General features: G+C 38.2%; 1 protein-coding gene, 1 long non-coding RNA gene and 1 pseudogene across 3 annotated transcripts; 2 read left to right on the top strand and 1 right to left on the bottom strand.

Annotated features, from left to right (window-relative positions):
- Positions 1 to 278: 278 nt before the first annotated feature.
- LOC132110918 (protein kinase C epsilon type) lies at positions 279 to 105901 on the bottom strand. Of its 2 annotated transcripts, none has more exons than XM_059518024.1 (15): positions 104881 to 105901; positions 77272 to 77335; positions 52771 to 52930; positions 50981 to 51015; positions 50434 to 50522; positions 48580 to 48709; positions 48030 to 48172; positions 47709 to 47802; positions 46181 to 46377; positions 45899 to 46072; positions 24422 to 24576; positions 13156 to 13294; positions 11632 to 11820; positions 10355 to 10501; positions 279 to 2240 (listed from the first exon to the last, which is right to left on the bottom strand). In XM_059518024.1, exons 1-15 carry the CDS (start codon positions 105226 to 105228, stop codon positions 2094 to 2096), a joined length of 2211 nt encoding a protein of 736 aa, XP_059374007.1. In that variant the 5' UTR covers positions 105229 to 105901; the 3' UTR covers positions 279 to 2093. The 2 variants fall into 2 exon arrangements, with proteins under 2 accessions (XP_059374007.1, XP_059374006.1); XM_059518023.1 differs by having other exon boundaries at positions 52771 to 52933.
- Positions 105902 to 111371: 5470 nt separating this feature from the next.
- Positions 111372 to 117682, top strand: LOC132110915 (suppressor of cytokine signaling 5-like; annotated as a pseudogene).
- Positions 117683 to 140956: 23274 nt separating this feature from the next.
- LOC132111190 (uncharacterized) lies at positions 140957 to 142070 on the top strand. Its single transcript, XR_009424751.1, has 2 exons — positions 140957 to 141599; positions 142001 to 142070. It is a non-coding gene; the product is annotated as an uncharacterized LOC132111190 (long non-coding RNA).
- The last annotated feature ends 2109 nt before the right edge of the window (positions 142071 to 144179 follow it).

Consider the following 144179-nt stretch of genomic DNA (forward strand, 5'->3'; position numbering starts at 1 on the left):
CTTACAGTGACATAAATCACGTATATAACTATTAATATGCACTGTACCTCTCTATGTACAAATATGTATTCCTTTGTGAGACACAGATTCACATTTAACCAAAGAGGTGCTTTCATCTTATGCTTGAGTCATTTCAAACACAACAACAACAACAATAATAATAATAATAATAATAAAAAGATTTACTCATTAAGTCCAAAATAGCTTTGCAAATTTGGCATCAGGGCACAGGTGACTGGCAGGTGTAGCTGTGAGAGTTTCCTGTTAGTGGACTCCATCCAAGCCAACATATGCCAGTTCAGAATGTCACAAATAAGGCCAGACAAGACAAGCTTTGAGAAAAATGACCAAACAAATGAAAGGTAAGCTATGCAAAAAAAAAAACATCGAACTCAAAATAAATCATGAAGCAACAGATCTGTAAAATGTGCATGAAATGAGTCATGGTCTCAATGTCAGCATGAGACGCTGTTCACAACTCACTTTTCACTTTGGGATCTGATATGTAGAGAAAACATGGGACGGAAAATCAATATTTTGCAACAGGAATTGATTGGACAGTGAAAAGTGAGTGTTCACAGCAAAATAAAGGTGTTTGGATGCAAAGGGGGATATAAGCAGAAAGATAAAGTTGTTTAAAATGTTTTTTTATTACAGATAAATCTGGCAACAATTTCATGTTGACGTTTAAACCCAGTGTTGGCAAGAGTCTAAAAAAAAAAAAAATGAATAAAAAAACTTGCAATGAAATGTTTAATGAATTTATTACAAATGTGTTTATTATTTCTTATGTTCATAATGAAATGAACTGTCAAATAAAATGTTTGACAAATAAAACTAGTCTTGCTTCCATCACTGTTACACTGTTTCATATTAGGAGAAATTCTAGGGTACTTGTGCTATATTTAGAATGGAAGATCATTTCTATGTATTTTACTTTTTTGCAACAGAAGCTTAATATTCTGTCTCTTGTCTAACTAAAGTATATGAAATACAGGGGCTGTAGCAGCTGAAATAAAGGACCTGTGCTGGATATCACATGACCTGACAACCTTACGATTACCAACCAAAATGGACAGTCTGCAAAAAACGATGGAAATCAGAGACATTAAAGGTGAGATGGAGAGGGAAAAAATTGCTAAACTAACACACACACACACACACACACACACACACTCCGAATATTGCACATAACAGTTTCTCATTGTCTAATAATACACAAGGATATCATAGGCATAACCATGCAGTAGATGATTAGTCTATTTTCAGAGTTCACAGGCTAATGATCAGGGTAATCAGGACTTGCACTTCCTGTAGAGACAGGATTGGCTACTGTCCTGAACCATTCATAATGAAAGGTCTTGTTGCATTCTAGAGAAACCAACAATTTCCACATCCTAGCAACAAAACAATCCAGTGATATAATGAGAAAAATGACACACACACACAATGTAACAATAAAAAGAGGGTACTTTTGTAACCTTAACCTCCAGCATATACATGCACACACACACACACACACACTTGTTTTGGTGACTTGCATATGTCACACTATTGTTTTTTTTGTTTTTTTTTTTATGGAAATGGCGCGATGTTCTCATGAAAGGCAGTTTTGAGTCCTCTGGCTATAGGACCATCATGTGATCAGATCCCAATGCTGAGTTCTTAAAACTCCCAATTCACACGTTCATAAGCATCACATCTGCAAAACTTGTTCTTTGCATTTGTTTTTTTTTAATTTCAAAAGGGTGTTAGTGTAAATGGATTGACTCCAGGTGTACCATTACCCTGATTCACTGCATGATGGGAGGAGACATTAAACATGAAATGGACTTCTAACGAACTCTATCTAGCTGCTAAAGTGATATCACATGAGGTCCCTTAAGAGTTTTATATACATTAAATAAAGATGACTCAGTTTCATTTGGTGAAATTGTGTGAGTATCTGTGCACACACGTATGGTTTTTGGGGTTCAGCAGGAAAGATTATAATGCCTAACTCTCTACTTTTAAATTAAAGCATCAAATTCTTGGTAAATGATGCTCGTGGGCATTCACAGCTGTGCACAGCGCAGGAAATGGAGGTTTTAGTATTAGGACAAGGTCTCTTCTCTGAAGTAAGAGAAGCCCTTGAACTCGTCCTGGTTGATCTGCTTGATAATGGCGTCTTCCACAGGGGTGAGCACCGGCTCCTCGCGGGTGAAGTCCTGGTCAAAATTGTTGACGTCCCTTTTGGTTTTCTGTGGATGGAGAAGAAAAAATTGTGATGAATGAGCAATTTCAGAACAAGAGCGCACAAAAACATTCTTGTATATATACACGTAGAAACGCTTTCTCTGCAAATATTTAAGCAGTTATTATGTGTGTCCCTTATTTCTGTTGACTGAAACAGCCATGCCAATCATTTGTGAATTAATCATTCTTTTGAGTCGGTTCTTTATTTTTCAGTAAATTGGCCAAATGGGCTTTAAAAATGGTAACACTCTCTCATTGCATTATCTAAAGCAGGCTGTCAGTTAGTAAAATATAATCAAGATTTTTTAAGGAAACAGAGAACAAACAGCGCTGGATGACGTTGATATTCACCTACTAACAATTGAAACAAAATACTTCTTTCTGAGATATAAATGAGAAAAATCAGTTACTGCTGTGTCATGTGAATATGTGGCCATTCCCACAGAGAGTATTTTGTGTCCTCCTAAGCATTTTTTTGTTTGTTTGTTTGTTCTTCTATGTAAACACTATGTGAAAGACATGCACTTGACGAATGTTTTTAACAATTTTGTTGCTATTTGCCATTTTTGTTTTAAAACACGTCTCAAGTATGGAGTGAAAACAGTATCAAATCCTCCCATAAATGCACACAAGAGATTCAGACTCGAACATACAAATCAACAAAAGCATAGCACGATTCACAAATGCACATTAGAGATCCACACTCACACACATAATCCAGAAATACACATTAGAGATCCTCACTCGCTCACACAATCCACAAATGCACATTAGAGATCCATACTCGCTCAAAAAATCCACAAATGCACATTAGAGATCCACACTCGCACACATAATCCAGAAATACTCATTAGAGATCCTCACTCGCTCACACAATCCACAAATGCACATTAGAGATCAACACATGCTCACAGACTCCACAAATGCACATTAGAGATTCACACTTGCTCAAAAAATCCACAAATGCACATTAGAGATCCACACTCACTCACAAAATCCACAAATGCACATTAGAGATCCACACTTACACACAAAATCCACAAATGCATGCAAGAGATCCACACGCATGCACAAAATCGACAAATACTATAGAGTGAGAATCATGCCAAAACCTCACACACACACAAAACGTGTTTTACTCACACCCAACGATTCACAAACAAACTCAGTGTGGTTTGCAAATACAAAACATCACTCACAAACTAATGCATTTTGTTCTGCAAATAAAAAACGTAGCTATCAAACAAATACAGTACAAACTAAAATCTTTCAAGTACAAAAAAAAAATCCTTCAATTAAAAAAAAAACCTTCAAGTACAAAACAAAATTCTACAAGTACGGAAAACTGTCACGTGACTTTTGGCACTAATTTTTTGCCTTGCTGATCCACACGCAATTGCCTTCAGATCCACACACATGCTAGTAAACTGGCATGTAGTTCGTACTCCACAACAGCAGGTGGCGCTGTTAGCGACTTGCTTGGCGCCGCCACCGACATGGAAACAGAAGAGAAGAAAAAACGCTAGCGTGAGGGACGTTTTGAACACGATGAGCGGCCAACAGGTGAGTTTGCAGTCATTGCTGGTGAAAAATCAGCCTGAAGGGGTTGTTATTCGCTATAACAACCGCCTCGCTATACATGATCCCGCTTATTACATTGCTACCTACAAAATAAATAAATAATTTGACACAAAATATTGATTTAAAAATGAGTTTATTGATTTAAAAAACGATTGTATTGCTTCCGCTAAAAAAAAATAGTCCGTTCCGCGTCCATAGCAACGGTCTGTTTTTCATGGCAAGGGTGTGTTTCATTCCATATCAAATCAGTCAGAATCCAGGAAAGTGGTTGCAGCAACATCTCAGATGAAGAGTTTTTCTATATTATGTTTGGGTCCCAAAACTAAGGCCTGTAATAATATTTATATTTTTGTGAGTCCTTGAGATTGTCATTTTTATAGCATCAAAAACACTATCAGAGAACCATGTTTGGGCATTAATATCTTAAAGTGTTATTCATAGCCTCACCAAACTTTCGAGGATGGAAGACAAACATGTTCTTAGTATAACTGAACCAAAGTTTGTACTGCATGCCTATTGAGATTCTACAAGGCCCTAGATTTGGGTAAATGGCTAAACCCCTGATACTGAGGGTATTATAAACTCATTTTCTGCATCCATATGATATCAATCATTACATTTTCTTTAAGCGCAATCTTGTATTAATCGTGTGTCAATATTTGAGGTCTCTATCACTAATGGTCAAGAAGATATTAAGAATAAAGCAAAGTGTAGTTTTCGGTCATTTTACTGGTCCTGTTCAGTTACACCAGTATTTTTGACCTCATAGATTTTTCCTCTTTTCCCCTCTCTCTAGGAACTGCTTACACAAACAATGTTAGAGAGAATCCACACACGGCTCCAGCATATTGTCAGTCAGCAACACTTGACCTGGATTACCTTGAATTTGTGTGTTTTCAGGAGGCTGTTCTTTTTAGTGCTGCCTCTAACCAGGTTCTCATCCCAAAAGGCATTTTAGATGCACTCACAGAGCTGCACAAGCTGGTTAAGAAAGAGAAACCAGGTCCCCATAGTAAAAAAAAAAAAAAAAGAGAAAGATATTGTATTTTTTTTTGGTTGTTCCAACCCCCAGATGTTTTAAGATTGTATTCACACTAAAATAAAAAATAATACAATCTACATGTGTTTGGTTTGAACATTCATTACGACATTAAGAGAGCTGAAAGTCTTAAAGTCCGCTGCTAGCACTGCTTGAGGAAAGCTATGCTTCCTGCTGCCGCTGGCAGTCCTAACACGGGGCATGTCTGCTGGTCTGATTTTATTAAACAGAAAAATCAAACATGAGACCACCTCACTGATTCAGAAATATTTATTTGTGTAACTGTAACATCTTACAAAAATCTTATTTGTAAATAAGTGTTCTTTTTGTATTTTTGCTACAATTGCATTGAATCAGGTCCTTTGCTGAGTACGTTTTACTGTAAGCCTAGTAAGTGATGGACATACTGCACAGTAAGTAGGTAGATGTCTGAGCCATGTGATTGGGAGTGTCCCAGGGGATTTATGGCTGCCCTTAGTGCTGCCATTTGTTCATCACTCAGTACATCGCCCATCTCAGGAACAGTGACACCATGGTGTGGCTCATCAGGCAGGCCACTGTCGTCCCAGTCCAAATGTGGTAGGTACAATTCCTGAAAAGACATGTAAAGTGTTTATGTAGGGCAGTGGTTCTCAAACATTTTTACATCAAGGACCCAGACCACATTTGGTAACATTTTGTAACAGACTCCAGAAATACACAATATTAATTCTGAGACTGAATAACATTACTTTCTTTGTCAATGTATGTTCAAATTAATGTCAATGGGATGCATTTTTGGTGAAATTTATAAAGAAATTTGTGGAAAAATAGTCTATTTCTAGAAAAAGTCAGAATTAAAAAGTTGTGTGTGTGTGTGTGTATTTATATATACCCCCCCCCCCCCCTTGAACCTCCCTCAAGGACCACTGCCAAACCCATTGCCAAGTTTATTCTTAAAACTGATTGAATATACTTTAATTCAAATAAAATCTTTGCACATACTTCATGCATATAGTTCTTTTTAGCAAGGGTTAAGCAAGCAGGTTATGTCCTAATCTTCAGTTTTAAAAAAATGCAGCACCCATACGCTGACAGCCTGCTGGTGTGATTTGGATGCAGAAAATGAGTTTATAATACCCTCAGGATCAAGGGTTTAGCCATTCACCCAAATCTAGGGCCTTGTAGAATCTCAATAGGCATGCAGTACAAACTTTGGTTCAGTTATACTAAGAACATGTTTGTCTTCCATCCTGCAAAGTTTGGTGAGGCTATGAATAACACTTTAAGATATTAATGCCCAAACATGGTTCTCTGATAGTGTTTTTGATGCTATAAAAATGACAATCTCAAGGACTGACAAAAATATGAATATTTTTACAGGCCTTGGTTTTGGGACCCAAATATAATATAGAAAAACTCTTCATCTGAGATGTTGCTGCAACCACTTTCCTGGATTCTGTCTGATTTGACATGGAATGAAGCCTCTATATTCTATGAGACACTGGCAGGAGAAGACCAAGGTTGATTTGGAGGTCCAAACACACCCTTGCCATGAAAAACAGACCGTTGCTATGGACGCGGAACAGATTATTTTTTTTAGCGGAAGCAATAGAATCGTTTTTTAAATCAATAAACTTATTTTTAAATCAATATTTTGTGCTATGTAATAAGCGGGATCATGTATAGCGAGGTGGTTGTTATAGCGAATAAAAACCCCTTCAGGCTGATTTTTCACCAGCAATGACTGCAAACTCACCTGTTGGCCGCTCATCGTGTTCAAAACGTCCCTCACGCTAGCGATTTTTCTTCTCTTCTGTTTCCTTCTCTGTTTCCTTTTCTTCTCTTCAGTTTTTTGTACTTGTAGAATTTTGTTTTCTACTTGAAAGATTTTAGTTTGTACTTGGAGGATATTTTTGTCATTGAAGAAATACGTTTCTTTGTATATGTAAAACGTACTGTATTTGTTTGATAGCTAGGTTTTTTATTTGCAGAACAAAATGCATTAGTTTGTGAGTGATGTTTTGTATTTGCAAACCACACTGAGTTTGTTTGTGAATCATTGGGTGTGAGTAAAACACGTTGTGTGTGTGTGTGAGGTTTTGGCATGATTCTCACTCCATAAAATGCATGCGAGAGATACTCAGGCGCGCACACAATCCACAAATGCAAAGGCAAATTAATTAATTGTTTCTTTGCTCACAGAATGAACCTTAAATATTGTATCTGTACCCATTATTTGCACAACAAATTGCGAGTCCTTTGCATTAGATGCTCGAATGTGGATCTCTAATGTGCATTTGTGAATTGTGTGCAAGAGTGTGGATTTCTCGCATGCATTTGTGGATTGCCCTGTGGATCTCTCCAGTGCTTTTGTGGATTGTGAATCAGAATGAATCAGAATCAGAATGAGCTTTATTGCCAGGTATGTTTACACATACAAGGAATTTGTTTTCGTGAGAGAAGCTCTGGAATGCAACAGAATGACAGCAACAGAACAAAAAACACATAATAAAAGACTAAAAAATACAAATAAGTAAGTAAGGAATGACAATATACAAATTGACAATTGTATTTGCATGTATATTGCAATAGGCAGTTTTGTATGTACATGTATATTATGTGCATTAAGTGTACACTTAGTATGTGTGTTTGATAAATAAATGTATGTGTATATAAATATAAAAAGTGTTGTGTGTTCCACAGCTATTATCAAGTGTTCATTAGATGGATTGCCTGAGGGTAGAAACTGTTCCTGTGTCTGGTCGTTCTGGTGCTCAGTGCTCTGTAGCGTCGACCACACAGCAACAGTTCAAAGAGGGAGTGTGCTGGATGTGAGGGGTCCAGAGTGATTTTGCCAGCCCTTTTGCTCAGTCTGGATAAGAACAGTTCTTGAATAGAAAGGAGGGTTGTACCGATGATTCGCTCCGCAGTCCGGACTACCCTCTGAAGTCTTCTGAGGTCTGATTTAAAAACTGAGCTGAACCAGACGGTTACTGAAGTGCAGAGGATGGATTCAATGATGGTGGAGTAGAACCATTTCAGCAGCTCCTGTGGCAGGTTAAACGTCCTCAGCTGGCAAAAGAAATACAACTTCTGCTGGACCTTTTTCACAATGGAGTCAATGTGAATGTCCCACTTCAGGTCCTGAGAGATTGTGGTGCCCAGGAACCTGAATGACTCCACTGCAGTCACAGTGCTTTTCAGGATGGTGAGTGGGGGGAGTGCAGGGGAGTTTCTCCTGAAGTCCACAATCATCTCCACTGTTTAGAGCGTGTTAAGCTCCAGGTTGTTGAGAGTGCACCAGACAGCCAGGTCTTTAACCTCCTGTCTGTAAGCAGACTCGTCACCGTCCTGAATGAGGCCGATGAGTGTGGTGTCATCTGCAAACTTCAGGAGCTTGACAGAGGGGTCCTTAGACATGCAATCACTGGTGTACAGGGAGAAGAGCAGTGGGGAGAGAACACAGCCCTGGAAAGCTCCGGTGCTGATTGTACGGGTGCTGGATGTGTATTTTCCCAGCCTCACTAGCTGCTGCCTGTCTGTCAGGAAGCTGTTGATCCACTGACAGATGGAGGTGGGCACGGAGAGCTGAGTTAGTTTGGGCAGGAGAAGGTTTGGAATGATAGTGTTAAAGGCCGAGCTGAAGTACATAACCAGGATCCTCACGAGTACGCAAGTGTGAATCTCTTGCGTGTATTTGTGGGAGGATTTGATACTGTTTTCACTTCATACTTAATTACCATTGATCATCTGATTTGAAGAGTCTCAAATCTTAGAATTTTTTAATAGTTAATAGTTAATTAAAACTTCTAAATTAAATCATATTAAGTCTTTTTTTTTTACATAAATAAATAATTAAAAATGACCCTGTGTGCATAACCTTAGAATAAATCAGGCGCCTCTATCCAAACATGCTTTCACATACTTCCATCTTTTTACATCATGGATTGGTAATCTTTTTAACATAATTTAATGGGGTTTATTTTACATAATATTGGTGACTGTTGTTCTAGTGATTTCAAAACAACACGCACACACACACACACACACACACAAACACACACACACACACACACACAAAAAAACATTTACAAATTGCAAAACCAATACAAACAAACAACAACAAAATACAATGAAAGCAAAAATACATAAAAAAAAATTGTCTGTTTTGTTTGCCTCATATTGGTGCATTTTTTAATTTTCTTCTTTCCCTCTCACCCTCTAAGGGTCTCATCAGTTTGTGAGCAGGCGTGAGATTGGGGTGGACAGGCGGGTCCCTTCTCACACTCTGAGAGACATTCCACACACACTTGCAGCAGCAAGCATGCCTCTCTGTATCAAAGTACAGCGTCTGATGTGTGCTAAGAGTCCAAGAGCATCTCAGATATCCCTCTGTTCACACTACCAGAAACAGAACTGTGACAGGAACACTTCAAAGAACCATGAGGGCTGAAGTACTTTAATGTTCTAGATAATTGCATTTGGAGAGGCCAGTGATTATGTGTTTGCAGAGACAGCCAATATACAGAGCTGAACTATGTTCTAACCAGACGCGACTTAATAAAGTGTCAAACAGTATATCCTATTTCTTCTTCTTCAAAAAAAAAAAAAAATTCCCAAACTAGTTAGCCAGTGCAACAAAAGATGGGAAACAAGACATTTGATTGGTTTGTACAAATGAATGAAAGCAACTGGGGTTGATGGTCAAATATAAAAATGAATATAAAACTATTGATTTAAAGATGTTGATTATATATAGATTATTTTAAGCTTATCACATAATATGCATATTATGCATACAAATATTTTAGTAGTCCAATATGTTCTTGTGGCACGATTCTGCAGAATTATGGGTAATGTAGTTTTTCACCAGGAATTCCACTGTTGAACATGGTCGTTAAAAAAAGTTAAAGAAAGAAAGACAAAGGTTGAAATAATGCACACTGGTGGCTTTAACACAAGCGTCTACCATCAATTAACAACCTCACAGCTCAAAGTAGGTCTGTCTTTAAAGATTTATAGATTATCATTTAAAATCAATTTCCCATGGAGAAAATGAATCTGATTTTAACTTTGGGAATCTGACTGCTGAACTCTGTTAAACTTCAAATACATTGAAACTGTGTGTTATTATTTTGTGTTGCAGAATTTTGAGAAATGTATTATGTCATGCTTGGTTAGTGTTATTCATAAACACACAATGGCTTTATTGCCTTTAGCTGCCTTTCTTCTCGCAGTAATTTCAATATGAATCCAAGCAGTTGTGAATTTCACAAGAAGTTGGTCTTTCACCGCAATGACCAACAAAACGCCACTTGAATTTAAAAGTGAACTTTTAAAAAAAACACTATTTTTAGTGACATTCATTGATAGTGAATCACTCAACATATATCTTGCAATGCATTATGGGATTGACTTCTGTAGAAATTATAAATGCACATAATGCTGCCTTAGAAGGCAGCACTAGATTTGTAACAGAGTGACTATCCATAGTATCTCACACATTATGATACTCACAATACGTGGTTTGAAAGGCGGCTTGATCTTCCTCTGTTCCAGAAGTACCCAATCAATATCTTTGAAGAACGGATGCACTTTAATAGCTTCTTCTTCTCTTTGGGACACTACACAACCCAACCGCTTACTGGGGGTCTTTGTCATGAACTAAAAATGGAGTGAAGAAAACATTAGAGAAGCATAATGTTGACAGCGTGTTAACCAGAGGATGTCTATATGTGTATTGTTGAGTTGGGATGATCAGTGAAGATGTACATTATGCATGATATAAGACCGCATCCTGTGGAAGAATGACCTGAGGTCATGTGACCACAGTGCCAGTGAGTCAGATCGCAGAGTGACACGACGCCGTCCAAGACAAACAGACTGCTTTTCCCACAAAGCTTCGCAAACGGGCAAAGGACAGCCAAGTAAATCTTGTACACGTGAAAGGAACAACGCAACACACAAAACAAACTTAAAGCCTTAGTGCTCAATTCTGATTTTCTGGTCAGATCCACCTATTTTTTACATAGCTATTATCAGATTTGAATGTGAACTGGTCACGTTCCTGAACTGACCCGCATACTCAAATAAATAATAACAAAAACGGCACGCATCACCGTGTCATACGGAAGGCCACTGAAGTCAGCATTTATGTGTAGATTTATAAAAGGGGTGTCAAGTCCAGCTCCTGCAGGGCCAACGTCCTACAGAGTTTAGCTCCAACACACTTTATCTGGAAGTTTCTAGTGAGTCTGAAGACCTTGATTCGCTGGTTTCATAATGTTTAATTAACTACTGGACACATTTCAGAGCTCTATACTTTTATATCAACAATTTGTGTCCACTTTAGATATTTCAAAAGTATTATAGGAGAAGCTCTGGAGACAAAGCAGATCTATAAATGAAGCATGACCTAAAACATCTGCTTCCAAAAAATAATAGTTCCTTAGCTATTTGTCATATGCACTTAACCAATTTGAACAGTTAAAAGAGGAGGAACCCTGTATATCCTGAAATGAGACCTCTGAGATTACGCAACCCAAAACTCCAGCAGGGAACACAAACAATCTGTTCTTTTCCCACAAGGAGTGTCGCTTTTCCGAGCTGTCGCCTTCTTTTGCTGTTACTGTTATTTAACTGTTCTTTCACGGACAAACAGACAGTGGTAAAAGGAAAGGTTAAGAAGTGGCAAGAGGTATCATTCGCAGACCTATGTCTTTAATAATAATCAGCTGGCAAAATGTACTCTTAGGAATTCCCAGAGTGATCCCAGAGTAAATCCAGACACGTACCGCTTTAAGAATGCTGACGGCCTCTTTGCTGAGCCACACAGGATAAAGGACGTCATCATGGAGAATAGACTCAAAAAGGTCATCCTCATTATCAGCTTCAAAAGGAGGCTGGCCAGCCATCATCTCATACATCAGCACACCTAGAGCCCACCAGTCCACTGACGGGCCGTACTCCAGCTCCTGCAGGATCTGCAAAAGATAAATCCCAACTGAAGCTGAATATATACTGAAGATACATGATCAGGTCCAGCTCAGACCCAGAACAAATATGTTGAGCTGGTTTTGGGAGTAAATTCATATAGAAATAATGAACACATGGTGTAAAGTGATAAATGGAGATGGAGGGTACTACACTCTTATTAGCAGTTGAAAGAATGTGTATAGATTGTATCATTCTACAAATGTCCACCTTCAGGTTATGGTTCATGTGTCTGTTTTTTTTTTTTTTTTTTTTTTTTAAAGGTAAGAATAACTTTATCTTGTTAGTAATATTTCCAGATGAGTACTTACTGGACTTATTATTGAGAGATATAAAAAAGAAGTCTGCAATGAATAAATTTTCCTTGAGCTTCATATTCTCTCTTATATCATGCTTTTATGATCCATAAAAGCCGCCTGATGTCAAAAAACATGTTTTTTATTTTTTTTACTATTATTTCATATGAAAGGCTTTATAATATGGTTGATTTAAAAAAAAATGCAGGTGACATCGGATATTAATTGAATTGGAATATGAATAAAAATTATGAATGAAGGGCATTCCCAATTCCAATTTGCAGAGTTGTTTTTCCCCATGTAGTTTTCTGTGAAGTTCTGCAGCCACCGATAGTTATCAATGTAAGAAAAACATGTAAACATACATCTGAATATCAGGGATTTCAAAAAAGACAAAAAGTGGAAAACACTTAAAACTAAAACTTAAATTGGGCCACATTCCAGAAACACACACAACGATAGTCTATGTTCATAACAAGTATTCATAAAACCATTCTTAAAGCATTTAAATGTGTCAATTACATAAAAATTATTTTCTTAACAATTTACTGAGTATCTTTGCTTTTGCTTTATGAATGAGGAACACAATATGTAAACTAGTGAAAAAATATATGGCCGTTTCAAAATTATATGGATCATAGCTTCACTAAGAACCAAGCATTAGAAAGGAGACTATCAGTGTCTGTGTGTGTGTGTGTGTGTGTGTGTGGGCGTGTTTTTGCGACATATCAGGAACTCTGTATAATGACATGGGTATGACACAGGTATTACAAGGAGAGGGTGACTTATGAGGACATAATCCATGTCCCCATTTTTCAAAACGCTTATAAATCATACAGAATGAGTTTTTTTGAGAAAGTAAAAATGCACAAAGTTTCCTGTGAGGGTTAGGTTTAGGTGTAGGGTGGGTGTAGGGCCATAAAATATACAGGTAGTACAGTATAAAAACCATTACGCCTACGGGATGTCCCCACTTTTCACAAAAACAAACATGTGTGAGTGTGTGTGAGTGTGTGAGAAATACTGTACCTCTGGGGCAATGTAATCTGGTGTGCCACAGAATGTTGTGGTTGTGATGCCATCCAGGATTCCCTCCTTACACATGCCAAAGTCTGCCAGCTTACAGTGACCCTCTGCGTCCAGCAGAATGTTGTCTAGCTTCAAATCCCTGTCAAGAAAATTCAATCAAATGTAATAAACAGCAATATTAACCTACATGTAGAATGTACTAAAGAGTTCTCATTAAAGTTGTTCTAATGTCACATACACATAAAGTATATAGTTCTTTTTTTTTTCATCTTCACTTTATATCATTTTGTTTAGATCCTCTAACATTAAAATGTAATTTAATTAGAGATAAATCATCTTGAGCATTCTAAAATGACTGACGCATGACCTAGATTCTGGAAGTCTCTATTTAAACATTAAGCAACACTCAACACTGCAACACAGCAGGTGAATCATTTACTGAGGCTCAAATATCTGTTATTTGTTTGATCAAGCAGACGCTAATATCCAGATGCCAGCCTTTGCAACAGAACAATCTATGACCAAGCAGACACACTAGAAAGACCAGTGACACCAAACATTCTAATAGAATATCCAATTCGTTTCAGAAGTTTTTTAGTCAGTTAAGTATCATGACATAAATTTTGTGAAAGTAAAAAAAAACACAAAAATACAAAAAATTCCATATTTATTTTCATTGAAAATAAGATCCTAAAATACAATTTTCTTAAATAGTGAAATAGTAAAAACACATTCTGTATCAACCTGACATATTCTTTCAATGTTCTGACAGGACTTATAACTTTCTTGCACCTGAAATCATTAAACCTTCATAGTTATGTGACATTTGAAAACAGTTGTTGATAGTTTGACTGTCAACCATTCATATTTCAGTCATGTTTGCCAAATCAAATTGATAAAATCAGTATAAAAGAAAAATTGTAGTGGAATTTGATAATTGACTGTTAGGTCAATAAAACAATATTAAATATTTAAATAATTCAAAATATGACAAATGTACTAACTGAAAAGAAAGTATTATTTTTTTTATAAGTTTTAAATATGGTTTGATTGTCATAATTGTATTTATTATGTATTTAATATTTGAACATATCCGTGCCATATCGTTTAATTATTTATAAATACTTTTTTTAACATTACTTTCTAACTTAAGTAAAATATCAATTGTCTACAGTATTACTTACATACATACAGTATTAAGTAAAAAGTTGCAGGTTTTTAGTAGTAAAAATGCAGAGAAAAAAAACAAAAACAAAAAAAAACCAATCCAGTGTAAAAAACACATATTTCAGGCCAGACTTGTCAATGCAGCGGTATTTGTTTATCCTTATGGGAAAACATAAGAAACATTTCTGTACAAGTTGCTCTGCATGTACCCCTGCAGTGAATTTAACCAGCACAAGAAGAAGGAGAAGAGAGAGAGAGTGAACGAAAAAAGAAAAGGAGAGCGCGAGATGATAAGGTGCAACTGATGAAAGACAACACAGAGTTGGATGAAACCCGTTGGATTGGGGTTTGATGGTTGATTGCTGCAAGAATGTCAACATCACTTCGCAGGATGTCATTCAGTCAATGGTGTTTTCAGAGAACCATCCTCACTGGAAAGGGAGGGGAGCATCGGATCACTTACGCAACTGTTCCTTTCAGAAAGGCACCCTGGTGCTCGGCACGTTCCCGTTGGGCTGAAAGTTGGCGCGAGGGGCTTCATTCCTCTCTGTCTTTCCCCACCAAGAGTCTTCAATCACTCTTTACATGCACAAGTGCGGAAAAGTGTTAGTAATGAATGTTGGAAAGATGAGAGACCCACTTCCCAAATGTATGATCGACTTCTTGATTGAGGAGTCAAAATGTTAAAAAATATATCAAATAAATTAGTTTTAAATTTCCACTTGAGTCATCAACTATTATCAAAATGGGAAAAAGTCAGTTGAAGAAAGAGTAGGTGTGTCTGACCTTTAGTGTAGGTTCAAAGAAAGACAGAGGTGAAAAATTCATGAGACGGGAACGGCTGCTCTGTATTGTCCTCTATACCCACATACGCTTCTACATCACAAGATGTATCCATCTCTCCATCTGTCTCTTATTTCTGTCTAAGGCCTAAGGTACTCCACACACCACCTTCCAACCTGTCCCGGTCACGTCGCCCTTCCTCTCTTTCCCAAGAAAGAGAGCTTAATTCATCCGGCAAGCTACATTTGTTGATTTAGATTATGTGACTTTGCTACATTGGCCACTCTTATCTTTACTCTTTGAAGTGCAGAAATGGTGACTGCTGCTCTTGCATTTGCTTTCATTTTCCGGGATCACTTATCTTTCATAAATTAATTAATAAAGATGAAATGCTAAATGTTAAAATGCCAAATGCTCAAATATGTAAACCTAAAAGCAATAAGACATTTGCAAAGGTGCTTTTAATAAGTAAATTAGTAAAAGAAAAAAAAATGAAATGAAAGGCAGTTTAAATAAAGATAAAAGAAAAAACATATAAACAACAGGAAACATTCCTTTCATTTGAAGGAAAGTATTGACATATTAAGAACACAAGGCAGAGACAGAGAAAGACAGAGAGAGAGAGAAATAGAGAGAGAGACAGAGAGAGAGAGAGAGAGAGAGAGAGAGAGAGAGAGAGAGAGAGAGAGAGATGGCAATAGACTCAATTTAAAATATTTCCTGTGTTTTTAAGTGAATCTGGAGGAGTGATTTTTCCATTATGTACACAGCAACCCCTTTGCTAAAAAAAATGCGCAAGAAAGCTGAAAAATATGCATTTTTTTCCTCCAAAGAACAAGAAACTATTCCATTACATCAAACCAAGGAAGGACATGACTTACACTTCATTATAATGTTAGAAAATTAGAATTAACAAATTATTGTTGCTAATAATAATTAATATTTATACACAATGTTATTGTCTATTAAATACCATATATTTTATATTACCATTGTGTGCAAATATTTAGAATGATAAATCACTGTGTGTGTGTGTGTGTGTGTGTGTGTGTGTGTGTGTGTGTGTGTGTATAGCAGCACAACTGTTTTTAACATTGGTAATAATAAGACATGTCTCTTGAGCAGTAAGTCAGCATATTAAAATGACTAGACTAGAGTATTGATGCTAAAAATTCAACTTTGACATCAAAAGTAATTTTAAACTGTTATAATTGTATTTATTTTAAAATGTTTTAAAATAAAGATAGATTAAAATCGAATAAATAAAATAAAAACAGTCTATAAATATGTCTAATATTTATATTGTCCTTTTAAAGTTTACATTTCATGGAACAATGAAAAATATATGCTTTTTAAAATACTTTAACATTGGCACATTTTACACAAGCATGCAGTGAGAAATCTCATTACTATGTGTATGTATTTTAACCAATGATCTATTATGCATTATGTAATAGAAGTTGATGGACTATTGCCGCATTTCCACCGAAATTACCTGGAATGTTTGTACCATCAACTTTTTTCCCCCCAGACCAAATTTTACCTGTTAGATTTACCCAAAACTAATTATATTTTATGTTTAACCACTAAAGAGACATCAGAGCCATCGGCACACATCAGAAGCTCAAGCGGAGTTGAGACTGCTCTCGGCGGATACATGATTACTGAGCTCACGCTGATCGCGTGGAGCTGACCGTCTCCGAAATCGATGAAACACATTTTTAAATAGGCATTGTCTTTACAAATAAACCACAGATTTGAGTTTTAAACAACTACATTCTCACCTGAAATACTTTTAAAATTACATTTCACGACATGATAACAGTAATATTTTGAAATTGATTCACAATGCTGCGTGAACTCAACCAATCAGGATGTTTAGCGACCAAGTCCCGCCCCCGAAAGTTCCGGATTTTTGAAAAAGTGCCACCTAGCCAGCAGGGACTTTCTGAGGGGCATTTTTTAACCCGGAACTTTATTTAGTTCCTGGTTCCTGCGGTGGAAACACACAGAGTACCGGCCCAAAGTCCCTAGTTCCTGGATAAATTTCCTGCAGTGGAAACGCAGCTTTTATAACTAAATTACACAGCAACTAGTTGCCTAGGTCACCTGCAGAGCAGCGCCCCAGAAACAAGACTGCTGTTTCTCTGTTGATATAAGTGAACGGATGGAACATGCTTTTTAAGTGAAAGGTTACAAAGAGCATATCCATCTGAAAAAAAGATCTTGCAAGAACGAGGTGTGGAATTACTACAACAATGAGCAGCACACACTGTTCCTTCACAAACCCTTTTTGAGTCCCAGTGCTTTTGTGTCCTCCATACCCCTAACACTCAAACTGCAGTGATATTTTGCGTCTCGCTAAAAGGTGCACCCAGTAACAAAATCTCTCAAGAGCCTCAGGTCAACAAAAGATGAGTTATCAAGCAGAGGAGCTCCATCTATGCTACCTGCTCTAACTATCTATTTTTAGAGCGCTGAATCTGAACAAACAACCAAAGCTGCAATCTACAGCAGGGAAGTCAAGCCCAAACATGTTCTCGTTAACCAGATCAAACTTCTGTGGTTTCAGTCAAAACTGCCACCATGCCCTTCCCTGATAGGGAGAAGAAAGCTGACCCTGCACATTTTGTTCTAGAATGTTCTGCATTTAGTTTTTTTTTTGGTAAGTGTGGAAGGTCACAGTGAGGTGAAATTGGTTCTCATGGGGAAAAAATGCTGTTCTGCCATGTGCTTGCATGCAGAAGCGTTAACACGCAGACTGCCTTCAGATATGCTGGTCTCCTGCAATGTAGGGCTTTCCCAAAATCCAAGGATGCCAATCAGAATGACACCAAAGGCAAAAGGGGGAACAATCTGGGATCTTTATTTAAAACAATTGGAAATTTCCACAAGTTTAACATGATGTTGTTAATGAGCTATGCTTAAACTTATTACTGAAGCAACCTCGTTAAATGCCAGGCTCAAAGCTATGATGACGATGCGACTTCAATTTTTTCTTTCTCTTTGGAGTGTTACAAGCTCTTGGTGCATGAAGAAGATCTGTAAAGTTGCAAAGACTTAAGTCTCAAATCCAAAGAAATATTCTTTATCAAAGTTAAGACATTGCCACGCCCCCCTAAAACACCTCGTTTAAACACGCCCCCACATGTCTACGTCACTATGTGGAAATATTTGCGTAATGCCGCCCTAATGTTCACGCAAAGAAAGAAGTTTCAGTAACCAGTTAGTGTTGAAGCAGTCATGTCAGGGAGATGCTGTTTGTATCTAGGAGAAAGCTAAAGCACTTTATTTGGCCTTTCAAAAGTAGATGTATTTAGGAATCTTAAAGATTACTTACAACAGAACAGAACACATTTTATGGATGACCGTTTCATTAACCTAGGAGAGGAGGTAATTCTGACTTTGTTACGACAATCTGCCGCTTCTGCATCAGCTACTGTAAGTACGTTTTGTTATTAGTTTAAGTATTTGCTATTGAATGTTCAAATGTAGAGTTTTGCACGTCGCGTGTGTGTGTGTGTGTGTGTGTTTGTGTGCACGCGTGTCTGTGTGAGAGAGAGAGAGAGGGCGGGGGGGGGTCAGGTGTGGAGTCCTTGTTAACCGTCCGTTACTTGTGTACTTCAGACACATACGAGCTTCATCAATGTGTCTGTCACACGACTCTGTTCCTCTTTAGGGCTTGAACTGATGGTAAAACTAAGGATGTTATTAACTCTCTTTACATTTATTTTAAAAGATGAAGCTTGCAATTATGGAAAGGGCATTATTTCCAACGAGTGCTTGCGGTGTTCGGCCAATCACAATTCACTGGCTCAGTTGGCCAATCAGAGCAGACTACGCTTGTCGGGAGGAGGGACTTTGTAGAAAACAACGCATTTGAGAGAGGCGGGGCAAAGAGGACCTACAATAATGTACAGGATTTGAAAAAATAATGTGTTTGAACACCAAATTCACAAAATAATGATCTTTAAAAAAGCATCATATGAACCCTTTAAGCAGGCTGATCAGATTTAGGTGTGACCAGTGTTAATGTCACACCCCTTTTTTTTTTACCACATTCATCTTGATAGGTTTAAAACAGAAAAAATTTAAATCTTTGAAAAAAAAAAAAATCAGTTTGCATGAAAATATTAAGCAACAAACCTGCTTTCAACTGATACAACCCGAATTCCGGAAAAGTTGGGATGTTTTTTAAATTTGAATAAAATGAAATCTAAAAGACTTTCAAATCACATGAGCCAATATTTTATTCACAATAGAACATAGATAACATAGCAAATGTTTAAACTGAGAAAGTTTACAATTTTATGCACAAAATGAGCTCATTTCAATTTTGATTTCTGCTACAGGTCTCAAAATAGTTGGGACGGGGCATGTTTACCATGGTGTAGCATCTCCTTTTCTTTTCAAAACAGTTTGAAGACGTCTGGGCATTGAGGCTATGAGTTGCTGGAGTTTTGCTGTTGGAATTTGGTCCCATTCTTGCCTTATATAGATTTCCAGCTGCTGAAGAGTTCGTGGTCGTCTTTGACGTATTTTTCGTTTAATGATGCGCCAAATGTTCTCTATAGGTGAAAGATCTGGACTGCAGGCAGGCCAGGTTAGCACCCGGACTCTTCTACGACGAAGCCATGCTGTTGTTATAGCTGCAGAATGTGGTTTTGCATTGTCCTGCTGAAATAAACAAGGCCTTCCCTGAAATAGACGTTGTTTGGAGGGAAGCATATGTTGCTCTAAAACCTTTATATACCTTTCAGCATTCACAGAGCCTTCCAAAACATGCAAGCTGCCCATACCGTATGCACTTATGCACCCCCATACCATCAGAGATGCTGGCTTTTGAACTGAATGCTGATAACATGCTGGAAGGTCTCCTTCCTCTTTAGCCCGGAGGACACGGCGTCCGTGATTTCCAACAAGAATGTCAAATTTGGACTCGTCTGACCATAAAACACTATTCCACTTTGAAATAGTCCATTTTAAATGAGCCTTGGCCCACAGGACACGACGGCGCTTCTGGACCATGTTCACATATGGCTTCCTTTTTGCATGATAGAGCTTTAGTTGGCATCTGCTGATGGCACAGCGGATTGTGTTTACCGACAGTGGTTTCTGAAAGTATTCCTGGGCCCATTTAGTAATGTCATTGACACAATCATGCCGATGAGTGATGCAGTGTCGTCTGAGAGCCCGAAGACCACGGGCATCCAATAAAGGTCTCCGGCCTTGTCCCTTACGCACAGAGATTTCTCCAGTTTCTCTGAATCTTTTGATGATGTCATGCACTGTAGATGATGAGATTTGCAAAGCCTTTGCAATTTGACGTTGAGGAACATTGTTTTTAAAGTTTTCCACAATTTTTTTACGCAGTCTTTCACAGATTGGAGAGCCTCTGCCCATCTTTACTTCTGAGAGACTCTGCTTCTCTAAGACAAAGCTTTTATAGCTAATCATGTTACAGACCTGATATCAATTAACTTAATTAATCACTAGATGTTCTCCCAGCTGAATCTTTTCAAAACTGCTTGCTTTATTAAATTTTAAATGAGCTAATTAAGTGGATAAATTGTAAAATTTCTCAGTTTAAACATTTGCTACGTTATCTATGTTCTATTGTGAATAAAATATTGGCTCATGTGATTTGAAATTCCTTTAGTTTTCATTTTATTAAAATTTAAAAAAGGTCCCAACTTTTCCGGAATTCGGGTTGTAAATTATAAGTATTTTTTTTGGAATAGCATGCAGTATATTAGAATGCATCTCAGAAGTAGAATGATTTCTGAAGGATCATGTGACACTGAAGACTTGAGTAATGAGAATTCATCACAGAAATAAACTGCATTTTAAAATATATTGAAATAGAATACAGTAATCTGAGAAGAAGAAACATTCAAAACATTTATAAAATAAAAAGCTTACCAACACCTACATTTTCAACAGTCCTGTATATAAATAAATTATGAGTAACATGGAAAATATCAAACCATTCCTTTGGCCAATTTAAATAAGAAATATACGTAAATCACTTTAATAATTGTCCAAAAAAAGTGACCACTTGCCCAAACCTGTGTCATAAGCAATTTAATTGTAATTTGAGTTAAAAAATGTAGATAAAATCTTGTCATTGTGCTTTTATTGAAAGTGAAAAAGTGAAAGTGACGTGACATTCAGCCAAGTATGGTGACCCATACTCAGAATTTGTGCTCTGCATTTAACCCATCCGAAGTGCACACACACAGAGCAGTGAACACACACACACACACACACTGTGAGCACACACCCGGAGCAGTGGGCAGCCATTTATGCTGTGGCGCCCAGGGAGCAGTTGGGGGTTCAATGCCTTGCTCAAGGGCACCTCAGTTGTGGTATTGAAGGTGGAGAGAGAACTGTACATGCACTCCCCCCACCCACAATTCCTGCCGGCCCGGGACTCGAACTCACAACCTTTCGATTGGGAGTCCGACTCTCTAACCATTAGGCCACAACTTCCCTTATCCAAATTTTAATAAAACAGCTACAGCAAAAACAAAAACACACACACACACACACACACACACACACACAAAGAAAGAAAGAAAAAACAACAAAAAATAACTGATAGTAAATATACACATCCATACACATTTCCAAAAGCGACAACTAACTCTAGTCTTCCCTATACACAATATTGAACAATTTCCCTTATAGCATATATTCATACAGACAGACAGATGAGTGAAATGTTTTTATGTCCCTAATGGGAAATTGGTCTCCAGGACACCATATTATTTTGTAAAACCCATCTCTTGTATAGAGTACCTGCACAATTTATGCTTCCTTTGTTTTTTCCTGTGCTGGGCCAGAGCAGAGCCAGATTAGTTGAGCCTTCTGATCAATCAATCTCCCAGCACGCTTTGCATGAAGTGACCTTCAGTGATGGCAGAGTACTAGTTCAGTGTGTCATAGTCGGGTCCTCACTATCATGTAATCGACAGAACTGGCGCCAGAGCTAAATTTGAGGTGTGTAACTGGAAGTCCATGTATGTGTGTGTGCTGTTATTCTTATAACACACAATAAGCCATTCATTTTGACCAAATCACATCCTGTCCACTTTCTTGCTAAAGAAACGTCATGTCAGCAGTCGCAAACCATAAACAAGGGGTCAGACGACTGTGAGGTGGGTAAGAGACATGAATGGATGTCATGGCAGTCGTCCAACACACTGTGTTCTTAAATAGATCCTGCACATGCAGTTTAAGGAGACACACCAAATGAGATAAGAAATTACCAAAAGAAATAAAAAAGCTTTAACAAGTTCTATGTTATAATACACATTTTGCTTTCTAGTGCCTTACAATTCAAATAAAGTTCTTGTAAAAAAAATGGTTTATTTTTGTTGAAAATATCATTAACTTGATGAAGGAGTCTCTAGAGTAGCTAACAGCAAAGATTATTGTAAATTTTCATGGGGAAAAATAATAATATACTGTAATAAGAACCAGTGTCTCTGCTTGATCAATTCGCCTTAAGTGTCCGACTTTCATAAGAACCCCTATTTCCCTTCAGTCTCTGAAAATCTGGGTTCAGGAAGGCCAGTTTGGGGAGGAAGTGGTTTTAATTCAATACAACATTAAACTTCACATGAGATTCTTCCTGTCCGAGACCAGAAAGAGCACAGGACCAGGCCGCGAATGGGTGGGTGAGGAAACTCACAGGTCGCTGGGTTCAATGAGGCCCAGAAGGACAACAGGAAGAAGAGGTCAAGATGACTTTGCGGCATTATTCTGTTGAACCAAATGAAAAGTGACAAGCTGAACTTGTCTAATGACAAATAAATCTGTATTTCATTTGTCATTTACATGACAGATTCATCTTGTTATATTGTGGTCATCATTCCATCCAAAAATATCATAGGTTAGTTTACAAGGAACTTTTATTTTGCAGTGCTGACATAAAGCATGTGATTTTACAGCAGAATGACAAATGAGTCTGTACTTCTGATTCATTTGTCATTTTACAGATTCAGCTTGTCATTTTCTTTTCACAATGTCCAAAAACATAGCGGGTTTGCATGTTGTTTATATGCAGATTAATATTGTAGTGCTGGAGTCATACATATGATTTTGCTGCGAAATGGCAAATGAATCTGTTTTTCAGAATCATTCGTCATTACAGTTTCAGCTTGCAATTATTTTTGTCATTCTATCCAAAAACATTATAGGTTTGCATATTGTTTACATGCAGATATATTTTGTAGTTCTAAAGTCATGTATGCAGATTTATCGCACAATGACAAATGAATCTGCATAACAGATTTATTTGTCATTTTACAGATTCAGCTTGTAATTTTCTTGTCGTACTGTCCAAAAACATAACAGGTTTGCATGTTGTTTACATGGAGACCTATTTTGAAGTTCTGGCATCATACTACATACTGGAATGACAAATTAATCTGTATTACTGTATTCCAAAAGCATCATAGGATTGCATGTTATTTCTGTGCAGGTTTATGTTGTAGTGTTGAGATGAAATCTGTATTACAGTATGTATGACAGATTCAGTTCTCATGTGCAAGTTATGTTTTGGTGTTGATGTCGTTCATGCAGTTTCCCTGTAAAATGTCATGTGTATGACGCCAGCACTACAGAATAATGCTGCATAAACAACATGCAAACTTGTGATATTTTTGGACAGTCAAGATGGATTCCACATTAAAAAAAAAAAAATACAGTGATAGATAAAAATGATCCCAAGGAAAGCCTGGCCGTCCAGCCCCAGAAGCACTGCCCGTTGTGTGTGGTTAATGACACACAATTGAGAAGGTAAACAAACCGTCTGGGAACGAATAAATCATTGCACATAGTTCATCAAAGTAAACAACCTGAGGTAAACAGGCAGACAAGGGTTTTCTGTCTCCAGGCAAAATAGCTCCTAAAGATTCAACGTACCATGCCAGAGCCAATTCATGTGATACAGACTCCATTTGATTCGCTCCAGACCTAATCTGTTCAGGATTGCGTGACAGTCCTCTGAGAAAATAAATGATCTGGATCCCGGATTAAACTTGAGCAAACACTTGGAACGGATGGCTAATTTTCCATCCAAAAATGATCAGGCTAAAACTTCACTAAATTTGGAATGTATCTTTTCTGTGTTACAATGGTATTTTGGCTTAGGTGTTTCAAGACATTGCATTCTTTTGGCTACTTAACAATGATTCTATGTCTATCAGAGAGACAAACAGAAGAAGTTTATGGTTTGGAACCAAACATTGCCTGAATGTTGTTTGACCTTTGTCCTTTTCACTGGTCAGTTGCCTAGCAATGAATTTACCTGTAAATGACCCCATGTTGGTGCAGGAACATGAGGGCTGAAGTCACCTCGGCAGCGTAAAACCGGGAACGAGCTTCATCGAATTTGCGTGAACGCTGGATCTGGAACATCAGGTCTCCGCCGTTCACGTAGTCCATGACGAAGAACAAACGGTCCTAAAAAGAAGAAACAGAGGAAACAGGTTCATTGCTTAACTCAATAACTTTGCTAGCAGTTTAATTCGAACAATGTCTTATTGTTCACAAGTAATCTTCTTTAAGCAAACATCACCACACGGACTCAAAGACTTAATTTTTTGTCTACATAGGAATTGGAATTGGAAGGAATTTAAGAGAGAGTAAATGTTTTGATGGACTATCCCTTTATAAGTCATTTGTTCCATTTACATATTAATACAACGACCCATTTGCAACTTTCAAGAACCTTTAACAGGACCATAAAAAGTAATAAAAATCATTAGTTTTTTCAGTTAAGTTCAACTTATCTAAAATCTGTTTCTTATTTTTCATCCCTAAAGGGTTCAGACATAGGGGAATGCACTTTAAAAAGAAAATAACTTTTGAGAAGATTATGAAATCCAACTATTCACTGCAACTGGGGTTAAAAGACAAGGCCGTAGAATAGAATATAAATGTTGGAAAGTTCAGAGTCGATGAGTGAAGACAGCCCGAGAAGCATCCAGCAGCCGTTTTCTGAAATCATGAACCCGTTGCCCTGTACGGCTGAATAGAATATATCTCATTATCTTCAGTGGGTCATGCACATCATTTCAAAGAATCAAGATGTTTATCAAACCCACACAAACTGCAAGTCCAGCTATGTGACTCATGTTCAGCAGACATAAATATCAGTTCAGTAAATATGCTGAATGTAAAAGCACATACACAAAGATATTCATTTGGCTGTAAGGAGAACTCGATTTGCAGCTTTCTGCAAAAACGCACTTAACAGTAGAAAAGGATACTTCAAAGAATTGCGATCTGAACAATTACAAACGAAGTCTCTGAGAAAACAAGAGAAACCCCCCGAATAAACAAAGGAGGATATTTCAGATGCAATGTGAGGGAGTTTGTTGAGTTCATAGTGCGTTTTTTATTTGCATGTTTTGCATGTTGCAGGTCAGAAAATTCTGGAAAATATTTCCTTTAATATTCAGTCAGTTCCATTCAATATTCATTGCCACCTGTTTCTTCCCTCAGAATTTAGACAAGAATGATCAGGAATGATGTGCAGGTGACATTTTCAGCCATTACAGGCCCCATACACCTCACTCACTTTAGTGATATGAATAATATCATATGATAAAAGTTGTTTCTGTGGTTCATTGGTAGAGTATTGTATTAGCAGCACAAAAGGTTGTCAATTCCCAGGGAACACACATACTGGTAAACAAATGTATAGACTGAATGCACTGTAAATCGCTTTGGATAAAAGTGTCTTGTAAATGTAATAATAGGCTGATGTTTTTTAATTGAAATCATGATTTCATTGTAATCTTATGTCTCATGTAATTGTTGGGCCTGTCTGCCCTGCTTGTCCTTTTGCTACGAAAGCGAGTTTAAACAGGATGCTGAAATAGTTTGTTTAAAATGTGCCCAGAGTCACAGCAAAGGCCCACCCAATCAAATGCCAATAAACATTTCCTGCCTCTAATTAGAAATGTACATATACTGGCGTCCCCGTGCCGTGCAAGAGAAAAGGCTCGATCGACAGATAACTACCAAGACCCAACAAGCAGGTCTAACTGAGTGTATCAGCTGGCCTTCATCTGCGCTACATATGAATGAGTGTTAAAGTACGACTTAAGGCTGGAATACACTGCACTTTACTCAGATTTTTGCCCTGATTTACAGTCTGGACAAGTTGACGCTAGTTGCCGAGTCAGTCTCAAGATTTGAGTTGACAGATTTTATAGAAAATCACGTAGTGTAAAATGGTCACAGACTTTAATTTTTAGCTTCAGATTTTGATTCCATCCAGTCTGAGGATATCAGAAAGGTGTAATATTTTGAAAAGATTTAAGAACACAGATTGTTTAATTTTTCACGCGTCTCATAGCAACAACGCACATGTTTCTGCTTGAAGTTCTTGTGCTTGGAACAACTTGAAAGTCAGACTTTAAAAGTAATGTTGTGTATTTCAGCCAGGGATAGTTCACCTAAAAATTGAAATTACCCCATGATTTATTCTCCCTCAAGCCATCCTTCAGAAAGCTTTCGCTACGCCTATGTCCTACATCATCTGCTGAAACGGCACTCTCTTGTGAACGCGCGTACGCCAGTTAGCTGAAGCTACGGATTATGGTTTATAAAGTTTTAAATATGGATATTTTTCTTAACCCTTAAAGACCTAGAACAATTTTGGGGCACCTGACACACCTGCACTGGTGAAGTTGTGGCCCAGTGCTTAGAGAGTTTGACTCCTAACTCTAAGGTTGTGGGTCTGAGTCTCAGGTCGGCAATACCACGACTGAGGTTCCCTTGTGCAAGTCAATGAATCCCCAGCGGCTCCCCGAGAGCTGCAGCATAAATGGCTGCCCACTGCTCTGGTTGTGTGTTCATGGTGTGTGTGTGTGTGTGTGTGTGTGTGTTCACTGCTGTGTGTGCACTTTGGATGGGTTAAATGTAGAGCATGAATTCGGAGTATGGGTCACCATACTTGGCTGTATATCATGTTACTTTTGATTTTCAGACCTATTCTAGCAGTCAGCATCAAGTGCCATATATCATTATAAATAGGAGAACTTGAAGTTTAAGTCTAGCTAATTGGTTGTGGGATTGGGGGGGGACTAAGCATCAACAATAGTGTCTGTTTGACTCAGAGGAAAGAAATGCATTAGTTTCTTCTGATGAATCAATGTTGTCAAAATGTGTTGTAATCACGTAAACTACGGAGCCTCTGAATATCTAAATGAGATATAAGTATCTCTGAAATGCAGAGAATCTCTGCTTTACGGCACTTTTTAAAGCATTCAGGTAGGATTAGCGGTTCCAAATTCATTAAACATTTAAGAAGTGGCTGTCTCAGTCTTTGAGAGTTAACTAAATACATCACTTCATTTTAGAAGGCCATTTTAGAAACCCCAGGAGAGTGTGGAGTACTTTTTATGGTGGATAGATGAGCTTTTCTGAGCATCAAAATCTCATTCACTGCCATTATAAAGTTCGGAAGAGCCAGGACATGTTTTAAATAGAATTCCGATTGTATTTGTCTGAAAGAAGAAAGTCATATACACCTAGCATGGCTTGAGGTTGAGTAAATCATGAGGTTATTCTCATTTTTGGGTGAATTATCCCTTTAACAAAACACACACACAAACACACACACACACACACACACACACACACACACACACACACACACACACACACACACACACACACACACACAAACACGCAAACAATGTTTAAGAAAAAAAAAAAAGCGAGATTTCTTCTGTTAACTGCTGTTGGCTGACGTTGTGCCCCACTTTTCTTTATGGTAATTGTTCCCCAATCCCCACATTGAAATTACCACACTACACACTAGGTTAACAAATGACCAGCTTTGTTAGGCTGATAGCAAGAGGAAATAATTATAATTTCAGTACAGAGTGTATTGTGTGTGTGGCCCTGGACATTAATCAAGAATGTTTATCCAAGTCCCAGCTCATAAGAACCATGCACAGTGGGTCCAGAAGTCTAAGACTACTAATGGAATGGTTTCTGTTTTGCTTGCTTTTCAAATTTGATAAAACATTTTTCAACATAAAACTCAACCTAAAATGTCAATTATTTCATTCTAATTATTGTTTTAAATGTATCGAAATCTTAAATCCAGAACATCCTCGCTTGATTCCAGTTTAATTAATTCACTACAGACAGAGATACAGTAGTATCATATACGCTACACTACCAAATAATTATTGTTTACAGTAAAAACAATTTTATTGTGAATATTAACACTATCTAAAACAATGGTGTACATTTGAAAAAATAATATATATATATATATATATATATATATATATATATATATATATATATATATAAAAACCTTACTTCAGTCTTCAGGGTCATTCTATTCTAATATGCTGATTTTCTCTCTATTTGATGCTTGAGGTTCAGGATCAGGTGAATGCTAGGCGCTGTGAGCTGTATCAGATACTCAAATGATAAGATGATTAATATTATTCAGTACTTAAATGTATAATTGCACTGTAACAAGGACACCTTAAAATAAAGTGTAACGTAATTTGAAAATGTAATTTATTCCTGTGATTCAAAGCTGTATTTTCAGCATCAATCCTCCAGTTTTCAGTGTCACATGAGCCTTCAGAAATCAGTCTAATATGCTGATTTGCTGCTCAAGACACATTTCTCTTTATGATCAATGTTAAATATATTTGTGCTGCTTAATATGTTTCTGGAAATGGTGATCGATTTTTCAGGATTCTTTTTATGAATTGAAAAATCAAAAGAACAGCATTTATTTGAAATTATTCTTTACAATTCCTTACAATTATTTGTAACATACTGAATAAAAGTTGTAATTTCCTAAAAAAAAAAAAACAAATAAAATAGAAAATCGATATGTCTGAATGTTGTTGAATGTGTCGCTAAAATAAAGATTTTCTTGAATAAAACTAAAACACGCCAAAATAACTCCGAAACCTAAAATAGTGATTGTATTCAAATCTGGGACAGTACGTGATCTAATGTAGAAGCTGATGATGATTTAAAATGCATTATTTACAATTACTTTAGCATTTGATCTTGATTTTAGTCAATTAGGCAATCATTTCACAACTATCTCCCAAAAATACACTAGTCTTCAGTCTATTGTAGACCATGCAGAATAGACTCCAGTGAACTGGTGTGAAGTAATAAATACACTGCTACCAGTGACTCTTAACACACACTCCTCTGGCCAAGAAGCTGTCGCTGTTCATTTCCTGATGCTTGTCAATGCAGCAGGAATGTCTCTCTCAGAACAACACACTCTTTACACAGCTTATTTGCAGAAGCCATGTTGCTCTCTCTCTGTGTCCATCATATTGTTTTTAATTGGCCCATTCTGATGCTTTTTCAGGTTTGAGCATATCACTACTGTATGTTTCACATAAAACAGCATGTTTGAGAACACTCAGTCCTGTGAGGAAAGTTTATACAGAGAAAAGCTTATTAAGCTCAGTGTAGCGGACGGGGCATGAAAAAACACCGCTGAGTTAACAGCATGAGGTATTCTGGTGCCTTTACATTCATGAAACCTGATGCTACACAAATATGATAACTACAGGATATTTATACACCTACTGTACTGTAAAATGCAGCTTAACATGTGCTGGGCATGTTTTATGATAAGAACTTATAAAATAAACACTAGAATTTATTGAAAGTTCAGCCATCCATCTGCCTTTGCTTTACACTGCAGAATGCAAATAAAGATGTAAACCGATGCACATAAACATTACAAACTTAAACCCAAAGAAGGAGGTAAAATTCAGCCTTTTCTTAACACACATGCTTGAGGAAATGTCTTTTTCCTGTTGTGGTGCCCGGCTTTGTGTCTGACAGGATTAAAGTGAGGCTCCTTCCTGTAATAGCCGATAAGAACAATTTACAATAATCCAAAGAGGGGAAAATGTCTATAGGTTTCTTTGAGGTATATATAAAAGCAGTATATTTTAAAACCTTTTTCATTTTCAATCCCAAGAGCGTTTAAAACATGCTTTTCTGGAAACATTTATGTTCTTATATTTGTGAAGTAAAAATATTAGCTATACTATTACTAGTGTAACTATTTTCAATGTATACATTTACATAGAATTTACATAGAATATACATTTAAATTTATTTGACTGGGATTCTGCTTTGTCTGTTATCAGTTATTCAACTACTCCGAACTAAACTAAACAGAATAGTTGAATCGATTGGTTGAATTATACAGGATTTCTAGGAGACGTGCGTGTTACATTCTTTAACTTTCTGCCTGGAAATAAATATGACGTGACACCAAACCCCTTCATGCTAGAAGAAAGCCTTCGTGTTTACAACTGTGATAATGAGCGCTAATCAGGATCAACTAAACGCTGGATTTTTATAAGTATGTTACATTTTTAAAGTTTGTGACAATCTTTAAAATACGTCCAAGAGTTTTACACACGGTCTGTAATTGTGGGGACATTTCCACTCCCCTAAACATGATGCGGCATAAACCGAAACATGATTGGTTGCTTTATCTGTCAGTCATATGGCCTCTTGGGCGGTCCTTGCCAGTCAAAGCTGCCAAGGTTCCCAGGCCTTCTGCAGTCAGTCTGAAGGTCTGGCTATGCGAGACTACATACTATGTACTCTTTATAGTAATTAAAATAACTGGGTTATAACTAGGTACTAACACTGAACCTACCTATAAACCTAACCTTAAAGGGATAGTTCACCCAAAAATTTGATGTTCATCTGCTTACCCCCATGACATCCAAGATGTACTGTAGGTGAAATTAAACCCTGCAGCTCGTGATGATACATTGATATGTAAAGACACAAAACAAACTGAACAGTATTTACGTCATCATCCTTCACATGATAAACTTATAATGTTACATGTTATATATATGCCATCATCTAGAAATTCAGTCCAGTTTGCGAAAAAAAAGAAAAAAAAGGTTATTATGTTGCTTGTGAGAACAAGCTGTAGTTGCACATTTAATTATACTCCTCAGGAATATATTCTTGCTTATTACTTTGACAAAGAAAAAGCAGATCAAACAAACAAATGTACAAATCCATTTATCGATCAAGAAAACTATTGCATTAAGGCACTGTAAAGCAAACATGCTGTATTTGATCCATTAACAGAGTCACTTTGCACTTATAAATGGAGATTTAAAGAGACAGTTAACCCACAAATGAAAATTCTGTCATCATGTACTTAACCTCCACTTGTTCTGAACCTGTATGAGTTTCTTTCTTTCTTTCTTTCTTTCTTTCTTTCTTTCTTTCTTTCTTTCTTTCTATTTTGAAGATTGCATTTAACCAAACAGTTGACGGTAGTCATGGAATTTTTAAAAATACTAGCATATTTTTTACTAACAATATTTTTTCTATACTAGAAAATGAGTGGCTAACATCAACTCTTTGGTTACTAACATTCTTAAAAATATCTTCTTTTGTGCTTAACTGAAGAAAGAAACTCTTATAGGCTTGGAAGGACATGATGAAGAGTAAAAAATTGTCACGACTTATGCTGCTGGAAGGAACACGGAGCCGAGGGATAAACGAAACAAGGATTTATTAAATAAAACATAAACAAGGTAAGTCGTAAATAACAGGTGGCAAGAGGCAAGTGGCAAGTAACAGGTGACAAGTAGACAAGTTGACATTTAGACGAGTAGACCCGACAAAACAGAACTGCAAGGACAAGGCTTAAGTAGAAGGGATAATTGGGGAAACACAGGTGGATGGCATGACTAAATTAACAGGGACATGGAACACATGGGGAAATGAAGAGACACACCTGGAAACTAATCAAACCAGACACGGAAGACAGAAACTGGGTCACAGGGGCAAAAACACACAAAATGAGTCCAGGTGTGTGACAGTACTCCCCCCTCCCGGTAGGTGCGTCCTCGCACCGTAGAAACAACAAAGGGAGGCGTGGGTGGGAACTTGGGAGGAGGTTCCGGTGGAGGACAGCCTCCCAGGAGGGGGCCAGCAGACAGGGACTACAGAGGAAGGAGCCAAGGAGGAGATGACGGAGGGAGGAGCCAGGGTGGAGACAGGAAGGATGTGAAGCAGGAGGTACCCAGCAGGACCCAGGCCACAGCCATAACGGCCCAAGGTGGGGCCGACGGTGGAAGGAGCCATGGAGGAGGAATGGTCACTGACTCCAGGGACTCGACCCACGGCAACGGAGCAAGTGGAGGAGGAGCCCGAGGCGGAGACGGAGAGCCGAAGAGCCAGGGTGACGGGGAGGAGCCGGAGGTCCTAGGCGGAACAGATGGCTCTGGTGACTGACGCGGCGATGTGGATCCGGAAGGCCGCGGTGAGGCCAGAGTGACCGAGGACTGAGGTGTAGCCGAGGGGATGAAGGAGCCTGACGGAGCCGGAGGGACGGAGGGATGAGGCGAAGCCGGAGGAGTGGAGTCCCGAGGCATAGGATGGACGACGCCAGACCAAGGCGGAGCCGGAGGGACGAGGGAGCCAGGCAGAGCCTGCGGACTGCCGGGCCACGGCGGAGAGGAAGGAGCTAGGAGCCATGGTGGAGCCGACGGGTCAACGGGCCGAGGCGGAGTCCAGGCCTCAGAGGCTGGAGGCGGAGGTGAGGGAGACGCCGACCAAGGCGTCGCTGGAGGATGGCGGTCCCGCTGAGCTCGCACCACAATGATGGTAGGCTGAGGGCGAGCAGAGGGGCAGCCAGACGACAGCGGAGGAGGAGGCAGGAGTGGGTGGGAGGGTGGGAATTTTGGAGGAGCAGGCATTGGAGTAAGCTCTGGGGCTGGAGCCCTTCCTGGGCTTAACGGAGGATCAGGAGCCCGTCCTGGGCTTAACGGAGGATCAGGAGCCCGTCCTGGGCTTAACGGGGGTTCAGGAGCCCGTCCTGGGCTTAACGGGGGTTCAGGAGCTCGTCCTCGGCTTAACGGGGGATCAGGAGCCCGTCCTGGGCTTAACGGAAGATCAGGAGCCCTTCCTGGGCTTAACGGAGGGTCAGGAGCCCGTCCTGGGCTTAACGGAAGATCAGGAACCCTTCCTGGGCTTAACGGGGGTTCAGGAGCCCGTCCTGGGCTTAACGGGGGTTCAGGAGCCCGTCCTGGGCTTAAAGGAGGATCAGGAGCCCGTCCTGGGCTTAACGGAAGATCAGGAGCCCTTCCTGGGCTTAACGGAGGATCAGGAGCCCGTCCTGGGCTTACAGGAGGATCAGGAGCCCGTCCTGGGCTTAACGGAAGATCAGGAGCCCTTCCTGGGCTTAACAGAGGATCAGGAGCCCGTCCTGGGCTTACAGGAGGATCTGGCATAGGTGCATTGGAAACCCCCTCATTTTGACCCATTTGGCGCTCCACATTTTGCTCCCTCGTGGTGGGCAGTGTCGCCGGCTCTCGCACCTGGTCTGACGGGTTGCTCTCTGGCTCTCCGTCATCGGTGGGCTCGGGCTTATGCCCCGTACCGTGGGGAGATTGTAGGCTGGGCTCTGGGTCCAGAGTGGACCTGGCGAGATCCTCCATTGGGCCGACCGTGAGAGGTGACCCATTTCTCACCAGATTCCACTCTATAAAGGCGGCGAAATCCTCCCGAGGACCATCTTCGGGCGACAACGCTCTGCACCTAGGGTTCAGGCTGGCGTGATAAAAGGTGCAGAGCGCGTGGTCCGGGTAGCTGGTGGCATTAGCTAGCCAGAGAAACCGTCTGGTATGGTCCTCGAGAGACAGTCCCTCCTGCTCCAGCAGGAGGAGGAGGTATTCGGGGCGATAGAGGGGATCCATGAAACACTACGGAAAGAAAAAAGACTGTGAAAAAAAAAACGGAAAACAAAACGGAGGGAAAACACGCAGTTTTTAACTTTTTCAGGTCGGGTCTTCTGTCACGGCTTATGCTGCTGGAAGGAACACGGAGCCGAGGGATAAACGAAACAAGGATTTATTAAATAAAACATAAACAAGGTAAGTCGTAAATAACAGGTGGCAAGAGGCAAGTGGCAAGTAACAGGTGACAAGTAGACAAGTTGACATTTAGACGAGTAGACCCGACAAAACAGAACTGCAAGGACAAGGCTTAAGTAGAAGGGATAATTGGGGAAACACAGGTGGATGGCATGACTAAATTAACAGGGACATGGAACACATGGGGAAATGAAGAGACACACCTGGAAACTAATCAAACCAGACACGGAAGACAGAAACTGGGTCACAGGGGCAAAAACACACAAAATGAGTCCAGGTGTGTGACAAAAATGACATAATTTTCAGTTTTTTATTAGCATGCATATTAATAGCATATTGGCGGTTTATTAGTACTTATAAAGCACATATTAACGACTTATTCTGCATGACTATATTTTTGATCCCTTAATCCACCATGTACCTAAACTTAACAACTAACTTACCAACTATTAATAAGCATCAAATTAGGAGTTTGAGGGAAAACTCTTAAAGGGTTAGTTCACCCGAGAATGAACATTTGTCCATCTTCTACTCACCCTCGAAGCATCCTAGGTGTGTGTGACTTTCCTCTTTCAGAATAATCCAATCGAAGTTACATAAAAAATTGTCCTTGCTCTTTCAAGCCTTTCAATTGGGGTAAGTGGGTGTTTGTTGTCAACTGTTCAGAAGATGGGAAATAAAGTGCGAGCATCTATAATAAAACATACCCCACATGGTTCTGGGGGGTGAATAAAGACCCCCAGTACCGAATCCATGCGTTTTTGTAAGATAAATATCCAGATTTCAAATGTAATAAACACTTTTTTCTAATATTTGCTGACTGGTGGTGACTGGAAGACATATGCGTCGCCCGTGCCTCTGGGAAATGTAGGAGTAAAGGAACCAATGTTTCTTTACTTTAGCAAAGGAAAACCAGTTTCCTCTAGGCTTATTTCGAAATCCTCTGGTGATAACTCAGATTGGATTATTCTGAAAGAAGAAAGTCACACACACCTAGGATGCTTCAGGGGTGAGTGGAAGATGGACAAACTTTCATTCTCAGGTGAACTAACCCTTTAACTCTTAGTTAATAGTGAATATGAAATTTTGCAGAATTTTCATTTTTGGGTGAACTGTCCCTTTAAGGACTGTAACTCAAAGCATGCATCTGTGATATGTGTGGAGCATGTGTATTCGGTGTCTTCTTCAGCTGAAGTCCAGACAGGTATGGCTGCCTAGATGTCACGGCTCAATCTGACTGCAATTAATGGAGCGACTACAAAACATAAATGTAAGGGATCCTGGCCAAGACATCTGGGAATGCTTTAACCTCAAAGCCCTTGGTTAAGATGTTAAGTGTAAGAGTATAAACTAACCAGATTGGAACAAGTGTTCAAAAGAACTTTGAGAACATCATCCAAAAAAGGGGGAAAAATAATTTCACTATAAACAATCTTAGAACTTATTTTTCTCCCTCTCTCACTGCTTGAAGTTCTTCAGCTCCATAAGTTTTCATATGTGCTTTGGCTGCTTGTATAATGTTATTTACATTGCTTAGCTGTATAATTACGTGGATACGAGCTGTACTGTGATCCTGAGGCTGATTGCGGTCTGAAAATCATGATAAAACTGCTCATGTCATGCCTTCACTTTATAAATAAGGCACCTCCTCTGAAACATTAACATTTATGCTTTTGGCTACCAATTTTATCTAAAAAGGCAGCTTGCATTCATGGCATGCATTTATTATTGAGTGTTCCAATTTTTTAATTTTTTGGAAAGATTTCATTTTCAACATTCATACATAATGTGTTTTGAAGGGGAAAGATACATACTTCTACAAAAAAAGAAAAAGAGAAAAAAATAAATAAATAAATAATAATAATAATAATAATAATATATGGAGTATAAGTACTGTATATAAGTATAAGAAGCCCTATAGACTAGTTTCAGATTTTGAACAGTATTGTTGTTTTCATATCTCTGGAACACTGGAAAATGAGTTTTGATAGTTATTAAGAACTTTCATAAGAACTTTAATTTAGTTATTTAAACTGATTTAGTTACACTTTGGGACTTTTTATTAGTGAAAGTAAAAAGGTTATTAAAACCGTGAAAAACACCAAAATTTGAACATAAAATCTCGATTTATGGACACATTATATATAAACAAAATTTACACTACCATTAAAGATTTTGAAGATTCATTAAAGGTTCTTTTTTTTGTTTTTCTTTTTTTTATTAATAGTTTTATTAATCAAGGATGCAATAAATTCATAAAGCATTTACAATGCTACAAAATAATTATATTTCAAACAAATGCTATTCTTATAAACTGTCTATCCTCAAAGTTTCTTAAAATATTTTTTAAGAAATAAGATAAGCACAACACAACTGTTTTCAACATTGACAATAATGAGAAATGTTTCTTGAGCAGCAAATCATCATATACTGTAAGAAAGATTTCTGAAGGATCATGTGAAACCGAAGACTGGACTGCATGCTAAAAATACAGCTTTGTGTCACAGGAATAAATTATATTTGAAAATATATTCGAATAGAAAACAGGTCTTTCAAATTGGTACAATATTTCACAATATAAGTGCTTTCACATATTTTTTTTTTCAGCCTTTATGAGTCTTTGTTCAAAAACATAAAAAAAAGAAATCTTACCGACCCCAAACTTTTAAACAGTAGTGTATAATTCTTATGTAAAGCACTGTGAATTAAATATGTTGTATTAAACTTGCTTTACATTACTAATTATAGTTAGTTTTAAAAATGTTTTGCACTCTTTTACTCTGTTCGATATACATAAAATAATAATATTGAGCACTGGAAGCTTAACGGTTAAAGAGTATCTATGGGGAAAGTCTATCAGAGGATTACATAAGTGGGGATCAGTGCAGGACCTCGGCCCTGCTGAGGGGCAGAGCAAGTCCAGGCAAAGGCGTCCTCAGCAGAGCCTGATGGCAAATTAGGCATTGAGGGAACACGAAATGGAGCGAGAAACGGAGCATGTCAACAAGAGGTCAGCCCGCCATGCTACGTGTGAGGCAACAAAGAGCTGATGAGAGAAAACAAGGGAAAAAAAATGAAAGAAAAAAAAGGGAACACACACCTGAATTCATTCAGTTCAAGATCTGATTAAACACAAAATGCCGCAGACCTCAAGTGTGTAATCTGTGTCCAAAATGAGATCTGCAGATTAATCAAATCTTTACTTAATCTGCGATCATTTGGCCTAGAAATGTATAGCTCTGACCAAAGCGCTTTCAGTTTTCTTAGTTAGACTTAGTTTCTTTGTTGAACTTTCCTCATATTTAATTGTGTGTGTGTGTGTGTGTGTGTGTGTGAGGGAGAGTTGAAAAGAAAACAAACAGCATATGGAATACACATCAGGCCTGATAAGCATCACAGCCACGTTATGTAAGGCTAATGGCAATCACCTTCTCATACTAAAAAAAAAACAAAAACACACAAGAACAAATCCCTCCATAAACAAACTTTGGTTCAAACTATTACAGATAAACGTAAATGCCAATAAGTATATTTTCTAAACATGGTTAAACGACTACATTTCTTGTTTGATTCGCACCAAAAACACAATTTAAGTATTGAGTGTCACATGATCCTTCAGAATTATTCTAATATGCTGATTTGCTGCTCAATAAAGATGTCATATTATTAGCAATGTTACAACAGTTGTGCTGCTTCATATTTTGTGGAAACTGATACAGCTATGCATGAGTCTGATCATATATTGTTTTCTGCTTTATGTCAGGACATTAAAAGGATATCCTTAAATAGGTAAATGACTAGAAGAACAACAAAATTCAGTAAACAGTAAAACTAATTACTCTACAAACCAGTATGCTTATGATTATATTAATGAATGAAGATAATGTAACAACAAATACCAGTTTGCATGGTCGCACCAGTTCTTATGATAAAGATAAGGTAGATATGAGTTAGTTGGTTTTGAGTCAAAATGTTAATTTACACAAATGTTACACAAATTGTCTACAATGTTATCAAACAAAAACCCCTCCCAAATTATGATAAAAAGTCACGAGTAAAAGGCTCATTATTTCTGTTGACCAAACTGATCCGATCATTTTGTATATTACCTTTGGTTAGATTATTGCGGTTTCATTATTTGTTTCAACATTAAATATTCCCTAAAAAGCCTAAAGTTGGCTCAGATTTCATTCTGACAAATCAGGATACAGTATAAAGAGCTGTTTTTTTTTTTTTTTTTTCAAGACATCAAAGTATGTGTTTTGGTATTTTTTAAATAAACCGCCCTGAGAAAAATTTAATGGAGTAAGAAGCGTCACATTTAGTCCCAGTTTCTATTAATTGCCATTAAAGTTAAATTTAAAGTTAAATACCGTAATTTCATTAACTGATATAATGTTAATATACAAACCTACTGAAGTACTGAAATCTGTTTTGTACCTCTGTAATACATCGATAACCCACAAATGCAGGAGGTGATGAAAAAGTCACATAATGAACCGAAGCACCTCACAAGCAGCTTTTAAATAATAACATATGTAGAGGGTGCAGAGTTTCATTCACACAAACACTTAACACCATCATGGTACTACACATTAAACTGAAATAGTGCAATGAACATTTATTTCACAACTTTAGGTGTAACGTACAACCATAATATATAAAACTAAGAAGAAAAAAAAACTAAGAAGAAACCAGTTATTTAAAAAAGGAAAAAAAATTAATTTGAAATGTACCGCAGGGAATTCTAGGAATGTCAACTTACGGTTATTCAATAAATAATACGTTCTTTTTCCACTCCCAAAAACGGTATACTACTGTAAAATTACATGTTATGTCCAATAAAGTTTTTCACTGTATATATTAGGGGAATTTATCGTTAACCATTTAACAAGTTTTTCCTGTAGCATTTTTACAGTCTTTCACCATTAAATTCACTTTTTTACAGCACAGATTCCAGATTTTCAAATAGTTGTATCTTTGCCAAATATTGTCCAATCCTAATAAACCACACATCAATGTAAAGCTTATTTATTCAGCTTTTATTTAAAAAAATGAGCCTCATGACATATCAGTAGAAATAATGTGTGTGTGTGTGTGTGTGTGTTTATTTTATTATCATTGGTATACTATTATATATATTTTTTCATATTTGAATCAGTTTTATTTTTGTTTTTCATTTTAAATTAGAAAATTAGTAAAAACGTTTTGGTAATTTTGTTACATGTTTTTTTGGCATTTTTATATATGTCTATTTATATATTTTTTTTCATTTCAGTCTCAGTTATTTTAATACATCAAGGTTAAACTAAATTAAAATAAGAAATGTTGCCTTGGCTGAGTTAAAAAAAAGTTATTTTCATATTTTATTTTAGTTAATGTTTATTTTATTTCAAGTAATGAAAATGTATTTTAATAGTATAAAAGGGCACCTATGCCCCTTTTCACAAGATGTAATATAAGTCTCAATTGTCCATAGAATGTGTCTGTGAAGTTTCAGATCAAAATACCCCACAGATCATTTATAATACCGTGCTAAATATAACTTACAGAAGCAAAAACATGCTTATTCCATGCGTGTCTATTTAAATGGCTGTCAGAAGCTGCATCACATGAGCACTAAGTTCTCTTTCGCATCTCATTGTGCTTAAACTATCAAATACACACAAGATTATGTCAAAAGCACACAAAATTTAAATAAACACTGTGGGTTACGTCCGTGAATGTAAACAGCTAGGAAAGAAATCGCAAGTATATATTAGATCTGTTGAAAGCAGCATAATGTTCAGTTTCTACTGCTGTCTATGCTGTTAATTTAGAGTCAATTAACAAAATGTGACTGTGAACCACAAACCAGTCTTAACTGAATATATAAGATTTCCACTGAAGTATAGTTTATTTGGATTAGACAATATTTGGCCGATATACAACTATTTGAAAATCTGGAATCTGAGGGTGTTTATTAATGTTTATTTTATTTCAAGTAATGAAAATGTATTTTAATAGTATAAAAGGGCACCTATGCCCCTTTTCACAAGATGTAATATAAGTCTCAATTGTCCATAGAATGTGTCTGTGAAGTTTCAGATCAAAATACCCCACAGATCATTTATAATACCGTGCTAAATATAACTTACAGAAGCAAAAACATGCTTATTCCATGCGTGTCTATTTAAATGGCTGTCAGAAGCTGCATCACATGAGCACTAAGTTCTCTTTCGCATCTCATTGTGCTTAAACTATCAAATACACACAAGATTATGTCAAAAGCACACAAAATTTAAATAAACACTGTGGGTTACGTCCGTGAATGTAAACAGCTAGGAAAGAAATCGCAAGTATATATTAGATCTGTTGAAAGCAGCATAATGTTCAGTTTCTACTGCTGTCTATGCTGTTAATTTAGAGTCAATTAACAAAATGTGACTGTGAACCACAAACCAGTCTTAACTGAATATATAAGATTTCCACTGAAGTATAGTTTATTTGGATTAGACAATATTTGGCCGATATACAACTATTTGAAAATCTGGAATCTGAGGGTGCAAAAAAAAAAAAAAACACTGAGAAAATTCTTAGCAAAATCATATTACTAATCAAAAATGTAGTTTTAATATATTTCCAGTAGGAAATGTATTAAATATATTCAAGGAACATGATCTTTACAGCCGTTACTGTGGAAACCTCTCTCTTCTGCTCTACAAGCACCTCCTGCTGGCAGAGAAAGAATTTGCATTTATACCGACACAAATAGAGTGCAAGGCATTTTTTAATAAACGTGTTTTTGTGTTTTGCTTTGCTTGCTCTTTTCTCGGTATGGAGTTGGATTGGATTCGGTCGAACAGACAGCACGCCTCACAGAGGAACATGCGCGGTCGGTGCTAGCCTGCTTGAATACGTTCAAGAGCAGGACAGCAGTCCCACTGAAACTCTTTCAGAGGCTCCTGGGGCATATGGCAGCCGCGGCGGCACTTACACCGCTCGGCCTATTATATATGAGAGCGCTCCAGCACTGGCTTTATGGCCGAGTCCCAAGGTGGGCGTGGAAGCGCGGCACTCACCGGTCCAAATACACCGGCCTATCGCCAAACCCTCACTCCGTGGTCAGATCTTGCATTTCTCCGGCCAGGGGTGCCCCTAGAGCAGATCTCCAGACATGCTGTGGTTTACACGGATGCCTCCACCACGGACTGGGGGGCCACACACAATGGGCATGCAGTCTCAGGGGTTTGGACGGGCCCGCAGCTGCAGTGGCACATCAATTGCCTAGAGTTGTTAGCAGTGCACCTTGCCTTGAACCATCTCAAAGGTCTCTTACGAGGCAAGCATGTGCTAGTCCGAACGGACAACACTGTGACCGTTGCGTACATCAACCGACAAGGTGTTCTGCGCTCCCATCGCATGTCGCAACTTGCCCGCCACCTCCTCCTTTGGAGTCAGAAGGTTCTGAGGTCACTGAGGTCACTGCTCAATCATACAGCCGACGAGCTGTCTCGAGCAATGCTCCTGGGAGAATGGCGACTCCATCCCCTGATGGTCCAACTGATTTGGAGGCGGTTAGACCTGTTTGCTTCTCCAGAGACCTCTCACTGCCAGTTGTTCTACTTCCTGACCGAGGGAACTCTTGGCACAGACGCACTGGCACACAGCTTGCCGAGGGGCCTACGTAAGTATGCGTTTCCCCCAGTGAGCCTTCTCGCATGGACACTGTACAAAGTCCGGCAGGATGAGGAGCAAGTCTTGCTAGTAGCACCATATTGGCCTTCTCGGACCTGGTTCCCCGAGCTAGTGCTCCTCTCAACAGCCCCTCCTTGGCCGATTCCTCTGAGGAGGGATTTACTGACTCAGAGGCGGGGCACCATTTCGCACCCTCATCCAGACCTTTGAAAACTCCATGTCTGGTCCCTGGACGGGACGCGGAGGTTCTAGGTGACCTACCCCAGGAGGTGGTGAACACCATCACTTCGGCAAGAGCACCGTCTATGAGACACGCTTACGCCTTGAAGTGGATCCTGTTCGTTGACTGGTGTGCTTCTCGCCGAGAAGACCCCCGAAGATGCCTGATTGCGGCCGTATTTTCCTTTCTGCAGCAAGGGCTGGAGCGAAGGCTGTCTCCCTCCACCCTCAAAGTCCAGGATGCCGCTATCGCTGCGTACCATGACCCCGTGAATGGGAAGTCTTTGGGTAAGCATGACCTCATCGTCAAGTTCCTTAGAGGGGCCAGGAGGTTAAATCCTTCCCGGCCCCCCTCTATACCCTCTTGGGACCTGACTCTAGTGCTTAAATCACTACAGCAGGGCCCATTCGAGTTTTTGCATTCAGTTGAGCTAAAGTTTCTTTCATTGAAAACTGCTCCTGCTTGCACTGGCCACCATCAAGAGGGTAGGGAACCTGCATGCATTTTCGGTCGACGATTCGTGCCTAGAGTTCGGGTCGGCTGACTCCCAGGTAATCCTGAGGCCCCGGCCTGGCTACGTGCCCAAGGTTCCCACTACACCCTTCAAAGACCAAGTGGTGAACCTGCAAGCGCTGCCCCTGGAGGAGGCAGACCCAGCCCTGGTGCTACGTAGACCGGACACAAAGCTTTAGGACCTCAGACAAGCTCTTTGTCTGTTATGGAGGCTGGCAGAAGGGGAGTGCCGTCTTTAAGCAGAGGATGGCCCACTGGATTGTGGATGCCATTACCCTGGCTTATCAGGCTCAGGGTGTGCCCTGCCCATTCAGGTTGCAAGCTCACTCAACTAGAAGTGTTGCATCCTCCTGGGCGACTGCTGGACGCTGGCTCGTGGCGCCTCGCTGACAGATATTTGTAGAGCTGCGGGCTGGGCGACCCCTGACACGTTCGCGAGGCTCTATAGCCTTCGTGTAGAGCCGGTATCCTCCTGTGTTCTCACCTCAAACGGGTAGTGGCACTGAGAGGCCCCAGTTAGTGTCAACTTGCTGAAACTGCTCCAGAGTGTCCGTACTGTAGACCCTGTTGAGATCCTCCATCACCCTAAGCAGCTGGAGGCGGCGGAACGTCCGGCGCCAGGCCTTCATGATGAATCCATGAGAACCATGGAAGGCTGGGTTCCATATTGAGACCTAAGCGGTACTCGTATATGTATAGTCCATGGTACAGGCTTAGAGCCTGTGTTTCCCCGGCAGACATCTGCCTCCCCAAGAGGGTTTTATTCACCTCAAATTTCTCTGTATACTCCTAAACGGATGCTATATGTGTTTTTGCCCCTGAGACCTCCTTCGGGAAGGATGGGGCTTCCGCAGCATCCCGGTTCCAAGCGGAACGGGTACATTTTCCCAGTGTTATCCAATCTCACCCAGTGAGGTAGTGCTTTGACAATTGTAAGTGGAACTACTTGTTCTGAGCCCCGGCCTACACCTAAGGGGCAGCACCCATGGCGCTTTGATATGGATCCCATATTCGTCGGTCACCGACGTGGCGTCAAGGTTGACCGACTGAAAGGGAACCTCTATGTTACGTATGGTAACCCTCATTCCCTGAAGGAGGGAACGGAGACGCCACATCCCGTCGCCATGGTTGCTGTACCGCCGCTGAGCTGCCGGGTCTCCGGCTCGGCTCCTCAGTGAAAACCTGGTATGCAGTGCACCTGCTGCCTTCTTATACTCACGCAGTGATCAGCGGTAGCTGGATGCAATAATTGCATGCCAATGTGCATTGGCTCATTTAGTTTACACTCAAAGTAGAATGGTCTATCGAAGCGATATCCCATATTCGTCGGTCACCGACTTGGCGTCTCCGTTCCCTCCTTCAGGGAACGAGGGTTACCATACGTAACCGAGATGTTTCAGTTTTAGTTAACTATAATAAACCTATCCAGCACATGCATGTCCCCATCTGTCATCACTCTACTCGCCCTATAGACACAGCAGAAGTGATAAATAATGGTGACCATTCCTCAATGTCACTTTGAGTTAAAGCTCATCAATACTATCGTCTTTAAGTGCTTTCAGATGTCATCTTCTACCTTCTTTCATCCTACACTCGGCCTTTTCCTCCTTCCCGCTCTCGTTCCCCTCCTCTTCCCCACCTCCTCCCACTCATGATCGCAGTAAAGGACACAATGTTCTTTTGGCTTGTTTGGGGAAACTGCAGAAGTAAATAAATTAGAGGAGTGGAGGATGCCGTCATGATGGCTGACCCCAGGTTTGAGTGGAGGAAAATAAACATGACGTGGGGTTAGGCCTGGCTGCAACTGCTATTCTCAAACAGATGTGTCTATCTAAAACTATTATCACACCAGCAGACCGAGAGAATTAGAATGCTGACCTAATGTGGAGTGTTTATCTGATGTGGGCTTATTATAGAACATAAAAGAAATGTTCCCTTCAAACAGGTGCTTGCCCTTCTGTGTCAAGGAACACTTGCAGAAGTACAGACAACCTTACAAGAATGTGTGTGTGTGTGTGTGTGTGTGTGATCAGCTGCAGGGTTCATCCTGATCCAGTAGCAGTTTGCGGAATGAATAAGAACATTCAGAATTATGACAAATCAGTGCAATACATAATTCATTTACCACCAATAATAATCTTACTGAGACTGATTCTGGATAAAGATTTGTAATAATAATAATAATAATAATAATAATTAGTAATAACTGTATACAGAACACATTCACAAAGAACAATTTGTCAGAGCTGATCATAATTGTATAAATGTATTGTCAGTATAGACCTTTTCATGAATTTTCCGGAACTGAAAATCATTTTAAAACAAGGAAAATAGAGCCCAGCTCTTAATAAGTCCAAAATGTTTCTATTATATACAGTAAAATTACATATATTTAAAAGGTTACATAATAATAATAATATTAATAATAATTATTATTATTATTATAGCTTTTATTTTATTTTTTATCTTTATTACTTTTATCTGTATGCTTTTATTCAGTTAGTCAGGTTTTATTTGGTAAATTAATTATTTTATATTTATATTTATTTTATCGTCGTTTGACATTTTTCATGAATACAATAAAGTTATTTTTAATTTTTTTTGTACCTTTTTTCTTTTAGGTAAATTAAGAAAAACAAAGTACATGGAGGATAAAATGCTTTTTATAGACATTCTGATAACAATAAATAAAATACAAATAAATAAAACAGCAAATATATGGCAGCAAATTTTAGCTGTTTATTTTAGTTGTTTTCATTGTTATTAAAAGCCTTGTTAGCCGGAAACCTGACTATCCAAAATATTTATATTTATTCAGTGTATTTGATCTTTTTTTTTTTTTAGTCTCAGTTATTTTAGATAATAATAATAAAAAAGGCCATATAGGGTAAAGTGCTTTTTAAGCATCTTATAATAGCAGGAAGAAATGGAGGTGCATTAATACATTTTTTTTTAATATTTTATTTAAATTTCGAGGCACAAAACTATGGCAACTCATTTTAAAAGTTTACTTTTGGTTTATTGTATTAATCTATTTTCAATGTAAGAACCTATTTCTGTTTTAATGGCTGGTTTTCGTTTTAAATAAAACCTGGAAACCTGTCTATCCAAATTTAAACATTTAAGCCTAAATATCTAAAATATATCCCCTATTCTTGAAGAATTTACCTATTTTTGTGGCTATTCCCCAAGCCACAATCCTGCCCTCTTCAGATAAAGAGCTAAACTGCTGTCAGATCTCCAAAAGTGTGCCAAATAAAGATTCGAATAACAGACAGCAAGTAATATTACAGCTCCATCTAGTGGCAGTCTGCAAAACATTATTTCTAAAGAAGCATAATATCTTGGTTCTTGGTGACTGACTGGTTCATAGTGCATTTTGCTCATTATTTTAGAGTTTGTAATGAGTATGAGCTAATATGCTATCTCTTACCTTGGTCTGAAAGCAGCAATAGAGTTGGGTCAGATAAGGGTGTTTTCTGGCCAGCCCTAGAATGCGTTTTTCAGTCATAGTGCAGTCCACGTCATCGTCCTGCAGGATCACGTCTTTCTTCAACACTTTCACTGCATAAACCTCATCAGTGCCTCTTAACTCTGCCAGCATCACCTGAACACAAAACCTTTATTACAAACCAAACTATAGTCACACTGCTGACAAGAAACAAAACTGGCACTTAAAGCTGAAAACAGAGGACAGAATTTCACAAAGCTCCACCTTGCCGAAGCTGCCTTTGCCAAGCACTTTGATGAAGGAGAAGTCTTCCAGCGTTATCGTTTTAGTCTTCGCCTCTCCGTTCTCTCTGGTCTCCTCTGACAGGCGCTCGGTCAGAGAGGAGGACGAGGCTGGCTTCAGCTCCTCACCACGATGGTCAAATGAAAGAGCCTTTCTGATGTTCTCAAGGTCCTTTATATCTGCAGATCCCAAAACAAAAAGCCAGATCGCATTACACACATTCAGACCCCACACTACATCCTCCTTCAGTTCTAAAATACAAACAAACAAAAAAACATGTTTACTGTAATGCCTTTACAATAAAAGTGTGTTTTCAGTTTTGAAAGTGTGATACTCTAGATTTATTTTGTATGCTTTTATTCAGCAAGGATGCATTACATTGATCAAAAGTGACAGAAAAGACATAGGACATAATGTTGCAAAAGAGTTCTTTTTCATATAAATGCTGTAACTTTCTACTTATCAAAGAATATTTACTCTACATAATAATTACACAGCACAGCCGTTTTTAAATTTGATGACAGTATGAAATGCTTCTTGAGCAGCAAATCAGCATATTATAATAATTACATTTTAAAATATATTCAAATAGAAAACACCTACTTAAAACTGTAATAATATGTCACAATATTACTGTATTTTTGATCACATTAATGCACCACTGGTAAGCATAAGAGACTTACAATCTTACTGACTTCAAAACTTTTGAATTGTAGTGTATAGCCACTGACTAGTGTGATTAATCTACTTTTAGACCTTGCCAGTCTAAAGTTACATAGTCATGTGATGAATATCAGAAATCACATATTTATAGAGCACTGCTTGTCAAACTCATTTGAAGTTTTTATGAATTGAACTAGAGTAGTTTTTTACCAAATACCCTAGACGTTCATTTCCATATAATGAATAAAAATTAGAATAAAAGTATTATAAAGCACCATAAAAGAATAATGAAAGCAGTAGCTTTTAAACAAATATGGCTGTTTTAGACCATTAGCTGCTAGCTGATTTCATTGACAACAATGAAGATTCAGTTTGTTTTTTCACGCAGGGCTATTGCATGCCAAAATACAAGCTTCACATTTTGGTACAAAGTCCTCATAGACTTCCGTTTGAAATGCATTATAAAATTAAAGCAAGGCATACCGAAATCAACAATGCTGTCATCATTTACTCACCCTCATGTTGTTCTAAAGTTGTTCTAGAGTTTCACAAAAAGCAGATATTTCGAATCATGTTGGTAACCAAATAGTTGCAAATATTTCCCGCTGGCTTCAACTGTATGGACAAAAACTTAATTTGGAACCAAATCTGTTTTCTAACCAACATTATTCATCATCTATTATATTTCGCAGAAGAAAGTCAATCTTGCAGGTTTAGAATGACATGAGGGTGAGTGATGACAGAATTATATATATTTTTTTGGTGACTATCTCTTTAAGAACAGGCCAAAATAATCGTATGCGGTAATCAAACGTCTGCCACATAACACAATGAGCAGTGTGTTTACCCTGGTCACATGGTGATGTGGGGGCAGATTTGGATCGATCCTCTTCTGACTGTGGGGACATGGGTAAAGGCTGCGGATCTGGACCCTGAGAGATCTGCATTAAAAACAGGAACAAATCATCTTCAGCATTCAATCATCATTATGTTTCAGGAGGCCTAATCAGGTACCTAAATGCTGCTCGCTATAAAGACCATTATGTCATTATTAATCAGAGTGTATTTCCCATTATTTACAGTTGCATGGAGAAGGCTTCTCACCTCTCAGTCCTATACACCCACTTCTCATGTGCAGACTGTAATCACCCATGATTCTCCCGCTCACCTTTTTTCTCCTCTGGACGCTGCCGGAGAGTTTATCTGGAGTGACTCCGAGGTCAGACAGCACCTTAGCGATGCCCCGGGCGTCCACCCCACAGTTAGGAGCAACATTACTCTCACAACGCTTGTGCACATTCATCTTACAAACTGAGGACAGATAAATAAAGGGAGACGGCATGAGAAGTTACAATGTACTGTATTTCAATGCATGTCAGTGTGAGTATGCGTGAGTCTAGGAAGATTCAGGGTTATAGCGTTGATATTATAGTTAAATTAAACCAAAACCAGAGCTATTAATGAAAAATTACTTATTAAATTTACTTTATTAAAATTAAAAAAAAAAATATATATATATATATATATATATATATATATATAAACTAATAAAACATATCCTACAAAAATATTTGAAAACACAGCACTATAAAAATGTGCATTGATAATAGAAAATTCTCTACAAAAAAATCCATAAATTATCAATTAAAATTTCCCTGATTTTCCGAGCTTTTGCTGTGAGATCTCTTTAACTACATTTCCCAGAATGCCGCTCTCACCTTTGCACTGGAGCCCTTGCCGCAGCAGGCCCCACAGTAATGAACCGCAGTGGTCACAGAAGGTCAGGACTTTGTAGTTGTGAATCCTGAACTTATGAGGCATATTGACGCTGAAGCGCTGAGATCCCACCTGGAGGGGGCGACAGAGGGTCAGGAAGACGGTTATGCAGCGAATTTAAAGAAGTGACGCTGCAAAATGCAGTGATTTTATTTATTTATTTAGGCTACTTAAAAAACGCACATCCAAACCAAAATAAATACATTATAATCATAAAACATTATTATGATCTTACAACTGTAGACATTTACATCTATGATAAAGACATAAAGACACATTTTTAACAGTCAAAGCATGGTAGGCCTATAGGTCTACTCTGTGCCAGAGGAAAGATTTATTTTTGAGGTTTTGCTCTTCAGAATATTAGAATATTTACTGGATATTTCCTAAAATGAAGTAGAAAAATATTACATTGTTCACATGCTTTAAAATAAACTTGAAATATTTAACAATCTTTACCACTATCCTTCAAACCACTGGGTTTTACCCATTTACCCAGAAATTAAAACAAAATTTAGTTTGATCACTTTTATATATCTTAATTTTTTTTCTTCCCAATTTCTCCATAAATATATGTCACACTGAATGTTGATGGAACATTATTTGACCCATATTTTGACATTTTATTTATACAAAAGTTATTTGAAACATTAAAGCATACACTTTCCTTGCATTTAAAATGATTTCTATGTATATAAAATCACTTTTGTATGGAAGCACATGGGTAGTGATATTCAATTTGCAATGTAATATGCAAAATGACAATGCAATATGTAAAATGGCAATGCATTTCTGTATTTACATTTTCATTTTCCAATACATTTGTGCAACGTTTGGTGTAAAATGAAAATGAAAATTAAATTACATAATTTAATTTGCCATTTCATACACCAGTTTTATTCTTTTACTCTTATTCTGTCTGAAAGAATGAAAAGACCGAACTGAAGGTTGAGCGATTTGACCAATCAGATGAAAGCAGCATTTCAGCTCCGCCCACAAGTGCGAATGTAATATTGAAGCCATAAACCGAAATGATCAAAACGTACACGGACCAACGGTCTTGTCCATGTTCTCTCACTTGAATCCTCTTGAGTCTTGAGTCTCTTGACCTTCTGCAAGCCCTGCCTTGTTCACACAGTGATTGACATGGCGCGAGGGGGCGGACACGTGATCGGCTCAGAATGCATTTTCAATGTGCACATTGAATTTTGCTACATTCATTGCGGGACACTGAATGAAAATGCAATCGTAAGTGTCTTGACTGTGAGTGTTAATGCATTTAAGAAAAATAGCATTTAAATGATAATTTTGCCACAGTTTTTGCTTGAACATGTTATACATATCTAATCATTTCTGTAATACATTTTCATTTTAATTTTGCAACTTATAAAGCATTAAAATTAGTTTTCATTTTACATATTAACGTTATCACCAAACGTTGCACAAATGTATTGGAAAATGTAAATGTAAATACAGAAATGCATTGCCATTTTACATATTGCATTGTCATTTTGCATATTACATTGCAAATTGAATATCGCTACCCATGTGCTTCCATACTTTTGTACGTTTAATTTGAAATGGATCTCTTGTCTCTGACCCTCATATTGAAATGACATTTTATTCCAATCATTGGTATATTTGCACATTTGTACACAGTTTGAAACTATAGAGGAGATGTTTGAGATTTATGGGTTCGTTGTTCTGGGCAGAAACATGCAGGAAACCTAAACAAAAGATTCAATTTTTCTCTCATTAGTGATAACTGAGAAATGAAACGCGAGACATCCTCTCACCTCCTCTGTGCTGTCCTCCTGTTTCTTCAGACCTGCACATTTGGTGATGATCAGCTCGTGGCAGCGTTTATGAACTACACAGGTGCACACTGATCAACAGAAACAAGCAGGAGATCAAATCAGCTTTACTTCACTTTCTGACATTGGGCTCACAGATAAGAATGCTTGGGCTAAAGTATAGATATAATATTCTAGGAGGTTCCTGTCCATGCCAGTAGTTTCCTTCATTTCAGATTGTGAGCTAGTCACTACTTAAAGGAACAGGTCATCTAAAAATAAAACCTCTGTCACTATTTATGCAGAATACACACATGCATTTCATCCTGTGGAAAACAGAGAACTTTGAAGAAAATCTGTGGAATATAGTGCTCGAGTCATCATGGTGCTTTATGGTGTTGTTAGCTTAAAGGCTGTTTTCAATGTTGGTGTATGTTTCTAATGTGTTTTGATGATTTAGATTTAGAGTAGCTAACATTTTTGTTGAGCTAACAAATTGTCTAAACTGTTGAACAAAATATCTGACAGAGAAATATAGGTATGTGCCTACCTTGGCACTGATACCCTTGCTTTCCTAATACACCCCTGTGAAGAGAAGGAAGAGAGATCAGTTGTTATTATTGTACAGTGACACTAAACACACCAGCATGTATTATAGTATACTATGGATTAGATATAAATGAATGAATGAATGAACATGATAAAAATGGAAAACACAAAAAAAAGCTATTATGTGAGGAAAGTGTCTCTCTGTGATATAAATATAAAGCCATTGTGATTTCTCACCAAATGTAATTCTTGAAAAATAAAAGTTATGGTTGTTATGTGACACAGCAGCTACGATAACACTGTATAACTTATATAGGCTTATGCTTTATTTATTTATTTTTCCTTTTTATTCAAAACAATTCCAAACATGTTTGATATATCAGGAAATATGTCGATTCTCAAATATGTTTAAGTAAACGCATTTTGCACCTTTATAGATTGTTATTTGATCAATATATTGTGATGGGCAAAGTAGGGTAATCTATTAACTACAAATAAAAACCCGACTTTTTTACTTTAGTGCCATATCATGACATAAAATATTTTTAATACGACTGAATTTGCATTTAATGTAAATTTTAATAACAATATTGATAGTTACTTAGTTTAACACTTTCATTTTACAGAGAGTAAAGAACATTTTCATTCAGTCTAGAGTTCAGGCACTCTCAAAAACTCCCATCAAAATCACTGAAGCACTTTATGAAATGAATATCTTACATTCGTATGCACATCTGCACTTTTTGTTGTTTCTGATGAGAGAATTCGCTAAATAATTCAGTCAGCGAGCAAGTGAACAAAACACTGCGTTTCAGTGATGACTCTTCTGCACGTCTCTAATTGGCCATTGCATCCATAAGCACAACAGAATAGTTTCTGATTGGTTATCATGAAGCGTTGTACGAACACGTCTGTCTCTGGCTCAGCGCCAGCCAACGAACGCAGATTTGAATTTAGCAGCTGATGCTGTGCACTGAACGATCTAATCACACCGGTGTGATTGTATCAAATATATAAAAAATATTATTTGGGTATATATATATATATATTTTTTGTCATTTGGAAGCTGCATTTAAAATCCACTTGGCTCAGAAATCTTTGAATGGGCATGACGCCTCTGTTTGCAAGTGACCTTAAAAAATGTTAACACTTTAAATAATTTCCCACTTGTTAACATACAGTCAACTACATTCAGTAGTATGACGTAACAATGGCAGATTTGGAGAAATTCAGCTGTACATCACTTGCTGACAAATGGATTCTTTGCAGTGAATGGGTGCCGTCAAAATGAGAGTCCAAACAGTTGATATAAACATCACATTATAATACAAGTAATCCACACCAAACCAGTCTATCAATTCATAATACATGTTCAGGAAATGTTCTTTTTTGGGGTGAAACTTTAATAAATGTTTACATGTATGCAGATTCAATGAGATATGTGTTGTTATTCACTGCTTGTCTTTCAGTTTTAATCCCACACAGCAGCTCTGCACCTTTTCTTTTAAAACAGCCATATCCCTCTGTTCTCTAGAGAGGTGGGACACAGCATGTCTGTGCATGGCTGTGCTCTTGCACAATGTGGAGGAGCCCAGACACACTCAATACGCTCATATTGTAGCGCCACCACTCTGAGCCTCATGGCTTTTCCTGTCATTACCATGGAAATGCAGCCCATTGAGGGTAAACCACCCATGAGGAGGGACAGTGTACACTGGTTATGTCAAAACTCAGACGCAGATTTACCAACACATACAACTGTACAAACAGCACGCTACATGCAGGACTCACCAGATGAAATCACGGCAGTGCGAGCAGTAGGTGGGCTGTCTCAGGTAGGTGGCCATGAACTTGTGTCCGTTGACTTGATGCACCCTCCTCCGGACAGCTCCCTGTCTCTTCCTGGGACGCATGCGTTCTCGAAATACACGCTTCTCATTCTCACAGCTACCTGCTGCAAAAACACACACCAATGCACAAACAGAAGTTATTACATGACTCCATTCACAACCATCATTCAATATATTGGGCACTCACTCCACTCACACATTCATTCAATCTGGTGCAACATTTACACACACACACACACAAACACAAAACAGTTATTTTTGGTCCTTGGTTCTTATTGGCTGAGAGGAGTGTGATATTCTAGTGATAACAGCACTCCAACCGTTTCACCGTTCGTATCACTCCACCAGCAGTATTTCTCACAGCGAGTGTCATGGCGGACACCTAAATCCACTATACTGTTTTTGTGTCACTGAATGTAGTTTTATTAAAGATGTAGACATTTTTAGGTGACAATGTAGTTGTTTATATTTAATATAATTAGAACTGAAATATGTGGTTAGTCAATAAAGATAACATATATTTGAAAATCCTTATCTCAGCCACTTCTTCTGGATTTTGCCGCTGGCTCTGATGTCTCTATAGTGGTTAAACATGAGATATACTTAATTTAACAGGCGATCTTCGGTCACATTAATCTATTAAGTGTTCCAGAGCAAATTTTTTGGCTGAGGGCAAAATCTCATCATGTTATATTTTATATACCCTTAACGCTGTATATTAGAGAGCTGCCTTTCTACTTTGTACTGACTTTATTGCAGCAACTTTTATGATTGCTGTTGTTGGATGGAGACATTCTAGAAGTTTCCATAACATTCTGGAATATCCTGTAATATTCTAGTGCTTTCTGGAACATACCAGAACATTCTGGGACTAGTCATAAGGCAAAAAGTTTGGACAACTCACTCTTGGTAACTGTTTATGTTAAACTGCTGTTAGTTCAGTATTATGCATGTACCATGTAATTTTTATGCAGGAGCAATAACAGCAATAACTAACTTATATAATTTTTTTTTTTCATGAGCACTGTTAATAACACACAAAAAAGTAATGAGATTTTTGCATTCAGCATTGGGCAAATCTACCCATTGCCCAATCCTATAGCATGAAAACTTCAGTCAAATCAATAGCCTTGAAAAAAAAAAACTGTTTTATTCTACAAAGGGATTGTCACCAGTTCAATACTATTCACTTTATAGCTCCCCCTATTTTCAGACACTTTTGTTTACAGAATAAATGAACTATGACAAACATACATATGAAAGAGTATTCGTTACCATATATAGAATACCATGTTAGCAGTATTTTTCAGTATCTGTAACTACAGAAACTGTGGTGAAGTTATCTTGTTTCTTCTGAAACTCAAAAGTATTTTAAGCTATTTTTTTCTATAATAGCCATACAGAAAATGTCCCTGATACTACTCAACTATGCGTCCTTAGACATAACACCAGTCTTTTTGACAGTCTTAAACGCTATTATTCAGCCATTCAGTAGACTGGTTGGTGTTTTCTGTTGACCTTACAGTACAGTACATATAAGGGAACAGTTGAACATTGTCAGAATTCTCACCACCTTATGTCAGATTAAATAAAAGTGTTTCATTTTTTTGATCAAACTAATCCCTTAACTCTTGTGTGTATATCTGTTTGTGTGTTATGAGGGGCCATGCAGAGGCAGTGATCAATAAACCGGGGGGCACGAGTGTGACAAAGGCACCATATTGAAGAGCTGTCAGACGCTCTCACTAAGAAAGGAAACAAGGCCACAGGGGAGGAGCTGCACTCTTTCTCTCTCTCCTTTTTCTTCTCTCTGTGGAGGACGAGAACTGTGATCACTCCTGAGTATTCCCTGATGTCATTGTATCTGTCTGCTGCAATCACACTTCTCAGCCCGGAGAGAAAGAGAAGGAGAGAGGCTGGGCTCTGACTCACAAAATGACAACGCAAGCTGTGCCAAACTGGCAGACCGATGGTCATCTCCTGTTATTAATAAAGCCATTGTAAAAGTTTTTAAAAAAAAGCTCTTGCTATTTTGCTAGCAGAAAAAGTAACCGAACCGGACAGACTGCTGTGCACAGCGAAAAAAAATTGCCATTAATAGTGGATAGAAGAGAAGATGGAGAACAGGCCTCTACCTTACAGACTAAACAATTAGCTATCAAAAATGATGGACATCAAGCATAATTACATTAACAAATTACTATCAAATTACTATCAAAATATCAAACTCTTTTATTTATTGCTTCAAATAACAAAAATACAGTAAGCATATAAGGCTACATCCACATTAATCTTTCTCTTTTAGTTTTGGCCTTTTATCCGCACTGACAGAGCGTTTTTGTCCAGCAAAATCAGAGCTTTTTGAAAATGCTCTCCCAAGTGGATACATTTGAAAACGGCTTTTTCATTTTGTAGTATGGACTGTGAAAATTAAAAACTATGACATATTTAGCCATTTGATGCATATTGTACCATATTGTGAACACTCCACTTTTTTTTTTAAAATAGGCTAATTTTTCCAACTCCCCTAGAGTTAAACTCAGTTCAGTTTTACTGTTTTTGAATCCATTCAGCCGCTCTATGGGTCTGGCGGTAGCACTTTTAGCTTAGCTTAGCAAAGATCATTGAATCTGATTAGATTGTTGGGATCTAGCTCAAAAATGACCAAAAAGCTTCTATATTTTTCCTATTTAAAACTGGACTCTTCTGCAGTTGCATTGTATATCATCATATAGCAGCAAAGTTCCTTGATTATTACGCCAGAATGAGAGTATAGTTCCTAGCCATATCGGCCTAGAAAATCACAACTTTTAATTTTCCGTCGGTCTTAATACACAATGTAACTATAGAAGAGTCATGTTTTAAATAGGAAAAATATAGCAACTCTTTGGTCATTTTTGAGCGAGATGCTAATGGTCTAATCAGATTAAATTATCTATGCTAAGATAAGTTAAAAGTGCTACCACCAAACCTGGGGATTGGCTTAATGGATTAAAAAAATGGTAAAACTCAGCTCTTTAACTCTAGGAGAGTTGGAAAATGAGCCTATATTCAAAAATAGTGGAGTGTTGCTTTAAGACTGGTCCCAGACTAAAATGGATGTCTGGGCTGTTTTAATAGAAAGAATCTTACACTGACTGATCTTAAAATATGTCAGATGTTTTATTTCAAGATGCACACCAGTAATGTATTTATCTAAGGTATATTTATAAAAATGACTTAAATGTCCTAATTGAACTATGGTCTAATCCTGATCAACAAATATTCAGAAAAAAAAACTGATTGCACTCTAAAAGTCAGATCACTCACAGATCATCAGTTCAAGTCATTTCAAGTTAAGTTAGACTCAGCTATCACAGAACATGTTATCTGTGCGTGGTGATTAACCCATCCATTTACAGCAGACTGACCCATTCAGACTGATTTTCCAACCTGTTGTGCATTATCTCATTGACAGAGAGAACATGACAGGCAGGCATTATTGCATAGTGAGATGGAGGCACTGCCTCCTCTTATGCAATTTTTGCCAGTATTTGGACCATCTGGGCTGGCATCCTGACCAGCTCAATATTGGCTCGACCAATGACATGATTTGGGCAGTTCTGTTTACCTGCCCAATGGTAGACAGAAGAACTGCTCAGAAAACCAGCTTGAAAACTTTCAATATCACAGTAGTGGCACAGAAATGAGACACTTTACCTTTAACCCTCTTTATTTTACGGTCATTCCTATTGATTTCCTGAGTAGCCTGAGTTCATATGGATTACAATACATTGTTTGCCATTGGGGGGGAAATCAACCCACAAAGAGTTTACTTATAGACGGTTTCAACGGCCACAACATAAACAAACGTTACTGCGCATGCGCGCTTTTGTGGACCTAACTTAACTTCCGGTAGACTTCCAAATAGAATCAATAACAACAGCCAAGTCCCTCTAGAGTAGATTTTTTTGATAACAAACAAAATATGTTTGCTGCGTGGATCAGGCGGACTTAATGAAAATGAAAATTCATTCTTTGCCAGCAGGAGATGTTTTAAAGCATAGACATAAAGCGCGAGAAATAGAGTTTTCCCCAGTAACAGCTGTAAACAAAGCGGAGCTGGTACGCTCACACGCTGCTTTATCAGGCATATAACATACAAGTCTTCCTTCAGAAATACAGCGATATAAAAACACCTGTGCCTCGTTTTGATATTTAAACATATAAATGTAAGGAATTATTATTATTAAACGTGCAGTACGTAACGTTACTCATGTTTATTCAGCGAAGCCTTTTTGAAAATCGATCAGTTTTAAATTTGTGGCGAGTCTCCAAAAATAAATAAATGTATGGGAAACACATCCGGCAGCACAACCACCTGACCCCAACTTCAGTCTACTCATCACCTTGACTTTAACTGCGTTTGTAGATGGCACCGCAGCCAGACCGATATACACAACACAGACCGGAAGTTAACTTAGGTCCAGGCGCGTGCGCCCGATGAAACCGTCTATAGTTGTAGAGTTCAAATATCAAACAGGGACTAAAGTACTTAAATGTTAAAAAAAATTCAAGCTTCACATTTAAAAACATCCTGCAGTGAGTTTGAGTCTACATGATGGGGTTTTATATATGTGCAGCAGTTCCAGCGGTGGTCCTGTTCTAAAAACCATCTAAGGACAATGGACCAATGGGATCTGTCTAGTCTCACAGGAGACTGAAGTGAGTCGCTATCATATGCATCACCCAGTATGTGTGAAAACACATTGAAAAACACTTTGCAAGAGCAGTTGGATTTTCTACGTATACAGCAATTCATGACTTAGCTATCACCCACTGACCCTGCATAACAACCATTGCCTAGGAACAGGCAACAGCTGCCTAGCAACAATGTAGGTTCACATAAAGGTGTGGCTACCTTTGACTGTCAGTGGAATACCAGTTAATTACATTATCAATCATATGAATGTGGATCTTCAGCCCTTATTCTTCTTCTAGATTCTAGCCCAGAAAATGTCCCCAGTCTTTGTAAAGACAAATATTTCCACTTACAACCAAAATATACATCATAAATCACTAATCACATGTGACCATATCAACAATAAACACAAAGAAAGCAGGGCTCGGCCTTAGTAGACAGCTTCCCATTTCACAGCACTTTAACACAGGACAGCAAGCCCAGAGCAATTAAAAGTGCACTCATTTATCAGAGCAACTCACTGGAGTCTTTGACCTAAAGAAATGTGTTTTAATTACAATTATTTACTCAAGTGTGAACATATTCAGGGATCAGTCTTTAAACAACTGCATTCAAGTGTCAAACAGCTATAAAATCAGAATTTGGCATTTAACAATTTCACTTAACAGGTTTCAGGATATTGACTGCAGTTTAATATCTGGTTTGTACAACAGCCATACAGTATAGTCAGAACACACTGAGTTCAACAGATTGCTTTGCACAATAAAAAGAAATTCCCCTTTAATCAGTCAATCAGTCATCAGTCACCTTTCATAGTTCACCCTCACTCTCATGTTGTTCTAAACCTTCAACAGAACACAAAAGAAGATATTTTGGTAACCAAAAATTTTGGTTCCCATTGACTTCTATTGTTTGGTTGGGGAGAATTCTCGAAACATCTTCTTTTAGGTTCCACGGAAGAAAGTTAGTCATATAGGTTTGGAACATAAAAAGTTTTTTTTATTTTTTTTTATTTTTGGATAAACTTTACTTGACTGAAAGCAAATGTTTTCAGAGAAAGGAGAGTTCATGTACACAGTCCCCATACTATTGTATTAGTGTATTTTATCAGTCAATTTATCAATTTTATTCAATTTATCAGTCCCCTAGCACCCCGTCTATATTCAATGCCTTGTTTTGAGGATGTTTTAAAAAAAGGTGAAATTTATCATTCAATTGAACTCTGCACATGCATGTCCTTTAATAAGTGAATTCTTCTAGCATTTTTACTTTGACTTCTCAGTTAAAATTTATGGTCTTGAAGGATAGTAACTAACTTTCTGTTTAAAGTAAAAAATAAAGCATAATAAAAAATGGTTTGAAGACAAAAGACGTGGTGAGTGAGAGACTTTATAGCAATAAAATACTCTGTGCAGACTCACACTGAAGACATTTGTTCTAGCTTTGATGCTTGGCCGCCAACTCCTGGGGCGCCAGTGCAACAGTAAAGTTGTGTGTTGTTCTGGAAAGAACAGTGGCTACTTTTATAAAGGACAGTCATAGGATGGTTTTGTAAAGGACAGCCTCTGACCTCACCATCCATCTTCCATGGTGTTTTGTTAGTGTCTATGTCATACAGTGCTACTGATGAAATCTCATTTTGACGAAATGTCACCAGAGGCATATTGGGTTGGGTTGGATTGCTCGATAGGTTGTCCAGAAGAGTGCAGGGATTTCTGCACCACTAGGGGTTTGAAATGAAATAGCAAAAACAGAGACCAAACATGTTTCCCAAACACTCCTATCACCCCTTCTGTGCTCACCAACCATCTTCCATTTTCAGACCAATATGTAGTCCCATCCAAACTCACATTTTATTTGAGACTGCTGAGAAGTTGACATGTAAAACTGAGCCCCTATGCACTTAATCTGTTGAAAAATGAATAAAATAGTTTACCCCAAAATGTAATCTGCTCTAGCGAAGGGGAAAATGATCAGTAAGAATCTTCAATTTCAGACTGTTTCTCACATAAAACTACTGTATGACTTCAAAAGACTATTTACGCTTTAAATAGTTTAGACTTTAATGCTGCTTTTTTTAAGAGTTTGACGGTAAAATTCATATTCAATGTGTAAGATCACATCGGTCCTAACATCTAATTTTGTGTTTCACTGAAAAAAGCAATCTTGGGTCAGAACAACATGACAATGACCCAAGCAGCAAATATTGACAAATTTTTCATTTTTTGTCAAGCTATTCCTTTAGAATTCACGTTTTTGATGCATGTGTCAGAGGGTAAAGGACAGAGGGAACATGTGGATATGATTAATGGACTGCAGGTAAACTTCAAAGTCATCTGAAAGACCCTGTGAGATAAAGACATCAAACCAGGGGACACTAAAGAGGTGACATAAGAACAAGAGAGAAAACAAAGCCAGTACACACACACACACATACATTAAATACACAAACACAAGGGAGGCACTGAGTGTGTGTTTTGAAGAGCTGTCAGAGACATGCCGGTTTGGATAAACACAGGTGGAATAAGTGTGCATACTCAGCAAACTCTCGTACACCAAACCTGCTTTGGGAAAGTATCTGTGTACGGCCCCACAGCAAGTAAAAACTAACAAATAAATATACTTAAATATGCATGCAGAAATGAAACTTATCAGGTTGGAGACCAATGCTTCACAAACAGATATCATCCACATTTAGTTAGATAGACTACCGTTCAGTTTGGGGTCAGTATGATTTTTGGTTTTTCAACAAATAAATACTTTCATACTTTTCAAGGACTCATCAAATTGATCAAAAGTGAGTTATTCATAATGTTACAAAATAATTATATATAATTATATATTTGAAATAAATGCTGTTGATCTGAACTTTCTCTTTTCTCAAAGAATTTGGACAAAAATGCATAATGGTTTTGATGAAAATTTTTCTTTGTGGCACAACTGTTTTCAACATTAATCAGAAATGTTTCTTGAGCAGCAAATCATCATATTAAACCGATTTCTGAAGGATCACGTGACACTGAAGACTGGAGTAATGATGCTGAAAGTACAACTTTGCCATCACAGCAATAAATTACATACATAAATTCAAATAAATACAGCCTTGGGGAGCATAAAAGACCTTTTAAAAACTTTTTTTTTTTTTTTTAAATCAAACGGACCCCAAACCTTTGAAGAATAGCAGAGCCCCCGCACATAGACTCCAGGGCTCGACATTATCACCAGACAAATAACATGATCAAAACATCAATAAACAAAAATAACTATGGGAACACCAAAATGCAAGTATTATTCAGATTTTATTACATTTAGATTAAGTGGCGAATAGTGGATATAGCTACTGTATATAGCGTATTGATTGACAATATGTATAAACGGTTGCGCTGCAAAGGCCAGGATCACACTGCCTCTTCAGGAGAAATCAAAACGCACAACACTAAGAAACTCAGCATCCTGAGGTAAAAATTCAAAAGTTTCTATATTTAAAATACAGTTAGGTACCGTCACACAACGTTTTCACCATTACGACTGTTTAATATATACAGTATATGTCAGGGATCTATGAAGGAGGACCCAATTGCAGTGAGAAGGGTTTTATTGACAAGGCAGACTGATACAAGAGGTAGTGAAGTGTACAACAGATACCACAACAGGAACACAAACCGGTACAGCTAGGGAAGGCTTCAGGAAACAACTGGCAGAATACTTTGGCAACAGAGGGGGCAGCAAGACCAGGCTGATGGAGAAGACCATATAAGGCACCATAGAGCAGAGCTCTGACAGTTGATGACCGCCGGAACTCAACAGGTCAGGAACTCTAACACAAGACTAGACAGCACAAAGCTCCACAAAAACAAATAAAACTCAAGACAATAAAAAATAAACCAAATGAACTAAAATGTAAAGTAACAAATAAGAAAGAAATGATTAACAACTTAAACAACTTCGAGAATAAATCAAAACAAAACAAAGATTCAGGACTAGAAAAAACTAAATAAATATTACAAGTAAAAGCAAAAAGCTAGAATAAACAAATAATAAAATAAGGAGCACGACAACATGGAACATGGAATTTTAAAGACTAGACAAAACAAGACCAACCGGATAGGGATAGACAGAGACGGTGAGAAGGTGCACTATAAATAGGGAGGAAAATACATGAGGGACAGGTGAGCACAATTAGACCAACTAGGTTAACAAGAGGGTGTGGTAAAGAGGAAACAAGGAGGAGGGGCTACAGGAGCACATGGCCAAGAAAACAATTAACAAGGCCATGTGCTGACACTAGACAGACACAAAACAAAACATGAAACAAAGAGACAGTGCAAAACCAGACACTATATGTATGTATATATATTATAGTTCTATAAACAGTTACAAAATACAAAAAATGTTAAGTCAATTAAGTTTAGACAGAAACACAGCGCATCTCAAAGCAACCAGACTCATTGCTGATTGATCACATTATTATAATTGAATTTATAGATCAAATGTAAGAATTTGAAATGAAAGTATTAATGAGATTAGTGGGAAAATGTCCTCTATAAAAGATAAAGAAACAAAAAAAGCCCTTGGATAAAATATAAAAAACACACAGTTATATATTTTACAGCCGATAGAAAACTGATGAGAATATTGCTTCAGAATAAATCATATTTGCAAAAAACAACAACAACACATACACACACATATACATATATATATATATATATATATATATACATATATATATATATATATATATATATATATATATAGATATAGATATATAAACTATCAAAACTGGTCTACCACCATAATTAACTAGTTGGTCGATTAGTTGGTCCATCCTTTGTTGAATGCTAAAGATGTTACAGTAAGTCTCTCAATGTAAAACCCTAAACAGAGAGCAGCTGGAGTACTAGGAAAGAAACAACATAAGACAGGCTTTATTTCTCTCTAAGTACATTATTATTCTTTTTGCTATTTTTTAATTCCCCATTGTGAATGATTTCAGTCGCCTGTCACTTCTCTCAAAGGAGACATCTGATTTTTGTGTATAAAAGATATTTTTTCAAAATCAAAACCATTGAATGCTTATTCCCCCTCTCTGACTGTTCAACGGTGGAGCAGATTTCTCATAAAGAGATAACACACACACACGTCAGCGTACATCTGGAATACATAATGACTCAGCACTTTCGAAACGAAACATGAGCTGGCACAGAGAAAAGGACGTGTCGGTTTTTCTTAAATTCAGTACAGAAACACACAGTAACAGAGTAACAGAGGCAGAAATGTTCCCTGAGGATCCAAAATTAAGTTTCTGCTATGCTTGCTTATGGCGATTGAACATAGAAAATTTTAACAGCCATAAAATATTATTTACTGGCCATGAAATCAGTATTATATATTATTTATAAAATAAAAAAGAATTTATTTATATATATATATATAAGACCCGCATATTCTCACCGGAGCTAACGCTACGCCTAAATCCTACGTCATCTGCTGGAACGCCATTCTCTTGTGAACGTGTGTAGGACAGTTAGTGGAAGTTAGAGATTATGGTTTATAAAGTTTTAAATATTACATAAAAATACACAGATGGAGCCGTGTGGAGCACTTTTTATGATGGATGGATGCACTTTATTTCTTGACATAAATCTCGACAACCATTCACTGCCATTATGGAAGAGCCAAGACATTTTTTTTTATATAACTCTGAATTTATTCGTCTGAAAGAAGAAAGTCTTATAAACCTAGGATAGCTTGAGGATTGTAAATCATGGGGCTATTTTAATTTTTGGGTGAACTATCCCTTTAATACAGCACCTCTGTACAAGTATAAAGTAAGCAATACCATTTAAATAACTATAAAGGGGGAAAAGTATTTTTTCCCCCGTTTTATTTTGATAAACATAACACAATATAATATTGATGTTACAAGAGGTTCAAAGTTTTTACTGTTATAGAATCATATTTCAAGAAACATAAAAAGCATGTCATCTTTTATCATCAAGGAACGATGACAGCATGTGAATATTTTTGAGGGTCTGAACAAACACATTAACAGCTGTGTCTCTCAGTTAAACTGCATCTGCCACAAAATCATTAGGAAAACAATTGTGGTTTTGTTTGTAATGCGTTTTTCAGTTTTAGTGATTTAATGTGAGGAATATTACACATACCACATGAAGAAAAACCTTTAAGTATCCTACATAAACATCTGACCATTTTTTTCAGATTAGTAAAAAAATTCTTAGAGGGCTTCAGGAACACGACAAATGTTTGTATCATTTTGAAATGATGTGATATTGTCATTTCTAATAAATTTACCAGCCAGCTGGTGAGTAACATCAACAGCCAGTTTTTACCAGCACTTGATGAGTGTTAATTTTGGACCGTGTGCACTGAATGCAAATGACTGTCTGCAGTATTTATTATTACGCAGTTGCACGCAGCACTGCCGGGCAGTAATGAGCACGGGCAGATTCAGAACTCTGATGGCTTTATTTTTCATTGTGGTATGACCTGATTGAAAGATCATCATGATGGACTGTGAACTGCTGTCTTTGTCTGACTCCTGTGTGACTCACTAGCTCTTGTGTCTCCAGCACGTCTCCGGTCGGGTGTCTCAGTACCTGGTGTGTGTGTGTGTTTGTGGATCACTGATATTAAACAGGACTGATGCAAGGCAGCCAGCCAGCCAGCCTCCTTTAACACACAAACAGATGCAGAGCTACTTCTGTGGAACTCTGTAACTCCTGCCTTCACACTGACATTTGGATATTTTTGCTTTAGTTTCTGTTTAGAGGAAACAATTATTCTCTAATTTTTCCGTTTGATGTTTTCTCCCCAGAGGAAACCCATTGCTTGAAGGTTATTTTTTCATACAGTGGAGAGTTTGGAGACACCTACTAATTTTGTATTAATATAATTTTTTGTAACACTATACAATAAGATTTTCTGAAACTTACATGTTTACATACAATGACCTCTTATATCTCAAAAGAATTTTGATTTCTCAGTTCATGACCCCTTTAATGATTATGTATGACTGACAAAAATGCATTACATTAAGTTCATTAGTTTGTGTTAAAACAGTGTAATCCAAATGGATGGAAATTTTAAATGCATATTTTACATATTTTAAATCTAAGGCTTGGACTCTATTTGCTCCATATGTGGCACAGATTTGAGCCAGTCTGGATCTCCCCATTAATGTCCTTCATGATTCTCTTCAAATCCAGTCCCTCGGCCAAACAGCACCACTCCGCATGTGTGTGTCCAGTCCAGAGCTCTGTGATCTTTGCAAGCTTCTACAACATTAGGGATTAGTCTGAACACTAGGTTTTGCTCACTGTTTTGCCTCATGTCCTTATTGATTCATCAGCTGCCGAGTCTCAGTGGTCGTGCTCAGGTGACTCCAGGCCAGCGGCTCAAAGAACAACTAGTCGAGTGCTAACTAGGGATGGGTACCGAAACCCGGTATTAAAATGGCCCCGGGGCTAAATTATGAAAGACCGTAGTATCAGTAAGATCTGACGGTATCGGTTCTGCTTTCGGTACTGGAGGGGAAAAAAACACACGCATAAGGGGCCTTTCACATATCGCTTCTTTTGCGCGCTCAAGTTCGTTATTTTAAATGTAGGCGCGCGGTATGCGTGCTCATAAATGGAAGAGACGTGGTCGCAACGCCCACGTGGTGCGACAAGCTCGTCTTTTCCAGGCGCGTCCGCACCGCATCGAGTTAAAAACATCTCAACTTTTCAGAATGCCACTAGCACACCGCGGGTCATGTAACTTCCTCACCTTTTCCGTAACAACGTTGCAAGCTCAGCCAAGATGAAGGAACAGCTGATAGCGGTATGTGGATTTTTAAATTATTTTAGTAGCAGTGCTACTGCAAGCAGTTTTTAGTGCTGCAAATCCATTTATCTATTGCTGAAATTTCCGCATCTTCATGGAGAGAGCAGGTCATGGTTGCTTAGCAACGCAAGTGCCCGAAGGCTTTGGGGAAAAAAAATCAGAAAGCGCCGTGCCTAGAGTTTTCCACGTGTTTTTAGACGCGATATGTGAACGGCCCCTTACAGTACGAAAACTCCTGCTTAATACAAAGAGTGACGATGGCGGAGACAGCAAAACGTTCCAAAGTGTTGTTATACTTCACTTGAGTTGATGCAGACAACGCTGGTTGTCATAAGTGCAACAAAATTTTTGCATGTAAGGGCGGAAACACAAGCAATCTGTCAAAGCATCTTTCAAAAGTGCATTATGTGCAGACAGAGAAATGCAAAGTTTCCGACTGTCAACACAACACAAAGTAACACAACACAAACAAAACACACCGTTAAGCAGTATCGGTAAGAGTAGTAATACCGTTAAAACCTTAACAATACCCATCCCTAGGTACAACTGATGTTAGCATACTGGATTAATGTGAAGGGACAAGTTGATAGCCACCCAGCTAAAGCTATTTTAAAAGATTGCTGGGAACATGGAAAGTCCAATTACAAAAGTTTTGGGTGGATTGGGGATGCGAAGGCTGAGAATATTGGGTTACATAAATTACAGTACTGTTCAACGGTTTCGGTCTCTCCTATTCCACCATGGTTTTTCCCTATACCAGATGTAGATTTAGACATTCATAAGGAAATAAAAAGTAAGTCAAAAGGAACTAGCAGTGAGGGATATTGTTAAATATTATCTGGATATGCATTTCTCTGACTATACATTCATATTTACAGATGGTTCTAAGGATCCAAAGACAGGACACGCTGGGTCAGCAGTATATATTCCAAAGAATGGGGTAATATGTCAGGAAAGAATATCAGTATTCACAACATAGCTGGTTGCAATTTTGTTGGCCTTGGAATGGGTAGAGGGAAATTAGTTAAATAACTTTGATTAGTGATTAGTGATTGATTAGTGATTATATCTGATAGTTATTCAGCTTTAGAAAGCATAAAAACTGGGAAATCTATAAGAAATTATATAATTCATAAAATTTGTATGGTTTTGCATAAGTTAAATGCAAAGGATTTAAAAATCAGGTTTCTCTGGGTACCTGCACATGTTGGAGTGAAAGGGAATGAAGAGGTTGATAAACCTGCAAAACAAACACTGAAACACAATAGAATATTACAAGTTCCATATAGTAAATCTGAAGCCAAAACATTCACTAAAGCATATGCAAGATCAAAATGGCAGGAGTCACAATCAGAAGTGTCAATCAGAATAATTTTACAATGCAAGGTTTATTAGGAAAAGCATCCAGTAACATTCATCGATTTGTTATTAAGTTTCTTAGAGACACAGACTTAGCCAGTAGGATTTTTTATTTTTTCATTTTTTTTTTAAGATCCAATATCTCCTGATTCACACTCCAGCCCAGTCGGTGGCGGTAATGCACCGTTAAGTTGGTTTGCCAACTGCCATAAAAAATAAAAGAAGAAGAAGAAGATCACAAGGTAACCAGTTAAACCGTAACAACGGAGAGCGCCAGGATGTTTTCCTCTGAGGTGCTTGTGCATCGCATTTGTGCTGCCGTGGTACACCATATCGGTTTTGCAAAGGGAACAAAGGGCCATTTTATTTGGCCTCTGTTTAAAGTATTCCCATACTTTTGATAACAGTGGTCTCTGTTTTTATGATAGAATGCAACTTTCTCCATCCCCAGTATGCCATTACGCGAGATGTAAACAGTGTGACGCGTCGACGCATTTCCCGCACGTCGACGTACTTTTGTAGTCGGCGTAATCGATGATGTCGACATGCCGTTGCAGCACTAGATGGAAGTTAATGGTAACCAGGGTTGCTAGGTCTATGTAATAAAACTAGCCCAAAACTAGCCTCCAAACTTAAAATATCTCACTTCCATTCCTCAAATACTTATTGAAAATCACTGTAAATTAATTGTGAAGACTCCGTTTTCATAAAGGAGCTTTCGCAGGAGCTCTAAGACTGTACTAGCACCCCTCCCTCACAAAACGTAACGTCTAGCACAGTTTTAATACTGGTAGAATGTTGAGTATTTCAGTTGCAATTTATGCAATACATCAAACCTTTAACCACAGGGTAAAAATCTAACCATGGCAAAGGTTTAAGTGTAGCCTAATTCTGTGTGAAAACTGCTAGCTTGGCAAGCCTGATGGTAACCAAAACTGTTTGTTATCAACATTCTGAATATCTTCTTTTGTGTTGCAGTCAGCAAAGTTTAAAGCTTATGTTTTGCTGTAGCGATTGTATCTTATTTGAGTAGCTGCAAATGTGGTATGGCCGTATGCCTCCATGACCACTGCTCAAAACCACCGATAGTGCTTTGAGTGAACATCCTGCACATCTGTGTTTAGTGTCATGTTCATTCTAATCCTCAGACACAAAGTTTTAAGCTCTCAGATGTTAGTTGTCATGCATTATTTATGCTATGGACATTAACAATGCCTTGAATTACACTATACAGCTTGTTGAGAAGGAATCAGACGTATGATTTTTGCGAACTAGTGCGAAGAGCATTTTAATAATTTGAAGAACCTTTTGTGCCACGGTTCCATGGATGTAGAATACAGAAAAAGATTCTTTATGGAACCATCGATGCCAATAAAGAAACTTTAGAGTGCAGCATAATAGTGGTAAAGAGCAAAGAAGGATGCACCACTTTTTTTTCTTAAAATGTAAAAATCTATTATTCTACTTCTACTTAATCTACTTATATATTGACAAATGATTAAACCATTATTTTTTTTAGAGTGTTTTAAAACAGTACTGATTTACCAGCACTGTGCTTTCTGTTTTCTTGTCCAAAACACAGGCTGCATTTTCATTGAAAATCTAATTGTGAGTTATGCACCTACGGTTGTGATTGGATAACTTTGTGTGACTCTCTAAGGGTCTTTTTACATTTTATTAAATTATTAAATTAAGACTTTTTTAAGCCAGATGCCAGCTGGAAAAATAACTTCGCTTTACTAGAAAATTTAACATGCTCTAGGACAACTGGAATGTTTCTTGAACATCTGTTTGCAGTGTTTGTGGGTGTTCTTTGTCAAACAAAGCAAGTATGAACATGTAAAACCTCTCTCTTGGCACAAATGTTTTTTTTTTTCGAAGTGGTTTGTCAGTGTCTAAATGTAAGTATATATGCATGTCGAAAGGTTAGTGCTGTGGTTTTTAGTTTTTAGGTCTTGGCACCAACATGGGTTGCACATCTGATCTAATAAAATTTTGATCAAATAAATGCTGTCTTGGTGAGAATAAGAGACTACTTTCAAAAGCGTTAAAACATCTGCAAACTTTTGAATGGTAGTGTATAAGCTTTGATAAAGGTAACGGAAATGCTTTCCATGTTTTGTTGATGACGTCATACAGGTGCATCTCAGAAAATTAGAATATCATAGAAAAGGTCTTTATTTTTTGTTATTTAATTTTTAAAAGCAAACTTTCTTATATTCTAGATTCGTTGCACACAAACTAGAATATTTCAATTATTCTGATGGTAATAACTGAAAAATAAAAATTGAATATCTCAAAAAATATAATATTCTATTTTGAGCATGATTAGATTGATTAATTTTGAGTATAAATATGGCTACCTCTTGGGCTTGTTTAGAACATGCAACCACAATTATGGGTAAGACTACTGACATGGCAGTTGTCCAGAAGACCATCATCAACACCCTCCACAAGGAGGTTAAGGCACAGAAGGTCATTACTGAAAGGGCTGGCTGTTCACAGAGTGCTGTATCAAAATATGCTCATAGGAAATTGACTGGAAGGAAAACGTGTGGTAGGAAAAGGTGCACAAGCAGCAGGGATGACAACAGCCTTGGGAAGATTGTCAGGAAAGATTCAAGAACTTGGGAGAGCTTCACAAGAAGTGGACTGAAGCTGGAGTCAGAACATCAAGAGCCACCACACTCAGACGTCTTCAGGAAAAGAGCTACCAAGGCACTTCTGAAACAGAAATAACATCAAAAGCTTCTTACCTGGGTTAAGTAGGAAAATAAATGGACTGTTGCTCAGTGGTCCAAAGTCCTCTTTAATTTAGCATTTCATTTGGAAATCAAGGTCTGGAGTCTGGAGGAAGACTGGGGAGGCACAGAATCCAAAGTCCAGTGTGAAGTTTCTGAAGTCAATAATGATTTGGGGTGCCATGACATCTGCTGGTGTTGGTTCATTGTGTTTTTTCAAATCCAAAGTCAATGCAGTCATCTACCAGGAGATTTTGGAGCACTTTATGCTTCCATCTGCTGACAAGCTTTATGGAGATGCTGATTTTATTTTGCAGCAAGACTTTAGCACCTGCCCACAGTGCCAAAACCAAGTCCAAGTGATTGGATGAACAAGATATTACTGTGCTTGATTGGCCAGACCAACTCACCTGACCTGAACCTCACAGATAATCTATGGGGTATTGTGAAGAGAAAGATAAGTAACATCTGACAAACAATACAGATGTATTGCCTCCATGTCACGGCACATTGAAGCAGTAATTAAATACCAACCAAGTATTGAGTGTACTGTATAATTAAACCTGCTTTGGAGATCTTGAACATTTCCGTTTTGTAAATCTTTTTTTGATTGATCTTTGAGAAAATTCACATTTTTTGAGATACTGAATTTTTCATTTTCGTAAGCTGCAAGTCATAACCAAGTTCTTGAATCAGCTTTTCCTGACAATTTCCCAAGGCTGTGGTCATCCCTGTTGCTTGTGCACCTTTTCCTACCACACGTTTTCCTTCCAGTCAACTTCCTATGAGCATATTTTGATACAGCACTCTGTGAAGAGCCAGCCCTTTCAGTAATGACCTTCTGTGGCTTACCCTCCTTGTGGAGGCTGTTGATGATTGTCTTCTGGACAACTGCCATGTCAGTAGTCTAACCAATAATTGTAGTTGCATGTTCTAAACCAGCCCAAATAGAATATTCTATTTTTTTTTGAGATATTGAATTTTTATTTTTCAGTTATTACCATCAGAATTAAAAAAAAAGAAAAAAAAAACTATTGAAATATTTCAGTTTGTGAGCAATGAATCTAGAATATAAGAAAGTTTGCCTTTTGAATTAAAATATAAAAAATAACGAACTTTTCCATGATATTCAAATTTTTTGAGATGAACCTGTATATACAGTGTATAATCAAATGCTGTAGTGTTTTGCTGCAACTGCTTTGTCACTTGGTATAAAGCTAGCAAAATGAGTCAAATTTTAACATGTACCAGATGGGTATTGTGCACTCATCTTTAAAAATGATTAACAAATCATTTAAAAATAATCAACTGTGTAAGAAAAAAAATCACCCCAAATGAAGCAACACTAGTTAAGATCAACAGTGTTAGCACTAGGGATGGGTATCATTAAGGTTTTAACGGTATTACTACTCTTACCCATACTGCTTAACGCTCCGGTACTTTAACGGTATTCTTATCGGTACTTTGTGTTGTGTTGGCAGTCGAAAACTTTCGAAAAGATGCTTTGACAGATTGCTTGTGTTACCGCCCTTAAATGCAAAACTTTTGTTGCACTTATGACAACCAGCGTTGTCTGCATCAACTCTAGTAAAGTATAACCACACTTTGGAACATTTTGCTGTCTCCGCCATCGTCACTCTTTGTATTAAGCAGGAGTTTGCACATATCGAGTCTAAAAACGCGTGGAAAACTCTAGGCACGCCGCTTTCTGATTTTTTCCCCCAAAGCCTTTGGGCACTTGCGTTGCTAAGCAACCATGACCTGCTCTCTCCATGAAGACGCGGAAATTTCAGCAATGGATAAATGGATTTGCAGCACTAAAAACTGCTTGCAGTAGCACTGCTACTACAATTATTTAAAAATCCACATACAGCTATCAACTGTTCCTTCATCTTGGCTGAGCTTTCCATAACTTTGTTATGGAAAAGGTAAGGAAGTTACATGACCCGTGGTGCGCTTGCGGCATTCTGAAAAGTTGAGATGTTTTTAACTCGATGCGGTGTGGACGTCGCGACCGCGTCGCTTCCATTATGAGCGCGCATACCGCGCACCTACATTTGAAATAACGAACTTGAGCGCGCAAAAGACGCGATATGTGAACGGCCCCTTATGCTTGTGTGTGTGCCGCGCTCGTTCTTGTTGTGTGCGTGTGTGACTGAAAGACAGCCTCCGGCGGCGCGCATGAGAGATCTCGCAGATTTAACAAACGTCTTAATATGATCGCAGATTAGAAATGTTAGGTAAGATAAAATGTGCACGATAACTTTATTAAGCAAATCTCTTCGCCACCGTCGCTCTTTATTATTAAGCGGGAGTTTTCATACTGTTATGTCTGTGCGTGCGCCGGGCTCGTTGAAATGTGTGTGTGTGTGTGTGTGTGTGACTGACAGACAGCCTCTGCAGCGTGCATGATTGATGTTAGACTCTGCTTATGACATATATGCTATACACCCATAATCAAAGACAGACCTCATTAGTGCCCAATATATATTTTTTAAACATTCCCAGCATGCTCCCCATGCTTGTCCTGATAAACAGCGCAGGATATTAACAATCTTTTTACATTTATTAACCATTTTTTCCAAATGAATCTTCCATGTCAGTTTTTCATCAAACCACATCCCAAGAAACCTAATAATCTTCATTTGCTCAAGAGGCTGACTGTACAATTTTAAGGATACAGGTGTGATCTTATGCTTTTTTGAAAAACATATGACATGTGTTTTTGACACTGATAATCTAAATCCCCATTTATTTGTCCATTTTTCCACTTCCTTAATTGCCTCTTGCATTTTTGATTTAACATAAGATTCATTACGGCCTCTAAACTATAATGCTCCATCATCAGCATACAGGGATTTTCCAATTTTCTGGTCAATATTTGAGAATATATCGTTAATCATAATATTGAATAATAATGGGCTACATACACTACCTTGTGGAGTTCCGTTCTCTACTGTATATACCTCAGAAAATTTACCGTGTGATCTGGTGGACAACTTCCTGGTTCAGGTCTCTGCTGCAGATGTGACGGAACGACCGCAGCAGATTCGGTGATTCTAAAAGCACAAACTGATGCGATATTATTAAGTGTCTAATAAATGCAGACTTGCTCATTGCATGATTCTGATATTCTTGTAAAGATTACAAATTATTAGTATGATCACCCATAGCGGCTGAAGTAAGGATAACATAAAAAATAAAGTAAGTCTGTGTTGGCGCGGGTTTCGAACACGCGTTAGGGGCGTTCACATATCGCGCCTAAAAACGCATGTAAAAAGCTAGTCGCGCCGCTTTCTCCTTCTTTCCAAAGCGCTCGGGCAGTTGCGCCCCTGGGACGCCTGCCATTGCTAAGCAACCATGACGTGCTCTCTCCATGAAGACGCGGAAATTTCAGCAAAGGATAAATGGAATTGCAGCACTAAAAATCACTTGCAGTAGCTCTGCTATTAAATTTATTTCAAAATGGCAATCCATATACAGCTATGATCAGCTGTTCCCTCATCTTAGCTGAACTTTCAACGTTTCAACGTACAGGAAAGGATGAAGCTGATTGGTTAGTTCTTGTCACATGACCCGCGGTGCGCTTGCGGCATTCTGAAAAGTTGAGATGTTTTTAACTCGATGCGGTGCGAACGCGTCGCTTCCATTATGAGCGCGCATACCCTGCGCCTAGAGGTACATTGGAAATAGCGAATTTGTGAATATGTGAGCGGCCCCTTAAAAGACAGCACGCCGCGAGACAAGTCACAGACCACCGAGCTACCCAGAATCAGCTGCAGATCTCTGGAAACCATGCTAAACCATAGCAGAACCCTGACTACATTTTATGGTTTGTGATGCTAAAGAACATTTCATGACATCTCAGACAACTGTAAATTTGTGGCTACTGTGGTTTAATTATAAACGCTATCGTAAACTCATATTTACCATAGTAAAATAATTTTCTTTGCCTCCTTATTTTTGTATACTGTAAAAACTTCAACCACATTGGTTGAAAATGAATAAAGGTTGAAATATTATATTAGAAGTTAGAGTAGCCGACTAATCGAAAAAATAATCGTTAGTTGCAGCTCTACTTCCATCGTATGGTTGAAAAGAAAGCACAAAATATCTTACATTTACATGAGAGTGCGTAAATGAAGACAGAATTATTATTATTATTATTATTATTATTATTTTTAAAGGTCCCATGACATGGATTATTTTCTTTGTTTAAATGCTTTTTTAATGTTTCCTGAGGTGTACTTATATTGTTAGTATGATTTTAACATTTAAAATTTTGAAAAAAAAAAAGCATTTTTATATCCTGATTTTATCCCTCTGGTTTGAATGCTCTGCTTGAAGGGGCGTGTCTGCTGTGAGACTCCAAGTAAACGACAACTGTTGTGATTGGCTGACATCTTTGCATTCGAAATGTGCATTACATGTGGAACCCCTCTCAAATACTTTTACCATGTTTTTTTTACTATTACAGCTGTCGAGATTAACGAATCGTGGAAGTGTTGATTATAGCATTATTTTTTAGATCTCTTCTCATCACATGAAAGGCTGCAGTGATGAGCATTGAGTAGACAGAGTCTGTTTATCTCGTGAATGCAGTGACTCTTCATTGCAATGCGTTTTCTCTCACAAAATGCTTTCACCAAAATTAACAACAAACACAATATCGACATGAATAAAGTAAGAGCTTTGTTGTGCAGCATAACAGCGTCATTCATTGTAATGGCAGTTTGGGCAAGTGTGCAGATATACTCGCGATGTGTGACAGCTCCGAAAAAAGGGAGCGTTCTTTGATCGCTCTCTGTAGTTAAATCACAATTTAAATAAGAGATTTGTTTCATGCTACTAAGAGAAACAACGTGAATTTGATCGTTTAGTCACTGGCTTGATTCACTGATGCTGCATAAACAGTATTAAACGATTTAGAAAGAAAGTTTGTGTGAACTTGAATGATTAGCTACACATCAGAAATCACTGATCACAGATCAGGCATTAATGAACACTGTTACTCACTGTTTGTGGCGGTGCTGTCGAATCCATATCGTAAACGTCTGTTTGTAACACCTGTGCTGACATTGCGACTGAATTAAATGTAAATGTTTGAGCAAGCAAAGCAGCGAAAGGGGCGGTAACCTTTCCCTTTATGATGACATAAGGGGAAGATTCCAGATCGGTCCGTCTGAGCTCTCATTTTCTTAAAGGCAGAGCAGGACACCCAGGGCTTGGTTTACACCTATCGAAATTTCAAGCCATTGGGGGACCATAGACAGGCACGGTACTTTGCTGTCATACAACGATCAGTCTGTGCAGCTCGGTTTCAAGTTGAACACACCAAAATTAGCCAAGCCGCCTGTCCATCTGATCAGCAGAACCAGCATGCACAGATAAGATTTACACTTGCAAACTGCACTGGAAAATAAAAATGGCATCTGCAAGACAAATTTCAAAGGCCTATTAATCATGACATTCAGATGAAATGGGTAAATGTACTGAATGTTCCGTGTCTCTTGTTCAGTATTTGTTGTGGCTCATCATCAATATCTATAATATCAGACCAGACACTAAGAAAAGTGAACTACATTTCTGCAACTGCTGATAGACTCATCTTCCTTGCCACTCTTTGAGGAGTCATCCAACGTTCATGCAAAGGAAATGTTAAGTATTCACTTCCTGATGCAAACGGTGATTAAATGCAACGAAACATGAGTCACGTAGACGGTTTTCTAGTACTTAAAGTGAAATGAATAAGTGGCCAATTACATTCGTCTGAAACAGAGTGAGAATGTGACACAAACACAATGCTAACTTTTTGACTTGCGTGTTCCTGAAAAGTTGAAGCTAATGCAGAGTTGCATTTGCATTTAGCTCTAATAATTTCAATGCATTAACTGTACTTAAACACGTAAAATGCAAAGCATACTTTTGGCTTAACAACAAGTTCCACCATAATGTAAAAAAAACTTTGTTCACCCTTCTTAAAAGACCAGCTATGAGTGAGTTTCTGTTTGTTGCAGACTGGTTTAGCTGGATAGCATGGGCCTGTTAGCCTTTTTAGTATAATGTCACAAATATGCATTAGTCAAATGAAGAAAAAAGTAGCCTAGTGCATTTAAAAAAAAATTTTTTTTTATCTCAATTAACATATACATTAGATACAGTTAATTATATTATAGTGTGAGCGATCAGTCACAACGTTTTCGTTGTTCAAGCTCCTGTGACCTCGTAAAATGCCTGATCAAAATGAAATACCCCTTCTGTCAACCAAAGATCAAACCCTGCTGTCATCAGTTGTTTTTTCATTTCTGCGCAACAGAATAATAGTCCTCCACTGCAGTTGAATGAATTCATGCATTTATTGCAAATACAATTCTTTTTTTCACCAAAAAAAATAAAAAAGTGAGGCACGTGTTAGCTGAATGTACAGAGCTCACGTATTTAGATAAATCAATCCATGCATGTACATACATACTATGCTGCTGCTGATTTAAGGTGTAAACTGTTAAGCATACATACCAGGATGACATAATGACATAATTTGAAACATAATTTTGAATTAGGCTTTAATATTTTATTAGCTAAACAAACGCAAAGCTTCCACTAAGAAAAAAACTTTTCCTGGCAAGAGTATAGCGCCAACTTCAGTTACCCGGATAAGCCTGTGTTATTCGTTTTTACTGGTTGTTATCGAGGGATACCATAACTCAGAAAGTCGCAACTAACCAATCAGAATCAAGTATTCCACAGAGCCGTGTAATCAGTAACAATAAGAATGTTAAAGTTATAAAGTTATAAGAATGTTACTTTAAGAACATTTGGACTAACATTTATATAACTTTTTAAAAAATATTGCTGAAAGTTGTGAGAACATTCCCTGTTAGCTGGCGATGTGGGTCTGTGTAGACACAAGGTGTTTGAGATGAAGCAGCTAGATCAGCATGAGAGACAAGCGATCGTATGTTCTGCCTCCAGGAGCAGGAATTGAGCCGAGAGGGCGAAGGAGCTCCTGAACTGGGCCATCTCTGATGTGCATCCAGGAAAGGCAGGGGTCTGATGGGAGTTGGTCCGTAGGGAATGTCAATGAAAGAGGCACATCTGGGAGGTTATCTGGGTGGAACTAGGCCACGCAGGATCTAGGTCCAATGATCGTGCACCACAGTGAGTTTTTTTTTTTTACAGCCACACTGGAGGCAACATCAAGATCAGTAAGTTGCAGCTCCTCATATGACTTCCAGAAAGAGCAGATGCACTTTCTGGAAGTGGTATATGGTAACAGTGGTGTATGGCAGCAGAACTATGGTATTTTCAGCTTTAAGTGTTCGTTGTGTTCATCTCGAAGGAAGACTTATATGTGGGCAGTCATGGCCTAATGGTTGGAGAATCGGACTTGTAACCTGAAAGTTGGCCTAATGGGTTTGAGTCTCAGGTTTGGGAGGAATTTAAGGTGGGGGAGTGAATAACCAGTGCTCTCCTCCACCCTCAATACCACGACTGAGATGAGACCCTTGAGCGAGGCATTGAACCCCCAACTGCTCCCTGGGCGCCGCAGCAATATGACTGCCCACTGCTCCAGGTGTGTGCACTTGGATGAGTTAAATATAAAGCACAAATTCCAAGTATAAGACAACATACTTGGCCACGCTTCACTTATACTATTTATTTATTAAACTTCACTGTGTATTTACTGTATCAGGCAGCATAGGACATCTGTATTTCTGAGAAATCTAATATTGGGTATAATGGTTACACAGGGACATGATTCTTGCGGTCTCTAAACGACATGTAATGCAATCACAGAAAGATGTCTTACCTTCACTGGATGATCCAGACAAGTTGATAATGACATAAACCTTTCCCTCTGGCTCCAAGTCTATCTGCAAGGACCATCATACAAAAATGAGTTTTAGCAACAGAGCAAAAGAACATCTTTAATAATCTTGACCGGCTTCTGTACTTAATGCACTTAATGCTATCTTTTATTGGTCAAGTTAATGCTTACATTCTACAGTAAACACATTCTATGCAAAAGTGACTCTTTTAAAAAGTAATGTGCATTAAATTCTCTAACTAACATTTTGCCAGAAGCTTAAAGCTTACAAATAAGGAAAAACCGGAAATTTATTACAAAGAATACAACAATATTAGCAGTACTAGAATGACACATTTCAAAATAAAGAGCAATAGATATACACATCATATAAATTAGACATTAGTTTTGGCTATTTTGGCTAGTTTTTGCATGATAGATAATCTGATTAATGTTACAATATTTCACATGCCCTTTGATCAATGTGGATATTGCCAAATGCCAGAAAAAAAAAAATATATATAAAAATCATTATAAATAATAAAGATAATTTTGATAATTTGTTTGTAAAGTTTTTGTCTAAAAATCTTTTAAACTAAAGATTCAGTCATCTTTTCTTAAGTTAACCTCAAAACCGTTCAAATCTTTCCAGTGGAACATAAGAATATATTATCAAAGAATATATGTCAAAATGTCAAAGCTGCTTTTTTTCCCCCACACAACAACAACAAAAAGCACAAGCTGTCACATGGGGTCAAATTCAGATTTAATTATATATATATGTGTGTGTGTGTGTGTGTGTGTGTGTGTGTGTGTGTATGTATGTATATGTATATGTATAATGATTCAAAGCTATTGCCCCCTAGAAAATATAAATAAATAATGAATGTGCATACTAATTAATTAATCACTAGATGTTCTCCCAGCTGAATCTTTTCAAAACTGCTTGCTTTTTTAGCCATTTGTTGCCGCCGTGCCAACTTTTTTGAGACCTGTAGCAGGCATTAAATTTTAAATGAGCTAATTAAGTGGATAAAAGTGTAAAATTTCTGAGTTTAAACATTTGCTACGTTATCTATGTTCTATTGTGAATAAAATATTGGCTCATGTGATTTGAAAGTCTTTCAGTTTTAATTTTATTAAAATTTAAAAAACGTCCCAACTTTTCCGGAATTCGGGTTGTATATACATTCACATTGATTAAATTAGTGTGTGTGATTTCCCGCTTCATTAAGTTTGCACACTACCTGTGAAAGCCTTACTTATCAGTAATGACACTAATGGAAATAAACAAGCATACATGGTCACGATTAGCTGAATAAATGCTGAGTATGTGGCACCAGCAGAGGAAACAGCACAGTCTCGATGTGAACATGAACCATGTGAGGCTTGTGCTGAGGCTGAAAATATAAGGCCCAGTTCTCCTCTCAGCAGCTAATGACAGCATAACGGCTGTTCCATCAAAACCAGATTAAAGCAGGAAATGGAGGGAGGATGTGGGGATGAGTGGAGAGATTTGTACATGAGTAAAGAGAGAGAGAGCTGTAAGGATGTGTGTGGGAGTTTGGGTTAGAGGCGAGCCGTATCATGTTAGTGCAGTCAACACAGGGTTTACACAGGATGCACCAGTGCAAAAAAAAAAAAAAAAAAAAAACACCTGCTTGCAAACGCACTCACACGCAAAATTCATGCTCCCAAACCAAAAGTACCAGTGTCAAGGTTCAGTTGATTGCAATAGCTGAGATTCTCACATATTCAATAGAAACCACGTACATTTTCAGGGAAAACCAATTTTATGAGACAAAACTGTTCGTTTGTGAGCAGAATACATGAACATTATTATTCAAAAGTTTGGGGCGTTAACTTTTTAAAATGTATTTGAAAGAAGTATCTTATTCTCATCAGTGCTGCCTTTATTTGATAAAAATACAGTAAAAACAGTAATCTTTTGAAATTCAAAAAATGTTTAAACAATTTAAACATCAGGCAGGGACCGCGAGCAGCCAGTGGCCCATTGGTTTGTCTCCTGTATTTACAGCGTAAACATCCAATAACAATGCGTTATAGACAGACTGATGAAACAAGCTTTGCTTTTCCTATAAAAAGATCTCTTCACTCCAACTTCTTTCTTGTCTGCTTTTCCCAGGTTTTCACAGCAGATTTATCAAGAAAAGGCTTGCTCTGCTGTGAGTGATGTGGGCCCAAGAGCCAGCCAGGAGGAGAAGAAGAGAGTAGTTCAATCATTAAATAGCTTGATAGGGACTCGCAACGGAGGCAGGCATCTAATCTATCCTAATGTGTGTGCACCATGAGTGTAGAATTTTTTCAAGTGTGTTCATAGAGGTTTCCATGGCCCAATGTGAATAAAGTTAGATTTAAATTCAAAAAGTCTCGATATTGCTATACCTGACGTTTTATTCTGATCCAAAAAACTAGATGTGATATGATTGTGATACATGCATACATTACCAGTCAAAGGTTTTCAACAGTAATATTTTTTATGTTTTTTTATAGAAGTCACTTCTCACCAAGCCTGCATTTATTTGATAATTAATACAGCAAAAGCAGTAACATTGTGAAATGTTTTTACTATTTAAAATAACTGCTTTCTATTTAAATATATGTTAAAAAGCATTAAAAATCTAACTTTTCAAAAACTTTTGATTGGTAGTGTATATCATATGAACAGTGCTTCATATGGTAGTTTAGCAAATATATATATATATATATATATATATATATATATATATATATATATATATATATGTCACGGATTTAAACCTTAATAATCATCGGGAAGAAGGAGGCGGGAACCAGCGGACAATCAACGGAATCTTTAATGATCAAAATAAAGACAAAACACAAAATAAAAATCAAAACACAAAATAAAGTCCAGGCCTGGTCCTCTCTCGTCCGTCACTGTCGTCGCTCCGGTTTTATATCCCTCCATTTCCTCCGTGGGACTCGAGACCGGTGGGTCGAGCAGGTGTCGCTCATTTTCAATCACTCCACCGGCCTCGCTCCGGTTCCCACGGCTCTCGGCCCGCCCCACTCGTCACAATATATATATATATATATATATATATTTTTTTTTTTTTTTTGCTAAACTACCAAGCCCTATTTGTAAGTCATTTGTGCCTGTTAACGAACTGAATGAATCAATTTTTGAAAACATTTTTCACCATTTTAATAACCTTTTTGTCTAGTATTTTGATCAATTCTGTGTTGTGACAAATGAAATAAAATAATGAACATTCAATTCCCAAGTTTCTCATTTATTATGAGATCATAAAAACACTGCATGAAGTGTTGACTAACATTATAAAACACTTATAAAGTACTTTTATTTGTAGTGTTAATCAATATTCCATAGCTTATGTAGGCCTACCAAATTGCAACTTCAGCTTTCTATATGAGTTATGTATCTAATATATACGTCAATGAAAAGAAATGAAAGAAATTATATTTAAGTGTATTCTACATAAATGATTGTCAGTACATTCAGCAGGACATTTAAATCATATTTCAAAGACAATGAAAGTTAATATCAAATTTCATTTTAAGAAGTACTTAGGTCCTACTTGAGAAAAATTTTCGTATAACTGCATTTAAAATGATTGTAAACTATGATGTATTTTCATTTAAATTCAGAAAACATGCAATTAAGTGTCTGATAAAATTACATTCAGTTTGCATTTAGGTATATTTATATTTAAGTGTATTTTTTCCATATTAATCACTTTTTTTAAAAGTATCCTGAATTGTCCTTTTTTCACAAGGGAGATGTATTCAGTGATAAAGAGACACTATAGGATTTCCAGATACTGACTTTCACAGAAGAAAGTTTAATTACCCGGACAAGCTCTTTCTGTGTTTCCTGAAACCTTTATCCTCTAATTGTTCCATGTGATGCTTTATATTTTTACCCCAGAGGAAAATGTTATTGCTCAAATGTGAAACGGTCTGTATCTGATGTTTCTGCTAAAATTCCGAGGCTGTTGTCTGTAAATGTTACTATAGCTCTACATAATGCATATATAAACTACCAAATTAAAAACTGATAGCATAAATCATAGTTTAACCATTTGGTTTTGGTAAACTCTGTTATGAAATGTTTGAGTACATAATATTGAAATCTCTGACTTTTATTGCAGATTTTGGTATCTTGGCAAATCAGAACACAATTTGTTTAGATCGCTTCTGAGACTCTAGACATTCCTGGAGTCGTTTCAGAGGAAGAGAAACATGTGTTAGAATATATATAATATAAAACAAAACAACTATCCAGTCAAAACAAAGCAGGGAAATAATTGAAAAATATTTCATAGGTTCACTCTTAAAAATAAAGTTGTTTTATTGGCATTTGTGGTTCTGCGAGGAACCTTTAACATACACGATGGAAACCTTTCATTGTACAAAAGGTTCTATAGAATAAAAAAGTTCTTTAGATAATTAAAATGTTCTTCACACTATAAAAAAAGTGTTTCTTTTAAGAACTGTTCACAAAAGGGTTCTGCAGGGAACCCAAAATAGTTTCTCTAAAAACACTTTATTTACCTTTTATTTTTTAGAGTGTATATTACCTTAATTTTGATTAAAAGAAAATAACTAATCTGATTTAAAACTTCGCTCCTAATATCTGATCACTTATAGCTCTCCTGGATCCCATATTGTCCATGCTTGCATCTTCTTTATGAGCAAGCCTGTAACTCTTTGACCTGCAGACATCCCATTTACTCAGACTGATCTAAATGTAACTATTTACTTCCCTACCCTTGCGTACATGTATGCACATAGACACAAATGTGCAAAAACTTCCACACATTATTTCCAGACTTAAACATTCACTCACTCTCAGTTTTTTATGCTACAGCTAGCTGCTGTATTTGGTTTGTCGTTGCACCTGCAAGAGCCAGAGCATTCAGAGGTCAGCTTCAGCATGACATCACAGGAAGTGGGAGGAAGGGAGAAGGTCACAAGGTCATTTGGGATAACAAACATGTCACTATAGCAAGCATTCGACATGGCATAGCGACTCGTCTCTCCCACAGGCCCTCAGCGGGAAACACTTCATTTCACCTTCTTCTAGTCTAGAAAAAACACATCTGTGTTCTCAGATTCCCAGTCTGTTCAGATGTTTTGTATTAAATGTATTAAAAGTCTGAGTGTCTTGAACCCAGACCAGTAAATCAGTGCATGAATGTTCTGGAAAGTCTCAAGCGTGGATTTTATAAAATCTTAATTCGTTCATCCTCCATCAAGCAGGGGGTGAAGAAACCCCACAGCAGCCCCAGGGCATACAAAGACACTTTATGCTTGAAAAAGTTAAAAGTTTGATTTGAATATTCATCAGTTCTGCAAACATCTTTGGGTGGTTGATATGAAATACTTCTGGGAAGCTGAAATGACCTGCGGCGGGACATTTATAAACTCCATTTGAAATTACTTTAAGCATTTTGATGATTTGAGTTTTATGCATGTAGGGCTGGGCGATATATCGAATATTAGCGATAATATCGGAATAATTTTGACGACGATGTACAATTTGAATATATCGGGAATATCGAATATTTCAAATTCAAGCATACTTTCCCAAAAGAACGCGCCGAATGTCCAAAAAAGGAACCTGTAACTGCTGACTGCTCTACGCCCCTCTACTACAAGAGCTGTAATGATAGCGGTTGCCAGATAACAAGAGTTTAAATCTCCGAATCAGAGCTCCACTGTTACAAGGATACATTTTCTGCCCGGTATTTGCTTATTTTAAGCAATCTGGCAACCATGCGCACGTGCTCACTCCTCATTGCGGAAGAGCCGCCGACGATCATCTGAAAACACTAACAAACTGGAATTGAGCGATCTAATGAAAGCATTGTTCAGCCGGTCTGTGTTCTGTCGTGAGATCTCAACTGTATTGTTTGCATTTGTGATCGCAAAACAAATGCACTTACTCGACCGCTGATGTTCGAATAGAGAAACATAGGCTATGGCCATTTGGAATTACTATTGGGGAATTTCACTGATATGTTTACCAGTTTCCATAATATAGACAGAGAAAATGCAAAAGTCTTTGGTATGCATTTATATATAAGAAATAGCTATGTGCTTCAGCTTAAAAACTTGTTTAAAAAATTAAAATAAAATACTTATCCCAGTTGCATAGTTTAAATTGTGAATTGCATGCACTTAAAAGTTGACAGAATGCACTTTCTGTAACTGTTACTTAATTTGCACTGCTTCAGTTACATATAGGCCTACATGTATTCATTTAATAAAAAGCAGTAGGTGATCTCTTGGTCTAGATTTTTTAACTGCTTAAATTAGCTGTTTAATCTAAATGTTTTTTTTGTTTTTTTTTAATGAGCAAAATAAAATCATGTTTTATTTTTTATTATTTAAATGCAAATGCAAACATATCGAGATATATATCGAATATCGTAAAAAATTTGACAATATCGAGATATCATTTTTTTTTTTTGTATATCGCCCAGCCCTATTTCCCTGCTTTGTTTTGACTGGATAGTTGTTTTGTTTTATATTATATATATTCTAACACATGTTTCTCTTCCTCTGAAACGACTCCAGGAATGTCTAGAGTCTCAGAAGCGATCTAAACAAATTGTGTTCTGATTTGCCAAGATACCAAAATCTGCAATAAAAGTCAGAGATTTCAATATTATGTACTCAAACATTTCATAACAGAGTTTACCAAAACCAAATGGTTAAACTATGATTTATGCTATCAGTTTTTAATTTGGTAGTTTATATATGCATTATGTAGAGCTATAGTAACATTTACAGACAACAGCCTCGGAATTTTAGCAGAAACATCAGATACAGACCGTTTCAGATTTGAGCAATAACATTTTCCTCTGGGGTAAAAATATAAAGCATCACATGGAACAATTAGAGGATAAAGGTTTCAGGAAACACAGAAAGAGCTTGTCCGGGTAATTAAACTTTCTTCTGTGAAAGTCAGTATCTGGAAATCCTATAGTGTCTCTTTATCACTGAATACATCTCCCTTGTGAAAAAAGGACAATTCAGGATACTTTTAAAAAAAGTGTTTAATATGGAAAAAAATACACTTAAATATAAATATACCTAAATGCAAACTGAATGTAATTTTATCAGACACTTAATTGCATGTTTTCTGAATTTAAATGAAAATACATCATAGTTTACAATCATTTTAAATGCAGTTATACGAAAATTTTTCTCAAGTAGGACCTAAGTACTTCTTAAAATGAAATTTGATATTAACTTTCATTGTCTTTGAAATATGATTTAAATGTCCTGCTGAATGTACTGACAATCATTTATGTAGAATACACTTAAATATAATTTCTTTCATTTCTTTTCATTGACGTATATATTAGATACATAACTCATATAGAAAGCTGAAGTTGCAATTTGGTAGGCCTACATAAGCTACGGAATATTGATTAACACTACAAATAAAAGTACTTTATAAGTGTTTTATAAGGTTAGTCAACACTTCACAAAACATAAGAAGATTATTAGATCATAAAGAAATTTACTTAAATCTTTTGACATTATTACGAAGTACATTTAGTGTACTTAAGAAACAGTCATGAAAGTCAACTCGCTTTAAGTACATTTATTGGCCCTTTACTTAAATTATATTATATAAATTATATATTTTTTATATGCTTTTTTACATGTGAGCTGATAATGGACAAACTAAAAAAAGAAAAAGAGGATATTTATTTCATCTCTATCAATCATTGATAAAGAGACAGCTGGAGGAATGGTCACTTTGGCCTCAACCCAAGTCACGCAACCAAAAATATCACACATATAGCCAAAGCATATAATTTTACCTACATTCAAAAAAAAAAAAAAAAACGGTATATGTATAACACAGCAATATTGGCTCGATGGTTTCTGAGCAGGACTGTCTATTTTGCGGACCAATGACAGACAGGAAGCAGGTTCAGGATGTTTATTTTTGTAAACGAACAAACTCTGAATGTATCACTGTTGTGTAGACGTGACGCGAGGAAAGAATTGGTAAGAAAAGGAAAGATGACAAGTGAAAGAAAGAGCAGGTGAGCGAGGACAACTGTCCGGGCAGAACAGAGAGCTATGTTGTGTTTTATCTCACAGATGACAGTGTGTTTAGCCGCTCGCGAAGTGTGTGTTCATGTGAGGGGTGACACACACCAGATCCCTCAAGCTAATTGAGACTAGACCTGGATAAGAGAAATAATGTCTCTGAGATAACTAAATATTTTCATTTCCAAATCTCGAAATATGAAATGTATTTACACAGCAACTAAATGTCCACAGTGTTTGTTTCAGGGCCTTTAGCATCGATCATATTTGTGTTTCTACTGGGTAATAAACATGTTTAATGCTGTTAACTCATGAATAATCGTAATTATGAGATGAACGTACATGAACGCCACTACAATATCTTTCCAAGTTGGTCTGCTCAGGGAATAAATGTAAATATGTACCATTGATTACAAAGCTCTAAAAAGCTTCCATATGTTCATATTTAGCAGGTTAATGAAAAATACTTGTGTGTAGCAGCACAAATTTTTTTTTAAATACTTGTGTGTAACAGCACTGAGATGATAAAACACCAAAACATAAAGCATTGATTAAACACCTAATGCACCTCATTTGCTCTTCATTTTGTTGCATTAGGGCTACAAAAGCTTCCTGCCTTTGCCAATAAGTGAATATGTCATTGACCAACAGATTCATTTTATTCCAATCAAAATCACTGGAAAGCACAACACAACAGTGAGATCTTCCCAAGAGGATGTGGAGGCAGCATAAGTGCTGTGTTGCTGTGTTGCTTCCTGTACCACTTCATTTGTACCAAATCCTCATATTTGCTAATGAGCATTGAGAATTTCCAATGGGTCATCCACAAATCTGTGCACTACAGCTAACAGATGGACACTGAAATTTGTACAGGTGGCCTTTTTTAAGGAATAGTTCACCCAAAAATGAAACTTGGATGAAAATGTACTAACCCTCATGGCATCCAAGATTTAGATGAGTTTGTTCCTGAACAGACTGAGAGAAATGTAGCATTACATTACCACAATGGATCTTCTGCAGTGAATGGGTGCCATCAGAATGAGAGTCCAAACAACTGATAAAAACATCACAATAATTCACAATAAATCCACACCACCAGTCCATCAGTTAATATCTGGAAGTGAAAAGCTGCATGTTTATAAGAAACAAATACATCATTAGGATTGGCTAAAATACGAGCCCTCTATCCATAATAATGCATCCATTGAAACCGTCATCTTGTCCTAATCAGGAGAGGAATATGCACAGATCAAGCACAGTTTACAAGCGAAAAACAGTCCAAAACAGTTCTAAACAAATATGCCAGTGGATTTTGATGTGAGAGGACAGCAGTCCTCTTTTGCATCGGAGGAAGCATTATTATGGATTATGGACTCATATTTTTTATTTTTTATCCACAGATTACCTGTGGATTATTGAGATATTTTATCAGCTGTTTGGACTCTAATAACTATTCCTTTAAGCATTTTTAATACCTCATTACAATATTGCATACACACACAAACATATTATTGAACATAGTTAAAAAAATATAATAACATTTAAAATACAATTATAACATATAATGCTAGTATATGTAGTTGTGTTTAGGGATGGGACGATAACCGGTTTTATTGATAACCATGATAAAATGTGCTGAAGGTTAGTAATATCGTTTAAAAATGAATTATAATAAAAACAGTGTTTGATTATCGCGGTTTTAATAACTCACTATTAAATCATGTCCAGCCAGCAACAGTCTGACGCAAGCGCAGCGCACAATGTTTTTTTTGTTTTTTTTTCGAGAAGGAATGGCGAAAGTCAGTGACTTTTCTATGCTTCTACACTTTTCATTGTAAGGAAGGAAATGCCACAGAATTTAATCTTTCTTTAAATTAAGTGCATAGAGTTGCTTGTTTTATTAGTTGTTTGTTGATTATTAAATATAAAACTTGCTGAAATGTTTTCAGTGTGAGCATCAACTATTTTTGAACACTTTCATCTCGTTTCAACAAAACCGTGATAATATTGATAACCGTGATAATTTTAGTCACTATAATCGTGATATTAAATTTTCATACCGTCCCATCCCTAGTTGTGTTTAATTTACTCATTAAAATGTTTTTTAAAAAAATCATATTTTGGGGTTAAATTAGGCCTAGTTGTTTTCGTGAGATTCACCCATAAACATCATTTACTTATCCACAACAGACAACAGATTTTCTACACAAGGATGTTTATTGTTGTACAAGGATTCTGTGCCAGTGGGTGCTTGCGTTTACAAGCGCTGGAATGTGCATTAGCTGATATTTCAAGTGGTGACAGCACTATTTAAAATCAGAGACTTAAAAGCATTACTGGTGTGCATTCTGTCTCTCCAGCTCTCTTGTGACTCTTCATTACTGTTCAAACAGCACACTTTGACTGCTGAAAGAGCGTCAAGCATCAATGGCCATTCTTGCACTGCATGCCTTCAAGAGACTATTACAATAGCGTGAATTAACTAAACGAGCATACAAATCAGGGTCCCACTTTATATTAAGTGACCTTAACAACTATGTACTTACATTTTAAGTAATCATTTGGCACAATGCACTTATTGTACATTGTACTTTTATTTTTAAAATACCTGCATGTAATTACATCTGTAATTAATTTCTGTAATTACATTTATAATAACAGTTATTACCCCTTACTTATAGTAATAACACGGTTATTATCCCTTACACCTTAACCCATCCTTAAACTTATTCATACCACCAAACCTGTCGCATAAACTTACCCGTATCCCACTTCAATAGCAGGTAAAGTGTTGTAAGTACATATTAGTTAAGGCCACTTAATATAAGTCAGACATCACAAGAGTGTAAACTTGAGTCATGCTTTTGAGACCACTATATGACCTACCACCTCTCATTCATCTGTTTCAATTAGACGCTGCCCTTAGAAATGTACTACGAGTACACCTACATTCACAAAAGCACTTCTCTTAAGGATTCCATTTTTTCTTCTGTGGGGACTTTTCTAAGTTTTGTTATTTACGGAATGTGAACTTGAGAAAACTTGTTCCTCCCTATTATCACATCCCAGAATCGACAATTGAGCACCAAATTGGAGGTGATGAGGTGTGTGTCACTTGGTAGGTAGTATTCACAGTATAACTTAAAGGTATAGTTCTCCCAAACATGAAAATGTGATGCTTATCTGTTTACCCCCAGGGCATTCAATGTAGTGACTTCTACACAAACAAAGATTTTTAACTCAAAACCATTGCAGTCTGTCAGTCTTATAATGGAAGTGGATGGGAATCATAGTTAAAAAATACAATAAAATGTAAAAAACAATGCGGCCAATGCGGCCTTTACACATCAATGTATCTTCACGAGCCGTAGGGCTTAATTTGGTTGTTTGGGTTTCTTTTTTTTTATTGTATGTTTTAGCTGTGATTCCCACCACTTATATTAGAAGACTGACAAACTGCAACAGTTTGTGTTAAAAATCATTGTTTGTGTTCTACTGAAGAAACAAAGTCACCTACATCTTGGATGCCCTTGGGGGTAAACGTGCCGGTATTCGGTAATGCGATATAATCGCGGTAATGAATATGCACGATATTGTTATTGTGGGCACTTCTAAATACCTTGAATAATTATATTACAAATTATTCAGAATTTGGAATGCATTTTAAGAATAGTTTTCCCATCAACTGCTCAAAATGCTGTATGCTGCTTGAAAGAGCGCATGCGCTCTGATGTAAACAAAGCACGCATGAGAAGCACATGGAGGAACACGTGAGAGACTCGCTGGACGAAAGCACATTCACTCTCTGACAGCAGATGGCGCTAAACTACAGAAAATGTTACCCTGTAAACACCATAAATAAAGCAGCTGCTACTTTCTAAACCATATTTAAATAATTTTAAATAGCCATTCAGATTTGTGTATTCTGTTACGTCCCTGGTGTTTGTTCCTACATGAGTGCAATGTCCCTTCCCCTTGTCTTAATTAAAGATGACGAGCCACACCTGCGCAAAGCCTACCTGTGCTATAAAAGGCTTCTCATTACACTCCTGAGCGCGCACCCAGAGACTGAGAACAGAGTCAATGCACAGCCGTGCTTCCTGCCTTTTGAGAGATTGTCGTCTAGTCGTCCACCCGGCAGTAGAAAACGTTCCGCCTTCGTGGTTGTCTCTTTATCGTTAACCAACCTATCATTTGATACCCATTCTGTTAAATAAACATAACCCTAATTGTGATATGAGCTGATCTGTGTGCGTCTCTCCTTTATGTTAAGGGTGGTGTCCAACGGCCCGCAACATAGTGGAGACTCGTCCGGGATTAATAGTTTGATTAAATCGGACTTTAGTGTTAATTGCGGAACTTCTGAACGCTACAACATTTTGGTGAGTATTCTGGTTAGCAATTATGATTGTCTGTTCCTTTGTTTAGTCGACGTGTATGAATTATAAAGTTATGGCTTTCAGAATGCGTAACGCGCCTGCCTCATTCCAGCGTTTGGTAAATATTGTTTTTGCTGGAATGTCAAATTGTGAGGCGTATTTGGACGACATAGTCCTATATAGTACACACTGGTCCGAACACATAACACAACTTCGAGAGCTTTTCCAAAGGCTGTCCAACGCAAACCTCACAATTAATCTAGCAAAATGTGAGTTCGGAAAAGCCACTGTCACTTACTTGGGGCGGATAGTTGTCAGAGGACATGTTTTACCAGTAATGGCTAAGGTGGCTGCTATTCAAGAATTTCCTGTGCCTTGCGATCGGAGTGCGATACAGCGATTCTTAGGAATGGTGGGCTACTATCGCAGTTTTTGTAAGAACTTTTCGACCGTGGTTTGTCCCCTCACTAACCTTTTGAGCCCCAAAACTAAATTTGACTGGACCGAGTCCTGTAATAGAGCGTTTGAAAACGTCAAAGTTCTCTTATTGACTGCTCCCGTGCTGGTTGCGCCAGATTTTAACAAACCGTTTCAGCTTGCTATAGATGCCAGCAACGTAGGCACCGGTGCCGTACTTTTGCAAAAAGGCGCAGACAACGTAAACCATCCTGTGAGTTTCTTCTCTAAGAAATTTAATTCTGCCCAGCAAAAGTACTCCACTATCGAGCTAGAGACTTTGGCTTTAGTTCTAGGTATCCAACACTTCGAAGTGTATTTGGGTTCTTCAGTGCATCCAGTCAAGCTCTATACTGATCATGACCCACTCAAATTCCTTAGTCGCATGTACAATTCAATTCGTAGGTTAATGCGCTGGAGTCTATTGCTTCAACCATTTAACCTCCGAATTGTGCATATCCGAGGAAAAGACAATATCATTGCAGATGCGTTGTCTAGGGTGGATGTTTAATAGTATTACATGTTTTGCTTTGTTTTACTGAAAAAAAAAAAAACTTTTTGTTTATTATAAATGAACTTGCATGTGTCCTTATTGATTGAAATGGCCTATACATCTAGGTTATGGTTCATAATAATGATAAAAAAAGAACACTGTAGATTATTGGTCTTGAGATTTATTTTTGATTTATTGGGCTTTCTAATCAAATGTAATTCTGAAGCAATACTTAGTATTGGGTCGTACTTAGTTATGATTTACCTGCGATTTGACCATATTCGCCAAAATAATACATTCCAGTTTAATTCTTATTTCTTTTCACATGCAGATACGCCTTGAACGAGGTAATACATTTTATTTGTTGTGCGAACTCTATTGTCTGGGTTGGCTCGAACAGTGAGCTGAACACAGAAGTCATAATAACAAAAATAAAAAAAATAAAAATAAAAAATAAAAAAAAGAAAAGAAAAGAAAAAAGTTCTCCTGTTCAATGTATGGCGACAAGTCACCATTTTGGGGTGAGGGTGTTACGTCCCTGGTGTTTGTTCCTACACATGTATGAGTGCAATGTCCCTTCCCTTTGTCTTAATTACAGATGACAAGGCACACCTGCGCAAAGCCTACCTGTGCTATAAAAGGCTTCTCATTACGCTCCTGAGCGTGCACCCAGAGACTGAGAAGAGAGTCGATGCACAGCCGTGCTTCCTGTCTTTTGAGAGATTGTCGTCTAGTCGTCCACCTGGCAGTAGAAAACGTTCCGTCTTCGTGGTTGTCTCTTTATTGTTAACCAACCTATCATTTGATACCCATTCTGTTAAATAAACATAACCCTAATTGTGATATGAGCTGATCTGTGTGCGTCTCTCCTTTATGTTAAGGGTGGTGTCCAACGGCCCGTAACAATTCGCTATGGTGTTCATCACAGAGCCAAAATATGTATTTATTTTATTTTTATTTTTTTATTTGTACTACAACATGCCCTAGATATTGTTTGAAAGTGTTTTGATTCTTTATTGTTCATTCATACTTTACATTAGGGCTTCATTAGTTAACATAAACAGCCAATGAACAATTCTGAACATTCATTAATCTTAGGTATTCCAATATTTAATAACACATTGTTAAAATTGAAAGTTGCAACAGTGTTATTTAATGAGCTATCATCAACTAAGACTTGTATTTTTTAACAAAGATTAATAACTTCTGTAGCAAATGTAGCTATTGCTCATTGTGAATAAAACATTAGCCACTTTTAAAAAAAGACTCAAAACTCATCTGTTTAGCTGTACATTTATTGAATGAGCACTATGCGATGTCCAAACTGATTACAGTATATTTTATGTATTTCACTGTATTTTATGTAAAATCATGTTCTATTTTTAAACCGTCTTAAATTCCTTTTAAGTCAATTTCTTTAATCATTTTAAAAGTTCTTAAATTGCTTGTTTTATTTTTGTGATTATCTTTCTGTGATTATCTTTCTTCATGTTTTTTTTTTTTACTTTCTTTTATGTAAAGCACTTTGAATTACCATTGTGAACAAAATGTGCTATATAAATAAACATGCCTTGCCTTGAATGTTAATGCATTAACTAAGGTTAACTAATGAGGTCTTATTGTAAAGTGATACCTTATCTTTTGCACTTTAATGTGTAAAACTTTTAACATATATATTTTTCTGTATTGCTTTATTGTATTTAAATGTTCAGTTTAGGGCTGGGCGATATATAAAAAAAATTATATCTCGATATTGTCAAAATTTTTACGATATTAGATATATATCTCGATATGTTTGCATTTGCATTTAAATAATACAAAATAAAACATAAAAAAAACAATTTAGATTAAACAGCTAATTTAAGCAGTTAAAAAATCTAGACCAAGAGATCACTTACTGCTTTTTATTAAATGAATACATGTAGGCCTATATGTAACTGAAGCAGTGCAAATTAAGTAACAGTTACAGAAAGTGCATTCTGTCAACTTTTAAGTGCATGCAATTCACAATTTAAACTATGCAACTGGGATAAGTATTTTATTTTAATTTTTTTAACAAGTTTTTAAGCTAAGAACACAAGTCTGTCAACTGTCTGTGGTTTTAAGAGAAGCTCTGTGGCATGAAACTATGTTCCTACTGACACTAAAAACCCTCTTAGATGGGGAGCTAGTTGCTGAAGCACATAGCTATTTCTTATATATAAATATATATGAATGAATACCAAAGACTTTTGCATTCTCTCTGTCTATATTATGGAAACTGGTAAACATATCAGTGAAATTCCCCAATAGTAATTCCAAATGGCCATAGCCTATGTTTCTCTATTCAAACATCAGCGGTCGAGTAAGTGCATTTATTTTGCGATCACAAATGCAAACAATCCAGTTGAGATCTCACGACAGAACACAGACCGGCTGAACGACGCTTTCATTAGATCGCTCAATTCCAGCTTGTTAGTGTTTTCAGATTATTGTCGGCGGTTCTTCCGCAATGAGGAGTGAGCACGTGCGCATGGTTGCCAGATTGCTTAAAATAAGCAAACACCGGGTAGAAAATGTATCCTTGTAACAGTGGAGCTATGACTCAGAGATTTAAACTCTTGTTTTCTGGCAACCGCTATCATTACAGCTCTTGTAGTAGAGGGGCGTAGAGCAGTCAGCAGTTACAGGTTCCTTTTTTGGACATTCGGCGTGTTCTTTTGGGAAAGTATGCTTGAATTTGAAATATTCGATATTCCCGATATATTCAAATTGTACATCGTCGTCAAAATTATTCCGATATTATTGCTAATATTCGATATATCGCCCAGTCCTAGTTCAGTTATTTTTGTTATAAAGAAAAAAGTTAACCTGTTATACTGTATAATGACCAATTTTTTAATACCGTGGTAATGCCATATACCGTGATAAAAGCATTATCAATTAATCGCAACAGGAAAATTTGATACCGGCATATCCCTACCTGGGGGTAAACAGATAAACATTACATTTTCATTTTTGGGTGAACTATCCCTTTATCTGCATTTTTTATCATGACATCTCTCTAAAGATTTAATCATGGTAATGATACAGTATGTCAATGTTAATGGATTTGGTCTTGAAGGAATAGATACAACCCTTGAATTGCTGCTGCTGCTGCTGCTGCAAAGTGAGTATAGGAATGGGCTGCTGTCAATACATATGCCAATATGGTACTGTAAGTTTTAAGACATAGTGCTAATGCACAAGTAGCATATATAATAACCTGTAGCAGATCTATACAGGTGGAGCTGGGGAAGGGTTTCAGAGGAACTCTGAAAGCAAACTGTGAAATGCTCTAGTGAATGCCAACCAGCCATTTAAAAGTAAAGCCGCAAGCTCATTGGCTGCCTATGCTACATGAACCAATCAGCTTGTGCCAAGTAGTTTAATGCTGTAAATATCATCAGTTTTAACAACTTATCAGCCTGTGCCATCTAGTTTCATGACAGAACTTGGCATTTATTTTGTTATTGAGAGGAAAGCGCTCAGCACTTATTTACATATTCATATAAACACTGCTCTCAGCAGTGTCGGCATGTTTGCTAACAGTAAACCACTGCTCAGGTATTTCAAACTTCTTTTTACCCTAAAGAAAAAGAACGGAAAATAACTTTGCCATGACAGGGATGATTTTTTGTCTGTATTCTGTAGTTTTGTAAAACACTGGTTCGGCTGCATTTGCACTCCGACATGCTCACAGAAGCAAGTGTGTCTTTTATTGGATCGCATCAGGGAAAGATGAATTACAGACTTGCGTTACAGCACCACACTGGTAAAAATTTGTTACTGCAGGCTATTAGATTAGATCATATGAGATCAGATTGACTGCTCCACAATAAATTCATTTGCTGACAATTAATCATAATTTATTGATTTTCACCAATTCTTCTTTTTTTCTTTTTTAATGTGTCCTTTTTAAAAATCCTACTGCATGTTAACAATTTTTTATTGTTGGCATTGTTGATAATGTTGAATAATAGTTTCAGCCCTACTATTGGAGCAAATGAGAATGCAAAAAATCACATTTTCTATAGTCTGCCATTCATCAAGGTTCACCGGATTATGACTTTTTTTTTTTTTTTGGAATCTGATTATGTAACCCTAAACAAATGCTAGCAATGACTAGTGCATGTGTGAGGAGGTTTAGAGATACACACAACGCACAAACCACAAGTTTAAATGTTTACAAAGACTTTTTTATCACTCATAACTTCTGGAGAGAAATAGTGCAGACTGGACAAGAAAAAATGTTCTAGTGTGCGTTGGTCGAGCACCTGTGTTTGTCAAATAGAGGATACTTTAAAAGTTCGCATGTCACGCGTTCACATTCAAACTTAAGAATACTTTAGGCTTCAGGTTTATGGTTAGCAATTTATCAAAATATATGTTATCCTTAATAGCGGCTATGTTTTTACAGCAATGTTTGTTACCTACAGTGCCGACATGCATTCAGCCACACATTCCTCATTCTGTGGGAATCAAATATGGAATGATATTCCGGACATTATTCAAAAAGAATTGCAAATTGTATTTGCAATTGCGTTTTCAATTTGTGGACGCATAAAATGTGACAATCCAAACGCAAATGCAAATCGCGCATTACCATTTGCATTTTCGTTTAAGCGAATGCACAGTGTCTGCCAAATTTAAAATGGAAATGCAAAGTTCGTTTGCAATTGTGTTTCCCATATCTTACGAGCTATGAGCTTGCCATATTTAAATAGCAATGTTAATTACCACATTTGCCTTTTCACTCTCTCTGCACTGTGCATGTAAACTGCCAAAACTCAAATGGAATCGCAATTCCTTTTGCATATGAATTTCCAACGTCTACACGGAAACCTGTCCACAAAAACCTGTGGAATTTGTCTAAATACTAAATACTTAACCAATAAGGTTAAGAATGTGTCTTAAAAGTTACTTCATCTTTTCTGTCCTGTGAAGCTTTACTTAAAAAAGTTGTTTCCTGATATTGACACTTTATGTTCTTTTTGTGGTGCTGAACACGAATCCGTTTCTCATCTCTTCTGGGAATGCACATATACAACTCTGTTCTGGAAGAATTTTTGTATCTTTGATCATACTAAAATTTACCATGTTTTACTATGGTAAATATGAGTTATCGATAGTGTTTATAATTAAACCACAGTAGCCACAAATGTACAGTTGTCTGAGACGTTATGAAATGTTCTTTAACATCATGAACCATAAAATGTAGTCAGTGGTCTGCTATGGTTTATTTTCATAATAGGTAAACACAGGTCACAAATTAACACGGTCACATTTCCTTGATTCAGCAGCTACTTTATTTTTTTGTTTATCCTACTTAATTAAACACTTAATATCGCGTCAGTTTGTGCTTTCAGAATCGCAGAGTCTGCTGCCCTCATTCCAGCACATCTGCAGCAGAGACCTGAACCAGGAAGTTGGTCACCAGATAACACGGTAACCAGTTAAACCATAACACCGGGAAGATTAGGCAAATAGACTGGTGACGTAGGTCTGCGCGCGTTTCTCAATACAAAGTACGCTAATTTCGGACTTGCATCCTCGGTAGTTCAGACTTTGTGCATTCGACTCGGGAGTGTGATGTCTGCGAGGACGCGGGTCCGGTAATTCTGCAAACAGCAGCGTACTTGATAACATGTCAGCTCACCTTGACTACTGCAATTTTCCTCACTGTATATTTACAATAAAACAAAAAAGGATATGAAATACCACTACCTCCTTTCATTTTTCATTTAAACATAATAATAACAGCAAAAATTTACTTAGTTCAGGGAAATGTGTATATATACAGTCATTACAAATGAAACTAAATATTATAGCAATTGCCTCTTATTACCGTCGACTGTGAGTGACGTCACTTCCCAATGAAAACACGCCCAATAAAATGGCCCCACCCCTGTCACTTGATTGACAGGTTTCCGTGTAGACGTTGGAAATTCATATGCAAAAGGAATTGCGATTCCATTTGAGTTTTGGCAGTTTACATGCACAGTGCAGAGAGAGTGAAAAGGCAAATGTGGTAATTAACATTGCTATTTAAATATGGCAGGCTCATAGCTCGTAAGATATGGGAAACACAATTGCAAACGAACTTTGCATTTCCATTTTAAATTTGGCAGACACTGTGCGTTCGCTTAAACGAAAATCCAAACGGTAATGCGCGATTTGCATTTGGATTATGTCACATTTTATGAGTCCACAAATTGAAAACGCAAATGCAAATGCGAATGCGTGGGAAGTCGTGGCATAATGGTTAGAGAGTCGGACTCCCAATCGAAAGGTTGTGAGTTCGAGTCCCGGGCTGGCAGGAATTGTGGGTGGGGGGAGTGCATGTACAGTTCTCTCTCCACCTTCAATACCACGACTTAGGTGCCCTTGAGCAAGGCATCGAACCCCCAACTGCTCCCCGGGCGCCGCAGCATAAATGGCTGCCCACTGCTCCGGGTGTGTGCTCACAGTGTGTGTGTGTGTTCACTGCTCTGTGTGTGTGCATTTCGGATGGGTTAAATGCAGAGCACAAATTCTGAGTATGGGTCACCATACTTGGCTGAATGTCACTTCACTTCACTTCAAATACAATTTGCAATTCCATTTGAATAAAGTCTGGAATATAATTCCATAATCAAAATCGGTAAGCGAGTATGTGTGTCTTGATATCAGTGAAGGCATCAGGTCCCCCAGTCTCACCCCACTGCCTCTTCTCTGTCCCCCTCAATCTCTCTGGGAAGTAAACGTGGGAGAGTGAAAACAGGAAGCCCAGGCTACCGTGTGACTCAAACGCACCGCTAGTATTTTTAGCTCCAGCCCGGCAGTACCCCGGCCCCTGTTTCCTCCAGGGCCACCGGGAGGATACTACTGTCCGCTCCTCTGTCGGGCCCCTCGGGGAAACAAGGTCAAGCTAAGAAAGGGTCCTGTCAATCCAGACAGCTTATGTATTGGTCCTGTCTGTCAATTGTGGCCTTAGTGCAGTGGCATTTTAAAGATATAAATATCAGAGCACTGCTTTGTCTCATGTTGGTGTCATGGGTAGATCGCAAAGGCTCAGATACAACACGGCCCTACTACACCACAACCAGAATCAAAACTGAGCTTTATGTCAGCTATTTTACAATGGCATCCAATTAGATTTTAGAATGGGAAATATCCATTTTATAATAGTAGTTTTACATTTGTACATTTTCATTCGTTATAAATAATTACGGTGGTGTTTCTGGTCTTTCATAATCAATCTGTTCATCAAGCTCACGATTAAATTTCATATTTGAAATAGCCAAAAAAATCTAACAACAACGGTCTCATAAAGTTAGAAGAGCTTTGAGAAGCAGCCACAATACTATTTTTTTCTGCAGATCTGTGTCAGAAGTATAAAGGAACAGTAAGTGGAATATATATATATATCTCCCAGCGCTGCTTCACACAACACCCTACAGACGCTGCCCATATGTCACCAGTGGTACGGTGTCCCTTTCCCACACAGCAACAAACCAGTGAGAATGTGGAGAGTACAGATTCTCAGCTGCTCCACGACAAAGCTAACACTCAAGTGCAGTTTCATAACACATGATTCAATAAAACCACTCAGCAAACCATTTAATATAATATGAGGCTATCTATTTACTTTGAGAGTTTCACATCCAGGAGCTAAGAGCCCATTCTTTGTGGTAAACCTTTCAGGAAAACCAATCCTTCAGTGAGTGACACTCTCTTTCTGTTTGTGGTCATATTTACACCTGCTCCTGTGTTGCTCCAAAGGTTTACATAAACTTCACACACTATTCTGTTCACAACAGCGGTATCAACGAACAAACAAATTAATAAGCAAACAAAAAAATGTATGGGTGAGCAGACAGGAGAATTAATTAATAAATAAAGAAGCAAAAAATAAATAAATAAATAAATAATAATAATAAACAAAACGTGAAAACGACTGAAAAAAAAGATGAACTAATGAACTTATTAATGGAAAAAATTAACTAATGAATGACCAAACTAATGAATGAACGAACTGGTGAATGAACAAAAATGAGTAAAAGAATAAATAAACATAATAACAAATAAATGAACAAACAAATAAATGAATAAGCAAACATAAATACACAATAAACAAACAAACATACACACAAATGAACGGACAAATTAATGAGCGAAAAAACTAATGTATCAACTAACTAATGAATGAATGAAAAAAATAATGCATGAACAAACAAAATAAATGCAAAAAATGACAAATAAACCAATCAATGAACAACGAATAAATACAACAAAAAAAAATGAATGGACAAACTAATGAATAAAACAAATGATTAAATTAATTAAAAAACGGAATTTATGAATGAGTGAACGAACTAATGTAAAAACATTTTTTAAGCAAAGTTAATGAATAAATGAACGAATGAATGAATTACATAGTAAACAAACAAGCAAACAAAATTATTGAATGAGTGCACAAACAGTAATTGTTAAACAGTAATTGTTGACAGTAATCAGTGGAGTTTGCAAAGCAAACAGACACATGTAAAGGGAGACATGAGAGAATAACTATTGACACAAATGATAAAGAGAAATCAGAGAGAAAGAAAGATAAATAATGAGATCTAAGAGGGGGGTTAATGGTTAACAAAAACTGCAAACCATAATGAAACCTTGATAATGACAGGCCATGATTAAACAATGGAAGAGAAGGTCAGAGAGAGAGAGAGAGAGAGAGAGAGCTGATGGCTGGATTGCACTCCAATTTATTGTGAGCCACTGCCTCTCAATTACTGACATTACAAGAGGTATGAGTAATTGTGCAAAAAACAGAAGAAAACCTCTCTGTTTGAAGCTACTAATTCGGCTAATCAACAATTAACCGTCATCTGTTAACCACTGGATAATACATGGGACTATAACCATTAGGTGAAGTGTGTCAGTCACAGACTGACACAATAAAAACTGTTAACATTGTGATTGTGGTTCAATGGCACTATCAAAACATACTAAATACAAGCAAGTACAGAAATCACACACTTCTCCTTTAACACCGTGTTTAACACCTTACCTCCATACTTCACACTGGAGAATGATCCACAGAAATAGCTTTGCATCATTTAGGTGTTGAGTACGAAGGGTTAACTTTTGAGCAGAATGAACTTGTGTTCAGGCGTAGGGTTAAGGGATGGAACTTTACTTTCTGACCACAAGCACGCAGCAGCTAAATACATTTGTTACTTTTCTTAAATCTGTTCTTTACACGCAGGTTCTCTAAGGTTCTTTCCTGGACAGGACATTTCATAATTACACATATCACATGCAGTGATTTGTAACTGAGGACATGCTCATAGGCATTTCTGGCTGTGGTGACTCCTGTAAACCGGTATGCTATCTAATTCATCAGGGACGACAAATAAGAAACACCATTGTCGATTTAAAAGTAGGGCTGTTGATAGGAACAACCATTAGGTTACAGTGCCTTAATGCATGCTTAGACACACAGGCCCTTTCTCAAATGGCACAGAGGGACTTGTTGCTTCGCTGTCTTATCAGGCAATGACTTTGCAGGCAACGTTTGCCCACAAAGTCTTCTCACAAAACTGCTTTTGGACAGGCTTCTGAGGAAGAGAAATGTTTTAATGATCTATAACAAAACAGAATGATTTTTGGAGATAATTAAGCGAAAATCTTATTGATTATCTGATTTCTCGGCTAGAAATAACATCAAAAGTGTAAAAAACGTTGGTCAGAAACATACATTTACACACAAACTGACCACAAAACACAACTTTTAGATGTCATCTTTATGTTTATGTTTATGTTTTTTTTTTTTTTTTTTTTTGCGCATCATGTTTTTTTTTTCATCATGTTGGAATGGAACGCACAGGATTGTAGGATATCAAAAGTAGAGAAGGATACATCTATGCTGCCTTCAAAATTCAATCAGATGAAGGCATCTCAAGAGACAGGAATGAAGCTGACATTCAGACGTGCGTTGATGCCCGTCTACCTTGATCTATGGAGGTTAGGACACCTTGAAAATGACATTACATGACGAAAGTGTGGACTGCGAGGGTTTAGTGTGCAATTTGGGACAGGGTCTGTTGCACAAGCAAAATTTGTGAAGCATATAATAACAATTTACAGACAGTTACATATTTATTATGTAAGATTTATGATAGCCAGTGCCCGAACTCATTTTCTCAAATGGTTTACAGCTTATTTAAACCGAATGCCCTGGATTTGTGTGTGGTTAAAGCTAGTTAAGGCAAATCCATGTAATCTCTCTCAAGGAAAAATAAATTGCATTCTAAGTTTGACAGTACTTCCCCGTTCTCTACTTTGAGCTTTGAGAAAAAAAGTCTTCCAGACTCAGCCCATCAAGTGTCAGTCTAAGACATGGTTTAAAATCAAGTTGCTCTTCCAAAACCAAGTGCGCACTTCAAGACTCCTCGTCACTTGGTTTCTGTCGTGTTGGTGTGTGCGTTACACAACTAAAAGCAGACTAGCCATGCTAGAAACACTGTCAGAGTGTCAGAGTACAGAGTGTCAGCAGACAAATGCATACCTTCAAGAACTGTAAACGAAACCGAAAAAATTTAAAAATCATTCGGTTCTGGAACCAGTTCTGAACAACAGTCGGGTCTCAGTTCACAACCCTTCCGAGGGCAGATAAAGGACAGTGCAGACAGACAGCCTTTAACTTATTCTGAAGTTTACACAGCCCGCAGACCTCTGCCTTCACACCTCCAACTGGCCCCACCATGCAGCTCTCAGTTAAAGCAAATGGAGATGAAAAGCTCCTGCAATGAGCAGCCTGGGATGAACAACATAACACTGGCATGCCCTTTAGAACAAAATAAGCCTTCAGTGTGCAAGTGCAGGCAGAACCGTAGAGGAGCTGGCTTTGAAATGTGTGTGTGTTTGTGTGCATGTAAAAGGTTCGTGGGAAAATAGGTGAATGAGTAATTCTCGTAGTCTGGCCAAACCTATCCAACCTTTCTCACACTTTCACACAAATTGCTTTCAAATTACACAAACTCTGCATGTGAGTCAGTTATAGCCTACCTCTGCACACATCTGTCACACAGATTGATGCTCTTTTTTCTTCGCAGACTATCAGGCACTTGCTTGTCTTGACAGATACTCGCTATGACACACAAAGACACGCTCTGCCAGGAATCCTGCTTGCCTGAGGACGCAAGGCTTGGGTAGGGTTGCACCAAACGTTTGTATGTTCTTACTTAACATGGGCCGCTCATAGCAGGGGCTTAGCAGCTACTAGTTTTTGAAAAAAATCTCTAGTTAATTTGGTTTCATCATTTGTTTTTAAAGCAAAACTCCTAGACTGGGAACCCTTAGTAAAGTAATCTGTAATCATATAATACAACATTTGCTTTTATTAATCTAATAAGCAATTGTAAAAAGCTGAGCATTTCAGTTTTACCTTAATACGGGTTTGGGTTTAAAATTATTTTGCCTCATGTAACTTATACTGGTAATACATCAAATTACCATAATACATACATTTAAATTTACATGTAGTTAGTCATTTAGCAGATGCTTTTATCCAAAGTAACTTTGGGAACATCACAAGAAATTTGTTATAAAAGCCAACAATATTTGTAGTACACAATCAAAAAAATTAAAAGAAAAAAATAAACAGGACTTATAAAGTAAGTAATCTTGAAATATAATAAATAATGTATTTAAATACTGTAATTTTTGAAAATTATAATAACTAAAATTATTTAAGGATGATAAACAAATACTAATGCAACCAAATGTGACTTTTATTTAATTATTTATTTATTTAATTATTTAATTATTTAATTTTGGAAGTCAAAGATGACTGCGCACAGAGAAGTTTTTTTTTTTGCTGAAGAAGGAGATGCTAAGAAATAATTTAATAATGTGATGTTTACTGTTTTTCAATGCAAATGAGCACAAATGTCAAAATCTGCAACATACAACATAAGCTCATTAATATATATAGCAAGTGTTTTTTTTTTTGGGGGGGGGGGGGGGTCTAGTATTTTTGAAGTACCCTCCGTGTTACAAATGTCAGATTTTTTAGTACTGTGTGAGCTGTAAATTAGTGCTCATGTAAGCCTCAAGCAGTGTTAATTTCATTTTAGGACTAGTGTAACCAGTATTGCAAGCAGTATTTACTTTGTGAGCACTAAGAAGTTCTCAACATTTAATCTGTCAACAAACTATATAAACTGAGAATAACTGAGGATATTTATGGAGGTAAATTAATAGTGTCTACACAAAGTCAAAACCTCTAACGTATGTATTTTGGAGGAACCTAGAAAGCAACACAGCTCAATGCAGCTTTAATAAGAATTAAAGTGCGGTTACCTTCGAAATGGACAATATGAAGATATTAATTTCCTTGTTTTTGATTTCTTTTCATACTGTCTCTATGCATGCATCTGCTTATATTCATACATTACAACTCATATTTCAGACAACATCTCTGTATTTATGCGAACCCTTGTGCTCGTGTAAACTGATCAGATCAGGATGCCCAGATTACCAACACAGAAAAATTTATAAAGCTCTCTGTCTTTAATAATGGGGGCCAATCCTGTCCCGATCCAATCTGAGATGCAACATAAAGGCAGACGACTGTATTTCTCAACACCACAATGGAGCTTATGACGGCACATCAATAATTCACATCTCTGTCTGTGACGGACTACAAAGAGCAGAGCAGTTTCTAGGGTCGCTCGGGGTCTATGGTCAAGCCATGTCACACACTGCACACCTGCCATATTGATGCAGGATACTGATATCCAACAGAACCATTCACTCTCATTCAAATGATATACAATGCTATTCTATTACTAGATTACTTAGTGCACTGTTCATTGATATTCAATTACTCTATTATACTACTATTCATTGTTTTGACTGAACACGAGACATTCAGACAGGGCAGTCAGGATATGGTCTATGTGCCTTATGTGACTTTGTTTTTGTCAGTGATGATCAAATACAGATTTAGGACTGATTTGATAGCGTTAGAAATGGTGTAAAATGAAAACGATGTAAAAGTTATAATTTAGAAACGTTAGGTTACCTAACAAAAATATCAGATGCACAAATAGTGTCCTAACCTCCATAGATTAAAAAATGCAAGTTGTCTGACCATTTGCCATGTCTGCATTAATGATGTCTGCATGGCTCTTTGCAGCTGCAGAAATATTTATGATAGGCAGCAAACCTTTTTCTCCGTCTCTATGCAACTGGGGTTATCTGAGCATTCATCTGAGGCCTTTGCTGCAGAAATGATGCAGGTGGCATCAGAGAAAGAGGAAAGCACAACATACACCTGCTGCTGGCGCATGACACGAATGATGCGAAGAGAACATACACGTGTTCTACTTTTGGAGAAACCATATTTTGAACACTGACGTTGACTATGACACTATGACAACTATAGGCTTCTAAAAAGGAATTCTACAGGTATTTTTCAGGCGAAATCTATTCAGTAGCCTATGTCTTGCATAATGCAAACTGCATTTCGCGCCTTAATACAATGTTCATACTGTTTTAAAAAATAAAATAAATAAAAAAACTATGTCAAGTGTGTATATATATATATATATATATATATATATATATATATATATATATATATATATATATATATATATAAAGGCCTATGTATGTATTGATGCACCGGTTTTTTGTTTTTTAAACAGTATGAACATTGGATTAAGACGCCAAATGACAGTTTGCATTACGCAAGACATAGGCTACTGAATAGATTTCGCCTGAAAAATACCTGTAAAATTCCTTGAGTAATCAAGTAGAACACGTGTATGTTCTCTTCACATCATTCGTGTTATATATATATATACATACACACACGTATACAAACACTGACATGTATGCATGCTTTTATACTTTTTATACTCGACTATACCCCGGCTGGAAAATCCAGCTGTTGACTGTTTTGGAACCTGGAAGCTAGTTTCCAGCTGGTCATTTGCTGGTGCAAGCTAGTAGACTGTTTTAGACCAGTAACAAACCAACTACAAGATGGTCCTACTGATGATTAAAATGAAAATTAATGGGCAGTTCATTAACTGTTCCAAATCAAAGCTGCCTGCCGTTAAATGGATTTTCCAGCATGGTTTGGAGGCACCCTCCATAATTCGCACCCTGAAGTATCAAACAAAAAGACATTACCCAGTCCTCGAAGTGTTTGCTGCCGTTTTGCAGCAGTTCCTCGAACTGAATGGTGCAGTTGGCTACAAAGTCGTCGTAGCCAATCGGCGCGTCGTGAAACACCGACAGCTCGATCCTGCGGCCGTCGTGCACCTCGGTCACAAACTCATCTTGCCAGGCGGGACTGTTGGTCTTCTGCTTGGTCGAGGTCTGCCCCACGCGAAAATCATCTACGTTGAGAGCGATGTACGTGTCCAGCAAGAAGGTTTGCGTCTTGGGGCCGACGGCGTGTCTCAGAGACCAGGCTGTGGGCTTCAGGTCCAAAGCCTCGCAGACCTTGATCTTCAGCAGCCCGTTAAAAACCACCATGGCCACTTTTGAGCGCTTTAGTAACAATTTTCCACTTAAGCGCCTAGTTAATTATCCAACTGGTGTATGCTACGTCACGGTGCACCGGTTTGTATTCGGGATTGTTCCTCCTTAGGAAATAACAGTAAATGCCCTTCGTCGTCCCCGTGGATCTGCATGCGAAGTGTAAAAGGTCCAGACAGAAAGGGAATCTGTTGCTATGACCTACGGACAACCTGCATGTGAAATTGAAGCTGTCCAAACACCGCTGTAGGCAGTCACCAATGCAAGCTGGAGCGAAACCGGACAGCTACAGTGTATCAGCAGCGATTCTAGCAGCATTCCACAACTCAAAATATCCCAGAGATGTATGCTGGATCTCCCCCGGGTGAGCAGCCCGTTCCCTCGCCTGGCTGGAGCACTGGATGAGGCTCCTCCGCGCATTGGGAGGAAAGTTATCCCCGCAAAAGCGTCTTTCGGTTCGCCCCAGACAGGAGAACCAGTGTTTACAAGGGTTCCGTACTCACTTGATTCCTCCAGGATCCTTGTTTGTCCGTCGGTACTCAGTTTCCTGCAGACCTGCCTCTTTTTCTCCCGACTGTGTGTGTCTGAAGGCTGCTCCAGGAAATGCGCAAAACACGTCAGTTCGTGTGCGGAGAGGGCTGAGTGAGTGCGGCACCGGAGCTGCTGCTGCTGCTGCTCTATGGCCAAGCATCATCCAAGGGCTGTAAAGATAGATAGAGCGTGTGTGTGCGCGCGCGTGTGTGTGAAAACAAGTGTGATTGATGTGTCATGCAATGCAGACGACCATACATGACTGTATGTAGACCGCCGGTGTCTCAATTCTTAGTCATTTTTAGTTATTTATATCATTACTGATTATTTGAAATGACATGGTCCGCCCCCATAATGCAGTTGCCATTTCAATATGTATAACTATATTATTGGTCTTTATGGATGTGATCCTTATCTTGCACAAGGTTCTTTACAATGCTTCATCGTGAGAACATCAGTGGAAAATAAATTAACCAGTTTTTTGTGGGGGGGGGGCTTTTTTTCACATTGATTTACTGATGAAGACAACTGAGTTGAAACTCTGATATTTAACAAAATGTAACATACAAATGACAGGAGTTAGTTTGTAACACTTGGTCTGAGGAAAAAGTTTGGTCCAAACTGTGGACAAGGTTGTTGTACTTGAAAATGTGAAATAGTGAGCTCAACATCATTAGTCAACCAAAGGCGCCATCTTGTGAATGGAATTACTATTACATCGTCAAACTTAGATGGTATTTTATGATAAAATATTCATAGACTATTATTTAGGAATTGTACTGAATGCCGTGACATCATTCCTTTAATTTATGTCAGTGTGACTATAAAAGCACATACACATCTCTTAAACTTGTATTACAAATGCTTTCCTGTTCTTTCTCTTTTCTTGAGGTGATTCATAGTATAGGATATTTTATTTAGGAAACTCATTTTATTTTTGTTCAGGGTGAATAATGTGACTGAGGAACTCTCTCTCTATCATTTGAACAATTTGAATGATTAAATTGTTAAGATTAAATTAAGATTTAACGATTAAGATTAAAATCCCCTTAAGTGAGTTCTAAGATCCAGTAGATGGCAGTGTCCTTATAAAAGTATTAGGTTGACAGTTAATATATCTGCATTATATTGCTTTGCCTTCTAAACCTTTAACATCTTTTGAGTAATGCAAGTAAATTATATGTGAGCATACATGCATATCTCAGTCTCAAAACTACGAAATTACTCAAGTGTATAATGTAAAACTATATATATATATATACACAGTACAGACCAGGGTGCGATTTGTGAAAAAAACAGAGGGGGGCATGTTTTGAAACATTTTAATTCATAAAAATAAATAATGAGAACGTGAACTAGATGACGTAATGTGCTCATTAGCATATTTATGACGTAAGTGCGTCGTATTGTATTGCCTCTCTATGCTCACATACTGCAATTTAATTTAGCCATTTAATTTAATTCTCAACAAAACTGTTTTTATTACTATATTTTAATGTTTCTGTTGTCAGAAAACGGAATGAATATTATAATGACTGAAATGCGGTCCATTAAGACTACATAACCAGCTCTCAAACATTACTAATGAAATCAAGTACACATACGATAAAGTCAGTGGTTGTGCTGTGACTGATGTCGGCTATACTTGCTTGTAAAATAGAATTAGAAGCAACAGAATATACTTCTTTTTTTTAACTGAAAGTGCTGCTGCTCTCTGCGCTCGCTCGCAGATGCAGAGAGAGGCTCGCGCTGGGAAAGAGAGAGACCTCGCGCTCATGCGGCAGCACCACCAGAGTCTCAGAGAGGCTGCGGGCAGCTATATCAGAGCCAGCCAAAGTAGCGCATTTTAAAATAAAATTGACTTTAATCAAACCTCGGATCCGTGATAAGTTTTGTGATCCGTCTCTCCACTAGTACTGATCACTTTGAGGGGGGGGGGGGTGGGGGGGGGGGGCAGAGGCAGGGATACATTGACCAGAAAGGGGGAAATCCCACGCATCCCCCCAGCAATATATATATATATATATATATATATACATACATACATACATACATACAGTACAGACCAAAAGTTTGGACACACCTTCTCATTCAAAGAGTTTTCTTTATTTTCATGACTATGAAAATTGTAGAGTCACACTGAAGGCATCAAAACTATGAATTAACACATGTGGAATTATATATGGAATTATATACATAACAAAAAAGTGTGAAACAACTGAAAATATGTCATATTGTAGGTTCTTCAAAGTAGCCACCTTTTGCTTTGATTACTGCTTTGCACACTCTTGGCATTCTCTTGATGAGCTTCAAGAGGTAGTCACCTGAAATGGTCTTCCAACAGTCTTGAAGGAGTCTCACTGTGATCTTGAAATTAATCTAGATTACTCTAGATTAAAATGGCTCATTCGAATTCTGCCGAAGGCATTCAGAATATGTGTGTAACCCAAATAAAATTGACAAACAGTAAGTCTTTGAGAAGGGGTTTATCAAGCTAGGTGGTGCATTAGAAAAGGGGCTCATCTCCTGTTTCCAAAATGCATCACAAAGTGCTTGAAAAAGCTGTAAACTAATTCCACATTGCACAAGGTGCAAACAACCTTACGCCTGTTTCACACCAATGTTTAAGTTTTTTTTTTCAAGTTTGTAGGTGTCAAGGTACAGAAACCAAATAATTAAATGTAAAGTAGCACTGGATAGTCTTCAATGTAAAAATGAAATATACAATCAAACCTACATTTATTCAGACACCTTCAACATTTCTCACATTATTACAGTTTTGCTATATATATCAAAAATTATATCTTGTGTCTGAATAATTTTTGGTTTGACTGTTAAAACTACAAAGTAATTCAGTCAAGAGCAGTAAGTGATTTTTTTTTCATCTTCTTGGATTAACATTTCAGCAGCCAGTAGCTAAATTAGGCGCGGTCACTTTAAGAGACGATAAATGCATCCAATATAATACACATCCCATTTTTTTCCTCAACTGTTTACTTTCACTTAAGAAATAACTGACAGTTTTTTCGAGCATAATTCCCAAGGTGGATAGTTTGACATATTTTGTATGTATTTTTCGGCACAAGAGCAAAAAAAAGCAAATTCGATGTTCAAGTGTTTTGAGACGCCTTTCTCTGCATGAGCCCTGAACACCAGAACACCACGAGTACTGAATTAGGCTGAATTGTACTGAATTGTTTGTTCAAACTGCGATTTTTATTTGTTCGTTCAGGTGCAGGAGGGACTTCGAGGAGAACTTCGCAGAAGCTGAGCTCGGTTCAGTGTCGCTGTCCGTGATACGCGGCTCTCTCTCCGCGTGCGCACTGAACACAGCGCGCGAGTAACCAGCTACTCTGTTCAGCTTTTCCGTGTCTTGTTTTTGGATGCTTTAATGTTTAAATCGACAAGCGGTAAGGCTTAAAAACACATGAAAAAGATAAGCTTTCATGACGATGACGATTTCGTGATATTAATTAATAATATTGATAGTTCATCATCTAGCTGACTACGTCTTGTATTATTATTATTATTTTTTTTTTTTTTTCTAAAATCCTGTCAAACGTGCACAAACTACTAGCTACTACTAAATATTGTAGAAACATAATTTTCTGTAAAGTTGCTTTGTAACGATTTGTATTGTAAAAAGCGCTATACAAATAAACTTGAATTGAACTTTACGATGCGCAGTGGCCCGTCAACTATCCTGAGCATCTCTTTTAGTCTGGCCTCAGCCAGTCGGTTATTTAAAATATCAAGGTGAAAGTCATCATAGCTTGCTTAGTATAGACCCAGCTCTCAACCCAACTTTGAGAATAGATTAACGGCGATATTTTTTTATCGCCCGATAAGAGTCTCACGTTAACGCAGCACGTTAACGCCGATAACGGCCCACCACTTATATAGGCTATATATAAGAAAGATGTATTTTTGCAGCATGATTTTTTTCATTAGTCATTTATTTTATAATCCACATTCTGAGAACATGTAGCTAAAGTAATGCTTGTATCCATTTATTTTGATGTATCCACACTGAGCAAGTATGTTTGCATATTACGGCACTATTTACAGTGAGGAAGAAGGCTGAGGCACTGGAGAAAGGCTCTCTCAAATATGAATTATTAAATAGCATATCACTCTATGAATAAAAGCACCTGAGACCCATCTGAACACTTATTTAGTTGAACAAGAAATGTTTTTATGAATTGTATTTTTATTAACGTAAGCACAGATATAAGTCTTAGAATCAGTGAAGTGCAAAATTATGTTGAATAATACTGGGATAATAGTCTAGGCTACTATTAAAATCACATCACATAAACATTAGCATAAAACAGATTTTACAAATCAAAGGATGACAAAAAAGTCATGGTAAATAGTTAAATGGGAATGGCATAAACTTTAGAAAACTCTCCATTTAATGTAATTCATTTTAAGATGTGTGTCCTTTTGTTTCAGATACAATAATTAGATGAGTGATGTCTGCTTGAGGATGAATGGTGATGTTGTTTCAACATCAGGACTTCCCCTGAGGCTGATTCTCTGCCTGCGATGACATTAGTCAAAGATGTTCTAGCTCACACTATATAGCCTCACATGAGTCTAGCATGTGTGACACCAAATGATGACATCACCAGCAGGAGGAAAATGAATGCCCCTTTGAGACACTGATAGTGCAGGGTTTATGAGTTTGTAGGCTCTGTGTTGCAAGAATAGAAGCGGCCATTTAGGGCTTTTTGAGGGTCTTAAGGCATACTTCATTCCAACCCCGAAATGCCACTGTCTGTGTTCATATATTTAGAATAAGTGCATTAGAAATCACTGTTGGCAACTGCCAATACTGGAAATCAGACCTCTGCGGACAATGGTTCTTTGTTAGGAAATAAATAGACACATGGAAGGTCGTTCTGAACAAACTTAAACCCCATGACCAGAATCATATGTAACATGGCACATAAAATTTTGTTCACCAGTTTGAAAAACAAAAACAAAAAAACAACTCATAACATTCCCATATTTGATTCAGAATAATGTATACTGTCTAATAAATCCAGGTCTACATTTGTAAACATTTTTGAAACGCTGGATATTTAGTATCTCTTTAAACACAATGTTTGCACTTTGACTACTCAATAAGGAAAGAAGGAATATATATATATATATATATATATATATATATATATATATATATATATATATATATATACCTTTTTGAGATACACAGACACACACCTGACTGATGTTGCATAATAAAAATACTTCTCACTGTTCAAAAGCATCATACAATTAATTTTTACCATTACATATTTATTCATTACAGTAATTATTATCTGTGATGCTGTCAACATTCTAAAAAGTAATGACATGTATGGGTCAACTCTCCTATTGATAAGCAATACACACACACACACACTGAGCAGTGAAAGGCACGAGATGGCTACTCTGTCTGATTGACTAGAATCATTACTCATTCATCCTTTGGCACTCATGCATTATCTCGAGTCTCCACGTTTTCAGGGTGGCAACGCTCTCCCAATCTGCAATCCCATTGGTTGGCCACCACGTTCGTCACTGCCCCATCCGTCGGAAGTGCGTTCTCGTCCCGAGTCTCCTACAGTCTGAACCCGCCTGTGAGCTCGCGCTGTCGGCCTCTTCCTCACGCCTGTGCTAGGTTTATCCAGCAGAAGTACGGGCTTGGTGGATCGGAGATCTGCCTTTGGATTATGCTGCCATTCCAACCGTCCAGAACGGTGTGGGATTCAGCTGCTCTCCTGTTTTATGAAAGCCAGCCTCGGGAATGAGCTCTTCTGCTCCCTCGCTCGTGTTTTATTCGCCAGGACTGAGCTTATGTTGGACAGTAGCGAGTCTACCAGCCTTAACAGCCTTCAGACAAAAGACGGCTGAGAAGTAATAATCACAAATAAAAGGGGTAGGTAGCCTACGCCAGCTTGCGTTATCCGCTCTCTGGATTGCTATGCGCCATGCTTTGTGTAATTAAACACGTTTTATTTCTAGCAGCTTTTATGTGCGATTTAATGTAACGGAGCGCGAGTGATGTCACCGCTGGTTTTGTATGTGTCCCCTCGATGAATGTTACAATGTAACATTCCAACATCCTCCCGTCTCTCTCTCTCTCTCTCTCTACGTTGCTCACTTACTCGATACCTGCGCGTCACTTAAAATACTCTTAAAAGAATAATATGAGCGTTGTTACGGAATGCATTACGGTATTTTGTTGATACGCACTAAAGGCAGAATATACAATAATATATGTAACGTTAGTACATGCTCAACCGACGTATTCGTACGAAAATACAAACATTTGTTAGTTACTGAATCTGCTTCACAGCAGGCAGAAGGTCCGCTTATCATTGTCAGCTGCATGTCGTTTGTAGCTAACTGATATCACTTGGGTCCTAGTTAGGGTAATGTTAGTTAAAACTTGTCCACCATCAAGATGTTGTGTGGAAAATTATGCGTGAGGGAAAGTGTGTGTTTTAGATGATCCCCACATCTTTTTGCGTTCATTTTAAATGGTTGTGACAGATTAATTTTTTTAAGTACAAATCATCCATGTAGTCACCTCAGCAATCGGGTTGTTTTTTGACACTCAGAATCATTTGTTAAATTATTTCAGTTAGTAAAGTTACGTTGTAGGATTTGCTGTTGCAGTAAGTCGATCCATGTCTTTGTCTCTGAAAGTAATGCTACACAAATAACTAATCGTTACTTTTTTCCTTCTGTTTCTTTCGAAAGAAAACACTTCCGCCCCTTAATGTTGTCCGAGAGCCAGGCCACTCATCTGGACCCCATGAGAATAGGCGTGTCGAACTGAGGATATTTTCTGGGTTTGATATGAGGCTGTTTAACAGCAGTATTCTAACTTTGTCCAGTTTTTCTCTTAAGGGTGAAGCACTTAGGTGTAGTTTAGCTTCTTCTTCAGGAGGTCCTTATAGCTAATATACAGAAGATTACGATATTATAATCTGTGCTGTGATGAGAATTTATTGTTCTTATTGATTAAACTAGTTGTTTACATTTGGATCGTAGTCCTTCAAATATCTTAAATTTCCAAGGCTACCTATTACGTTTTCAGTATGTGTATTTGAAACTTAATTATTTTGCACCCTGCACATTTTTTTTCTCAGTTTGGCACAAGCATCACATTTATTAAAATACAGTTGGACTGCATTTTGTAATGCAATATATTTGTCACTGGTCATGTGATTATACTGCATACTTTCTTTGTGTTGTCATGTCTGTAGCTTAACACACTTTTTTTTCCTTTTCTCGGTCTTGCTCGCATGCACCGTTTCCTAGCTCTTCCCACACACCATAATAACATTCAAGTAAGCAATGCATGCTGTATTATTTTCAAGATAACATTAGCATAAATAATCAATACAAGCTTATTTTCGGGCTCCTCTTTAGAATGCTCTGATCAGACTAATGAGTAAGGAGTACAGGGCAGAGGTTGATGAGCTGCTGAGCTCATAACATTCATTCACACGGGCACTTCTTCCACGCACTCATGACCCACACCGACAAATCGAAGTGCCTTTATCCCAGAGAGCCACACAAGAGGAGTTTCATATCCCAAAACTGCTGGTCTGATAATGACATTTGCTTTAGCTTTGGCCTTGTTCATTTTGGGGAACTCTCATGATTTTTTGTATTTTCTCATCCGAGAGAGCAAGCTGGATCAGAGTTTTTAAAGAGAAGACCGACCGTCCCTATTTGACTCTCTAATCTTCTGAAGAGAACTTCTACATGACATGCATAGTCACGGAAGTGAGAGTTACCGAACTGTTCTCAATATGGCTAATCTCTTAGCATGAAGCAGGGCAGGAGCTTGCAGTTACATGTGGTGTGTCTGTCGGGTTTTCAACAAAAAAAAATACAATTAGCTGAAAATATAGTCACTCTCAGGCCATCTAAGATATAGGTGCGTTTGTCATCCGCTGTTGTCTTCTCACATTGAAATCCACATGTTTGTTTAGAACTGTGCTTGATTGGTGCATATATCTGTGCAAATTCAAACAAGGTCACTTTTTCACTGGAGAAAGCAATATTATGGATCAAGGATCAAAGGAAGAATTGATGGTTTAAAGTAAAAAAAAAAAATGTCTTGATGGATTTATTTCTTACAGATATACAGCTTTTCATTTCGTGAGACTTCAGTTGTTGGACTGAAGTCATGTGGATTATGTTTGGGTAATAAAGTTTGGGTCATTAAATTTGAATGATGGGTAATCAAACTCAGCATGCTATTGAAGGTTTATGTTCTCAGATGATAAATTAAAACAATTATAGTAAAGTTCTTCAGCAATGAGCTGCTCTTGATATTTCACCTGAACAAATCTGACACATAGCCATTAAAAACAAAGCTTGTTATAGCTTGAAATCTTTTTGAAACAGATGCAGACATAGTCAAAATGGAAAAGTGCTAATTAAACATCACTGTTTTGGTCAGTGGTATCGGCCCTCCAAAACTTAATTTAATTCTAAAAAATCATGTTTCTGAGAAAGTCATTCTCAGAAATGTTCTTCAGAAAGAACATTTTGTAGAGAATACCCTCTCTGTGCATTTATTATTGGAAGCCAAAGCTGTTTGTTTTTTGTGAAAGTGATTTGCATAGTCAAGGGAAAAATTATGCCAACTCCCATGGAAAAACAAGGCTGATGCATCTGATAATGTGGTACATTAGAAATATATTTGGAAGCTGAAAGGGCAGAGTTGGGGGGGGGGGGGGCTGGCGTGTGAAATAAAAGAATCCAGGTCTCATCATCATATTATAAAAGAGTTATGTGAACATTACTCTGCAGGTGCAATGTTATTTATTTGGCTGGTGATCAGCTACAGTAAATGTAAAATTGTTGATTTAATGTGCGTATGTTTGCCAGAGACAAACTTCTCAGCACTTAAACAATTAATGAAACCTTAAGAATTGTTGCTGGAGTGAAACTGGATAATTGTTTATTCACAGGGAGCTTGGTTGACAGGCGATCTAACCAGTCATAACGCTGAATCCGCCATTTTGTCAGATAAACAAACCAGACAGGAGATTCGATTTTTTTGGTCCATTTTTTTTTGGTCCAAATTTGGCTTATGCAGTGCACCTTACCTAAATCACCATACCCACCATTGGCCATTTAAACCCTCTTATCAATTTACCTCTATTTGTGAGCACCCTTCTTAATCAGTAGATGACAAATGGGATGCCCTACATTGCCTTGGACTTCACATGTGCATGAGCAAGCAAAGTTCACAAGACTGGAAATCCACATCCAGTGCACCATTTAAAACCAAACAATCATGACTCTCTGAGAGAAGAATGAAAAGACTAGATTTTCTCTGCTGATATTTGTTGTATTAATTATGTGCCCTAGAAAAGACATGTACAGTCTACACAGAAATAAATGTTTTATTGTGTTGTTTTATTCCATGGAGCTTCGATGGTTTACTATGATTTGGATATGAGAATAATGTCCAATAGAATCCAGCCTGTCGAGATCTTTTTAGAGGTTCTGGAAGACACTTTGTAAGCTTATGAGATTGCCTGTTCAAATATTAAGTTCTTCCTGTATTATTATGTATTGTCTTGGCATTGGACTAGTTAACCATATATTTTGCTTTGTGAAGATGATATGTTTGGTCTTCTCTTATAATGGGTGAGATCTGAGCGTGATCCGCCATTGGCCTCAATGTGTATGTGTGTGTCTACTGCCATGACAGTGAAAGTTCTTGGTCAGGTCCAGACTGGCTCAGTAATACAGTACATACCAGCAGATCAGCTGGGAGCAGATCCCTCAGTTCATTTATAGCCATGGCCTTGTGTTGATGCATGTCTGCCTGGCAACTGTACTACTCCTGCATTCACCCAACATATACATGCTCTTTGTTTATAAAATTATGCATACATTATATGTGCTCACAAACTGACCATGTTTCACTACTGTTTTATCCATGTCTACCATCTTACATCCTACAGTTGCCTACAGAAAAAAACATGTTAACATAACATCTAAGATCTCATGTCCAGTGTACACCAAGATAATATCACTGTGTCTGATTTATGAACTGCAACAAGATTTTAATCACTAAATCTTTGTTTCTCTGATAGGTCATTGTCTCCATTCTATGGAGAAAGTGGGCAAGATGTGGGGTAACCTCAGGAATCGATGCCAAGCCCTCTTCCACAACGATGGCTCAGAGTCCCATCTGTGTAACCAGGATTTAGATTGCATCCACTGTGTGATAGACTTGGGTAGGGGAGCACATGCAGAACCCTATGAAACTAGGTCTTCCACACCCTCACGAACATTGTCACTCCTCCCACTGGTCACTGGAGGCCGCAGAGGCCATAACTGTGTGGCAGACATTCCTCAGATAGTAGAAATCTCCATTGACAAAGAGAGCGAGGAAGCACTGATGGGTCCACTTATCCGTAGGGACTCCTACTCACGTCATGCTCCATGGGGAGGTAAAAAGAAGCATTCTTGCTCAACTAAAACACAAAGTTCACTTGAGGCTGACAGGCGAACAGGACGCTCAAGAGGGAGTACAGCCAGGAGGGAGCGTCGCTATGGAGTTAGCACTATCCAAGAGATGAATGATTCTGTAGGAGCTGGCAGCAGTGGGCGCAGCCTTAGCACCCATTCTCTAAGACAGCGACTTCGGGACACCGTAGGCTTGTGCCTTCCTCTCCCCACACATCGCCACTCTCAATCAGCCAATGGCCAAGTGTCCTCCAAACGTAAGATCCACCTGACTGAACTGATGCTCGAAACATGCCCTTTCCCACCCGGTTCAGATCTGGCCAACAAGTGGCACCTAATTAAGCAACATACAGCGCCAGTCAGCCCTCATTCCTCAACTGCTCTTTTGGATGCGTTTGATTTAGCGCATCCATCCCCTGAGGACGAGGAGGAGAGGTTGCGTGAACGGCGTAGACTTAGCATAGAGGAAGGAGTGGATCCCCCTCCGAATGCGCAGATCCATACGCTGGAGGCAACTTTACAGAACTCTTCCCTCTATAAACTTGGACCGAAGATGGCTCCTGGTGTTGGGGAAGGCCTTGTGGAGGGCAGAAGTCTGGGAACAGTCTCCTCCATTTCTGGGGGGGTATCGGGTATTGTTGCACAGGTTTCATCAAGTATGGCAGTGTCATCTCACACTGTTGACTGTGACTCTGAGGAGGACTCAACTACTCTTTGCTTACAGACACGGAAGACCAAGCAGAGGCATGCTTCTGGGGACACACACTGCTCCAGACAACCTGGGTCTTGGAAGGTCCACACACAGATTGACTATATCCATTGTTTAGTGCCTGACTTACAGGCCATAACTGCACTTCCTTCTTATTGGGGGGTGATGGACCGGTACCAAGCAGAAGCACTGCTGGACGGACGACCAGAGGGCACCTTCCTGTTACGTGATTCTGCACAGGAGGACTACTTGTTTTCTGTTAGCTTTCGACGCTACAATCGTTCACTGCATGCACGCATTGAACAATGGAATCACAACTTTAGCTTTGATGCGCATGACCCCTGTGTCTTCCACTCTTCCACAGTAACAGGCCTGCTGGAGCACTATAAAGACCCCAGTGCCTGTATGTTCTTTGAGCCCCTGCTTACTGTTCCCTTACACCGGATTTTCCCTTTCAGCCTTCAGCACCTGGCGAGAGCCGCCATCTGCAGACACACCACCTATGATGGCATTGGTGCCCTGCCACTGCCTCCAACCATGCAGGACTTTCTGAAGGAGTATCACTACAAACAGAAAGTCCGTGTGCGCTGGCTAGAGAGAGAGCCACCACTCAAGGTCAAATGAGGTCTGGCTCTGCAAACAAGGGAGGCAGGAGTGTGGGCAAGAGCTTAGCCGTCAGAGTATGTGGTTCATATTATCCAACATACAGCTGTCTTTAGACGCACGGCAACAGAGGATGTTATGAACCTCCAGCTATTTTTTTTGTTCGTTTTTTTTTTTTTTTACCGGTAATACTACACATGGAATCCATACATTTTCAGTGCAGTACATTTTGTCAAGCTAGCTTATTGGCTGAATTGATCAAGTTGGTGGCATGATGGGAATGAGATGGACTTATTCTCTCTGCTCTTTTATCTTATGACCTTAAATCCTTTGGCTCTCTTCTAGCCTGCTGCATGCCTCCCTGCATTCTATCTTCTAGTGTTTTACACTATTTTGAGGAGTGAAACTGAGTGTTGTCACATTAACTAGTCTCTTTTTTTTTCAGGCAAATTGTTGACATCTATAGAAGCTTAGTCCAGTGATAAAATATATTCAAGTAATCTTGGATGTCTTCGTACTTGAATATCTGCTACTCTCTCAAATTTGATGTTAAATATCTAGTCATGTTAACTGTATGCCTATTTGCTAAGTCATGACTAATTTATCAACAATACCTTCAAGATACAGTGATCTCTTACCAGTATCAAGTTCTCTGAGGCAGCGCTTGTTAAGCCTTGTGTACATGGACAGGTTCACAGATATAAATGCACCTCTCAGCACTAAGCATGCTTTATTTTTAAAATTGAGGCAGACAGAAGTGAAAGGCATGAAATAATTGCAGGGAGGGGGGAGCACAGTGCTCAGTGTGCCATATGATAGAGAGGACAGATTAATTAAAACTAGGCCCTCATGTAGTGTCATGTCACAGTATAATCCTTGTTTTAAACAATCTATTTTACTATTTTCTATTTTTATCAGCGACAGTCTAAAATGACATATGGCACTTTAATTGTTGTTTGTGTACCGCACGATGACTTATAGACTCAAGAACATACATATAAACTGCTGATATTATCCGTGTGTTTTTTTTATGGACCTTATTCATAGAATGTCAATTGACCCCATATTCTTAGCATGAGTCACCCGAAGTTTATATTAGTGTCAAGTGTCTCTTACCTTACCTTTCCTTTGCATATGTTATGTATTCGAGGCTATATTTTAGCTAACATGGTAATATATGCAACACCTGAAAGTGGACCAAGAAAGTCCTCTGTAAAACTTGTGTAGATACCTCTAAGATTGTTTTCACTTTAGATATTGTTGGAACACAGACAGATGCCATCACTGCGTATTTATTTCATGTTTATTGGATTAATGTCCAGTCATGTTATAAAGTGTGATTGGTTCCACTTGATAATGTTGCACTTTTATTAATTATGAAGCATGCGGTTATGCTTCGCTGATCATAATTGTGCTCTAGTGATTGAAATTCCCTGAACACTGTAAAATATATAGTATAGTTATAAAACTCTATACATTTGATGTGCTTGGTCTTACCCAAAAATTCAATGAAAGCCAACAAAAATCATACTAATATACTTGATATCAGATGTTCAGTATTACAATTGGTACAATTTGTTGCATTTGTGTATTTGATGATCAGTGACCAAAAGGTGTGCATCTGTGAAATATTCCACCATGCCTCTTGATTATTTATATCGAGTTCAGTGAGTTAATTATAGTGTCCAGTTTTCTGGCAGAGTAGCACCCATTTTGAAGCCATTTATTTGAATTGCAATTAAATCCACAATTAAATTCTTTCAGAATAAGCCTCAGTTGTCACTGAAAGGAAGTCATTTTGTTAATTTTAACTTTTTCTGCTTGAATGACCTGAATAAATTGTCAAAACAGCCATCTTAAAATTTCTTCCGCCCTGCACACTGTATGCTCTGTATACAGGCTCATTTTATGTCAACTGTGTAGCGGTACACGTCAGATGATGTAATCTGCTTTCAAGACTTCAACTTTGAGAATAATCTACCTTTCATTGAATTTACATAAAAATATTGGCGCTTGGTCACAGCTTGCAGTTTCACAGCCTCTCCCCGAGCCATACTTGCTGAAGATTTTTTTTTTTTTTCAGATGGTCATGCTAGGAGATCAGATTGCCTAATTGAAGACCGGCTTAGCCTAAACCAGCTTAAATCATCTTACATGATGTCACCATGTTTTTTTAGGATATGGTAACATGGTAATTTCAAGGAATTTGGACATGTACAATCATAGTGCCATGTTGTTGTTTTTTTTTTTTTTTTTTTTTTTTTTTTTTAAGAACATGTGGTACTATGGTTCTTCTATGGTATTCTATGACGTTCTCTGAAGTATCATAGTATGTGGCAAAGTACCACGGTGTGGCTATAATCTCAACGATGCTGAAGGCATTCAGCAGAAATTCGTGATGCTCTTTCCCGTTTCAGGAATGAGTTCAAATGATGTAAGCCACTGCATTTATGACAAAGCTTCATTTTCAAGGGTGTTGGTTCGAGGCCTGTTAAATGCTTAGCGATAGCCTAGTCCTCACCAAATCCTTTGGATGTTTTTAAACACCGGGGCATACTCATCCAGTCATTTGGGACTTTGTATGCCACTGCACAGTGAGCAAGTCTCTCCTGGCAGAGTTACACCCTGCCCTGACTTACAGGCACTAATCACAGGCTAAATTTAATATGCTAGCCTCTAAATTTACCACCTGCTAAAAGGACCACTCTGTGTTTCTTGATGGGTGCTGTGAAAATAGAGAAGAGAGGGACTTTTTGCTCAAATTTTTCCTCTTCCTCCCTGGTCTGACCACATCCTCAGCATCACCCTCTTTCTTGGGTATGTAGTGCTGAAAGCAGTGAGCATGTTGTTTGTTTAGTCTGGATACTAGCTAAAGTTAGCATTAGCCAGAGGCTAACACACACAGTGCTCCATTGAGGAACATTGAGTCCTGCATGGAACGGGTTTGGGTTTGAAACCGCAGTCGTTATTTAGTTAATAGTTTAGAGAAAGTGTTATGAGGGAAGTGTAGCACACCAAACTAATCCAACGCAGTGTTCTCCAGTAACTCAGGCCTTGCTTATTGCATTCAAAATAGTGCATATAAAATAGTAACAGTGGGACTGCAGAAGTCAACAAAGATTACAGTGAGGAGTCTTGTTTTGAGACTTCTGTGAGCTGTGTCTAGTATGGCCTGAGGATCCTTTGTCCTTGATTTCATGGTTAACAACTTGATCATTTTGAAAACGCTTCTCTATATGGAGGAGTTAGATGTTCTTTCTGCCCTTTTTCCCCATGGGAAATTTCTTATGTCAGCCACTGTAGCACATACTGGCCATATGACCATGTCAAGTAGACAATACTTGCAAACTAGCCGGTAAAAAAACTGCTTCATACATGCATACTCAAATGTACCCATAAATGTTAAATGTTGGGATGTACTTGTGAATTATAGAGTGGACTTTATGCTACAGACTGTGGCAGGGCAGCAATTGATCTTGAATTTAGTAATCCTTCTGTTTAGATCATAACTCTTTTAGCTCTACTTTAGTGTCATTGTGTAAAGTTCTTGAGCCTCATTTATGAAACATGCGTAAAACCATCCTAAATGCGAAAGCATGATCATTGCAGAATATTGAAAAGGAGATGATAACGTTTTTCCAGGTTTCTGCCCATATCCGTGTGGATTGTCCTATATTTTTTGTCATTTATATATTCATTTATTCAGTTTTACACTTAAAAGTCTCCAGAAGACTTCGTCTGCAAATATGATTTTTACTTGGTTTACATATAAAAACACTGCGGTGACAATTTTAGCCTTTGTAAATCCCAATTTGTTCATACACAGGATCAAATCCATTTAGGATTAAATCTGATTTTACATGGGTTTTATAAATGAGGACCTTGATCTTTTCAACTTTGGTGCCAAAATATATTGCGAAAGGAGTTGAATAATAGTTTTATGCAAGCAGAGTAGCATTTAACGAATTGTTATTTTTACATAAATTGAATCTCTAATACACATTGTGTGTGATGTAACCATGGTTGCAATATTATGTCACTTTAATGCTATATGTGCACATTTGTAGTAGTATGTATGTGGGCGCTGTGACAGGGCTTGACGATGATTGGGGCTAATGATTGTCATTCTGCCTCCTCGACCGCCTTATACCTTCTGACCAATCACAACAGCCTTCTCCGCTAACCAGCCACAGACTGAGCTCTAATAATACAGTATCACCAAATGTTGTTCGCGGTTTCCTTCGATCTTCTACTCATTTTATTAACTAACATCTGAGAGGTGCTTTTTAGAAAACAAAGATGTTCACATTTTAGTTTTTGTGTTTGGTTTGACTTCTGAATATTTTCTTGGACTCTATTTTGTTTTCTTTGCGTAGCCTGTTCATTGTTACAGCCAATGCACTTGTAGATGTCACTCTTGGTGCTTTGTGAATGCTTCATTGTCTTAATATTATTAATGAAATGTTGAGTGTATTCCATAAAGTAAATAAATATGATCACAAACTGGTTTCTTTCATCTGGTCATTATTTTGATTTAATACTTCATATATGTAACTTCATGACTTTCTATGCCAGGTTTACCTTAAAGTCACTGACCCTAATTTATGTTCCTGACATTTTGTGCACAGTTCATAATTCTTTTTTTTTTATCAGTATCTACTGTACCCCTAAAATGATTCTCCATATTGATGATGTCACCAGACCCTCTTGTTTTAACTATCAACTCGATTCTGCTGGATAAAATCCCATTTTTGTTTCGTACACATTTTGCAAGTAAGAGCGACCAAATGGTGGTTTCATGTTGATTTCATTAACAAGAAGCATCTAATCGTATTCCATCATTACAGAAATTTTCATGAGCTGGACTGAGTTTGGCCTGGAGGTCAACGGTATTATTTGTTCTTTTTTAAATGAAATATAAATAGCATCCAGGTTATCAGTTACACATTACCCACCCAAAGCTTCTGAATAATTAAACGTATCCTTTGGACAAGGGGGTTGAGCAGAAGCAGATTTATATTGAAAATGACATGATTCAGTGTTCAAACGCTGCTGGACCATCAATGAAAACTGATCTTTGAAAACAACACTTTCTCAATTTCTGCTCTTTATAGCACACTGCACACACAGATCGAGTTCTATCCGGTGGACTAGGTTTATTCTAATTTTTTCACTTTGGTGAATGAAAAGTCATCCTAGTTATAAGTCTCTCATGCTTTCAGCGTATCTCCGGAGTTCTCATGTGCATGGGCTTTTCTCATGCCTCATATCTCTGCACATCATCCATAAGCAGAGGAGAATGAGTGAGGGAGAAAAAGTTGCCGTCTCTTTTGTGCTGGATGGCCTCCAAGTCTGTGGTGGCAAAGTGAATGGTGACCTCTCTCTTACCTCTCCCTGCCTAAATACACATGCACAGACTCCCATCCATATTTCATACCAGAAATACATCCCCAGACAGTATTTTACACCAAGTGTGGAAGGCAGCAGTCAAGTCCAGGAGGAGAGGGCAGGGCTTAAATCAGCTTCATGCACGCCAAACGGCCACCAGAGCCAAGAAAAACAGCCATCACTATCGTATTGTCATCTGGAGGAATGAGCCTCACTGTTCGCCTACAGCAGATTAACCACAAGCACGTGAAAATATGACCACTCTGCCATGTACTGGCGAGATTAAATTGCTTGAAATGGGAGCTGTGCCTAAGTCCTTTTGGCACCGTTTTAGTCCTGACTTAACATGTCATGCACAACTGCCATAGTCCCTCTATCAACTCTGTATGGAAAAACATGACCACATATATGGAGTATATTATTCATTAACACACTTTCGTCATACATATGAAGAAAAGTGATTCACCAGCTGTGACACGTTTCAACAGTATAGTCAGGGTGTGAATTAATTGGGGGGGGGGGGGGGGGTGTTTGACATGTATGTTTTAAAAGTATGTACTTTGTAAGAATACATTTCAATAATACTAAGAAATGAGCTTAAAATAGTGCACTACAGATAATGGTTAGCATAGGTTGCATTCATTTGCATGAAATTGAAATTCCACCCATTTTCGAAATGCATCTTAATCTTAATGCTTCATCCATGTAATTTTGGCAAAAAAAAAACAATTGCCCTCATTATTATTATTATTTTTTTTAAATAATTTTATAAACTCCTATCTGGTAACAAATGCAGGACTTCTTCAATAATTTAGTTGGCTTAAACCTTGATTATTTCTTACAATTTTCTGCAAGCTTGCATTCGTATCTGTCTCCATCCGATCAGTAAACACACACACACACACACACACACACACACACACATATATATATATATATATATATATATATATATATATATATTTTTTTTTTTTTTTTTTTTTTTAATTATCTCTTTCAATCAGATATGTCTCAATATGGCAGAAATGATCTGCCATTACCATAACATCAAGAATAATATTAAACAAAACATAAATATGGTCATGCAGAGTAGGGCATATGCATGCTAATAAGCAACTAGTTAATAGTGAGAATTGGTCCCTAAACTACAGTGTTACTGTGAAATGGCTTGCGAGAAGCATTTCACATTGTTCTGAACCTTTAGTTGACTTTCTTCCCTTTGGCAGAACCTTCCACATCTGTTGCTTTTCAGTACTTTTCAATACCTGCTTCTTTTCCAATCCAGTAATCTTTTTCCAATTTTTTGGCCTTTTGTCATTTTGCACTCTTACCTGGCAAGTGAATGACATGATCTGCCATCTTTTGTTCCATTATAAAATTCTGCCATAACTCTGGATATGTCTTACCAAGGGTCTGTGTTTCATTTACCTCAAGCTGAAATCACGCTAAAGTTTCCTTAAACTGAATATAATCTGTAAAAAACTGATCAAGATCCTTTCCTAAGCATTATATATATATATATATATATATATATATATATATATATATATATATATATATATATATATATATATATACACACACACACATTTTTTCTCCCTCTATCCCCTTTTCCCCACTACAGTTGTGTCCACCTTCTCACTAGTGCATCATCTTTGTTTGGCTGACCGTACTGTAAACCCAAGGACTGAGGGCTCTGCTGTGTCTCCCTCTCTTGCTTGCCGGAACCAGCTCTGGAAAGTTTTCTTTAGTCTTAACCCTGGCATAGTTATTCCACTCGTACATGTTTATGAAGTCCTGTCAAAATCCTTCCTCTTCTGCCTCTCCCTCTCTCCTTCACTTCCCCTCTTTCTCCCTCTGGGGCTCCACTTGCAGAGATTTTCTGTCTAAAGAGAAAGATTCTAGAATTGTATAGGGACTGAAACTGTGCTGTTTTGAAACTGTTTTGAGACTTTAAGTTCTAAAGTTTAAAGAATTATTAGAGGTAAAATACATGTTATAGACCACACGCAAGAACCCATACACAATCAAAATATTTTTCTTTTTGTTTTGTTTCCATGCATGATAGCTATGTGGTCATTAAAGGGATAGTTCACCCAAAAATCTAAATTATGTCATTAATAACCCTCATGTCATTCCAAACCAGTAAGACGTCCATTAATCTTCGGATCACAGTTTAAGATATTTTAGATTTAGTCCGAGAGCTCTCAGTCCCTCCATTGAAACTGTGTGCAGGGTATACTGTCCATATCCAGAAAGGAAAGAAAAACATCATCAAAGTAGTCCATGTGACATCAGAGGGTCAGTTAGAATTTGTTGAAGCATTGAAAATACATTTTGGTCCAAAAATAGCAAAAACTACCACTTTATTCACCATTGACTTCTCTTCCATGTCTGTTGTGAGATAGTTCAAAACAAAGCAGTTTGTCATATCCGGTTCGCGAACAAATCATTCAATGTAACCGGATCTTTTTGAACCAGTTCACCAAATCGAACTGAATCGTTTTAAATGGTTCGCGTCTCCAATAAGCATTAATCCACAAATTATTTAAGCTGTTAACTTTTTTAATGTGGCTGACACTCCCTCTGAGTTAAAACAAACCAATATCCCGGAGTAATTCATTTACTCAAATAGTACACTGACTGAACTGCTGTGAAGAGAGAACTGAAGATGAACACCGAGCCGAGCCAGATAACGAACAATAGACTGACTCGTTCAATAGACTGAGTCAAGAACTGGTCCTGTCAAAATGTATTTTCGATGCTTCAAAAAATTCTAACTGACTGTTGTGAATTCTTTATGGTTTATCTCTTATTGTCCGTAATTTATTCTGCTAATGTGTTAAGTTACGGAAAATGCGCTATACGTAGTTTGAAGCAGATACGATTCTAACGTAAGTGAGGTATTCTCTGCTAGAATTTTTGTAGCTGGAGTTTCATAGCGTTTGCAGACTTTCCACTCGTGTGCAACATCCTTGAGTGCAAGTTAAAGTTACTGACAAAGTAAGTTCATAACACGATTCTATGTTTAATGCGGAATGTTTTTGTGCGCGGCAACTATTTCTGGCACTAAGCCAATATTGCCGCTGTTTTGTGATCTGTATAATTATCAGCGCACTCGCACTAGCACGGATGCTAATACCACTAATATTTGCAATATGAATATGTTTAATTCTTCCCCTTATAGGCATAATCCTATATTTTACAGTTTGTTATTGGTGGTTATAATACTGCAGCATAATGTGATTTATGCTATTATATTTATTTCCATAGTTTATATCCTTGCTTTCTTAGTATTCTAAGTGGATATATGAGAGTTGTTGATAATGTTTCATTTGTAATTTACTGTTGAATCATAACAGTATGTAGACAAGTCATTTATTTTGTTTATTTGTTTATTACAGAAACTACCTCAGTTGTATACTATCATGTGTACAAGGTTGAAACTTGCACAAAATAAAAGTGGAAATGAAATCTGATGACTAACCCCTGATCAGAGTACTGAAGTGGTTAACACCATTAAAAAACTAGCAATCAGTGGGGCAATCCCCAAAAAATGGTCCTTCGAGCCGGATCTTGACTGCTTCAGAATGTCATCAGATGATAAACCAACATCACTTCTCCATGCTGATACACAAGCAAGACCGTCACGGCGATGTCAAGCCCCTAGACACCTTCAAGATTACATCCTTGACTTCCATCACCGACCTGTCCTTTCCTCCAGTCCTGTTCAGAGGGAGTCAGAGGAGCATGGAGGAGCAGCAGCCTTAGTGTATACAAGTCAAGCAGAGGCAGCATCCATTCAAGGTATACGTCGAGCCACGCCTAGTCCAAGTCAAGCAGATGTACTGAGTATGGACTCATTGACTAAACTCATGGAATCCATGAACGCGAGGGAGGAAGAAGAGACAGTTGAAATGGACAATCTACTCTGGAAACTAGACCAACTTAAGAAACGTAAGCACCGCCGAAACGAAATGATGGAACACATCAAATCTTTCTTGAGGGAAGAGGATGAGGAGGACAATGAACCAATACAGGCTATTGCATCACCACCATCTTTTCCAGCACCTTCTAGTTCATTAAGCCCTCCGCCCATACACCCACATGACACAGTGGCAAATGTCAGCACACAGGCTACGGTATGCACCCCAGTGATACATGAAGAAAAGTCACGTAAGACAGGTGCTATTTCTAAAGCAGAATTACAGAGTTGCAATATTGGATTCACTCCGATCCATCCACAACAATCCAAGACTGCAGGTTTACTGTATTCTCCCATCTCATCTGGCATAGCATCTCCTGTTTCACATCTTTCACAACCACAAGTATATGAGCCTTTCCCATCTCATTCTCCCAGAATTCTGCCTGGTCAGGAACGAGCTTTGACTCATGACACTGAACGATCATTCCAGCTCCTTGAACCACAACAGCTGATTTCGCCATCACCTGTTTATCAACATCTTATGGCACCTCACAGCTATCTTGTAACACCACATTCAAATATAGAGCCAGTGAATGTATTTACTTCATCCAGTCATGTCCCTCCTTATCAAACAATGATCCCATCAACGTTACCCTCTCAAAACATGATTCCTGGCTTACTCCCTTCCATGAGCCCTGCTGCAGTTGTTGTCCCTCCACAGCTGTTACCAACCCAGACAGCAGCCCCACCAGGTTCAGCTCAGCGGACATTGTATAGCCCCCCTAAACCTAAAATTCCAGACTTCACAAGTGACAGTGAAAGAGAATTTGCAAATATGAAGCTGGCATTGGACAATTTGCTTGAGCCTTACCCAGAACTAACAGAGAAGTATAAATATCATGTACTGTTGGAACATCTTAAACTGCCTGAATCTCAGATGATAGCGCAGTACTGTCGACATCACCCATATCCGTATTCAGCAGCTATGCAAGCACTTCAGTTACAGTACGGCCAGCCACATCAACTGGCACAAAGTGAGATAGCAGCCATCCTCACATCCCCAGATGTCAAGCCTAACGATAGCCACAGCTTTCAGAGCTTTGCTTTGCGAGTTCATCTCCTAGTCAGTATGCTGCTGTCCCTAGAAGGACCAAGAGGGATGGGGCTTAATTGCTGCTCACATGTAAACCGCCTACTTAATTTAGACCGTCTACCTAATTTAAAACTCCGTAAAAGTGACTTTGTGCTTCTTTGGGATGGCACAACCAAGCGACGTTCACTTGCAGAACGCAAGCTTCTAGAGGGCACATAAGTCTGAAGTAACAAATTTAGGTAAATGGGTACAGAGCCAGTGGTAGTTTTGTAGGCAAACATCAGTGCCTTGAATTTTATACGAGCAGCTATTGGAAGCCAGTGCAAATTGATAAACAGAGGTGTGACATGTACTTTTTGGCTCATTAAAAATTAATCTTGCTGCCGTGTTCTGAATTAATTGTAAAGGTTTGATAGAATTGGCTGGAAGACCTGCCAAGAGGGCATTGCAATAGTCTAGCCTGGACAGAACAAGAGCTTGAACAAGGAGTTGTGCAGCATGTTCCGAAAGAAAGGGCTTGATCTTCTTAATGTTGAATAAAGCAAATCTGCAGGATCGGACAGTTTTAGCAATGTGGTCTGACAAAGTCAGCTGATCATTAATCATAACTCCAAGGCTTCTAGCTGTTTTTGAAGGAGTTATGGTTGATGTGCCTAACTTGATGGTGAAATTGTGATGAAACGATGGGTTTGCTGGAATCACAAGCAGTTCTGTATTGGCAAGGTTGAGTTGAAGGTGATGGTCCATCATCCAGGAAGAAATGTCTGTTAGACAAGCTGAGATGCGAATAGCTACAGTCGGATCATCAGAATGGAATGAGAGGTAGAGTTGAGTGTCATCAGCATAGCAGTGAAATGAAAAGCCATGTTTCTGAATGACAGAACCTAATGATGCCATGTAGACAGAGAAGAGAAGTGGTCCAAGAACTGAGCCCTGAGGCACCCCAGTAGTTAGATGTTGTGACTTGGACACCTCACCTCTCCAAGATACTTTGAAGGACCTATCTGATAGGTAAGACTCAAACCATTGAAGTGTGGTTCCTGAGATGCCTTTTGCCAGTAGGGTTGATAGGAGGATCTGGTGGTTAACCGTGTCAAAAGCAGCGGACAGATCAAGCAGGATAAGTACTGTAGATTTGGATTCCACTCTTGCCAGTCTTAGAGCTTCAACAACTGAGTGCAAGGCAGTCTCAGTTGAATGTCCACTTCTGAAGCCAGATTGGTTGCTGTCAAGGAGGTTGTTGTGTGTGAGAAATGTAGAGACTTGGTTGAACACAGCTCGTTCAAGTGTTTTTGCAATGAAAGGGAAACTGGTCTGTAGTTCTCTAAAAGAGATGGATTGAGGTTGGGTTTTTTAAGTAGTGGAGTTATACGTGCCTGTCTAAATGATGAGGGAAAAACACCAGTGTGGAGGGATGTGTTGATGATGCGAGTGAGAGCAGGTACAACTGCAGGAGAAATGGCTTGAAGGAGATGAGATGGAATAGGATCAAGCGGGCAAGTTGTAGGGTGATTAGAAAGGATGAGTTTTGAGACTTCTGCCTCAGAGACTGAAGAGAAGGATGTAAATGAGTGTAAGTTTGCTGGTGATATGAGCTTCACTGATTGTGGTGTGGAAAATTGTGCACTAATGTGTTTCATTTTATTAATGAAAAACATTGCAAAGTCATCAGCTATTAGAGATAAAGCAGGAGGGGGAGGAGGAGGACAAAGAAGTGAGGAAGATGTTTTAAAAAGCATGCGAGAGTTAGACGAATTGTTCATTTTGTTATGGTAGTATGTCATTTTAGCAGTGGAGACATTAGCAGAGAAAGAAGATAGGAGTGACTGATACATATTAAGGTCAGTAGTATTTCTGGATTTGCGCCACACCCTTTCAGCAGCTCTAAGCTTAGAACGGTGTTCGCGTAGAACATCAGATAACCAAGGGGCAGAAGGGGTGTAATGGCAAACAACAATGTTGGGTTTTCCCTGTAACCCCCTGTTATTGTTTCCAACCACCTGGAGAATGCGCGTACAGGGTCAGACTCACAGCCCGAATCCAAGAAAATCCAAATGTTGTCATGGAATGTTTGTTGATATTTATTGCAAATAAACAAAGTACAAAACAAAAAATGTGAACTGATTTAAATGACTTTAAGTATTCCTTTGTAGCGCTTAGAGTTTAGCTTTCTCCTATAAGCAAAAGCTCCGGCAACACAGATCCAGGCCGAGGTCAAAGACTGTATCTGCTGGCACGCCTTCTCCTCCTCATGCTCTGAACGCTCCAATTTATTTGATAGTGCCCTCTCCTGGCTGTAGAAGATATACTACTCAAAGGCAATAGAAAGGACAACTATAAGTAAATTATTAAACCAAAAAATAAACTCAAATGCGGCTCCTACACACCGCCCCTAATTGTTCTCTATAGAATCAATTATTTAAAAAAAAAAAAAAAAAGGAGCCAGAAATCAATAATCTCTTAATGCTTTAGAAAAAATATGTATATATGTATACATTACATCCCTTATTGGTGATCTTTAGGAGGCGCCAGACACTCTTCAGTCTCCAGAATTTGGCACAGCTTGGTAATGGGCCTATCAAGGATTGAAGTCTGTGTCTGGAGCTTCACGGATCGGACCAGCCCCTTTCGATCAGGCTTGGTCTCTAGAACTCTTCCTAATGGCCATGATCCTCTAGGAGCAGTGGGGTCAACCACTAGAACCAGATCTCCAACATTCAGGTTCTTTTTCACTACAGTCCATTTTTGCCTTTCCTGGAGTAGAAGAAGGTATTCTTTGGTCCATCTATGTCAGAAAAGATCTGCCATGTACTGAACCTGTTTCCGGGCGTCTAGCATAAAGGTCTGATTTCAGGAAGGTTCCAGGAGGCATAATGGGCTGGGTTTTTAGGAGGAGGATGTGGTTTGGGGTCAGCAGTTCCAGGTCATATGGGTCTGAGGACACTGTGGAGAGAGGACGGTTGTTTAGAATAGCCTCTACCTCACGAATTAGAGTTTGAAGACCCGATGGACATCATCGATGGACTGTTGATGGAGTGTGGAGTTCAGCACGTAACGAACAGATCTTATAAGCCTTTCCCAGACTCCGCCATGGTGCGATGCTGCTGGTGGGTTGAAACTCCATTCGATTCCATCAGGAAGCAGGGCATCCTGGATCCTTGACTTGTCCAGCATCATCAGAGCTTTTTTGAGCTCCACCTGAGCACCCACCAGGTTCGTTCCGTTGTCAGATCTGATGTGCTTAACCTGCCCCCTTCTGCAAACAAATCTCCTCAAAGCGTGAATACATGAGTCAGTGTCTAAGGAGAAAGCAACTTCCAAATGAACAGCTCTGCTGGACATACATGTAAACAGAACTCCATACCTTTTAATGGTGCTTCTTCCTCGCCTCACTTCAATCGGGCCAAAGTAGTCCAATCCAACATTGGTAAAGGGAGGGAGGTCAGGTAGGATTCTTTCTAGCGGCAAATCTGCTATTTTCTGCTCACCTGCTTTGCCCTTCAAATGTCGACACATGACACATCTTGAGAGCACCTTTCTTGCTAAAGAGTTGGCCTTACTAATCCAATATTTTTTACGGAGCTCTGAGAGCATGTGATTCCTGCCACTGTGACCACAGCGTTCATGAATGTGTCTTAAAAGAAGAATTGAAATGTGTGAATCTTTGGGCAAGATACAGGGGTGTTTGGTTTCATCAGGCATGGCAGATTTATGCATCTGGCCACCTACTCTTAAGATGCCTTCATCTAGCACAGGATCAAGCCTAAAGATCCTGCTGCTCCTTTTCACTTTAGGTGGGGTCATTTGCAGTGTTGTAATTTCAGCTTGGAATGCTTGCCTCTGAACATAAGAGATAACTGACCTTTCTGCCTGTAAGAGATCTTCCACTGTGAGGAGTTGTCCACCAGGTTTGGTCCTAAAAACCTCATATTTTGGGCTCACCTTTTGGCTGTGGGAGCGGGTAACGACTTGATATGATGGAGAGCCCTTTTGTTTTTTGATTCTCAGTCTCAAGGCCTTTTTTAGTTTCATGTACCATGCCACTGCTTTAAGTAGCCTAATCCAATTTGAAAAGTATGAAATAAGCTGGTCTGTGGGTGATTCAGTGGTCACCACTGTTGAAAGCACAGTAGTGTTTCTCCTAACCTCTGGATCATCCTGTAACACTGAGCCCAATGCCTTCACCTCTAACCAACCTTCCTCAGGTTTCCATAGGAACTCTGGGACATGCATCCACCTCCTTTGTTCCATGAATTTGCCTGCACTCAATCCTCTCGAGGAATCATCAGCTGGATTGTCTTTACTTCTTACGTATCTCCATTGGGACAGCTCCGAGTTATCCCGAATCAGCGAGACCCTGTTTGCCACATACGTTTTAAATCTTGCAGTTTCACTTCTAATGTACTTAAGTACGGTTTGGCTGTCAGTCCAAAAAACGGAGGGCTTTAAGGGCAGATGTAGTTCTCTCCTTAGCATTTTGTCCACCTTTACCAACAATGCTGCAGCAGCCAACTCCAGACGTGTTACTGTGATGCTCTTTAAAGGAAGGACTCTGGACTTTCCCATGAGAAAGGTAACATGTATAATGTCCTGTTCATTAGCTTGTCTTATGTAGCTTACTGAGCCATAGCCATTCTCACTGGCGTCAGCAAAGTGGTGTAGTTCTGCACACTTTGTTGTCCCATAGCCTTTTGGTTTCAAACAACGTGCTACACTGAAGCTTTTTATTCTTTCTAAATTGTTTGTCCATTCTTCCCACCTGTCTACTACAGCTTGGGGCAAAGGTTCATCCCATCCAAAGCCTCTCTTGCAGAGCTCTTTTAGCAACTGCTTGGCTGGGAGAATGAGAGGAGCAAGAAACCCGAGGGGATCAAAAATGGAACTTACAACAGAAAGTATGCCTCTGCGGGTATGTGGCTTCTGGCCTAAACTGATGTTAAACTGGAAATGGTCAGATTCCACGCACCACTGCAGTCCTAGGGCTCTTTCAATTGGCAGGCTGTCTTTGTCAAGATCTAGTGTTTTGATTTCTTTTGCCCATTTTTCTTTTGGAATGGATGCTAGAACTGCCCGATTATTGCTGACCCATTGAGTGAGCTGGGATCCACCTTTGTAGCATAGTGCGGTGAGGTCTTTTACTAGCTGGATGGCTTCAGACTCTTCAGCCATAGATTTAACACAATCATCCACATAAAAGTTGTGCCTGATTGTTTCAGCTACGTGCAGAGGAAAACAGCTTTCATTGTCATCAGCAGTTTGTCGTAATGCAAAACTTGCACAACTTGGGGAGGACACTGCACCGAATATGTGCACAAGCATATGGTATTCCTTTGGGGTTTGACGGGTGTCACCCTGTGGCCACCACAGGAAGCGCAAGTAGTCCACACCTGATTTCTCTACTCCCACCTGATGGAACATTGACTTAATGTCAGCCATAATTCCTATAGGTTCTTTGTGGAATCTCCAAATGACTCCGACAAGAGAATTTGTCAGATCAGGACCCTGTAGTAGCTCTGTGTTGAGGGATACACCTTTGTAAGTAGCTGCACAATCAAACACCACTCTAAGTTTCTTCTTTTTGGGGTGGTACACTCCGTGATGTGGTATGTACCATACCTTCCTAGGTGCCTGTGTGAGTTCTTCCTCTGGGACCTCCTCTGCATAATGATTTTCAAAGATGTCATTGATAAAGGCAATATATTCTTGTTTGTATTGTTCATCTTTTTTCATTTTTCTTTTCAGAGTTTGGAGGCGCTGTTCTGCAACTTGGCGATTGTTAGGCATGCTGACATCAGTTTTCCTAAAGGGCAACTTCAGATAGTAACGTCCATCTTGTAAGACCGCTTCATTGGCTATCTCTAAAAACCTTCTGTCCTCAATTGACATTTCGGTCTTCTCCTCAGATACTAACTCACTAAAATCCTGATTATATTGTGAGATCAGAAGCTGTTCTAGACTTGCAACCGCTATCCTATTCACAGTCACACTCTCTGCACTGCAATCAGCACTTCTTAGTGGCCCGTTTTACAACCCACCCCAATAAGGTTCTAACTGCATAGGGGCCCCCACTTTGACTATTAACAACCCCCCATGGTTCTAAGCACTTTGGAGCATTCGTGCCAATCAACAGCTCCACCTTTGAATTAATGCTGGGAAGTTTGACTCGACTTAGATACTTCCATTGTGCTAAGTCTTTCTGCTTGGGAATGCTGTTTGTGGTAACTGGCATTTCTTTTTGAGTGAAGAGATCAGGAAGAGGTAAGAAGTTATTGCTGTCTAGTGCTGAAAATTCTACTTCAGATACGACATAAGTTGGAACAGTTTGTTCTTGATTCATTGTGCGTAGAAGAATGTGTGCTTTTCTACCTTTCAGATTGAGCCGAAACATAAGATCCTCGGAGCAGAAGGTGGCAGAGGATCCAGGGTCCAGGAGAGCATACACCTGTAAGATTTGGCTGCCCTTTGCTGCCTTAACCTGAACTGGGACAATGGACAGCACACTCTCTTGATCTCCGGCCCCTATATGACCACATAACCCTGCCGATGCACCGCCTGTAGCATTAGAGGATCTTTCTGCCTTTTCGACAAAACTATATTTGGCCTCAATATGTAGGACACTAGGGTGAGCTTGCTTACATACTTTACAGCAGAGACGCTTTTTGCAGTCTCTGCTAATGTGGCCTGTGGAGAGACATCCAAAGCATATGCCTTTGGTCTTTAAAAAACTAAGCTTGTCTCTATGTGTTATCTTTAAAAAGTCTTTACACATGTCCAATGTGTGTCTTGCGCTACAGAAGGGGCAAGAAAGATCAAACTTCATCTGCTTTTGGGCAATAGTTATACTAGTGGCAAAACTACTGCCAGATGACTTTGAGGCCTGTTATTTGACTGGGGATCTAGCCTTTCCTCTACTAGCCGACTGATCTTGAAGATCACCAAATACTGGATCAGCTGCTATGCGAGCTTGTTTTTCTATAAAGCAGACTAAATCTAAAATCCTTACCCTACGACAACATTGTTCTTGCAGCTCATAAGCCTTGTTACGCCATCTCTCCCGAAGCTTGTATGGTAGCTTGAGCACAATGCTTCTCATATTGGATATGGTATCCAGCTCCTCCATATATTCCATTTCCTCCATAGCATTGCAGCAGCTCCTAAGGAACATGGCATAATCCTGTAGTGATTTACAATCCTCAGATTTTATTTGGGACCAGGATAGGGCCTTTTCCAAGTAAGCACAAGAGATCTTGTATTCGTTTCCAAAGTTTTCCTTTAGCAACTCCTCTGCTCTCTGGTAGCCTCTATCTTGTTACAAGTACTCACAGCTCTTGACCAACCTTTGTGCTGGGCCTCTTGTATATTGAATAAGAAACTGCAATCTATCTTTATTGTTATCAGTTTTGCTTTCAACCATATTTTCAAAGGAGTGAATGAATGACTTGTACTCAAGAACTTGTCCATCAAAGAGTGGAATGCTACCTTGCGGTAGTGTAGACAGAAGTTGCTGTTTCATAAGAATCTTTGTCAATTCACTCTGCTTTTCCAGAATTTTGATCATATGGCTTTCCTGTGCTGATCTGGGTGTAGGAATTTGCCATTGAGATACAGTGGACTGAATGGCTGGGACTGAACTTGCAAGTGACTGGGAGATAATAGGAGGAATACTGTGAGCTGAGGTCTGCTGTAGTTGTGGCCGGATATCACTGCTAGCCCTGGGCTGGAAAACAGGTCTGCTGTGATACCTATCTGGGCCTAAATTAAGAAGAGGAGTTTGAACCTGAACACCTGGCCTGGTTTTAACTACTGGGGAAGTCCTGTCATGGAGATACAGTGAGCTAACAAACTTTTCATCCATTGATTTTGTCTTTACTTCATCTGCTTCTGCACCTAACAAAGGTATCTGAACTGTGATATCAGACTGGGCAGGTTTATACATTTCTATTTCAGCTTCTTTCAGATAATTAATTTTTGCAGTAGTGGCTTCAATTTCAGAATGCAACTCTAAAGATTCTCTCTTTTTTCTCAGAATATGCTCCTGCTCCTCAATTGCATGCCTTTCTTGGTAGCTTTGCCGCTTTAGCTATTAAAGCTACTCTCTCTGCCTCTGCACTAATGCGCAATGATACTGACCATGTATGTGATCTAAATGATTGAGCATCAATATCAATATCAGAGTCCTCTACTTGGGTGACAGAAGAGGAGACTTCAACTAAAGCTTGGGAACCTGGGTTTTCTATGGCTGACATCCATTTTTCAACGTTAGCCATAAAAGCCATTATCTGTACATATCTAGGCTGATACCATGTTTCGTGGTCTTCTTGTTTTGCCTCCTCATCCAACATTTCATTATAGGAGGAGTGCACGGCTTTGAACTCTTCAAGAAATTCATTAAACTTGATCATGCTTTGTTTAACTTCATCAAGAAACTCTGGCTCAATCATTAAATCATTCACAATGTTCATTCTCCGTGTTACATGTGACATTTTTCCTCCTCTAGATGACCGCAATTGCACGACAGTTTCACTCATGTCTTTAACAGGAGTTGTTTCTTCTTCATTAGAATCAGCCATGGCTCTCAAAAAATAAAAATCACAAATTAACTTCCAAAAATCACAAAAAATATTTATCTTGCTTCAATCAATGCAAAAGTCCTCAAAAATGTAGAAATAGTTTGTATTCCTTCCAAAAATCAACATATCGTTGCATTTCATTTGTTCCAATTAGGCTGTGATTTCACCATTTTTATATATTTGGCCTTGCTTTATGAAAGTTGAAAGCACATACCTCCATCAAAGTGTTTCTTTATTTGGCTTGCCAGGCTTAGATCGACGTTCCCTTCGTCTTCATATCGTGTAGTTCCAACATAAATCCGTCTTTGACAAATTCACAGCAATAGTCTTTGACGAAATGTAATGGCAAAAAACAATGTTGGGTTTTCCCTGTAACCCCCTGTTATTGTTTCCAACCACCTGGAGAATGCGCGTACAGGGTCAGACTCACAGCCCGAATCCAAGAAAATCCAAATGTTGTCATGGAATGTTTGTTGATATTTATTGCAAATAAACAAAGTACAAAACAAAAAATGTGAACTGATTTAAATGACTTTAAGTATTCCTTTGTAGCGCTTAGTTTAGCTTTCTCCTATAAGCAAAAGCTCCGGCAACACAGATCCAGGCCGAGGTCAAAGACTGTATCTGCTGGCACGCCTTCTCCTCCTCATGCTCTGAACGGTCCAATTTATATGATAGCGCCCTCTCCTGGCTGTAGAAGATATACTACTCAAAGGCAATAGAAAGGACAACTATAAGTAAATTATGAAACCAAAAAATAAACTCAAATGCGGCTCCTACAAGGGGTGTTACGGGCTGGCCTGGAAGATAAGGGGCAAACAGTGTCTTAACAAGATGTAAGAGTGGAGCAGAAAGTATCAGCAGCACTGTTAGCATCCAAAGATGCAAACAGTTTAGGGGAAGGAAGTGAAGGTGAAACCATTGCAGAAAGCCGGGAGGGTGAAAGTGTGCATAGGTTACGTCAAAAGATGACATGTGGAGGGGTAAGTGAAGTGTCAGGGACCATGTTGAGGTTAAGAGTGAGGAGGAAGTGATCCGACGTGTGCAGTGGAGTAACCAGAACATGATCAGTAGAGCAGTGTAGTGTATAAATAAGGTCCAGTTGGTTGCCTGATTTGTGAGTAGCAGTAGTTGACACTCGATTGAGATCAAAAGAGGCAAGCAGAGTGTGGAAATCAGCATACAGAGGTTTATCTAGATGGATGTTGAAATCTCCAAGCATAACTAGGGGAGTACCATCCTCAGAAAAGGTTGAGAGCAACACATCTAATTCATCCAAAAAGTTAACCAGTGGTCCTGGGGGTCGATAGACAACTACAAAATGTATTTTAAAAGGGTAGGTAACAGTAACTGAATGAGATTCAAAGGAGCTGTTGATACCCAAAGATGGTAAAGGATTAAATTTCCAATCATTAGAGATGAGCAGACCAGTACCTCCACCTCTTCCAGTCAAACGGGGGGAGTGGGAAAATGAGAAATTATTGGAGAGTGCTGCAGGTGTAGCAGTGTCCTCTGGTTTGATCCAGGTCTCTGTTAGGGCCACGAGATTAAGCTTTGAATGACTAATAATAGAAGTAATGAAATCGGCTTTGTTTACAGCAGACTGGCAATTCCAGAGACCAATAGAAAAAGAAAGTAGTGTATTAGCAGATATAGGCAAAGTGTGCAGGTTGTTAAGATTGCACTGTCTACATTGTGTGATGTGTGACACACATTATTAAAGCAGTTAAAAACACTTATTAAAGCAGGTTATGTTATGAAGCTCCAACCTGAAGAAGTTACCAACTCAGAGGAGGCATGGTACATTCCCCACCACCTGGTGTGCCACAATGATAAACCAAGGCTGGTCTTCAATTGCTCATTCAAATATCAAGGTCTTTCACTAAATGATCAGCTTCTGCCTGGCCCTGCTCTTGGCCCATCATTGTTGGGGGTCCTTTTGAGATTCAGACAACACCAAGTGGCTGTTAGTGCAGACATTCGCGGAATGTTCCATCAGGTCCATCTGTTGCCTGAGGACAGACCTTTACTCCGCTTCATCTGGCGAGATTTACACTGTGAGAACTGTCCTGACGTCTATGAATGGCAGGTTTTGCTGTTTGGTACAACTAGCAGCCCATGTTGCTCCATTTTCGCTGTGCAGCAGCATGCTCGGAATAACCAAGAGAATTTCCCAGATGCTCTACAAACATTGCAGCAGAATTTTTATGTGGACAACTATCTGGCAAGCTTTCCAACCACATCCGAGGTCAAGCTAACAATTGATCAACTGCGCAGTCTTCTATCAGAGGGTGGATTTGACCTCAGACAATGGGCTAGCAACCAACCATCAGTGATATCACATTTACCCATGGAAGCAAGGTCATTGGCGGCAGAACAATGGTTGGGGCAGAGCAAGACTGATCCAATGGAGCCAACATTGGGTCTCCGGTGGAATTGTGCTGCTGATACCCTAGGATACCACTATCGTCCCATTGAATATGCCGCACTAACAATGAAAACAGCTTATCAAGTGCTAGCCACGCAGTATTATCCTTTGGGCTTCATCGTACCTTTCACCACCCGAGCAAAAGTGCTCATTCAACAGCAATGGTCCAAAAAAAGAGAATGGGATGACCCAAACTTGCCGCCTGATCTTCATGCTGCCTGGAACACCTGGGAAAGTGAGTTACAGCATCTTAGTGCGATAACCATTCCTCGCTGTTATTCATCAGTTCCCAAAAATGCTCACCAAAAGTATGACCTCCATATATTCTGTGATGCATCTGCGAGAGCATATGGGGCAGTGGCTTACTTAGTAGAGGCCACCGAAGATATCATTCATACTTCCTTTGTAATGGCTAGATCGCGAGTTGCTCCCAAGAGGCAACAGTCCATGCCTCACTTGGAATTATGCGCAGCATTGGCGGGAGCACAGTTAGCAAAGCTTTTGAATGAAGAACTCACTCTTACCATCCAGCAGACAATTCTCTGGACAGATTCTACAACTGTGTTAGAGTGGCTTCAGTCCGATTCTTGTAGGTTCAAAGTCTTTGTTGGAACACGAGTCTCAGAAATACAGGAGTTGACAGAGCACAGTGCTTGGCGCTACGTGGATACGCAGCAGAACCCAGCAGACGATATCACAAGAGGTGAATCACTCTTAAGTTTTACTGGGCCTGGTCGTTGGAGTCAGGGGCCATCATTTTTAAAATTGGGTTATGAGCACTGGCCAAAGAGACCTGAACAGGTAAAGTCAGAAGAGCTACCTGAACTGAAAGGTTTCACTATCTGCTGCCTAACAATTATGGAGCCAGATCAAACCCTTCCAGATGTTACTCAGTTCAGCACATGGAAAGAGTTAGTGGAGGCAACTCGACAGACATGTCGAAAGGTAACAGATGATTCGGATAACACCCAGCTCATAGATCACTGTGAAGCAGAATTGCTACTATTGAGAGAGTGTCAAGCTCAGAGCTTTCCTGAGGAAATAACAGCTCTTAAAACACACAAACATATACCAATCCACAGTCGACTAACATGTCTTGCTCCAGAGTGGGATCCAGAGACCAATGTACTCAGAGTCGGAGGGCGATTACAGAGACTAGAAAGCCCAAGTGTGGAACAAATTCATCCAATAGTGCTAGATCCACAGCATCCAGCAACAAAGCTTCTCATTAAAGACTTTGACGAGCGCTTGTTGCACCCATGTACAGAACGAGTGTATGCAGAAATACGGAGGCAATACTGGATCTTACGAGGATGCCAAGCTGTTAAACACCACCGGCTTAACTGTGTATCCTGTCAACGATGGCGAGCACAGTTCAAGGTACCACCAATGGCAGATTTGCCACCAGAGCGGCTCAGGCTTCTCTGCCCACCATTTTTTTCTACAGGAGTGGACTGTTTCGGCCCGTATCACGTTAAAATAGGCAGAAGGATTGAGAAACATTAGGGTGTCATTTTCAAATGCCTCACCACATGAGCTGTCCACATAGAGCTTCTCAACTCCATGGATGTGGACACTTTCCTGCTTGCTCTCCGACGATTCATAGCCAGACGTGGCAGACCAAAGAAGATCAGGCCCGATTGTGGCACAAACTTTCGTGGTGCTGAACGAGAACTGTGAGAATCCTTTGCAGCTATGGAAGCCCAATTAAAAGAGCAATTAGCCGATTACCAGATCCTCTTCAAATTCAATCCGCCTAATGCTCCTCATTTTGGTTGTGTTTGGGAGCGAGAGGTCCGCTCCATTTAAGCTGCTCTCCAAGTGGCAGTGGCAAGTGGCAAGCCAGTCTGTCTCTGAAGATGTCCTGTCTACAGTTTTAGTGGAGGTAGAGTGCATTTTGAATTCAAAACCCCTTAGATACGTCTCAGCATATGTTGCAGACCTCGATCCCATTACACCAAACCTCCTCATGGGGCGGCGGGATGCATCACTTCCGCAGGTGGCATATGCCTCAGGAGAAATGGGGCGGCACAGATGGCGACATTGTCAAAATCTTGTGGACCAGTTTTGGTATCAATTTACAAGGAACTACTTACCTGTACTTCAGACACGCCAGAAATGGCACAAACCATCTGACAATTTGGCAGTAGGCTCAGTGGTCTTGATAATTGATCCACAACTTCCCAGAGCTCAGTGGCCTATTGGTAAAGTGGTTAAGACTGTGGTCAGTAAGGATGGATGTGTGAGAACAGCAGATGTCCTTGTCAAGGGCAAAGTGTACACAAGGCCAGTTGCCCGCCTGATTCTGTTGCCAGCCTTTGAGGATGATACTAAAGACTCTTAAAGAATTAATTTACTTGCACATTTACTGCTCAAATGTGGGGGCGGCTGTTTTGAATTCTTTATGGTTTATCTCTTATTGTCCGTAATTTATTCTGCTAATGTGTTAAGTTATGGAAAATGCGCTATACGTAGTTTGAAGCAGATACGATTCTAACGTAAGTGAGGTATTCTCTGCTACACAAACGCAGCAGCCGGAGTTTTTGTAGCTTGAGTTTCATAGCGTTTGCAGACTTTCCACTCGTGTGCAACATCCTTGAGTGCAAGTTAAAGTTACTGACAAAGTAAGTTCATAACACGATTCTATGTTTAATGCGGAATGTTTGTGTGCGCGGCAACTATTTCTGGAACTAAGCCAATATTGCCGCTGTTTTGTGATCTGTATAATTATCAGCGCACTCGCGCTAGCATGGATGCTAATACCACTAATATTTGCAATATGAATATGTTTAATTCTTCCCCTTATGGGCATAATCCTATATTTTACAGTTTGTTATCTGTTGTTATAATAATGCAGCATAATGTGATTTATGCTATTATATTTATTTCCATAGTTTATATCCTTGCTTTCTTAGTATTCTAAGTGGATATATGAGAGTTGTTGATAATGTTTCATTTGTAATTTACTGTTGAATCATAACAGTATGTAGACAAGACATTTATTTTGTTTATTTGTTTATTACAGAAACTACCTCAGTTGTATACTGTCATGTGTACAAGGTTGAAACTTGCACAAAATAAAAGTGGAAACGAAATCTGATTACTCCTCCCTGATCAGAGTACTGAAGTGGTTAACACCATTAAAAAACTAGCAATCAGTGGGGCAATCCCCAATACTGACCCTCTGATGTCACATGGACTACTTTGATGATGTTTTTCTTACCTTTCTGGACAGTATACCGTGCACACAGTTTCAATGGAGGGACAGAGAGCTCTCAGACTAAATCTAAAATATCTTGTCTGTGTTCCGAAGATAAACGGAGGTCTCACGGGTTTGGAACGACATGAGGGTGAGTTATTAATAACATAATTTTGGTTTTTCGATGAACTAACCCTTTAATACACTATTGACTCATCTTGTACTTGCAGAGATGCTCTTGTAGAGATGCTCTCTAGAATGACAATGTCCCTTCCAGTAATACCACTTGCCTTTGACTAGCAAAAACAAGTAGCAAATCCTTGTTAATAACTGTGACGTTAAATAAAGCCTGGGTATCTCAACAGGCATAAGTCCTTCAAAATACAGGACAGAAACTGTGTTGAAATAAACTCTTGTGTTCCAAATTCATTTGGCTTTTTGAAAGCTAGCTAATTAGGCAGATACAACATCCTTGAAAATTATGAACCAAAAAAGCAAGGTAAAAGAAAATATGATCTAGACCACGAGAATGTGGAATGCATGTGATAGGGCTATGAAGTATATTTTGTGAAAAGGTTTTATAAGATTACTAGGCTCTCTGCTTAATGTGTTCATGCAATACAGTTTAGTTGGCAAAAATATGTATGGAGATGGATTATTGTAAACCTTAAAATGGAAACCCATGGTTTCGGAGATAAAGCTCTCATTGCCACAGTTTAGACTACTGTTAACTGTGTTTTGGAAATGACTTGGCCTTGACTTGGCAGGATAAGTTTTCTCCATCATTAGATTTTAGACCCAGATACTGAGAATCTACTGTGCCAGCCAAGTAATAGTGTTTAGAAAGCGAATTTGATCAAATGTTACTGCTCTGGCCACAGCTGAAATGATGTGATTCCAAAAACCTTCAGTGGATCATTTTAATACTTTCATTAAGATGTGACACACTGTAAATCACAAGGTTTTATGTTTGTTTAGCATCTCATTCCCCATTGGCTGCATGACATAATATCTGAAATCATGTGGAACAGGTCCACGAGCCGCAGTGGATTGGATGTAAGATTAAACCTCAAGGACTTCTGGACTGTCTAATTTTTAAAAGGCACATTTGAGAAATGAGGTTAAGAGCACTTTCACACTATGCATATTGTAACAAAGTTCATTTGATGCCAGAGCTTGGTTTGTTTGGTTGGTGTCAATGCATTTCCAAATTCTGATATAAACCAGCACAACTAGACACTAGAGTCTGTTTGAAAGGACAGTTTAGGGTTTGATTCATGTTAATTCTGGTATGATTCACAATTAATATGAAAACAATTAAACCCCCATAAATATATAAACATTATTATTTATTTTTATTTTTATTTTATTTTTTTGCGGGGGAATCAAGCCACATGACATTTTATGACCTGATCTAGCTGACAAACTAATTTCGTTGCTCTAAAAAGTTTAAGAGGGACTTGACCTTTTGTGCATTATGCAAGTCGGATACAATTTATGAATTGAATATGAATGCCACCACAATGTGGTAACAAGTGGTAAACTAATAGTAAACCCAGGACTTTATTTTAGTTTTTCAATAAAACTGCTGCATGCACAAATGTATTGTTCAATTACAATAGAATTTTTTTTTTTTTGATACACCTAATGCACATTGCTTTTTGATAATTTTGTAGAACCAGAGTTTAAAAAATTATTATTATTTTATTTTATTTATTTATTTTATAAAAAATACAGTAAAAACTGTAATATTGTGACACAGGAATACAATTTAAAATAACTGTATTCTATTTTAATATATTTTAAAATGTAATTTATTCCTATGATGCAAAGCTGAATTTTCAGCATCATTACTCCAGTCCTTAGAATCACAAGATCATTCAGAAATCCATCTAATATATAATTATTTGCTGCTTAAATTTATTTTTGGATGACAAGAGTTGTACATTAAACACTTGCTCTGACTAATGTGATTCAAACACACTTAATAAAAAAAAATCTTTAA

Source organism: Carassius carassius, chromosome 30 (assembly GCF_963082965.1).
Source record: "Carassius carassius chromosome 30, fCarCar2.1, whole genome shotgun sequence".
NCBI lineage: Eukaryota > Metazoa > Chordata > Actinopteri > Cypriniformes > Cyprinidae > Carassius > Carassius carassius.

What these genes read in the sequence shown, in the direction of transcription:
- LOC132110918 (XM_059518023.1), bottom strand. Translation starts at nt 105,228, where the DNA reads ATGGTGGTTTTTAACGGGCTGCTGAAGATCAAGGTCTGCGAGGCTTTG. An exon ending in GCAAGGGCTCCAGTGCAAAG is followed by an intron (nt 48,173 to 48,579) that starts GTGAGAGCGGCA and finishes ATCTGTCCTCAG; the next exon opens with TTTGTAAGATGAATGTGCAC. An exon ending in ATTGCTGCTTTCAGACCAAG is followed by an intron (nt 24,577 to 45,898) that starts GTAAGAGATAGC and finishes TCTTCTTTTTAG; the next exon opens with GACCGTTTGTTCTTCGTCAT.